Source organism: Cherax quadricarinatus, chromosome 40, assembly GCF_038502225.1.
Source record: "Cherax quadricarinatus isolate ZL_2023a chromosome 40, ASM3850222v1, whole genome shotgun sequence".
Lineage (NCBI taxonomy): Eukaryota > Metazoa > Arthropoda > Malacostraca > Decapoda > Parastacidae > Cherax > Cherax quadricarinatus.
Window position 1 is genome coordinate 21,025,492 of NC_091331.1, and position 144,179 is coordinate 21,169,670.

General features: G+C 44.8%; 1 long non-coding RNA gene across 1 annotated transcript; it reads left to right on the plus strand.

Annotated features, from left to right (window-relative positions):
* Positions 1-4,920: 4,920 nt before the first annotated feature.
* On the plus strand, positions 4,921-114,704 carry LOC138853784 (uncharacterized). Its single transcript, XR_011392944.1, has 3 exons — positions 4,921-5,098; positions 5,182-5,277; positions 113,394-114,704. It is a non-coding gene; the product is annotated as an uncharacterized lncRNA (long non-coding RNA).
* The last annotated feature ends 29,475 nt before the right edge of the window (positions 114,705-144,179 follow it).

Consider the following 144,179-nt stretch of genomic DNA (forward strand, 5'->3'; position numbering starts at 1 on the left):
ACAGGTATGACTTGTCTGAAAGCAGCTTTCATAACAGTGTCAAAATTGAGCCCAACAAGTGCCATACCTTTTAAAGAAGTTTGTGAAGCAGTCAAGATACTGACCACTACCCCGCCTTCCTTCCCCTACAGATTTATATGCTCTCCACATCATTCTACTTTGTTCCATTCCCTCTAAATAATCAAACCACGTCAGCAACCTCTCTTTATCCCTCTGACCAATTCTTTTAGTAGCTCTACACCTCTTAATTTCCACACTACGAATTCTATGCATAATATTTACACCACACATTGCCCTTAGACACGACATCTCCACTGCCTCCAGCCGCCTCCTCGCTGCAACATTTACAACCCATGCTTCACACTATACTCTCGTACATTGCCTTCTTTGCCTCCATGGATAACGTTTTTTGTCTCCACAGATTCCTCAACAAACCACTCACCTTTTTTCTTTCATCAATTCTATGGTTAACCTCACATTTCATAAACTCGTCTGCTGACAAGTCAACTCCCATACATCTGAATACATTCACTTCTTCCATACTCCCTCCCTCCAATGTGGTACCCAGTTTTTTTTATCTAAATCGTTTGATACTCATCACCTTACTCTTATCTATGTTCGCTTTCAACTTTTTACCTTTACGCACACTCCCAAACTCGTTCACTAATCTTTGCAACTTTTCTTTAGTATTCCCCAAAAGCACAGTATCATCAGCAAAACGTAACTGTGTCGACTCCCATTTTGTATTTGATTCCCCATAATTTAATCACATCCCTCTCCCCAACACCATGACATTTATTTTTACAACCCCATCTATAAATATGTTAAATAACCATGGTGACATTACACTTCCTTGTCTAAGATTTACTTTTACTGGAAAGTAATCTCCCTCTCTCCTACACACCCTAACCTGTGGCTCACTGCCATCATAAAAGCTCTTTACAGCATTTAGGAACTTACTACCTATTAAATACACTTGCAACATCTGCCACATTGCTCCCCTACCCACTCTATCATATGCCTTTTCTAAATCCATAAATGCAATGAAAATTTCCCTACCTTTATCTAAATACTGTTCACATATATGCTTCAATGTAAACACTTGATCTACACATCCCCTACCCATTCTAAAGCCTCCTTGCTCATCTGCAATCCTGCTCTCTGTCTTACCTCTAATTCTTTCAATAATAACCCTACCATACACTTTACCTGGCATTCTCAGTAAACTTATTCTCCTATAATTTTTACAGTCTCTCTTGTCCACCTTCCCTTTATATAAAGGAACTATACACACTCTCCGCTAATCCCTAGATACCTTCCCCTCTTTCATACATTTATTAACAAAAATACCAAGTACTCCAACACTATATAGCCCCCTTGCTTTTAACATTTCTGTCATAACCCCGTCAGCTCCAGCTGCTTTACCCCCTTTCATTCTACGTAATGCCTCACGCACCTCCCCCACACTCATCTTTCTCTTCTTCACTCCTAAAAGATGGTATACCTCCCTGGCCAGTGCATGAAATTACTGCCTTCCTGTCTTCATCGACATTTAAAAGTTCCTCAAAATATTCCCACCATCTACCCAATACCTCCAGCTCCCCATCTACTCTGTTTTTAACTGACAAATGCATTCGATCCCTAGGCTTTCTTAACCTTTATCTCACTCCAATTTTTTTTCTTATTCTCAGCAAAATTTCTTAACAGTGCCTCTTCCACTTTATCATTGGCTCTCCTTTTGCACTCTCTCACCATTCTGTTCACCTTTCTTTTACTTTCCATATGCTCTGCCCTTCTTACGTCATTTCTGCTTTGTGAAAAACTCTCATAAGCTGCCTTTTTATCTTTTATTGCACCCTTTACCTCATCATTCTACCCATCACTCCTCTTTCCTCCTGCCCCCACCCTTCTATAACCACAAACTTTTGTCCCACATTCTAATACTGCATTTTTAAAACTATCCCATCCCTCTTCAACCCCTCCACTACCCATACGCACTAGCCCACCTTTCTGCCAATAGTTACTTATATCTCACCTTAACTTCCTTCTCCCTTAGTTTATAAACTTTCGCCTCTCTCTTACTTACTATTGCCATTTTCTTTTTGTCCCATCTACCTCTTACTCTAACTGTAGCTACAACTAAATAATGATCCGATATATCCGTTGCCCCTCTATAAACATGTACATTCTGAAGCCTACCCATCAACCTTTTATCCACCAATACATAATCTAACAAACTACTTCATTACGTGACATATCATATCTTGTATGTTTATTTATCCTCTTTTTCATAAAATAAGTATTACTTATTACCAAACTTCTTTCTACACGTAGTACAAATAAAGGCTCCCCATTTTCATTTACTCCTGGCACCCCAAATGTACCTACTACTCCCTCCACAACATTTTTACCGATTTTAGCATTGAGTACTCTCTCAAGTACTCTCTCACTTGGTTCAAAGTTCCCCATGCACTCACTCAACATTTCCCAAAATCTTTCTCACTCCTCTATACTCCTCTCTTCTCCAGGTGCATAAACACTTACTATAACCCACTTTTCACATCCAGCCTTTATTTTATTCCACATAATCCTTGAATTTGTACATTTATGGTGGTGGCAAGAGGCAGCACTGGTGGTAGTTGTGGCAAGAGGCAGCACTGGTGGTGGTGGTGGCAAGAAGCAGCACTGGTGGTGGTGGCAAGAGGCAGTACTGGTGGTGGTGGCAAGAGCCAGCACTGATGGTGGTGGTGGCAAGAAGCAGCACTGGTGGTGGTGGCAAGAGGCAGTACTGGTGGTGGTTGTGGCAAGAGGCAGCACTGATGGTGGTGGTGGCAAGAGGCAGCACTGGTGGTGGTGGTGGCGCAAGAGGTAGCACTGGTGGTGGTGGCAAGAGGCAGCACTGGTGGTGGTGGCAAGAGGCAGCACTGGTGGTGGTGGTGGCAAGAGGCAGCACTGGTGGTGGTGGTGGCGGCAAGAGGCAGTACTGGTGGTGGTGGCAAGAGCCAGCACTGATGGTGGTGGTGGCAAGAAGCAGCACTGGTGGTGGTGGCAAGAGGCAGTACTGGTGGTGGTTGTGGCAAGAGGCAGCACTGGTGGTGGTGGTGGCAAGAGGCAGCACTGGTGGTGGTGGTGGCGGCAAGAGGCAGTACTGGTGGTGGTGGCAAGAGGCAGCACTGGTGGTGGCAAGAGGCAGCACTGGTGGTGGTGGCAAGAGCCAGCACTGATGGTGGTGGTGGCAAGAAGCAGCACTGGTGGTGGTGGCAAGAGGCAGTACTGGTGGTGGTTGTGGCAAGAGGCAGCACTGATAGTGGTGGTGGCAAGAGGCAGCACTGGTGGTGGTGGTGGCGCAAGAGGTAGCACTGGTGGTGGTGGCAAGAGGCAGCACTGGTGGTGGTGGCAAGAGGCAGCACTGGTGGTGGTGGTGGCAAGAGGCAGCACTGGTGGTGGTGGTGGCGGCAAGAGGCAGTACTGGTGGTGGTGGCAAGAGGCAGCACTGGTGGTGGTGGTGGCAGGAGGCAGCACTGGTGGTGGTGGTGGCGGCAAGAGGCAGCATTGGTGGTGGTGGTGGCGGCAAGAGGCAGCATTGGTGGTGGTGATGGCAAGAGGCAGCACCGGTGGTGGTGGTGGTGGCAAGAGGCAGCACTGGTGGTGGTGGTGGCAGGAGGCAGCACTGGTGATGGTGGTGGCAAGAGGCAGCACTGGTGGTGGAAGTGGCAAGAGGCAGCACCGGTGGTGGTGGTGGCAGGTATATAGAGGTAGGCTATGTTGCGGACATGCCTGAGTCCCGCTGAGAACCGGTTGAAGTCTGACACCAGGCATTGTGATTGTGCACCTCCCGTGTCCTTCCTCCAGTCTAAAGACTTCCCTCCCGCCCTCCCTTCCCTCCCTTTACCCCTTTAATTCCCCATCCGTACTCCGCCCCCTCGTTCCTCCCCACCCACATCAACCATTCCCCATCCTCCCTCACTCGCCCACAACTCTCACTACTTTCAAAAGACTCGGTGATCTATCCTGTGTGATGGAATAAGACAGGATAACATAGCTTATGTTCTCAATGTGTAATTTTAGTGTCATAACGCAAGTATTACGACTATCGGTCAAGCTTAATTACTTTATCACTAGTTGCTAATTACTTACGCACTTTAATGGGGTTCAAATTCCATTTTTTCTTTTATTCGCCGGTATTCTCCCGGCCCGGGTCTTTTCCAATAGTGGTGACCCGGCCTTGGCTCCCAATCGGGGGACTGTCTCGAGACCTAAGTCTCCCATGGGAGGAGGTACAAGTACCCCCTCATCTTTGGGACCAAGTGTCCCCAGGCTTATTTTCCACTATTCTTCATTTTCTGTCTCTAAACAATCCTTTTCCTTACCCTCTCCTCGAGAGACCAAATACAACGCATTTTAATAATATATGATACAGATTAGGTAAGTAAATTATAGATAAACTAAAATGCTAAACATCGTACTGTAGTGTTTATATATAAAATATATTGGGGGTGAGTTAATGGGGGCAGGTTAAAGGAGAAATTGAATACTTCTTTACAAGTAGTCTGTTTACTGTCTGCAAGAACACGATGATACATCGTCTCAGTACAAGATTGACTCACGAAATAGAAATGACAAGATTATAAACAAACCATACCATGGGCGGGGATAGAACCCGCTATCAGAGAGTTGTAAAACTCCAGACCGACGCGTTAGCCACTGGACCAGCTGACTACAATCAATCAATGTATATATATATATATATATATATATATATATATATATATATATATATATATATATATATATATATATATATATATATGGAAAAGGGTAAGGTACCTAGGGATTGGCAGAGAGCGTTCATAGTTGTTAGGTAAGACGCATATGCAACAGTTAGGTATCTTTATTTCGAAACGTTTCTCCTACAGAGCAGTCTTCTTCAGTCGAGTAGAGAAAAGTTGATAGAAGAGAAATGAAGACGATGTAATCAGTCCATCACCCTTGAAGTTTTAAGGTGGTCAGTCGCTTAGTCTGAAGAAGAATATTGTTCCATAGTCTGAAACAATATGGAGTTGAAGGGACAGGATGGAGCCTTATATACCACCAGGAGGTAGGTGTGTGTGTGTGTGTGTGTGTGTGTGTGTGTGTGTGTGTGTGTGAAATACAGTAATTAATGTATTTTCTCTCTTGCAGGAGGTGTTTCTTGTATCAGTGACAACAACTGGCATGTTCCAGTGTCAGGCATGAGGTGGTGAGAGCGTCACCAGGTGCCAGGTTTATGTGATGTAGGTGAGTACCACCTACAGTGTACCCTAGAGAGTTTCCTATGGCTCGTGTAGTGTAAGTGCATCATCTACCCACAGGGCAGAGTGCTTCATCTATCCTCAGGGTAGAGTGCTTCACCTGCCCAGGGGGCAGTGTGTTTCACCTACCCACTGGGTAGAGTGCTTCACCTGCCCAGGGGGCAGTGTGTTTCACCTACCCACTGGGTAGAGTGCTTCACCTGCCCAGGGGGCAGTGTGTTTCACCTACCTACTGGGTGGAGTGCTTCACCTGCCCATGGGGCGGAGTGTTTCACCTACCCTCAAGGTAGAGTGCTTCACCTGCCCAGGGGGCGGAGTGTTTCACCTACCCTCAAGGTAGAGTGCTTCACCTGCCCAGGGGGCAGAGTGTTTCACCTACCCACAGGGTTGATTGCTTCACCTGCCCAGGGGGCGGAGTGCTTCACCTACCCACAGGGTTGATTGCTTCACCTGCCCAGGGGGCGGAGTGCTTCACCTACCCACAGGGTAGAGTAGTGCACCTCTGAGTCCATTTTTTTCCGTTTAAATTTGCTGCGACTTACGGTCAAATATCTGAAATAAATTTGTTGTGACTCATGGCCAATGGACTAGAATAAATTTGCTTCAATGAAATGAAATAATTTTTTTGTGAGTTATGTCTAGTGACCTGGAATAAATTTACTGTGACCTGTGGTTAATGATCTGGAATATGGATTTGGAATGTGAATAATGAATTACAATAGTCTTGTGTTCTGCAGCTTGAGAGTGAATGTTGTGATGATTTCTGCAGCATGAGAGTGAATCTTGTGATGATTTCTGCAGCATGAGAGTGAATCTTGTGATGATTTCTGCAGCATGAGAGTGAATCTTGTGATGATTTCTGCAGCATGAGAGTGAATCTTGTGATGATTTCTGCAGCATGAGAGTGAATCTTGTGATGATTTCTGCAGCATGAGAGTGAATGTAATGATGACTTCTGCACAATGAGAGTGAATGTTGTGATGAAGAATTCTGTACCATGAGAGTGAATCTTGTGATGGTGAATTCTGTACCATGAGAGTGAATATTGTGATGGTGAATTCTGTACCATGAGAGAGCATGACTCATGAAAGCAATGTGACACACCTGGCAGTATTAAGTTAGTGTAAGTGTGAGAAACTGGTTATATTTAAAGTGCTGAGTAAACAAATGGTTGTCGTGTTTTGTAAATAAACAACTCAGTGTAAAGGACGGACAGGGACTCGAACCGTGGTTCTGCCATGTAGCAAGCTCATTGCTGTACCACTGAGCCATGAAGTTTACGATAAGGAGATATTTACAGACAACACTTCTTTGTTGTTTGTAAATTCTTTCTTTTGTAAGCTTCGTGGTACAGCTCTGGGCGAACTACTTGTACAAAAGGGTACCCTACCAGATAAGTGGAAAATTGCAAGTGTGATACCCATTTACAAAGGGGAAAATAAGTTCTCGTCTACAAATTATTGACTCATCACCCTAGCATCAAATGTGAGAAAATTGATGGAATCAGTAATTCTGGGTGTATCTGGAAGCCACCTTGAAAGATATAGTTTAATTAAAGACTCTCAGCACGGTTTTGCAAATGGGCGTTCTTGACTTAAGAATTTACTAACATTCTCACTAAGGTTTTTGAGATAGTAGACCTTGATAAAGAATGCGACTCGGTAAATCCTTCCACTCAGAAGTTTTCTCTTTTGGGTTGAGTCGTGGTTGACCGATATGTAACAGTTTACATAAATGGGAAGAAATCAGAATGAGGTCGGTATTAGGACCCTTTGTAGTTACAATCTACATATGCAACATTGATGACGGAATAAATAGCGAAATAAGTAAGTTCACTGCGGACAAATGTAAGTTTGCCGATGACACTAAAATAGGCCATCTGATACTGGTGAGGACACTAGAAAGCTGCAGAATACCTGAATAAGTTGACATTGCTGTCGAGAAGTGGCAGATGCTTTTCATTGTTGACCAATTTAAGGTTCTCAGCCTAGGAAAAGAAAATAACAAGATACTTAGTCAAACTTAATGCAAGAAAGGATTTAGGAATTCTGGTTAGAAATTTAAAGTGAGGACAACAGTGCTAAAGTGTTCCCAATAAGCTAATAGAATTCTAGGTTTTATTGTGAAATAGTGGAAATAACAGGAGTCTTAAGGTTATAGTTCAACTTTATATATCTTTGGTTACGTCGCTGATTACGTTGCTTAGTTCTGGTCTCCATATTAAAAAATGGATATAAATGGCCGGACACTATACAGAGAAGGATAATTATATTGAACCCCATATATCGAAAACCTTTCCTACGAAGACACTAAATGCACCGAAGGCATTGAATTTGCATTCTCTGAAAAGTCGTACAATAAGGGGAATGTGATTCAAGTCTGCAAATGGAGAACATCTGTAAATAAAGGGAATGCAAATAACATTCTGACACTATCCAAAACAGGACTCGAAGCATTGTATTAAAGCAGAACAAATTTAGATTTAGAAAGGATATAGGGAAGTATTGGTTTTCCAGTAGAGTTGTAGATGAGTGTAACAAACTTCAGAATACCGCTATTGATGCGAAAATTTTGGGTAGCTTTAAATATAGGTTTGGCGGGTATATGAGTGAGTGTGAGTGTGAACTGGACCTCCCTAGCATGTACCAGTTGGTCTACTGCAGTACTCCGGTGATCTTATGATCTTATTGCAATTCTTAGAGTTTGAAATAACAATGTATTGTATAATTAGTGTAGAAAAAATGGTATACATAACAGAGTCAATGTGGGTTCTTGGAAAAGTTTAGTGTTTTAAACAAGCTCTGTAAGATGTACATCACCTTGCTGCTGCAATATCAACATTTTGGTGCTCAACTGCAATATACTGGTCCGTATTTTCAACACTGATCAAACAACACTTGTCATCTGACAGGAAGCAAAACTTGCTCTTACCTCTGAACGTCGGCCAACGCATAATTTAAATACTGATGCATTTATAAGCAAACTTTTCACGTAGACTTCAGCTGTATTAGTTGACTCATCTCAGACGTCACTGATGTCCGATGTAAGGATGTCAGCAGTAAACCTGAAGGAAATATAATTTTCTCTGTTTTATATCATATTTTTTATATAATAATTTATATGCCAGTGTTGTTTAAATAATATTTTACAATATTAATAAACACTAGGTAATTATAAACATTGAAATAATCTTATTTTTTAAGCGGATGCTCTGCAATTGCCAAATATTTTCACCTAGAAATAAGTATGACGGTTGGTTTAGAAAGACACGTAAGTAAACACTATAACATATTTATTAGAAAACGTTTCGGTCCTGAGACCTTGATCACTTCTAACATACAGAGGTAGAAAGACATTATATATATAGGCGGAGAGTGAGATGTGACGCACGTGACCTGAGGAATGTCATGTTGTGATGAGGACGGGTAGACGATGAAATCATGTGACTCCTGTGTTGTTGGGTTGGTGGTGCTTAAGTATCATGTATGCCAATGTTTTTGAAATTTTGTAGTTTCCAGTGTTGCGTTCTATAGTGTCGGTGACGGCGATTAGTGAGGCTTCTAGGCACCGTCGGCGTCTGAGGTCTGGTTCTGTGAGAACGAGTTGTGCCTCATTCCAGTTCATCAAATGCCCCGTGGAGTCTCTGTGGAGGACACAGGCGTACCTTACATCGTCTCTGTTAGAGGCATTTCGATGCTCATTCAGGCGGACTGCAAGATCTCTACCTGTCTCGCCTACATATTTCTTGGGACAGAACCCACAGGGGATAGTGTAGACGCCTGCTGTAGAAGTTAGAGGTGTGGGGCTGCGTTTCGTAGTGAGGTCTTTGATAGATGATGTGTTTATGGTGGAAACGTTGATGTTACTCATAGCAATTGCCCGGCGAGTATTCGTGGCAACCTCACCACATGGGAGTACTATGAACTGCTTAGGGGGCTGTTCCATGGGCGGTTTGTTGAGGACAGCTAGTGCCTTGAGTCTGCAATCTCGGATGAAGAAAAATGGGAACTGAAGACGTGTAAAGCCTTGTGTTATGAAAGTACATTCTTCTTCTAGAAAACAAGGACTGGAGATGCGAAGAGCTCTCAAGAAGAAGCCAATGAGGACTCCTCTCTTAGTGCAAATGTCTTGGTGTGAATAAAAGTGTATAAGATCGTTCTTGTTGTTAGGTTTTCTATACACTTTGAAGAGAAGTTTGTCACTGTCGGGAGATCTGCACAGGAGAACGTCGAGGAAAGGGAGTCTGCCATCGTTTTCGAGTTCAATTGTAAACTTTATTGATGGTTCAACTGCATTGATCTTGTTGAGAAGGGACTGGATATTGAGACGTCTCGGATAGAAAACCAATACATCATCAACGTATCTTAGCCAGGTAACGGTGTTGGGAATGAGGGTGCTGAATTTCTCTGTCTCTAGGTTTTCCATGAAGAGGTTGGCAAGCACAACACTGAGCGGGCTGCCCATTGCCATCCCAAAGCACTGTTTGTAACAGTTGTCCTGATACTTGAAGAAGTTGAAATTAACACAAAGATCCACTAGATTGATGAAATCTAGAAGAGGTAAAGGGAGGTCGTGGTTTTCAGTGAGCCTCTGTCTCAGAATGTTGATTGCAGCGTCAGTAGGAACGTTGGTAAAGAGGGCTGTGACATCGAAGGAAGCCATGCTTTTGTTTTTAACATTCAGGTTGGAAATTCGGGAGAGAAGGTCACCTGAGTGTTTGAGGTGGGCATGACTGATGGTGCCCAGAAGCGCTGAAAGGTATTTGGCAAGGTGGCCGGCTAGTCTGTGTGGTGCACTCCCTATGCCCGAAGTGATAGGCCGTAGTGGGATGCCAGGTTTGTGTGTCATAGGAAGGCCATACAGGCGTGCTGGTTTCGGTTGACCTGGTAAAAGTTTAAGTAGTTTTTTGCCTTGTTCTGATTTTCGTAAGATGCTACGAGCTCAGATCCGTGCTTCACTTCCTACTCCTGACAGAAGAACTGCAGAATATATACTCAGCCAAATTACCACTGCCAACATCCAACAGAAATTGAAGCTATCACGAAAACAAGACCTGTGCTCCCACAGCAAATGGAGCGAAATAGGACGACCAGAAATCATAACTAACTTATCTTCCTATACACTAACCGTCACCGAGACAGAAGCCCTCAGCCCAGGGCTCAAGTTTACTACCGGCATCAACAAGAAACATAATCTGGTGGATATGGTAACCAAGAACCAACTTTTGGAGACTCCGAGTTTCAAAAGGGCTTTGTTCAAGGAATTATCACTGCTGCAGCTACTGAGCCTTCAAGACCGGTCATTTCCAGAAGATACATCCAAGCACTCAGGAACTTGGCCAACAACGATGATATCGTCATTACAACCGCTGACAAAGGAGGTGGTGTGGTATTACTCAACACTGTCGACTACAATAAAGTTTTAAATCTTCTCAATGATGCCAGCACATACCAGCCTGTATCAGAATCAGTGCTACTTCAAAGTACCCAGACTTTTCTTCAAAAAGCTCGTAGCATCTTACGAAAACCAGAACAAGGCAAAAAACTACTTAAACTTTTACCAGGTCAACCGAAACCAGCACGCCTGTATGGCCTTCCTATGACACACAAACCTGGCATCCCACTACGGCCTATCACTTCGGGCATAGGGAGTGCACCACACAGACTAGCCGGCCACCTTGTCAAATACCTTTCAGCGCTTCTGGGCACCATCAGTCATGCCCACCTCAAACACTCAGGTGACCTTCTCTCCCGAATTTCCAACCTGAATGTTAAAAACAAAAGCATGGCTTCCTTCGATGTCACAGCCCTCTTTACCAACGTTCCTACTGACGCTGCAATCAACATTCTGAGACAGAGGCTCACTGAAAACCACGACCTCCCTTTACCTCTTCTAGATTTCATCAATCTAGTGGATCTTTGTGTTAATTTCAACTTCTTCAAGTATCAGGACAACTGTTACAAACAGTGCTTTGGGATGGCAATGGGCAGCCCGCTCAGTGCTGTGCATGCCAACCTCTTCATGGAAAACCTAGAGACAGAGAAATTCAGCACCCTCATTCCCAACACCGTTACCTGGCTAAGATACGTTGATGATGTATTGGTTTTCTATCCGAGACGTCTCAATATCCAGGCCCTTCTCAACAAGATCAATGCAGTTGAACCATCAATAAAGTTTACACTTGAACTCGAAAACGATGGCAAACTTCCTTTCCTCGACGTTCTCCTGTGCAGATCTCCCGACAGTGACAAACTTCTCTTCAAAGTGTATAGAAAACCTAACAACAAGAACGATCTTATACACTTTTATTCACACCAAGACACTTGCACTAAGAGAGGAGTCCTCATTGGCTTCTTCTTGAGAGCTCTTCGCATCTCCAGTCCTTGTTTTCTAGAAGAAGAATGTACTTTCATAACACAAGGCTTTACACGTCTTCAGTTCCCATCTTTCTTCATCCGAGATTGCAGACTCAAGGCACAAGCTGTCCTCAACAAACCGCCCATGGAACAGCCCCCTAAGCAGTTCATAGTACTCCCATGTGGTGAGGTTGCCACGAATACTCGCCGGGCAATTGCTATGAGTAACATCAGCGTTTCCACCATAAACACATCATCTATCAAAGACCTCACTACGAAACGCAGCCCCACACCTCTAACTTCTACAGCAGGCGTCTACACTATCCCCTGTGGGTTCTGTCCCAAGAAATATGTAGGCGAGACAGGTAGAGATCTTGTAGTCCGCCTGAATGAGCATCGAAATGCCTCTAACAGAGACGATGTAAGGTACGCCTGTGTCCTCCACAGAGACTCCACGGGGCATTTGATGAACTGGAATGAGGCACAACTCGTTCTCACAGAACCAGACCTCAGACGCCGACGGTGCCTAGAAGCCTCACTAATCGCCGTCACCGACACTATAGAATGCAACACTGGAAACTACAAAATTTCAAAAACATTGGCATACATGATACTTAAGCACCACCAACCCAACAACACAGGAGTCACATGATTTCATCGTCTACCCGTCCTCATCACAACATGACATTACTCAGGTCATGTGCGTCACTCGCATCTCACTCTCCGCCTATATATATATATATATATATATATATATATATATATATATATATATATATATATATATATATATATATATATATATATATATAATGTCTTTCTACCTCTGTTAGAAGTGATCAAGGTCCCAGGACCGAAACGTTTTCTAATAAATATGTCATAGTGTTTGCTTACGTGTCTTTCTAAACCAACTTGTCGGTATTTATTACCAAGGTTTATACCAAGTATGATGGTTACCTTCAGTGAACCCCTACATGAATAACAATAAAAATATGGTCTATGTCAATGTCTGAATCAATTGCATGTGCAAGAGTGATGACCTTCCCCTGGCCTCATCTTTGCCCTCTCTGTCCTCTGATCCCACTTGCCGGCCTGGGCTCGATCCTCCGTCCGGTAATAGCGAGACAAATTCTGCTCCTGCCGCGAGGCTTCCTACTATCTGATTACGAGTCTGCTTCCACTGTGTTCTTGACGTGCGAGAACACTTAAGAAATCCGCTGTTATTGCTTAACATTCTCCTCCACCATTGTTATAGATGTCCAGCAGAGTTTTCCCTGTGGGTTTCTCCTGGGGTCGAGGACCTGGGGGACGGGTTACCCCCGAATAGATGAGAGGTTGACAGTGTTTCTCTTGGGGTCGAGGACCTGGGGGGACAGGTTACCCCCGTGTAGATGAGAGGTTGACAGCGTGGTTACCTGATCCTTGTACCCAGTCTGGCGTTCTCTCCTAACCCGCCGTGACTCTCCCCTCCCCTCTTTCACCTAATGTAACCATCCCCTTCCCTGTCTTTCACCTAATGTACCCCTCTCCTCCCGTCTCCTCCCCTTCACCTAATGTACCCCTCTCCTCCCGTATCCTCCCCTTCGCCTAATGTACCCCTCTCCTCCCGTCTCCTCTTCGCCTAATGTACCCCTCTCCTCCCGTCTCCTCCCCTTCACCTAATGTACCCCTCCCGTAACCCTGCTACTCACATGCCCCTTCTACCCTTCATAACCCAAAAAGTGCTCACGTACTCACAAATGTGTGAGAGGCGAGGCCAGGAGCTAAGACTCGACCCCCGCAACCACAAATAAGTGAGTACACATACACACAGACGCGCGCGCGCACACTGTTAGGTAAGATTCGCCAGGAAACAGTACGAATGTTCCCTGACGCGAGTCTTAGTCATATGATGACCCGCCACTTGGAGTGTTTGATCATCTGACCGAGACCTTCCACTGGCTGACCTGTCCATCCACTTTAAAGATTAAAGGTTACAGAATAATAATGGTAAGTGATCCAATAAAACAGCAAGTGATGCAACTGAATAATAAGTAATAGAAGAATAAATGGTGGGAGAAGTGATCAAACAACTGAGAGAACGAAAGAGCAAGACTCCGGACACTCGTTACTATGACAAAAACACTCCATCAAAAACCACTCAAAATGGTTAGGCCACTTGATCTTCCTTAGACTGTCTTCCTGTCTACCCACAACCCTCCTTACCTAATTCTTCCTGTCTACCCACAACCTTCCTTAATTCTTCCTGTCTACCCACAACCTTCCTTACCTAATTCTTCCTGTCTACCCACAACCTTCCTTACCTAATTCTTCCTGCCTACCCACAATCCTCCGTAGAACATTTTCCTGCACGTGTCCAGTTCTTCAACTTGTCTTTATTATATACCATTGATGCTATTATTTCCGTTGTTGCTCATCCACATAGCAGCCATAGGTAAAAGTATCAGACTCAACTTTGTATCGTCTGTTACGGATGATACCGCAATATGTGTGTGTGTGAATTGTCTGGGTATACGACACACAAACACTGTAAACAGATGTCAACACAGTTTTAAAGTAAACCTAGGAAAAAAAATGATGTTCATTGATGACAAACTTCAGTCACTTAGATGTGGGAAGAAAGAAAACTTTAGAGCCAGCAGGGAATATAGAACACAGGTATACCATCTAACATAAAATAGAATTTAAAACACGGGTATACCATCTAACATAAAATAGAATTTAGAACACGGGTATACCATCTAACATAACATAGAATATAGAACACAGGTATACCATCTAACATAACATAGAATTTAGAACACAGGTATACCATCTAACATAACATAGAATATAGAACACAGGTATACCATCTAACATAAAATAGAATTTAGAACACAGGTATACCATCTAACATAACATAGAATATAGAACACAGGTATACCATCTAACATAACATAGAATATAGAACACAGGTATACCATCTAACATAAAATATAATTTAGAACACAGGTATACCATCTAACATAACAGAATATAGAACACAGGTATACCATCTGACATAACATAGAATATACAACACAGGTATACCATCTGACATAACGTAAAATATAGAACACAGGTATACTATCTAACATAACATAGAATATAGAACACAGAACATAAGAACATAAGAAAGAAGGAACACAGAACATAAGAACATAAGAAAGAAGGAACACTGCAGCAGGCCTACTGACCCATGCGGAGCAGGTCCTTGTACCCTCCTCGGGTTAGCCTAATAACCCACCCAGTCTGGTCACCTCCACTCGAGGATGGAGCACGGCACCAGACCCAGCAGCACAAGCTAGTCAGGTCCAACTCACACTCACCCACACCCACTCATGTATTTATCTAACCTATTTTTAAAACTACACAACGTTTTAGCCTCAATAACTGTACTCGGGAGTTTGTTCCACTCATCCACAACTCATCCTTCCTGAATCTGAATTTTTCCAACTTGAAACCATTGCTGCGAGTCCTGTCTTGGCTGGAAATTTTCAGCACGCTATTTACATCCCCTTTATTTATTCCTGTTTTCCATTTATACACCTCGATCATATCCCCCCTAATTCTACACCTTTCTAGAGAGTGCAGATTCAGGGCTCTCAGTCTATCCTCATAGGGAAGATTTCTGATACATGGGATCATCTTTGTCATCCTCCTCTGTACGTTTTCCAGAGCATTTATATTCATTCTGTAATACGGTGACCAGAACTGAGCAGCATAGTCTAAATGAGGCCTAACCAAGGATATATAGAGTTGAAGAACAACCTGAGGACTTCTATTATTTATACTTCTAGATATGAAGCCAAGAATTCTGTGAGCTTTATTGTGAACACTAATGCACTGTTGTCTTGGTTTTAGATTACTGCTAACCAGAACTCCTAAATCCTTTTCGCAATCAGTAGTATTAAGAATATAGAACACAGGTATACCATCTAACATAACACATAATATAGAACACAGACATACCACCTTATGGAACATAGAACACCAGTATACTATATTACAGAAAATAGAATACAGAACACAGGTATACTTTCTCACAGAACATAGTATCCTCGACGTAAACATACTGTCTCTCACACCGCAAGAAACAGGTGAAATTCTTAGAAGTAATGTTAGAGAATCTGTCATTTAGAGAAAGTGAGGCAAATGCAGTAAAAAACAGAAAAAAAATGACACTGTGGGTTATGCAGACCGTTAAAACAAGGCAAGCAGCCCCAGCGATGATGCCTTGAATATTACGATGTGTTCACAGAGAATTTCGACAATGGTGAGACAGCAGAGACAGAGAATATTCACAAGTTATATACTGCCCACACAGTGTTAATACTGCCCACATAGTGTTAATACTGCCCACATAGTGTTAATACTGCCCACATAGTGTTAATACTGCCCATACAGTGTTAATACTGCCCACATAGTGTTAATACTACCCATACAGTGTTAATACTGCCCACATAGTGCTAATACTGCCCACATAGTGCTAATACTGCCCACAAAGTGGTAATACTGCCCACAGTGTTAATACTGCCCACAGAGCGTTAATACTGCCCACACAGTGTTAATACTACCCACACAGTGTTAATACTGCCCACATAGTGTTAATACTGCCCACACAGTGTTAATACTGCCCACACAGTGTTAATACTGCCCACACAGTGTTAATACTGCCCACATAGTGCTAATACTGCCCACAATGTTAATACTGCCCACAGAGCGTTAATACTGCCCACACAGTGTTAATACTACCCACACAGTGTTAATACTGCCCACACAGTGTTAATACTGCCCACACAGTGTTAATACTACCCACAGTGTTAATACTGCCCACACAGTGTTAATACTGCCCACACATTGTTAATACTGCCCACACAGTGTTAATACTGCCCACATAGTGTTAATACTGCCCACACAGAGTTAATACTGCCCACACAGAGTTAATACTACCCGCATAGTGTTAATACTACCCACACAGTGTTAATACTACCCGCATAGTGTTAATACTGCCTGCATAGTGTCAATACTGCCCACATAGTGTCAATACTGCCCACAAAGTGTCAATGCCCACAGTGTCAATACTACCCACATACCTGAAGTTTACCTGGAGAGGGTTTCGGGGGTCAACGCCCCCGTGGCCCGGTCTGAGACCAGGCCTCATGGTGGATCAGGGTCTGATCAACCAGGCTGTTACTGCTGACGTACGAACCACAGCCCGGTTGGCCAGGTACTGACTTTAGGTGCCTGTCCAGTGCCTTCTTGAAGAGAGCCAGGGATCTATTGGTAATCCCCCTTATGTATGCTGGGAGGCAATTGAACAGTCTTGGGCCCCGGACACTTATTGTGTTGTCTCAGGGTACCCGTGGCGCCCCTGCTTTTCATCGGGGGAATGTTGCATCTCCTGCCGAGTCTTTTGCTTTCATATGAAGTGATTTTCGTGTGCAGGTTTGGTACCAATCCTTCCAGGACCTTCCAAGTGTATATTATCATGTATCTCTCTCGCCTGCGTTCCAGGGAATACAGATCAAGGACCTTCAACTGTTCCCAGTAGTTTAGGTGCCTTATCGCACCTGTGTGTGCCGTGAAAGTGCTTTGTACACTCTCCAGGTCTGCAATGTCGCCAGCCTAGAAGGGAACCGTTAGTGTATAGCTGTATTCCAGCCTAGAGAGCACAAGCGATTTGAAGAGAATCATCATGGGCTTGGCGTCCCTAGTTTTGAAGGTTCTCATTATCCATCCTATCATTTTCCTAACGGATGAGGTAGATACATTGTTGTGGTCTTTGAAGGTGAGATCCTCTGACATTATCACTCCCAGGTCCTTCACATTACTTTTCCGCTCTATTCTGTGGTTAGAATTTGTGGTATACCCTGACACATTTTTAATTTCTTCAAGTTTTCCATATACGAGTAGTTGAAATTTCTCCTCGTTGAATTTCATATTGTTTTGAGTGGCCCATTCGTAGATCTGGTTGATGTCCTCTTGGAATCTCGCGGTGTTTTCGACGGAGGTCACTGCCATGGTAATCCGGGCGCCATCCGCAAAGGATGACGCCCGGATGTAAGCCAGAGATAGCTTACATCTCTGTCTGTCAGAAATGAGAATGAGGAATAGAATGGGAGCGAGTCCTGTGCCTTTTGGAACAGAGCTTTTTACAGACGTAGTGTCAATACTGCCCACACTGTGCCAATACTGCCAATACTGCCCATATAGCGCCAATACTGCCCACATAATGTCAGTAATGCCCACAGTGTCAAAACTGCCCACATAATGACAATAAAACATCTGAATTACTGCTATTGGTGGTCTTTACTGTTGGTCTTCAATACTGTTGTTGGTAGTCTTCAATACTGTTGTTGGTAGTCTTCAATACTGTTGTTGGTAGTCTTCAATACTGTTGTCAGTGGAACGCCTTCCATCTGAACAAAAGAAACTAATGGAAAAATAAATAAAGAAACGACTAGGAAAAATAAGAATAATGATTTGAGGATTTTACTTCAAATTTTTTATATTTAAATTTTGCCTTCGGTTCTTGTAGTTGGGCAGGAGTGGGTAAGGCCCTGGATAGATCTTCTGATATTATTGATGTAGGTTATCCTGGGCGGATGGTGATAGTCCGATGTTTTGGAATCTCCTACCACTTGGATGGAGCACCACAAGTAGATCAGGTAAGGGCCAGTAGTAGTCCAACAATGTTAATAAGTCTCATTAACACATGTCTTGCTCCTTTATCTGACGTCTATCCTGGATGACCACGCCAGGAACAGAGCTGGTAATAAGAAAAAATAAACTGGTTACCAATGGTCATGATAATATAACATTTAAGAATGGAAAAGAATGATAAATGCCAAAATCATTACTGGTAACCAGCAAACAAAAGAAAGGAACAGTAATACTCCTGGTAGATCACCCTACCTGATTAGGAGAAGAGTGAAGGTGAAGTGACTCTGCAAACTTCAACCCACACCAGGTAAGGTCAATATTACCAGGAGTAGAAATTTGAACAAATCAGACACCAAGAACTAGTTTCGCCCCAGCCCGCCAGAGCGCCTGGGGGGGGGGATGGGGGGGGGGGAACTGCTCGCGACGTAACTCGCTAATGGTTCCTGGTTGCACTGAACAACCTTAACCCCACTTACGCCTACTTTTCTCCTCACGTGGAAAGTTGACATACGTGACACGATCTGCAGTACTTATAGATGTTAGAGGACATACTAGGCCAGAAATATAGGTCCTTGATTTTATTATAGGTCTTCCTATGTGAAAAATGGCCAGAGACTGGTAAGTCATGAGAAATCTTTAAAATGGTTTCCCGGCAATCCTGCGGAATGACTAACAGGCTTCGACCAACGTCATTGGGTTTGTCCGCAGACACTATAGTTTTGTACAAAAGATCGTGTTTGAACTCAAACTTGTATGAAAATTTCTTTCTCTGTATCACCTTGCCATTTAAAGCTAACTTCCGAGATTCCTCTAAGGAAGGACAAGTCTTTTGAAGACCCTCTAAATCTATGTGAGACAGCTCAATTGGCTTTCCTTTGGAAAGAACTAATGGGTGGATAGGTTTTACCTTAGACTGAGCTCTGGTAAGGACGTTAATTGTGTCTAGTTGTTGAAAAGATTGTGCTACACGTAGTTTTCCACTGGTGTCTGCGTTGTCCAGTTCAAGTGACTCTTACTAAAGGTGTTACCGGAGTTTTGTAACCATCAGCTCTCTGATTTAAGTTATCGAACTGAATCTCATCTGGAACTATCTGTGAAGAAACAGAGATATTAGGTTCCAACCCTTCCTTGGAAACTCCAAATTCCAAACAGTCCTTCTCAGATGGGAAAGTAGCCCCTTTTTTGTTCCCAACCAAAACAGAACACGAGGTTATCGGGGCAACTACGGCATCTACCCATCCTGAGAACCATTTGCACCTAACGAAACATCTGACTGTTGGAAAAGAATCGCTTCTTCCTAAATAGTCAGTTAATTTAGTGGACTTATAACGTGAAGAATCTAGGTTAGGGAAAAGCTTACTTGAGATAACAATACAGGAACATCCAGTGTCTCTAAGAATGGTTGACACATTCATGCCATTGACTGTACCTTCACTAAAAGGTGCGTTTATGTTTGATTCAGTGAAACATTTACCGACATTTTCACCTTTTTTTCTAGGACAGTCGGGACGTCTATGACCCCACTCATTACAGTTGAAACACTTTACTGTGAAGGCCGTGGAATTCCTTGGTATGGAGGGTTTGGATCCCTCAGATTGCTTAGGCCCAACAGGCTTATATCTGCTACGCTCTTTAGGGTAGTTATTATGAGCGCACGCATATATATCAGCAAGAACTAGTTTCGCCCCAGCCAGCCAGAGGGGGGGGGGGTGCGCGACGTAACTCGCTAATGGTTCCTGGTTGCCTGAACAACCTTAACCCCACTTACGCCTACTTTTCCCTCACACTGTTGTTGGTAGTCTTTAATACTGTTGTTGGTAGTCTTCAATACTGTTGTTGGTAGTCTTTAATACTGTTGTTGGTAGTCTTCAATACTGTTGTTGGTAGTCTTCAATACTGTTGTTGGTAGTCTTCAATACTGTTGTTGGTAGTCTTCAATACTGTTGTTGGTAGTCTGTTGTTGGTAGTCTTCAATACTGTTGTTGGTAGTCTTCAATACTGTTGTTGGTAGTCTTCAATACTGTTGTTGGTAGTCTTCAATACTGTTGTTGGTAGTCTTCAGTACTGTTGTTGGTAGTCTTCAATACTGTTGTTGGTAGTCTTTATTAAAGACTACCAACAACAGTATTACTGTTGTTGGTAGTCTTTAATACTGTTGTTTCCCTTTATTATTGTTATTGTTAGTCTTCAATACTTCAGTACCAGACCCCGGTGGCCTGGTGGCTAAAGCTCTCCCTTGACACACAGAGGGCCCGGGTTCGATTCCCGGCTGGGTGGAAACATTTCGACGTGTTTCCTTACACCTGTTGTCATGTTCACCTACCAGCAAATAGGTACCTGGGTGTTAGTCGACTGGTGTGGGTCGCATCCTGGGGGACAAGATTGACGACCACAATGGAAATAAGTTAGACAGTCCTCGATGACGCACTGACTTTCTTGGGTTATCCTGGGTGGCTAACCCTCCGCGGTTAAAAATCCGAAGGAAATCTTATCTTATTCTTTTTATTGGTTTTCTCTCTTGTTATTGGTGGTTTATGTTATTGGTGGCCCTCTGTTGTTGATCTGTTGTTCGTGGTCTTCTGTTATTCGTGGTCTTTGGTTGTTCCTGGTTCCTTTAGTTGTTTCTGTTGTTCATGGTTTTGATTAATGTTGTTCATAGTCTTCTGTTGTCATTGGTCTTCCGTTACTCATAGTCATTGGTTATTCGTGATCTTCGGTTATTCGTGATCTTCGGTTATTCGTGATCTTCGGTTATTCGTGATCTTTCATTATTCGTGGTCATCCATTATTCGTGGTCTTCCATTATTCGTGGTCATTAATTATTCTTGGTCTTCCAGTATTCGTGATCTTCCAGTATTCCAGATCTTCCAGTATTCGAGGTCTTCCAGTATTAGTGGTCTTCCAGTATTCGAGGTCTTCCCGTATTAGTGGTCTTCCAGTATTAGTGGTCTTCCAGTATTAGTAATCTTCCAGTATTCGAGGTCTTCCCGTATTAGTGGTTTTCCATTATTCGAGGTCTTCCAGTATTCGAGGTCTTCCAGTATTAGTGGTCTTCCAGTATTAGTGGTCTTCCAGTATTAGTAATCTTCCAGTATTCGAGGTCTTCCAATATTAGTGGTCTTCCAGTATTCGAGGTCTTCCAGTATTCGAGGTCTTCCAGTATTCGAGGTCTTCCAGTATTCGTGATCTTCCAGTATTCGTGATCTTCCAGTATTCGTGATCTTCCAGTATTCGTGATCTTCCAGTATTCGTGGTCTTCCAGTATTAACGGTCCTCAGTAATGTTTTTGTTGTTGTGACTTACAGTGGCTTAAGGTTCAGTATTTTTCACTGACAAACATTAATTAATGTTTATCCAGCACCTCAACAAATGTTATGGTAAACACAGTCTTCCATCGTAGCCAGTAATTCATCTCGGTTGTTTTCCTATGATTTTAGAGACGAACAAATGTGAAAAAAATAATTTCAAGGAATTTCTAGTGTCTACTCACATTATCAAGTGATAATGTGAGTAGTCACGAAAGCGCTTGGAATTTCTCTATTCTTTCAGAGTGGTTGTTTTGCATATTCTGAAATCACCTGTTTACTGTGATCTTATTGCATATATATATATATATATATATATATATATATATATATATATATATATATATATATATATATATATATATATATATATATATATATATAATCGCTATGGCCAGGGTGAAGGAACACTGTGGCCAGGTTGAAGGAACACTGTGGCCAGGGTAAAGGAACACTGTGGCCAGGTTGTAGGAACACTGTGGCCAGGGTGAAGGAACACTATGGGCAGGTTGTAGGAACACTGTGGCCAGGTTGAAGGAACACTGTGGCCAGGGTGAAGGAACACTGTGGCCAGGTTGAAGGAACACTGTGGCCAGGGTGAAGTAACACTGTGGCCAGGGTGAAGGAACACTGTGGCCAGGGTGAAGGAACACTGTGGCCAGGTTGAAGGAACACTGTGGCCAGGGTGAAGTAACACTGTGGCCAGGGTGAAGGAACACTGTGGCCAGGGTGAAGGAACACTGTGGCCAGGTTGAAGGAACACTGTGGCCAGGGTGAAGTAACACTGTGGCCAGGGTGAAGTAACACTGTGGCCAGGGTGAAGGAACACTGTGGCCAGGGTGAAGTAACACTGTGGCCAGGGTGAAGGAACACTGTGGCCAGGGTGAAGTAACACTGTGGCCAGGGTGAAGTAACACTGTGGCCAGGGTGAAGGAACACTGTGGCCAGGGTGAAGTAACACTGTGGCCAGGGTGAAGTAACACTGTGGCCAGGTTGAAGGAACACTGTGGCCAGGGTGAAGTAACACTGTGGCCAGGGTGAAGGAACACTGTGGCCAGGGTGAAGTAACACTGTGGCCAGGGTGAAGTAACACTGTGGCCAGGGTGAAGGAACACTGTGGCCAGGGTGAAGTAACACTGTGGCCAGGGTGAAGTAACACTGTGGCCAGGGTGAAGGAACACTGTGGCCAGGGTGAAGTAACACTGTGGCCAGGGTGAAGTAACACTGTGGCCAGGGTGAAGGAACACTGTGGCCAGGGTGAAGGAACACTGTGGCCAGGTTGAAGGAACACTGTGGCCAGGGTGAAGTAACACTGTGGCCAGGGTGAAGTAACACTGTGGCCAGGGTGAAGGAACACTGTGGCCAGGGTGAAGTAACACTGTGGCCAGGGTGAAGGAACACTGTGGCCAGGGTGAAGTAACACTGTGGCCAGGGTGAAGTAACACTGTGGCCAGGGTGAAGGAACACTGTGGCCAGGGTGAAGTAACACTGTGGCCAGGGTGAAGTAACACTGTGGCCAGGGTGAAGGAACACTGTGGCCAGGGTGAAGTAACACTGTGGCCAGGGTGAAGTAACACTGTGGCCAGGGTGAAGGAACACTGTGGCCAGGGTGAAGGAACACTGTGGCCAGGTTGAAGGAACACTGTGGCCAGGGTGAAGTAACACTGTGGCCAGGGTGAAGTAACACTGTGGCCAGGGTGAAGTAACACTGTGGCCAGGGTGAAGTAACACTGTGGCCAGGGTGAAGGAACACTGTGGCCAGGGTGAAGTAACACTGTGGCCAGGGTGAAGTAACACTGTGGCCAGGGTGAAGTAACACTGTGGCCAGGGTGAAGGAACACTGTGGCCAGGGTGAAGGAACACTGTGGCCAGGGTGAAGGAACACTGTGGCCAGGGTGAAGGAACACTGTGGCCAGGGTGAAGTAACACTGTGGCCAGGGTGAAGGAACACTGTGGCCAGGGTGAAGTAACACTGTGGCCAGGGTGAAGGAACACTATGGGCAGGGTGTAATGATTCCTTTTTTTTTTTTTTTGTCCTTCGTATTGGGGCCCCAGTTTGGCCACGGAGCCTTCAGTGTGGCCCGGTCCACGGAGCCTTCAGTGTGGCCCGGTCCACGGAGCCTTCAGTGTGGCCAGGGCCACGGAACCTTCAGTGTTGCCAGGGCCACGGAACCTTCAGTGTTGCCAGGGCCACGGAACCTTCAGTGTGGCCCGGTCCACGGAACCTTCAGTGTTGCCAGGGCCACGGAACCTTCAGTGTTGCCAGGGCCACGGAACCTTCAGTGTTGCCAGGGCCACGGAACCTTCAGTGTGGCCCGGTCCACGGAACCTTCAGTGTTGCCAGGGCCACGGAACCTTCAGTGTTGCCAGGGCCACGGAACCTTCAGTGTTGCCAGGGCCACGGAACCTTCAGTGTTGCCAGGGCCACGGAACCTTCAGTGTTGCCAGGGCCACGGAACCTTCAGTGTTGCCAGGGCCACGGAACCTTCAGTGTTGCCAGGGCCACGGAACCTTCAGTGTTGCCAGGGCCACGGAACCTTCAGTGTTGCCAGGGCCACGGAACCTTCAGTGTTGCCAGGGCCACGGAACCTTCAGTGTTGCCAGGGCCACGGAACCTTCAGTGTTGCCAGGGCCACGGAACCTTCAGTGTTGCCAGGGCCACGGAACCTTCAGTGTGGCCCGGTCCACGGAGCCTTCAGTGTTGCCAGGGCCACGGAACCTTCAGTGTTGCCAGGGCCACGGAACCTTCAGTGTTGCCAGGGCCACGGAACCTTCAGTGTTGCCAGGGCCACGGAACCTTCAGTGTTGCCAGGGCCACGGAACCTTCAGTGTTGCCAGGGCCACGGAACCTTCAGTGTTGCCAGGGCCACGGAACCTTCAGTGTGATATTTATAAAGAACAACATCGGAGAGAGAACGTGTGGAAGAAGCATAGTTGCGTTATCTTGACATGGTGGCCAGGGCCAAACTGAAGGCTCCGTGGCCAGGACCAAACTAAATGCTCCGTGGCCCGGGCCAAACTAAAAGCTCCATGGCCAGGGTCAAACCGAAGGTTCCGTGGCCAGGGCCATCATGTCAAGACAGCCCAACTACGCTCATTTCTCATTGTGTCTCTGATGTTCTTTATAACTCTCCGTCACATTAATATTTCTCACATACGTACTTTTGTGTCTCCATGGACGTACTGTCGTGTCTCCATGGACGTACTGTCGTGTCTCCATGGACGTACTGTCGTGTCTCCATGGACGTACTGTCGTGTCTCCATGGACGTACTGTCGTGTCTCCATGGACGTACCTTTGATATACTTTTGATGAGTTTCGAGAGCTTTTCTACTCCCGGAGCCCGGCCCTAGGCCAGACTTGTGTGGTGCTTGCCCGGCCAACCAGGCTGTTGCTGCAGATGGCCTGCTGGTTCACATAGCCATCACACCTGGTTGATCTGGCACTTAGTGGCACAATACCGTGACTGGAACAATGCACAAATAACCGATAATTCGCAAATGACACAAATAATTCGCCGATGACACAATAATTCGCCGATGACACAAAGATAGGTAGGATAATTGATTCAAACGTAGATGTTAGGGAACTTCAAGAGGATTTAAACAAACTGTATTCTTGGTCAGAAAAGTGGCAGATGCAGTTCAATGTAGATAAATGCAAGGTTCTGAAGCTCGGGAGTGTCCATAACCATAGCACTTATAAGTTAAATAATGTAGAACTTAGCCATACAGATTGCGAAAAGGACTTGGGGTTATGGTAAGCAGCAACCTTAAACCAAGACAGCAATGCCTAAGCGTACGTAATAAGGCAAATAGATTACTGGGATTTATATCAAGAAGTGTAAGCAACAGAAGTCCAGAGGTCATACTGCAGCTTTATTCATCCTTAGTAAGGCCTCACCTAGATTATGCAGCTCAATTCTGGTCTCCATATTACAGAATGGACATAAATTCGTTAGAAAACATTCAGCGTAGGATGACTAAATTAATACATAGCATTAGAAATCTTCCTTATGAAGAAAGATTGAAGACTCTTAAGTTACATTCACTTGTTAGACGAAGAATGAGGGGAGACCTGATCGAAGTGTATAAGTGGAAGATAGGTATTAATAAAGGGGATATTAACAAGGTCTTGAGGATATCTCTCCAAGAGAGAACCCGCAGTAATGGATTTAAATTAGATAAGTTTAGATTTAGAAAGGACATAGGAAAGTATTGGTTTGGAAATAGGGTAGTTGATGAGTGGAACAGTCTACCTAGTTGGGTTATTGAGGCTAGGACTTTGGGTAGTTTTAAATTTAGGTTGGATAAGTACATGAGTGGGAGGGGTTGGATTTGAGTGGGACTTGCACATCGGAGCTTGTTTCTTGGGTGGCATTGAAAATTGGGTTGGTCAAATGTTTGTTAGTGGGATGAATTGTAAAGAACCTGCCTAGTATGGGCCAACAGGCCTGCTGCAGTGTTCCTCCTTTCTTATGTTCTTATGGCAATATAAACACAAATGCAGTATAATGTGATCCTTTATGGACTACGTTTCGCCCACACAGTGGGCGAGAGAAGCTTACGGCGACGTTTCGGTCCTACTTGGACCATTGACGAAATCAGTGGTGGAAATACTTGTCCAGGTTCCCCCTGAAGGCCACCTAAACATGATTCATTCCACAGACGCCTCCACACAACACCTACTCTTTTCTTGTCGATTCTGTATTTCACCTCATCTCTCATAGACCCATCTATCAAAATAGCCACTCCCAAATATAGGAGTAAAAGTAAAAGTAAAATATAGGAGTAAAAGTTTGTAAAATTTACCTGCAACGAGACAGAAAAGAACAGCAATCATGACAGATTGAAAAGAAGTAGGTATGAATATTACGGTCTGAGAGTTCCTTAGTTTTGTCGCTCTTAAATTAGACGTATGTGAAACACTTGAGTATCTTTGTTGTGAAAATGTTTCGCCACATAGTGGCTTTATCAGTCCAATACAAAGAAGAATAGTGAAGATCAGAAGGAGTGTGAGGTAATCAGTCCCTGAAATTCTTTTTGATCTTCACCATTCTTCTTTGTCCTGGACTGATGAAGCCACTTTATGGCGAAATGTTTCCTCAATAAAGATATTCGAGTGTTGCACATGTGTCTAATTTATCAACTTGTCGGTTCTCTGAACCATTTATCTACGTTCTCGCTGTACAAACATATAGTGGGTGGTATAGGCAGGGTGTGAGGCATGCCCTGTAACCTGAGTGTAGGCAGGGGCACAGAGGCGTGTCACTCCTGCAGGGGCTGAAAATTCCTCATCCGTCTCAGGCGCGGCCTCCGTGACCAGTCCTCTGCATATAACCCTTCACCCAGGAGACTACCTGCCATTCCTCCTCGCGCCCAGGAGACCTGTCAGTCCTCAAACACGTGGTATCAACTTTTGGCCCAGGAGACCCCTCCCGTCGTTTCCCAACACTGTGAACTATTGGCTAGGGAACTTCACGTCATTTCTTTTCACCCAGGAGATCTCTATACAATATTCTTGGTTCAGGAGACCTATCAGTCTTCTTGATCCAGGAGATCTATCAATCTTCTTGACCCAGGAGACCTGTCAATCATTTTGACCCAAGAGACCTCCCGTCAGTCCTTACCACAAGTGTTGTGAACATTGGACCTGGAAGACCTCCCGTCAATCCTCCCTGCACGTGACATGAATTTGTACACCTACTGGAGCTCCTTCAGTGCAAGGTAAGTTTCGTCATGTCCAGAGTATCGTTGTCATCCTTGCCTTAACTCCAACATGACTGCCATATTTGACTACCTTTATATCCTTAATTCAACGCCTAATTTGGAAACCGTAATGGAAGTAAAATATCTCCATTATTAGTGAAGAACTTTTTAAAGTTATTTCTGCTGATGAGAGAAGCAATAATGCTGTCAGAAACAACTACATTCAAAGTCTGTTTTAAAAAGATACAGTAATATATTCAGTGGACCATACACTGATTGTATGAGTAATCCATACAAACAACTCACATTCAACGGTCTGTAAATAGAACAAATATTTTCGTCTTACTAGAAACTCTCTTAAGGCGATACGCTGAAAATTTTTGCGTTATTCCAATTATACTAGAAATAAATTCAGAGGTAGATGTTGTGTAAAATATACTTGTAGAGCGTTTATTGACGTGGTCTCATTCATATTAGTGTGACAGGGTGGTCGCGCCTCGAGCTGCATCGATCGTCAAGTGAGGGGAATATTGGTTGCGATCTCTTAGAGCCCCAGTCAACAGCAGGCGCTACACTTATGACCTTCTGCCTGTGTGTTTGTCCAGACCTGCCGGATGGTCCAATATTGTACAGCTGTGTAGACAAGTTCAATCGTGTTTTACCAAATGTTTTCTTAGTGTGAACTGGTGAGGAGTTTCCTCGTAATAGTGGATTTATTTTAAATTGTGCCAAATGGTGTACTCATGTTGTAGTATACTTGATAATGAACTAGCATTTGAATGATCCAAAAAGGGCGTGTTGACAAAGGATCGGATGTTGAACCTGACCTACACACCGCCGAACGATGGTGACTTGTGTACTGTCTTGTGCTTGCAGCAGCCCGCAGTGCTGCACACACTGCCTCTGTTGACGGCACTACTAAATGGAACTTGTTTATGGAGTGTCACAAGAAGGCAGTCTCTATGAAGAGTAGTGAAGGATGAATAGAGCCACACACACATGTTCCGTGTAGTGCGTCACCTAGTGGGCTCCTACCTGGGGTCCAGTGACTGAGTTTCACACCAGGAATACTACAAATGGCCAGTAAGTGGATTTAACATATAGACTGACACAAGTGAACTTCCGTGAGTGCAAACTTTTGAACTCTACTTCCTGGGAGTGTTATGAGTGGAATGCTCTACTAGAGTGCTTAAGGCTAGTACCTCTTGGTATTTGTGTCAAGCTTACGTACTCCCTCTTAACGGTGACTTGGTCAGCTTTATACTTTCCAAGAGGCAAAGAAACAACAAAACAGGCTTTCATTTGTAATTTGTCTATGATTGTAATCATGTCATAACGTGTTTATCATTCATTACCTTTGAAACTTGTCATGATTGTGACCAGCTCTACCTGGAGCTCATTACCTTTGTAAATTCTCATGATTAATGTGTTTATGATTCATTACCTTTGCAATTATTCATGAGTGTGACCAGCTCAACCTGGAGCTCATTACCTTTGTAACTTGGTCATGATTATGACCAGATCTAGTTCATTACCTTTGTAACTTGCTCAGCTATCAAAACTTTGGAGTCCAGTCCCTGGACCAATTATGTACCTCTGTAATCTTTTGACTACCGCCCACAGGATGGGTATGGGGTGCATAATAAACATATTAAACTAACATTTGTAGGTGTCTTGGGAAATACTGTACTTAGTCACATTCTGTCTACGCCCAGCTTTGCAGGAGCTGTCTAGAAATGTATCTAGTGTGCCCCTCCTGGGGAGGCTTTACGTACCCCCTGAAAGTCCATGTGCCCCCCTGATTAAGCTTCATGTACCCGCTCCATTGACCGCCACTGACTGCTGACCTCACTCTGGCCTGAAGTAACATCCCTACTCCAGTGCCACACTTGACCTTCCATATTGGGGTGCCAGACGTAGAGACGTCTTGCTTGAAGGGTGAAAATTAAGCTTTTTTCTTGGGGTTCCACTAGCCAATCCTGGGGTGCCACCAGGCAATTCTGGGGTGCCACCAGACAATCCTGGGGTGCTACTAAGCAATTCTGAGGTGCCACCAGGCCTCAAAGCCACATTTTAGTACATTAATATTCTAACGCCATTTCGAACACCAGTTTCTGGGCACTCCCTGAAAACTTATAAATACAATTTTCTTCAGTTTTAGGTATTTTAGGTTACATAGGGCTAAATAAAGCACAAATTAGGAAATAAAAGAAAGCGGTCGCAACAAGGCTGGCAACGCCGTGGAGTGTCACTTGTGAAATAAGAACGTGGTGTGTCACAGAGCTCCCTGCTTAGAAAGCTGGAGTCACTGAAGAGAAAAGCTCTTGATTCTTAATTTCAAGCTCCGCTTTTTTCTTTTTACAGATGAATCTCTCGCCACTGTCGCTGTGACGAACCCTAGCTCAAGACCCCTCAAAGCCGCCATCATAACTCACGAAACCACGGAACGGGTGGGGTTTTGAACCCATGGCGAGTGAGTCGTAAAACTCCAGGCCAGTGCGTAAGCCACTCGGCCACGCTGGAGGGAGATTTATCTGTAAAAACTTGCATTTGTGGTCACAGTGGTGCTCACGCGAAGTTCCACCTCAGCAGCGCTCAAGACAAAACTTTCTCAGCTGGACCAAAAGTGGATTCCCACTGTCTGAAGTATTTGAGGTGAATGTCATGCCACGAGTACACAAGTGGATGATTCAGTGGACTTTCTAGTTTAGAGCGACAGACACACATGCATGATTCAAAGGAAATATTGATATGTGAACTGTTATAGTTTTGAAATATTACAGAAGACCAACTCTAGGCCTTTCGGGTTGCAATCAGCACATCATCAGAAGTTTGCAAAATTGCAGAAAAGAGGAGAATGTCCAAGCAAGTACGCTCCTGATGATGTGTTGATTGCAACACGAAACGCCTAGAGCTATCATTTTACTCCCCCTCCTGGTTGTTTTGCATTCTGTATCGCTTGATTTGCGATATTTGCAGAATACACACACACACACACACACACACACACACACACACACACACACACACACACACACACACACACACACACAAATATATATATATATATATATATATATATATATATATATATATATATATATATATATATATATATATATTATTATTATTATTATTATTAACACACTGGCCGATTCCCACCAAGGCAGGGTGGCCCGAAAAAGAAAAACTTTCACCATCATTCACTCCATCACTGTCTTGCCAGAAGGGTGCTTTACACTACAGTTTTTAAACTGCAACATTAACACCCCTCCTTCAGAGTGCAGGCACTGTACTTCCCATCTCCAGGACTCAAGTCCGGCCTGCCGGTTTCCCTGAATCCCTTCATAAATGTTACGTTGCTCACACTCCAACAGCACGTCAAGTATTAAAGACCATTTGTCTCCATTCACTCATATCAAACACGCTCACGCATGCCCGCTGGAAGTCCAAGCCCCTTGCACACAAAACCTCCTTTACCCCCTCCCTCCAACCTTTCCTAGGCCGACCCCTACCCCGCCTTCCTTCCACTACAGACTGATACACTCTTGAAGTCATTCTGTTTCGCTCCATTCTCTCTACATGTCCGAACCACCTCAACAACCCTTCCTCAGTCCTCTGGACAGCAGTTTTGGCAATCCCGCACCTCCTCCTAACTTCAAAACTACGAATTCTCTGCATTATATTCACACCACACATTGCCCTCAGACATGACTTCTCCACTGCCCCCAGCCTTCCCCTCGCTGCAACATTCATCACCCATGCTTCACACCCATATAAGAGCGTTGGTAAAACTATACTCTCATACATTCCCCTCTTTGCTTCCAAGGACAAAGTTCTTTGTCTCCACAGACTCCTAAGTGCACCGCTCACCCTTTTCCCCTCATCAATTCTATGATTCACCTCATCTTTCATAGACCCATCCGCTGACACGTCCACTCCCAAATATCTGAATACATTCACCTCCTCCATACTCTCTCCCTCCAATCTGGTGTCCAATCTTTCATCACCTAATCTTTTTGTTATCCTCATAACCTTACTCTTTCCTGTATTCACTTTCAATTTTCTTCTTTTACATGCCCTACCAAATTCATCCACCAATCTCTGCAACTTCTCTTCAGAATCTCCCAAGAGCACAGTGTCATCAGCAAAGAGCAACTGTGACAACTCCCACTTTGTGTGATTCTTTATCTTTTAACTCCACACCTCTTGCCAAGAGGTGTGGAGTTAAATATATTAAACAACCATGGTGACATCACACATCCTTGTCTAAAGCCTACTTTTACTGGGAAATAATCTCCCTCTCTCCTACATACTCTAACTTGAGCCTCACTATCCTCGTAAAAACTCTTCACTGCTTTCAGTAACCTACCTCCTATACCATACATCTGCAACATCTGCCACATTGCCCCCCTATCCACCCTGTCATACGCCTTTTCCAAATCCATAAATGCCACAAAAATCTCTTTAGCCTTATCTAAATACTGTTCACTTGCATGTTTCACTGTAAACACTTGGTCCACACACCCCCTACCTTTCCTAAAGTCTCCTTGTTCATCTGCTATCATATTCTCCGTCTTACTCTTAATTCTTTCAATAATAACTCTACCATACACTTTACCAGGTATACTCAACAGACTTATCCCCCTATAATTTTTGCACTCTCTTTTGTCCCATTTGCCTCTATACAAAGGAACTATGCATGCTCTCTGCCAATCCCTAGGTACCTTACTCTCTTCCATACATTTAAATAATAGCACCAACCACTCCAAAACTATATCCCCACCTGCTTTTAACATTTCTATCTTTATCCCATCAATCCCAGCTGCCTTACTCCTTTTCATTTTACCTACTGCCTCACGAACTTCCCCCCACACTCACAACTGGCTCTTCCTCACTCCTACAAGATGTTATTCCTCCTTGCCCTATACACGAAATCACAGCTTCCCTATCTTCATCAACATTCAACAATTCCTCAAAATATTCCCTCCATCTTCCCAATACCTCTAACTCTCCATTTAATAACTCTCCTCTCCTATTTTAACTGACAAATCCATTTGTTCTCTAGGCTTCCTTAACTTGTTAATCTCACTCCAAAACTTTTTCTTATTTTCAACAAAATTTGTTGATAACATCTCACCCACTCTCTCATTTGCTCTCTTTTTACATTGCTTCACCACTCTCCTAACCTCTCTCTTTTTCTCCATATACTCTTCCCTCCTTGCATCACTTCTACTTTGTAAAAAGTTCTCATATGCTAACTTTTTCTCCCTTACTACTCTCTTTACATCATCATTCCACCAATCGCTCCTCTTCCCTCCCGCGCCCACTTTCTTGTAACCACAAACTTCTGCTGAACACTCTAACACTACATTTTTAAACCTACCCCATACCTCTTCGACCCCATTGCCTATGCTCTCATTAGCCCATCTTTCCTCCAATGATATATATATATATATATATATATATATATATATATATATATATATATATATATATATATATATATATATATAATGTTAGGTAAGACACATATGCAACAGGTATCTTTATTTCGAAACGTTTCGCCTACGCAGTAGGCTTCTTCAGTCGAGTACAGAAAAGTTGATAGAAGCAGAAGAGACTTGAAGACGATGTAATCAGTCCATCACCCTTAAAGTTTTGAGGTGGCCAGTCCCTCAGTCTGGAGAAGAGCATTGTTCCGTAGTCTGAAACAATATGGAGTTGAAGTGACAGGATGGAGCCTTATATAGCGCCAGGAGGTGAGACGTAGGTCACTTTGGGAGGTCAGGTCCCTCTCAAATCCAGCCGGTCTCACTAGTAGAGGTTGTCGAAGTTGATTTCAGGTCTGTACCAAGATACCCTTGTGTTGCAGTGTCTGACAGATTGAACATTAAAATGGTATATAATACCGACAGGCTGTTAGGTAAGACACATATGCAACAGTTAGGTATCTTTATTTCGAAACGTTTCGAAATAAAGATACCTAACTGTTGCATATGTGTCTTACCTAACAACCTGTCGGTATTATATACCATTATAATGTTCATATATATATATATATATATATATATATATATATATATATATATATATATATATATATATATATATATATATATATATATATATATATGCAAAACAACCACTTTGAAAGAATAGAGAAATTCCAAGCGCTTTCGTGACTACTCACATTATCAAGGAACTTGATAATGTGAGTAGTCACGAAAGCGCTTGGAAATTCTCTATTCTTTCAGAGTGGTTGTTTTGCATATTCTGAAATCACCTGTTTACTGTGATCTTATTGCATATATATATATATATATATATATATATATATATATATATATATATATATATATATATATATATATATATATATATATATATATCAATGCACCACACAGAAACAAGCGGGTATATACAAAGAAAGAGTGGACTAGAGCGCTACCTGGGAATCTTGACCGTACGCAGTAGTAGTTTCGAGTCCTGCTGACTGCGATCTTTATATATATATATATATATATATATATATATATATATATATATATATATATATATATATATATATATATATATATATATATATATATGTCGTGCCGAATAGGCAGAACTTGCGATCTTGGCTTAAATAGCAACGCTCATCTTGCCATATAGGACAAGTGAAAATTTGTGTATGCAATAATTTCGCCAAAATCATTTTGAACCTAACGAAAAAAATATATTTCACTGTGTTTGTTTACGATTAAATTACTGTAAACAAATCTAAAATATATTTAGTTGGGTTAGGGTAAAATAAATTGTTCTTGTTATAATAAGGTTAGGTAAGTTTTCTAAGTTCCTTTTGGTGCAAAATTATGAATTTTTAAATCAACATTAATGAAAAATATATATCTTTAAACGTATTAGAAAGGACTTAATTTTAAAGGAGTTCTTGGTAATTGACCAGGTTTACATATTCGGCACGACATTATATATATATATATATATATATATATATATATATATATATATATATATATATATATATATATATATATATATATATATATATATATATATATATATATATATATATATATATATATATATATATATATAATGTCGTGCCGAATAAGTAAAATTTGCTATTTTGGCTTAAATAGCAACGCACTTCTTGACGAGTAGGGCAAGCGAAAATTTGTGTATGCAGTAATTTCGCAAAAAACCATTCTAAATCAAGCGAAAAAAAATTATTTCAGTGTTTGTGTGTTATTAAATTATTGTAAACTTAACTAAAATATATTTAGTTGGATTAGGCTCCTGTTATAATAAGGTTAGGTAAGTTTTCTAAGGTTCTTTTGGTACAAAATAATTATTTTTTTACTTTAACATAAATAAAAAAGTATATCTTTAAATGTATAACAGAAAATTTTACAAAGAATTTAATTTTAAATGAGTTCTTGCCAGTTGATCAATTTTACCTATTCAATATGACAACACTATATATATATATATATATATATATATATATATATATATATATATATATATATAATATAGTATAGTAGTACCAACGCTCTTACATGGATGTGAAGCTTGGGTGGTAAATGCAGCAGCGAGGAGACGGTTGGAGGCAGTGGAGATGTCCTGTCTAAGGGCAATGTGTGGTGTAAATATTATGCAGAAAATTCGGAGTGTGGAAATTAGGAGAAGGTGTGGAGTTAATAAAAGTATTAGTCAGAGGGCTGAAGAGGGGTTGTTGAGGTGGTTTGGTCATTTAGAAAGAATGGATCAAAGTGTAGACAGCCTGTACTGGCAGAGCACACAGCCTAGCCGTCTGCTCTGACTAGTTCATATTTCGCGGCATTCAGTGCTGCCCTCTGTAGGCCTACCTAGGTCGGTGGGACACACAGTCCACCCTCTCTCACTCCCGCCTGGACCGACCTGCCGTACACAAGTTCTCCCCCCTCCACGGACTGGCTTGCGGTCACTTCCTCACACTGCCCGTTGTGTACTCACTCCTACCCGATTAAAGCCAATCTAGTCCACGGCCGTATCATTGCTACCTACGCTACCTTCATCGGCACTAAACCGCTGTTCAACAGTAAGAACAGCAATAACAGTGGTGACAGCGGAGTCAGCGGCATTGTGAGCCTTTTCAGGGTGGAGGGGATCGGTCGACACCAGTCAACATCATCCGTCGTCATCCAACGCACCTGCTAGCCTAAAGAGTTATCTGCTACTCCCAGCGTCTTGACGGGACCCGAGATAGATCTTCGTCCTAGATTTTTCCCACAAAATCTGGACATAGGCATCACGGCGTCATCTCCAGCCTTAGCAGTCACGTGTTCACCTCATCACCCTCTCTACAGCCCTTCAACACTCTCCAGCACCATTCTCCTGCCTCCTACAGCGTCCCTACGCCCTTCTCAGCTACAAGAAGTAGAGTTCCTCCAAGAAGTTCTACCGGGCTTAACCACGTGGGAACCCAGTTGGCTTAGCCCCTAAGCCAGCAAAGTTCAGCGTCTACGGCAGCTCGTGACTCATCATAGTGTCTACTACTACTCAGCACCTACGTATCTCCAGCCAGTGCAGTTTTTTTTTTGTGTTGCCCAGTTTAAAAATCTTTTTTTTTTTCCCTTTCCCTTGTTGTTTTATTCCCAGTTCATCACCAGTTCTGTTTTCCCCAGTGATTTGTTACAGTAAAACTTACTCGTCCCAGTTCAAAGTTTCACTTAAGCTTGTTTTTAGCACGTTCGAGTAGTGCAGTAAATGTTTTGTTCTCCGTGTGCTGAAGCCGCAGTCAGTCAGCGCGCCCAGACACGCTTGCCAGTGTAAACAACCATACACCAGCTCTGGTTCACGCCGGGTATCCACGTCTCTTAACTTCTTATACCTCCACAGAGTTACTCCGGTCTTTCCTGTTCTTCCCAAGTCTTTTCTGATATTTTTTTTCTACGACATTGAAGCCCCATAGCAGTATACAAATGCTACGAGGTGTGTAGTGTTACTGGAGCGTCACTGAAAGTTCCAGGACCTGCCGTACCTTCGTCCATCTGCACTCAAAGTTAAGTAAACAGTGACTTACCTAGCATTTCCTAATATTTTGTGACATTATTTAACTGTCCTGCACCAATACAGTTAGTTACTGAAGCCATACTTCAGTAAATTGTTCAGTGTCATCAGTGCACATTTTGCCATTTACCTACAGCTTATTAAATTTTGTAAATTTATTTTTGCACTCCTACATTTTAAATTCCAGTTTTTTTTTTATTATTCTGCTTCTTGCACCTCAGTTATTGATTTAAATTGTTCAGTGTTGACCATTTATACAATTTACCTCTCACATACAGTTTTCATGTAATTCCTGTGTGCTGTTATTTTTTTTTTCTAGTTGCACCTGCAAGTTAGCCACAGATTGTTGACACCCTTGCACTGTTTTGTTTGTTAGTTCTTTTTTTTAATAAGTGTAATCTTCAAGTACTTAAGTATTAGTATATTCTACCTGCAGTCATACAATCTGTGCCTAGCCCATTAAATTTTTTTTTCTGTTCCCCCATTTATTTTTGCTCTACATATATTCTATGTTTTATCAGTGAATATTCACCTATGTGCATTGCTTTTTGCTATTTTATATACCCAAGTCATTGAGTGTATTTTTGGGAACCTGCTTATTTACCATTAATTACCAAAATTCCTTGTGAAGTTAATTAATTTTGACCTTGAGATTGTGCAAATTTTTTTTTTTTCCTTTTTGCCAGTGTACACCCTGCTAACACCAGTTAACTTTTGCCATATTCTTGAATTTAATAATTTGCATTTTTATTAATTTTATTTTGTGTGCAATATAGCAATTCTGGTCAGTGTATTTTTCTTTTGAGTGTGATTTTTGGCACTATTCCATACTCTGATATCTTTTTTGTGCCAACTTCCCTTGTGCAAGTGAATTACCTTTTTTTTTTGCGTTTCAATTTGCTACTGCTAGCACCCGCAATCTTTTTAAACTGTGCTTGCAGCACAGTTTAGTGTTGTGTAGTACCTGATTTATTTTAATTTTGTGCAATTTTTGCTACCAGTGTTTACAGTTCAAACTCCTTTTCATAAATTTTGTTGCCAGATTCCTGGTGAAATTATTGACTATCCTTAGCTTCATTTTGTGCACTTCCCTGTAGTACATTCACTTGCATACATCTCTTATTTTGTGTTCAGAGTGTATCACTATTTCCCTTTTTATTGTTGTTTTGCTCAAATTATTTCTATCACTAAGCAGTTTACCTAGTACTGTGGTGCTGAGTTCTCTTTGACTCTGTTTTGAATTGTAGCCAGTGCATACCATTTCTTGCTCTGACCTGTTTACCATCTTCGTGACCTACTTGCATTTCAACAATCGACGTCATGACTAGGACACGCAGTGGCCATGCCGATACCCCAGATTCTGCTGGTGCCAGCAATGGTGCCTCAGCCAGCGTGAGCACGCGGCAGGGCATCGAAGCCCCAGCGACAGTTGGTCAACTTGTGGCTCACGCCTCGACCACCAGTGGGCCGGCTCGTCGTCCACAACTGACCCTTATTTTTGACGGTCGTGCAAATAGTTTAGAGCCATGGCTGCAGTCAGTCGAGGCGACTGTTCAGGCTCTATTTGATAGCCCAACAGATACACAGTACATTCGTGCTGCTGTTGCAGCAGTGGATCTCACCCAGGGTGATATAGGTGCCTTTGTGCAGCTCAAGCGCGTTTGTAAGATTCAGTCTTGGGGTGAACTTAAGGAGGAATTTAGGCGTTATTTTCGGCGTAGTCGCCAACGCCATTACATTGACATCGTTACCAGCGTCTTGGCCGAATGTCAATACCGGCACGAAAGCCCCCTGGCTTGCGTTTGCCGTTTCGAGCAAGCCGCCACGGACTTTACTGATGCCGTCAACTCCACTAAGTGGGCGGATGGTGATGGCCGTATGGCTATTAAAGACATCATCCCCATGCTGGCTGTCGGCATCATGCGGAGGGATTCCGCCCCTAACCTCTGGGCTGCCATTGATGCGCTAGGACTCGGCCCTCAGCACGACGTCCTGGGTGCATATGACGCCATCGACTCGCTCAAGCCGCCTTCCGAGCAAGGCAAGGTTTGCCGCTTTGCGGATGATCCCCTACCCATCCTTGCAGCGCCGTCCGCAGTGACCCCGCGGTCGCAGCCGGAAGTCACTTTTGCTGCTGCTGTCAGACAGCCAACCCACAAAGGTTCTAACCCCAGTCCCACTAATACGCGCCTAAGTAAAAATAGCGACCACAGTAACAACAGTCGGTCTTATACAAAAAAGCAGTCATCGACTTCCTGGACCAGGGCGAAACGTCGCCAGCAGACACCACCCCCAACCTCACCCGCTAAGCGTGTAGTGACTTGTTTTAACTGTGGCAAACGAGGGCACTACCGATCTGAGTGTTACAAACTTAAGTCCCCGCAAAGTAACCGTCACAGTCCCCATGCTCAGTATCAAGGTAACCGTCACCGTCCCCATGCCCAGTCTCGCGAGGGAATCTGTGTTTACCACAATACTTCCAGTCATACCTCCCATGAGTGTAACAAGCTGCGAAGTATGCTGACAGCTGAGTGGAGCAAGCAGTCGTCGCGCAATGCACATGCTCGTAGAAGCCCTTCCACTAGTTCGGGGGAAGAGGCGCGTCCGCAAAACCAGCGAAAGACGTAACCCTGTCAGAGTCGCTGTATTCCGTCCCTGTCCGCAATGCATTCGCCGCCCTGGGCAGTGATACGCTTGCCGACAGTGAGGAAACCGAGTGTCTTGACGTTGTTGCGGAGACTCTTACCGTACCTTCCAGGTCGAGCCTCGTCAACAAGTGTCGAGCCTCGAGCAGCTGTGACTCCGGGGATCGCGTCGGCCTGTCATGCCTTCATGTTCGGTATGACAACCCATGTGGACCGCTCATCGAGTCCACTGTCCACAATAAGCCTGTTCAGCTTTTCCTAGACACAGGTTCGGTGGTTAACATTGTCCGCTCCACCTTTTTCCGAGACATTGGCCTTCACGCGGCCATGTTGACAGAGCCATCTGCCATTCAGACCTTGAGAGGAGTCTCAGGTAAACCGCTGACGGTTCGCGGTCGCACAACGCTAGAATTTGTGGTCCAGGGTCACAAGCTGTCCGCAAAATTCTTAGTCGTGGATGGTATTGTTTTCCATGGTGACCTGCTCATAGGGTTCAAAACCATGGCAGATCTTAGGATCCGTTTAGATCCAGCTGAGTGGAAAGCGGAATTCAACGGAGTGGATGTGCCCTTCTGGGGCGTGCGCTTAGGATCCACTACGTGCTACTCCGTCTCAGAGTACGCACAGTGCCTAGAATCGTTGGAAACTGGTGGTTTCCATAGCACATTCTCCCCGGGGTCGGTCTCTCGTCCTGATCGACCTCGTAGTAGAGCTCGTTGCCCATCACCTCCTGGCCATCAGCGCATAGTTACCAGTGAAACCCAGTCTGGGGACGCCCAGTCTAACCTTCACTCTAACTCTGACGCTGTTGTAGAGACCAGCAGTTGTCAAGCCGCAGTATCCCTGTCGGCAGGCGACTGTCTGACTCGTGTCATGGCATCAGCGAGCAGAGTTACTGCTTGTACAAAGTATGACGTCACTTTGTCAGCTAACTCGCTCACTCCTGTTACGGTGTACGTGAGCAGAGCTTTTGAAGGAGACCATGTGCTGGTTGACAACGACACATGCCGAGTCAAGGGCCTCTCCCTTGAACCATCCTTGCACACAGTGCAACGTGGTAAGTTGCAAGTCCTTGTTGTCAACATGCATAGTCGAGAATTTCCCCTGCGGAAGAATACCTCACTTGTTGACCTTGTCAGATTCCCTCTCCCGGTGAGAGTGGAGGGTGAAGCCCCAGCTGACTTCCTTGTGAGTGCAGTTCTCCCAGGCGAGTCTGCTGCTGACTCTTCCAACACCCGGCCAGTGCAGGAAGATGATCTAGCTTTGACAGACTATCCTGAAGAGGTTCCAAAACTTCTCCAGGTTCTCAATCGTGCACGTTCTGCAGTTGCACTAGATGGTGAGTCAATGGGTTTGACCCCACTGATCTCTCACCGTATTCCACTTGACAAAGGTACTAAACCCATTTATGTACCTGCGTATCGCCTGCCACATGCGCAAAGAGTCTTCGCCGAAGAACTCATTACACGGATGCTCCGTGATGGAGTTATTGAGGAGTCCACTTCCCCGTGGAATGCTCCCCTTATTCTGGTTCCCAAGAAAGACGGAACCTGGCGCCCTGTTATCGATTACAGGAAACTGAATGCATGTACCATCCCAGACCGTTTTCCATTGCCAGTTCTGAACGACCTGTTGCAGAACATCGGCGATAATAAGGTCTTTTCAACTCTTGATCTTCTTCAAGGGTTCTGGCAGATCCCCCTCGATGATGAGAGTAGAGAGTTGACAGCTTTCTCTACTCCAACTGGTCATTACCAGTTCAGGAGGATGCCCTTCGGCTTGCGCGGAAGCCCAATCACGTTTAGTCGTTTGATGACGACAATTTTCCGTACCCTCCTAGGTGGCACGCTCATGGTCTACCTGGATGATCTCATAGTCATGTCGCAAGATGTCCCGTCACATCTTGAGAAACTTGACAGGGTATTGGACAGGCTAGCTCAGGCAAATCTTAAGGTAAAGCTCTCCAAATGTCATTTCCTCCGGAAGGAAATAAAATTTCTGGGTCACGTAGTAACTCAGAATGGCATAAAGACGGACGAGTCTAAAATCTCGGCCGTGCAGAAATTCCCCAGACCCATGACGGCGGATGCAGTCCGGTCCTTCATAGGCCTGGCGGGTTTCTACCGCACCTTTATCGCAGGTTTCTCCACCATTGCGGCACCCCTGACACGCTTACTCAAGAAGGATGCCCCTTTTGAGTGGACGTGCGATCAGGAACGAGCTTTTGTCATTCTTAAGAACAAGTTAACATCAGCCCCAACCCTTAGATTCCCTGATTTCACCAAGGCATTTACCTTGACGACTGATGCCAGCAAAGTTGGCATCGGTGCAGTCTTGTCACAAGAATCTAATGGGAAGCAACAGCCTATTGCCTATGCTAGCCGTGTTCTTACTAAAGCGGAAGTCAATTATTCAGTGACAGAGCTAGAAGCTTTAGCCATTGTATGGGCCCTGAGTCATTTTCGGGATATCATCTATCATTATCCTATCAAGATTTATACAGATCATTTACCCTTATTGGCCCTTTTTGCAAATAAGAACCTCTCGGGAAAGCATGCTCGGTGGTCGCTCACGTTCAATGACTACAACCCTGAAATTTGCTATGTCCCAGGTAAGCAAAATGTTGTAGCTGACGCCCTGTCGAGACATATAGCATTCGTGAGTGTCGGCAATTCGTTCTCTGTTGAGGATCTCGAGAGAGCCCAACGACAGGACCCTGTGTGGTCTCCAGTCCTTCGTTTCCTTACCAAGGAGGACGTTGACTTACAGGTCAAGTCTCCCGTTCCACTGAAGGATTTAGTGGTCAACCAAGGAGTACTGTGCCGTGTTGCACAGCTGGTGGACCCCGGCAGAACCGTATACCAACTGGTGATACCAGAGTCCATGATACCAGCTACTCTTAGGTTGATCCACAATGTCCCAGGTGTAGCGCACCCCGGGAAGGACCGCAGTATCAAACAGGCACGAATGAAATATTTCTGGCCTAAGATGGCATCGGACATTGCCAAGCATGTACACCAGTGTGTTGTCTGCCTACAGCACAAGGGTACCATTACAGGTCCTAACCCCATTCTAAAGTATCCCATTACAAAGGAGCCCTGGGAGAGAACTTCTGTCGACCTGTTGACGAACTTCTCGACCTCGGAGAAGGGAAATAAGCACCTGCTTGTAATGGTAGATAACTTGACGCGGTACAGTGAATTAGTACCCATTCCTGATAAAACCGCTGAAACGGTCGCTAGTGCTTTCCGTGAGCATGTTGTTCTTCGTCATACTTGCCCACGTGTCCTTCTGTCAGACAATGGGTCTGAGTTTATAAATGGCATAATGCAGGATCTTTGCTCCAGATTCAACATTCACCAAGCGCCAGTAGCTCCACGCCACCCTGCGAGTAATGGTCTTGCTGAACGTACAAATCGCAAAGTCCTGGAGGTGCTCAGAGTAACCGTTAACCCAAGTTGTACTACATGGGATGAGGCTATCCCAGACGTTCAGTGTACATTAAATTCCTCCCTCAACAGCTCGATCGGTGAGACACCTCATTTTGCTTTGTATGGCTATGACAAGCGCTTACCATATGAAATTCTGTTTACTCCACCTAGACCTACTTACGATACTGATAACCCCAGTGTAGTAAAGATGAGGACAACGCAGCTTGTCTTCCAGCGGGTACGAGAGAACCTTATGAAAGCTACTGATAGGTTCACGTCAGAGCGCAATGCCCGCGCCAAGGAAAGCAAAGTGGAACCAGGTTGCAAAGTTATGTTGCTCAACCCAGTGCAGACCCCAGGTATGCACAAACTTGTCCCAAAGTTTGTGGGTCCTTACCGTGTCCTACGACAGCTCCGTGGCAATAAGTTCGAGGTGAGGGAGATTGCTACGGGAATTATCAAGGAAGCCCACCTTGATCACATGAAGTATGTGGACCATATGCAGGCCGAAGTAGAGCTGGAGGCGCGTGCGTTGCAACGCCACGATCAGACTAATGTTAGGGACAAACCGTCTACCCCTTCTCCCACTACTGCTGGTACGGAAGACGGCCCAGTAAGGCTCCATACTTATGGCCTGCGACCCAGGACAACAGTACATTTCTGTGACATTGACGTACCTACTGACTTGTCCGACTCCTACGCTAGTTATGCTAATTGTTTGCTTGCAGAAATGGGTATAAATGCACACACATTGTATAGCTAGTCGATAATAGAGTCAGGGTGGACAACATCATGTAATTATGTAAATACTTTTAGAAGGGTACCCAGAGTGTAATGAATTCCATGGATATAGTATTATTGTATGTATGTGCACCAGTGTTTTTTCTACTAAAGAAAAAAAGCCTGTATTACGGTCAGGGCAGTGCTGCCCTCTGAGTTACATGTCACACCTTAGGAAATGCTACTGTCAGTCATTGTTTGCAGATGTGAGCGTGCAACAACGTTAGTAGACGAGTGGTCAACTGATGTTCAGCCCTGCGGACAACCTGTATATAGAAGATTTTAGTTCCAGTGCTGACGTCTCCCGGCTCTCTACTCGATGAAACAGCGCGGGCAAACCAGTTTTCTCTTCCCCTGGATGGGAGAGTTTTTTTTTTTGCCTGTTGCATTTTTTTGTCCATTTTTTATTTACTAGTGAGCGAAAGCCAGTCCCTCTCTGGGGTAGCTAGTGTAATTCCTTTATACCTATGGGCCCACCAGTATTGTCGCGTCGGGACGACGCGAGGTGCGTGGCCGAGCAAATGTAGACAGCCTGTACTGGCAGAGCACACAGCCTAGCCGTCTGCTCTGACTAGTTCATATTTCGCGGCATTCAGTGCTGCCCTCTGTAGGCCTACCTAGGTCGGTGGGACACACAGTCCACCCTCTCTCACTCCCGCCTGGACCGACCTGCCGTACACAAGTTCTCCCCCCTCCACGGACTGGCTTGCGGTCACTTCCTCACACTGCCCGTTGTGTACTCACTCCTACCCGATTAAAGCCAATCTAGTCCACGGCCGTATCATTGCTACCTACGCTACCTTCATCGGCACTAAACCGCTGTTCAACAGTAAGAACAGCAATAACAAAAGTAGAATGACATGGAGAGCATTTAAATCTGTAGGAGAAGGAAGGCGGGGTAGAGGTCGTCCTCGAAAAGGTTGGAAGGAAGGGCTAAGGGAGGTTTTGTGGGCAAGGGGCTTGGACTTCCAGCAGGCGTGCATGAGCGTGTTCGATAGGAGTGAATGGAGACGAATGGTATTTGGGACTTGACGATCTGTTGGAGTGTGAGCAGGGTAATATTTAGTGAAGGGATTCAGGGAAACAGGTTATTTTTATATAGCCGGACTTGAGTCCTGGAAATGGGAAGTACAATGCCTGCACTCTAAAGGAGAGGTTCGGGATATTAGCAGTTTGGAGGGATATAGTGTGTATCTTTATACGTATATGCTTCTAAACTGTTGTGTTCTGAGCACCTCTGCAAAAACAGTGATTATGTGTGAGTGAGGTGAAAGTGTTGAATGATGAATGTATTTTCTTTTTGGGGATTTTCTTTCTTTTTGGGTCACCCTGCCTCGGTGGGAGACGGCCGACTTGTTGAAAAAAAAATGTATATATATGTGTGTGTGTGTGTGTGTATTAGGTCAGGGATTATTTATTTAAACGAACAAATATGAATGCAATAATACAACACATCAAAAATTATGAATCTTCAGTTCCTCCGATGCTGAATGCGAGCCCAGTATGCAGCAAATATTTACCCTCTGGATGGCCACGCTGAGATGCTGGAACATGAAAGTGGCTGCCCTTGGGACCCTGGTAGAGTCAATGAGTCTGGAAAACAGTTCTTTGAGGCAACGTGTGTCATTCTTTCTCCATGATCCCAAAGTGTTTGGTCCCACTGGGACTAATTGTTACAGATGGCGTATGTCTCTGTAATTGTACTCCTTCCTGTGATCCACAGCACCTCCCTGTTGCCCAACACTGTGATGGATATACTTGTCAGGCAGCGTCGACACGTGTATGTAGTCCCATGCTGAAAGTTTGCCATTCTTCCAGGGACAGATGATCCCGTTATATATATATATATATATATATATATATATATATATATATATATATATATATATATATATATATATATATATATATATATATATATATACATAATTTGTCTGTCTCATAAATATGCAAGATTACAGGCATGTCTTGCTACTTCTACTTACACTTAGGTCACACTACACATACATGTACACGTTTATTTATACACACTCATCGGAGTTTTCTTTGATTTTATCTTAATAGTTCTTGGTCTTATTACTTTTCCTTTTATATCCATGGGGAAGTGGAATAAGAATCTTTCCCCCGTAAGCCATGCGTGTTGTAAAAGTCACCTAAAATGCCGGGAACAATGGGCTAGTAACCCCTTTTCCTGTAAAGATTACTAAAAAGAATAAGAAAGTTGTCGAAGTGGGAAGTCTGAATGTGCGTGGATGTTGTGTAAATGATAAGAAAGAGATGATTGTGGATGTTATGAATGAGAAGAAGCTGGATGTCCTGGCTTTAAGTTAAACAAAGCTGAAGGGGGTGGGAGAGTTTCAGTGGAGAGGAATAAATGGGATTAGGTCAGGGGTTTCAAATAGAGTTAGAGCTAAAGAAGGAGTAGCAATAATGTTGAAGGATAAGCTATGGCAGGAAAAGAGGGACTACAAATGTATAAATTCAAGGATTATGTGGAGTAAAATAAAGATTGGATTTGAAAAGTGGGCTATAGTAAGTGTGTATGCACCTGGAGAAGAGAGAAGTATAGAGGAGAGAGAGAGATTCTGGGAAATGTTGAGTGAATGCGTGGGGAGTTTTGAATCAAGTGTGAGAGTAATGGTGGTTGGGTAAAAATGTTATGGAGGGAGTAGTAGGTAAATTTGGGGTGCCAGGGGTAAATGTAAATGGGGAGCCTTTAATTGAGCTATGTGTAGAAAGAAATTTGGTAATAAGTAATACATATTTTATGAAAAAGAGGATAAATAAATGTACAAGGTATGATGTAGCACGTAATGAAAGTAGTTTGTTAGATTATGTATTGGTGGATAAAAGGTTTATGGGTAGGCTCCAGGATGTACATGTTTATAGAGGGGCAACTGATATATCGGATCATTATTTAGTTGTAGCTACAGTTAGAGTAAGAGGTAGATGGGAAAAGAGGAAGGTGGCAACAACAAGTAAGAGGGAGGTGAAAGTGTATAAACTAAGGGAGGAGGAAGTTCGGGTGAGATATAAGCGACTATTGGCAGAAAGGTGGGCTAGTGCAAAGATGAGTAGTGGGGGGGTTGAAGAGGGTTGGAATAATTTTAAAAATGCAGTATTAGAATGTGGGGCAGAAGTTTGTGGTTATAGGAGGGTGGGGGCAGGAGGAAAGAGGAGTGACTGGTGGAATGATGAAGTAAAGGGTGTGATAAAAGAGAAAAAGGTAGCTTATGAGAGGTTTTTACAAAGCAGAAGTGTTATAAGAAGAGCAGAGTATATGGAGAGCAAAAGAAAGGTGAAGAGAGTGGTGAGAGAGTGCAAAAGGAGAGCAGATGAAAGAGTGGGAGAGGCACTTTCTTAAACAAGGCTTTCTTAAACAAGTTAAGAAAGCCTAGGGAAAGTATGGATTTGTCAGTTAAAAATAGAGTAGGGGAGTTAGTAGATGGGGAGAGGGAGGTATTAGGTAGATGGCGAGAATATTTTCAGGAACTTTTAAATGTTGAGGAAGAAAGGGAGGCGGTAATTTCATGCACTGGTCAGGGAGGTATACCATCTTTTAGGAGTGAAGAAGAGCAGAATGTAAGTGTGGTGGAAGTACGTGAGGCATTACGTAGAATGAAAGGGGGTAAAGCAGCTGGAACTGATGGGATCATGACAGAAATGTTAAAAGCAGGGGGGGATATAGTGTTGGAGTGGTTGGTACTTTTGTTTAATAAATGTATGAAAGAGGGGAAGGTACCTAGGGATTGGCGGAGAGCATGTATAGTCCCTTTATATAAAGGGAAAGGGGACAAAAGAGATTGTAAAAATTATAGAGGAATAAGTTTACTGAGTATACCAGAAAAAGTATTCGGTAGGGTTATAATTGAAAGAATTAGAGGTAAGACAGAATGTAGGATTGCGGATGAGCAGGGAAGCTTCAGAGTGGGTAGGGGATGTGTAGATCAAGTGTTTACATTGAAGCATATATGTGAACATTATTTAGATAAAGGTAGGGAAGTTTTTATTGCATTTATGGATTTAGAAAAGGCATGTGATAGAGTGGATAGAGGAGCAATGTGGCAGATGTTGCAAGTATATGGAATAGGTGGTAAGTTACTAAATGCTGTAAAGAGTTTTTATGAGGATAGCGAGGCTCAGGTTAGGGTGTGTAGAAGAGAGGGAAAATACTTCCCGTTAAAAGTAGGTCTTAGACAGGGATGTGTAATGTCACCATGGTTGTTTAATATATTTATAGATGGGGTTGTAAAAGAAGTAAATGCTAGGGTGTTCGGGAGAGGGGTGGGGTTAAATTATGGGGAATCAAATTCAAAATGGGAATTGACACAGTTACTTTTTGCTGATGATACTGTGCTTATGGGAGATTCTAAAGAAAAATTGCAAAGGTTAGTGGATGAGTTTGAGAATGTGTGTAAAGGTAGAAAGTTGAAAGTGAACATAGAAAAGAGTAAGGTGATGAGGGTATCAAATGATTTAGATAAAGAAAAATTGGATATCAAATTGGGGAGGAGGAGTATGGAAGAAGTGAATGTTTTCAGATACTTGGGAGTTGACGTGTCGGCGGATGGATTTATGAAGGATGAGGTTAATCATAGAATTGATGAGGGAAAAAAGGTGAGTGGTGCATTGAGGTATATGTGGAGTCAAAAAACGTTATCTATGGAGGCAAAGAAGGGAATGTATGAAAGTATAGTAGTACCAACACTCTTATATGGATGTGAAGCTTGGGTGGTAAATGCAGCAGCGAGGAGACGGTTGGAGGCAGTGGAGATGTCCTGTCGAAGGGCAATGTGTGGTGTAAATATTATGCAGAAAATTCGGAGTGTGGAAATTAGGAGAAGGTGTGGAGTTAATAAAAGCATTAGTCAGAGGGCAGAAGAGGGGTTGTTGAGGTGGTTTGGTCATTTAGAGAGAATGGATCAAAGTAGAATGACATGGAAAGCATATAAATCTATACGGGAAGGAAGGAGGGGTAGGGGTCGTCCTCGAAAGGGTTGGAAAGAGGGGGTAAAGGAGGTTTTGTGGGCGAGGGGCTTGGACTTCCAGCAAGCGTGCATGAGCGTGTTAGGAGTGAATGGAGACGAATGATACTTGGGACCTGACGATCTGTTGGAGTGTGAGCAGGGTAATATTTAGTGAAGGGATTCAGGTAAACCGGTTATTTTCATATAGTCGGACTTGAGTCCTGGAAATGGGAAGTACAATGCCTGCACTTTAAAGGAGAGGTTTGGGATATTGGCAGTTTGGAGGGATATGTTGTGTATCTTTATACGTATATGCTTCTAATCTGTTGTATTCTGAGCACCTCTGCAAAAACAGTTATAATGTGTGAGTGTGGTGAAAGTGTTGAATGATGATGAAAGTACTTTCTTTTTAGGGATTTTCTTTCTTTTTTGGGTCACCCTGCCTCGGTGGGAGACGGCCGACTTGTTGAAATATATATATATATATATATATATATATATATATATATATATATATATATATATATATATATATATATATATATATATATATATAACTTTATCACTGCCTTGCTAGAGGCGCGCAGATACGAGAGTTTAGATGTCCCTCTAGACGGCAAATATCCCAGACCCCTCTAGAGTGTAGGTTTTATGCCTCCCACCTCCAGGATTCAAGTCCGGCTAACTGGTTTCCCTGAATCCTCTCACAAAATATTACCCTGCTCACACTCCAACAGCTCATCAAGTCCCAAAAACCATTTATCTCCTCTACTATGTAACATGCTCACACATGCCTGCTGTATGTCCAAGCTCCTTGTACACAAATCGTCCTTTACCCCCTCCCTCCATCCTTTCCAAGGATGACCCCTACCCCGCCTTCCCTCCACTACAGATTTATATACCATTCAAGTCATCCTATTTTGCTCCATCCACTTTAAATGACCAAACCACCTCAACATCCTCTCTGGATAATACTTTAATTAACTCCGCACGTTCTCGTAATCTCTAAACTACAAATTCTCTGAATAAAATTTATGCCACACATTGCTCTCAGACAGGATATCTCCACTGCCTCTAGCCTCCTTGCTGCAACATTCACAACCCATACTTCACATCCATGTAAGAGCATTGGTACCGCTATACTCTCATACATTCTCCGTTTTTGCCTCCATGGATAACGTTCTTTGTCTCCACAGATACCTCTGTGGATAACTCTTAATCAGTTCTGCGGTTTACCTCGTCCTTCATATATCCAGCTGCTGATACATCAACTCCCAAATATCTGAACACATTTACATCTATACTCCCTCTAATCTGATATTCAGTTTTTCACTCCCATTGTGTATGTTGAGAAATGGCATTACCAGTTAAGTTTAAACAGTGAAAACTTAACTTAGAAAGACAACTCATCGCCTGCACAGCCGCCCCTGCAGACAAGGTCTTGAGAAGCTGTCGAAGTCATCTCTCAACGGGCTGTAAAGATTTATAATTTGTAAGATTATAAATTACCCCTAGGGGGTGTTATGTCAGCATATTTCATTCACTGATGGCTGACAAATTACATACTTGTTTGGACTCAAAAGTCCGCACCTCACTGCCGAATATAGGTTGATTACAAACTCCTTGCGACTCAAGAACTGCGCAGTCCCCCGTACTACAAGAAATTCGTAACCTACCTTGCTCTTGTAGCGTGAGCTATGGTGTTCTTCACACCTTCGACAGATATCGGTGACTTGATAGAAGCTGAAGTGTCCTTGGATGTCCACGTCTTCCATAGTCTAGGAATACGCACACTGGTACACTATGTTCCACAAGATTTGTCTTTATTGTTCACAATCTTATCACTAAAGAAGCTGATCACACTTCTCTTAAGTGTTTATTGTGTTTTATGAGACACTTTGTTCACACTAACGCACATATCGTTCTTTGTTGGTTATCCTGGCGTCAGTGTCACTCTCAGTAGAGTCAAAAGTAATCTGAAGACGTCACAGCGCCCCATGCCGTTACTCCCCTAGCACAAAGGAAAAGCTGACCTAGTACTTTTGCTTCCTTGCCACTTCCTCGATGAAGTAAAGCAGAATGTTTAAATCTTGCTGTCTTAAGCATAGACAACAATGTCCACTATCTTTACTATGGTAATAAAGAGGGAGCAGGATTTTCCTTAATTGTCCTGCTAAAGTAAGAGATGTACTGTCTCTTATTAAACTACACTTTGCAACACTGCACTGCAAGGAGCAGCGGTCGCTTGACCACGTCAGATACTCGTACGGCATCTGTGATCAATTACTCACTGTAGCAGTAAACAAGACGCTTGCTCCTTCTGAGAGGGCTGGGCCCCTCAGGGCTGAAAGGGGCTGAAGGGGGCTGATACCCCCCTCCTGGAGAAATTTTCTCCACAGTGTATTTCATTCCACATATTTTAATCCCACCCCTCTCCTCAACACTCTGGTATTTCTTTTGTAACACCTATAAATATGTTAAACAACCATGGTGACATAGGATGGGACCCACCTCTAGTGCAAATTGTGGGACATATAATCTCGGAGAAGTGGATAAAAAGGCTTCAAGAAAGAATATTTGGATTTCATCATGAAGCCATTTGAATATTCCACTTACCCTACCACCCCAAATACACACACAGAGTAGGTAACGTGTACCTCTTGGCTTACTCGTGGCTGGACTCATTTGTGGGAGTGTCACTCTGGTGGACCACTACAGCGGTGACCACTGACACTCGTGCTAGACTCACTATACTAAGTGATTGGGGTATTGTAGGTTAGGTACTTGGTGGATGATGGCGTTTGCTGGAGGGTAGGTTGGTGGAGAAGGAGGGAGACCTGGTGGTGGGGTGATGATAGAGGGACGAGTGGTTGTCAGTGAAGGGGCTTGATAGGGTTGGTGTGGAGAGGGAAGGGGAAGGGTAACATGGGTGGTAAAGAGGTTAGGGGGAGGGAGAGGGGGAAGGAGGCAGATGTGAATTGGAGTGAGGATTGAAGAGGGAGGGTTGAGAGGATGGGTGGTCTTCCATGATTGCTACTTCCGATCACCACTGATGTATGGTGGTCTTTCCCACCACCACTGATGTGTAGTGGTGTTTTCTACCACCAGTGATGTACGTTAAAGTTGTGTGGTTAAGTTGAAGACTCCCAGAGACCTGACTTAAGGTTTTCACACATTCATAATCTTGGATCACCTGACTACCATCCACGAAACACCTCAACTCTACTCACCTATTTTCACATTAACTTCGAAGTTGTTAACTGCAATTTCTCAGTGACGTAATAAAGCTGTGCTTTTAGAAACGTTGTTTTAATAAAAGCTTGTTTTAAAACTTGTGCCTTCGGCTTCCTTATTATATTTGTCTTTTAAACAATGCCTGTGTTCACTAGTTTTGTTCCTTTACTCCTCTATTTCAACTTTGGGTTGCATTAGTAAAGCCTTCTGTTCCTCCCAGCATTTCGTCTTCGTATTTCATTTATTTCGCCCACTGTGTGGTTTTTGCTAGCATGTTATTCAACATCAGTGTCCTACCACTTCCTCTCCCACCTATCTATGTACGTTCCACATTTCTAATATATTCCCTGCTCATTCTGTGCTAGGATCATGAACTAACGGACGTGGCCAACACGGCTCTGGAATGTGCTGATAGGAATGTGCAGATAGTGTCTGTAACATACCTGCTCACAGTCTGTATACCAATTGAGTAATCTAGTCAAACTGAATGTGACTGTTAAATAGAGCACAACTGTCCATGACATCCCTCCCTACTGGCTACCCACAGTAAGGATATCCACGCTGGTCACTTAAGGAGATAATTTACTCGCTACCTACTGCAAGAACATCATATACGCCTGTCACTAAGAATAACAATAAGAAGCAACTATTAGAGGTGGTAGTAGCAATGGTGGTGATGGTAGTACAAGACTGGTGGTGATGGTAGTACAAGACTGGTGGTGATGGTAGTACAAGACTGGTGGTGATGGTAGTACAAGACTGGTGGTAATGATAGTACACGACTGGTGGTGATGGTAGTACAAGACTGGTGGTAATGATAGTACACGACTGGTGGTGATGGTAGTACAAGACTGGTAGTGATGGTAGTACAAGACTGGTGGTGATGGTAGCACAAGACTGGTGGTGATGGTAGTACAAGACTGGTGGTGATGGTAGTACAAGACTGGTGGTAATGATAGTACATGACTGGTGGTGATGGTAGTACAAGACTGGTGGTGATGGTAGTACAAGACTGGTGGTGATGGTAGTACAAGACTGGTGGTGATGGTAGTACAAGACTGGTGGTGATGGTAGTACAAGACTGGTGGTGATGGTAGTACAAGACTGGTGGTGATGATAGTACATGACTGGTGGTGATGATAGTACAAGACTGGTGGTGATGGTAGTACAAGACTGATGGTGATGGTAGTACAAGACTGGTGGTGATGGTAGTACAAGACTAGTGGTGATGGTAGTACAAGACTGGTGGTGAAGGTAGTACAAGACTGGTGGCGATGGTAGTACAAGACTGGTGGTGATGGTAGTAGGAAGATTGGTGGTGATGGTAGTACAAGACTGGTGGTGATGGTAGTACAAGACTGGTAGTGATGGTAGTAGGAAGATTGGTGGTAATAGTAGTACAAGACTGGTGGTGATAGTAGGAAGACTGGTGGTGATGATTGTACAAGACTGGTGGTGATGGTAGTACAAGACTGGTGGTGATGATAGTAGAAGACTGGTGGTGATGGTAGTAGAAGACTGGTGGTGATGATAGTACAAGACTGGTGGTGATGATAGTAGAAGACTGGTGGTGATGGTAGTAGGAAGATACAAGACTGGTGGTGATGGTGATGGTGATGGTAGTAGAAGACTGGTGGTGATGATAGTAGAAGACTGGTGGTGATGATAGTACAAGACTGGTGGTGATGATAGTACAAGACTGGTGGTGATGGTAGTAGAAGACTGGTGGTGATGGTAGTAGAAGACTGGTGGTGATGGTAGTAGAAGACTGGTGGTGATGATAGTACAAGACTGTTGGTGATGATAGGAAGACTGGTGGTGATGGTAGCAGGAAGACTGGTGGAGATGGTAATACAAGACTGGTGGTGATGGTAGTACAAGACTGGTGGTGATGATAGTAGAAGACTGGTGGTGATGATAGTACAAGACTGGTGGTGATGGTAGTAGAAGACTGGTGGTGATGATAGTAGGAAGACTGGTGGTGATGGTAGCAGGAAGACTGGTGGAGATGGTAATACAAGACTGGTGGTGATGGTAGTACAAGACTGGTGGTGATGGTAGTAGGAAGACTGGTGATGTTAGTAGTAAGACTGGTGGTGATGGTAGTACAAGACTGGTGGTGATGGTAGTACAAGACTGGTGGTGATAGTAGTACAAGACTGGTGGTGATGGTAGTACAAGACTGGTGGTGATGTTGGTACAAGACTGGTGGTGATGGTAGAACAAGACTGGTGGTGATGATAGTACAAGACTGGTGGTGATGGTAGTACAAGACTGGTGGTGATGGTAGTACAAGACTGGTGGTGATGGTAGTAGGAAGACGGGTGGTGATGGTAGTACAAGACCGGTGGTGATGGTAGTAGGAAGACTGGTGGTGATGGTAGTAGGAAGATTGGTGGTGATGGTAGTACAAGACTGGTGGTGATGGTAGTACAAGACTGGTGGTGATAGTAGTACAAGACTGGTGGTGATGGTAGTACAAGACTGGTGGTGATGATAGTACAAGACTGGTGGTGATGTTAGTACAAGACTGGTGGTGATGGTAGAACAAGACTGGTGGTGATGATAGTACAAAACTGGTGGTGATGGTAGTACAAGACTGGTGGTGATGGTAGTACAAGACTGGTGGTGATGGTAGTAGGAAGACGGGTGGTGATGGTAGAACAAGACTGGTGGTGATGATAGTACAAGACTGGTGGTGATGGTAGTACAAGACTGGTGGTGATGTTAGTACAAGACTGGTGGTGATGTTAGAACAAGACTGGTGGTGATGATAGTAGAAGACTGGTGGTGATGGTAGTACAAGACTGGTGGTGATGGTACCAGGAAGACTTTTGGTGATGGTAGTACAAGACTGGTGGTGATGGTAGTACAAGACTGGTGGTGATGGTAGTACAAGACTAGTGGTGATGGTAGTAGGAAGACTGGTGGTGATGGTAGTAGGAAGATTGGTGGTGATGGTAGTACAAGACTGGTAGTGATGGTAGTACAAGACTGGTAGTGATGGTAGTACAAGACTGGTGGTGATGGTAGTACAAGACTGGTGGTGGTGATAGTACATGACTGGTGGTGATGGTAGTACAAGACTGGTGGTGATGGTAGTACAAGACTGGTGGTGATGGTAGTACAAGACTGGTGGTGATGGTAGTAGGAAGACGGGTGGTGATGGTAGTACGAAGACTGGTGGTGATGATAGTAGGAAGACTGGTGACGATGGTAGCAGGAAGACTGGTAGTGATGGTAGTAGGAAGAGTGGTGGTGATGGTAGCAGGAAGACTGGTGGTGATGGTAGCAGGAAGACTGGTGGTGATGGTAGCAGGAAGACTGGTGGTGATGATAGTAGGAAGACTGGTGGTGATGATAGGAAGACTGGTGGTGATGATAGTAGGAAGACTGGTGGTGATGGTAACAGGAAGACTGGTGGTGATGGTAGTAGGAAGACTGGTGGTGATGGTAGTAGGAAGACTGGTGGTGATGATAGTAGGAAGACTGGTGGTGATGGTAGTAGGAAGACTGGTGGTGATGATAGGAAGACTGGTGGTGATGGTGGAGAATCTTAGAAAGTGTCCAGTGATGTTCTCACGCTTGGTTCATCGTGATGTGAATAACGATATAGATCATTTATATTTGTGTACGAATGGTATTCAATACATACAAGATGAGAAATTGGACATACGTGCAACGTCTGGGTGTCTTTGTAAACAGCCATCTACTGACTTTGCCAGTACAATACAAGGACATAATGTGACGACTATAGATTTACATACAAAAGACGAGGTAATCAGTCTCTCGTCCTAGGAATAGGTGATGAGCACTGTAGTCTTATTCTTTATTTATATTTATTGGTTTGCATTAGCCCAAATTGTGCGTCTTATATACATACTGTCTTAGTGTGTACCATTGTTTTACGGTGGAAGTTGGTAGATGTGTAGGAGTAGAAGCGATGAGTTGGGGTGAAGGGTTCGGACCAGGAGACTTCTCGGTGCACTTTGTCAACTCAGAGATTCATTAGCGTTGTAGCGTCGTGTCGTGGGCTCGCCCCTCCACTTGTGAGGCTGCCCTACAACACGTGTGGGGGAATGCAACCTACGCCAGGATATTGCCTCCTGCACTGTACGCGCCAGCGTAGGGGCCTCTGTAGTGTCAGCGTTTAGGACTCAAGACTACGCGACTCCAAAAGGTCTAGCGAGGACCGTAACGTTCTCAAATGTTTTAAAATATTTCGAGAAGTGATGGATTATAAAGCGCTTTAATGATGGCCTCTGATAGAGGCATGGACAGAAGTTCTATGTCAGAAATGTTTCTGTTGAAAGTCTCGTAGCTCAGTGATAAAGTGATGGACTTCCGACGTATCAGGACCCTGGTTCAGGAGTGCAACGGACAAGTGAAGTAGTAGCAGCAGCAACACACACAGCAGGAGGCATTCTTGAGCTTCCACAGCGCTCGGGCTTAATGCACAAAGTTGGGATGTGGCTCCAAAAGGATCCTGTAGTGCTTGCTGCCTTTGAACCTCCTGACATCGTCTGCTGCTATGCAGCTGCCACACCCTTCGAGCCCAATGTGGGCGGGGTTTGTGGCAGCTCAATATACCTAACTTCTCCCTTCGAGCAAAGTGGGGACGGAGAATGGGGCTACTCCTGGGGACAGCTGGTCCCAGAAGAGGGAAGGAGCTTGCACCGCCTCCCAGGGTAGACGTTGGGCTGAGACACTCCCACGACAGGGAGCCAAGGCCGGGCCACCTCTTGGAAAAGGCTCGGGCCGGTCGACTATACCGGCGAATCTACAACAACAACAATAACCCCGGTTCGAATCCCCGTCCATTCTTCTGTTTATTCATTGACTGTTGTTTATTACGAGTTATCTTCAGTGTACCATATAAGCCAAACAAGTGAGTTTGGTCTATTTGGCAAGTCCTTTTTCTTTCAAATAGCCAGAATATATTTTTTATCATACTGGCCGATTCCCACCAAGGCAGGGTGACCCGAAAAAGAAAAACTTTCACCATCATTCACTCCATCACTGTCTTGCCAGAAGGGTGCTTTACACTACAGTTTTTAAACTGCAACATTAACACCCCTCCAGAATATATATATATATATATATATATATATATATATATATATATATATATATATATATATATATATATATATACACGTGTGTGTGTGTGTGTGTGTGTGTGTGTGTGTGTGTGCGCGCGTGTGCGTGTTGCAAACAATCGCAGAAAGGCAATCTTAACTATGCAAGACAAGCCACAGGGGGTGGAAATCTTTAGCTCAAGTACTTTCACACTAAGTGCGTCATCAGGAGCTATGCAATATTGCAAGGCTGCAACTGAAGGAGTGAGGGGAAATTTTTCTCAGAAAAGTGCAGATTGGGAGTGTCGCCTCCTCCTGGCTCTCTTAGAATGTGGCCGGTGGTCAGCGTCACACCCACCACTGCCACCAAGCTTCCATGTACCATGTACTCAGTGTCCTCTCACATATATGGGTCAAACAGGTAAAATTCTGGAAACCAGAATAGCCCAACATAAATGCTTAGTCTGGACAGGGCTCCTGTAATCACCCACCAGGATGGGATGCTGCCCAAATTATTGTACCAAACAGTTCTCTTGAAACATGACAGGACACCGTATATAACTCAAATTATGGGTTATACAAGCTAGGAGAATCTATTGTACACAACCTTAAACTACAATGCTATACAAAATAACAGGATTGTTCATTATGCCAGGTGCTCTCACGATGGATTGGTGACGCTCGACCAGTTGTCTACGCACCAAAACACCATGCTACGCCAGTTGATGTATGGTTATATAACGCGTTTAGCTCTGATTGCACCATCCATTGACAAGATTGCCTGATTACATAGGTAGTGGGTTAAACTATATTAGAAGTAGAAATCTGTTTCATAGAAATATTATAGGAATGGTATAGAAGAATCCCAAGTAAGGCATAATAATCGATACTGAGAAGAATAGTAGACAATATAAAGGATACGTCTCAGTACCACTGAGAACGTTCAGGAACAAGACATTTAAACAGACAAAGAGCACATTCATTTCCTTTATTAATTAAATAGGTTAAAAAGAATAATAGCAATCCATATATATAATATCCACTGAGAAACATATTTTCTCAAATCACAGGACCTGTTCTAAACGGTTAGAAAAGGCTTGAGGCCGACTATTATATCTTCTAATTTCATAATTCTTGACTTCTCAAAACCCTCTTGCCCTCATATGGGGGAGGAGGCGACAGGCCCACTCTGCGCTATTCTGAGAAAAACTTCCCCTCACCCCTTCAGTTGCAGTCTTGCAACATTGCATAGCTCCTTATAACGCACTGAGAAGTGTGAAAGTACTTGAGCTAAAGATTTCCACCCCCTGTGGCTTGTCTTGCCTATACACACACACACACACACACACACACACACACACACACACACACACACACACACACACACACACACACACACACACACACACACACACACACACACACACAAGGAATATATATATATATATATATATATATATATATATATATATATATATATATATATATATATATATATATATATATATTAAGAAATAAATACATTTAAAGTGACCCATGCTATACAGAGGAGAAGTTAACTAAAAAAATTATGCTAGTTTAAGGAAGGTTAGATGAGGTTTGCAAGTAAGTTTTTGTCAAAAAATAAAAATACATCATTGCGAATGAAAAAAAATTAGCTATCATTCGATAAAGGAATTTCCCAGAGTCAAGGTTCTCCTGTTCTACGGGAACAAATTGTTGCTACTGAAGAATGTCTCAGCTGACCAGAAATAAATCATAGGTTAAACATACATACTGTTCTTTCATGTGTCCATAACAGTGTTGTACCTTGAAGACCATTGTAAAAAGTGTTACCTTATGAACTCAAAGATTTAATAACAATTACATACATAAATGAATACTCGTATTATAAACGCTAGTCAGTCTTAGAGAAAGTTTAGGATTGATTTTTTCCTGTGTAGATCTCGATTTGCCTTTTACGTGTAAGAAACTGGAAAAAATTAAATATTGGTTTTCCTTGTGATAATTTTTGAGAGTTATGTGAGTGGCTTGACCCATAAACACTGATTACTTGATAGTGCAAATTCTAAACTGTTTCAGATTTAATGTGCTTGTGTATTTTAGGATATTGGTCTGTGAGATAACAAGAGAATGTCTCTTCAGTTTGGCTTCTAAGCTGACGATTCTTGGTGGAAAGTTGGATTTAGGTATGCTCTAGTTTAAAAGTTTTGTTTAATAAATTGGGATATTAGTGTCCACGGGATAATTTGTAAATATCTCTTTTGATCTGCTTCACATCTTCAGTGTTAATGTCAGAGGATCTCACCTTCAGTGTCACTATCACATTTGCTAGGAAAATGATTGGATGGCTAATAAGGACTTTCAAAATAAGGAATACCAAGCCAGCGATGATCCTTTTTAAATGATTTGTTCTCTCTAGGTTGGAATACTGCTGTACACTAGCATCTCCATTCAAGGCAGGCAAAATCGCAGATCTAGAGAATGTACAGAGAACCTTTACTGCACATATAAGTTCTGCCAAACGCATGAATTACTGGGAACACTTGGAATCACTTGACCTGTACTCCCTGGAGCTCCAGCAAGAGAAATGCATCATAATCTACACTTGGAAGATCCTATAGGGACTGGTCCCCAATCTGCACACATAAATCATCCCCTATGAAAGCAAAAGACTGGGCAGACAATGCAATATACCCCCAATGAAAAGCAGGGGCGCCATTAGTACACTAAGAGAAAATACAGTAAGTATCCGGTACCCAAGACTGTTCAGTAGCCTCCCACCAGGCATAAGGGGAATTACCAATAGACTCCTGGTTGTCTTCAAGAGGGAGCTGGACAGATACCTAAAGTCAGTACTCGATCAGCCGGGCTGTGGTTCTTACGTTGGTTTACGCGCGGCGAACAGTAACAGCCTGGTTGATCAGACCCAGATCCACCGGGAGGCCTGGTCAGGGTCTAGGCCGTGGGGGCCTAGTTTTGCTATATTATTTTATTTGATGTTTGGGGAATACGAAGGTTGATGTGGAGGGCAGGGTCTTAGCGTGGAGGACAGGGTCTTGGCGTGGAGGGCAGGGTCTTGGCGTGGAGGACAGGGTCTTGGTGTGGAAGGCAGGGTCTTGGTGTGGAGGACAGGGTCTTGGCGTGGAGGACAGGGTCTTGGTGTGGAAGGCAGGGTCTTGGCGTGGAGGGCAGGGTCTTGGCGTGGAGGGCAGGGTCTTGGTGTGGAAGGCAGGGTCTTGGCGTAGAGGGCAGGGTCTTGATGTGGAGGGTAGGGTCTTGGCGTAGAGGGCAGGGTCTTGGCGTAGAGGGCAGGGTCTTGGCGTGGAGGGCAGGATCTTGGCGTGGAGGGTAGGGTCTTGGCGTGGAGGGCAGGATCTTGGTGTGGAGGGCAGGGTCTTGGTGTAGAGGGCAGGTTCTTGATGTGGAGGGTGTGGAGGGCAGGATCTTGGTGTGGAGGGCAGGGTCTTGGTGTAGAGGGCAGGGTCTTGGTGTAGAGGGCAGGGTCTTGATGTGTAGGGTGTGGAGGGCAGGATCTTGGTGTGGAGGGCAGGGTCTTGGTGTAGAGGGCAGGGTCTTGGTGTGGAGGGTGTGGAGGGCAGGGTCTTGGTGTAGAGGGCAGGGTCATGATGCGGAGGGTGTGGAGGGCAGGGTCTTGGTGTGGAGGGCAGGGTCTTGGTGTAGAGGGCCGTGTCTTGGCGTGGAGGGTGTGGAGGTCAGGGTCTTGGGGTGGAAGGTGTGGAGGGCAGGGTCTTGAGGTGGAGGGTGTGGAGGGCCGGGTCTTGGGGTGGAAGGTGTGGAGGGCAGGGTCTTGAGGTGGAGGGTGTGGAGGGCAGGGTTGAGGTGGAGGGTTGAGGTGGAGGGTGTGGAGGGGAGGGTTGAGGTGGAGGGTGTGGAGGGGAGGGTTGAGGTAGAGGGTATGGAGGGGAGGGTTGAGGTGGAGGGTTGAGGTGGAGGGTGTGGAGGGGAGGGTTGAGGTGGAGGGTATGGAGGGGAGGGTTGAGGTGGAGGGTTGAGGTGGAGGGTGTGGAGGGGAGGGTTAAGGAGGGTCACAGCTACCTGGTGGAGTCTCTACACTCGACCTGTGATGAGTATGGATGACCATGAGCATCACTCAAGCATCTCTCCACACCACAAACTTGTCCTATACATATTTTTTCAACATTTTTTAAATCATTTGTAACAAGGAGAGATTCATCTCTTATGTTTCACTGCTAATAAATTTTACGCCACAGTCTACCAAAATTATTATTAATTTATATTTTGTTGACAATTTTAAACACGTGTAGGTTATATAGACGACTCAAGAGTTCTTCAGTTATTATTATTTTTTTTTGCTTGGGATTATTTTAAAAACTTGGCTTCGTAAAGGTCTAATTAATGTTTTTTTCAGTCTGGTCCATGGAATGTTTACATGTAAAACTGTATTTTTATGTCGTTGATTAGTTAAGTTTTTGTGTTGATTGATTATGCAGTGAGGGCGAGTCAGTGTGTGTGTGTGTGTGTGTGTGTGTGTGTGTGTGTGTGTACCTATTTCTAAGTGCAGGGGTCGAGTCACAGCTCCTGGCCCCGCCTCTTCGCTGATTGCTACTAGGTCCTCTCTCTCCCTGCCCCATGAGCTCTATCATACCTCGCCTTAAAACTATGTATGGTTCCTGCCTCCACCACATCACTTTCTAGGCTATTCCATGGCCTGACTACTCTATGACTGAAGAAATACTTCCTAACATCCCTTTGATTCATCTGAGTCTTCAACTTCCAATTGTGACCTCTTGTGTCTGTGTCCCATCTCTGGAACATCCCGTCTTTGTCCACCTCGTCTATTCCGCGCAGTATTTTATATGTCGTTATCATGTCTCCCCTGACCCTCCTGTCCTCCAGTGTCGTCAGGCCGATTTCCCTCAACCTTTCTTCATAGGACAATCCCCGTAGCTGTGGGACTAGTCTTGTTGCAAACCTTTGCACTTTCTCTAATTTCTTGACGTGCTTGACTAGGTGTGGATTCCAAACTGGTGCTGCATACTCCAGTATGGGCCTGACGTAGATGGTGTACAGAGTCTTAAACGAATCCTTACTGAGGTATCGGAACGCTATCCGTAGGTTTGCCAGGCGCCCGTATGCTGCAGCAGTTATCTGATTGATGTGCGCCTCAGGAGATATGCTCGGTGTTATACTCACCCCCAGATCTTTTTCCTTGAGTGAGGTTTGCAGTCTTTGGCCATCTAAACTATATTGTGTCTGCGGTCTTCTTTGCCCTTCCCCAATCTTCATGACTTTGCATTTGGCAGGGTTAAATTCAAGGAGCCAGTTGCTGGACCAGGCTTGTAGCCTGTCCAGATCTCTTTGTAGTCCTGCCTGATCCTCGTCCGATTCGATTCTTCTCATTAACTTCACATCGTCTGCAAACAAGGACACTTCTGAGTCTATCCCTTCCGTTATGTCGTTCACGTATACCAAGAACAGCACAGGTCCTAGGACTGACCCCTGTGGAACCCCGCTTGTCACAGGCGCCCACTCTGACACCTCGTCGCGTACCATGACTCGTTGTTGCCTCCCTGTCAGATATTCTCTGATCCAGTGCAGTGCCTTTCCTGTTATGTGTGCCTGGTCCTCTAGCTTTTGCAGTAACCTCTTGTGAGGAACTGTGTCGAAAGCCTTCTTGCAGTCCAAAAATACGCAGTCGATACGCAGTCGATGTGTGTGTGTGTGTGTGTGTGTGTGTGTGTGTGTGTGTGTGTGTGTGTGTGTGTGTGTGTGTGTGTGTGTTTCTCAGTAATTAATTGTAAGTTCTTGGCTGAAGTTTGGTGAGACACAGAAGTTTGAAGTGTGGTGGAGACCTGAAGTGTGGTGGGGACTTGAAGCTGTAAAGAGACGCTGCCCCTTCAGGCGATGATGAAGAATGGGAACTTCTTAAAGATGGCAGACTTTCTGAAGTGCAGAAAGAAGCACTGGCTAGTGAAATAAAGGATCCTGAAATAAAACTGAATGAATCATAAAGAGTCCTGGAAAGAAATCTAATATATTGTCATATGCAAAATCCAAGGCAATAACCGCATCCAGTATCAGGTCCTTGCCCAGACATGATGGCTTTTACACTGTCAACAATGAAATGAGTGTAGTACTGATGTCTGAGTGCGACGCTGTGTTCAGTGAGTCGTTAATCACTTAAGACTGATAATGGGTGAGACTCAAAACCTTGCCAAAATAATCCTAATACATATCGACTTCGAGAAAGCTGTTAACAACGTGTCCATGCACTCTGCCTCCAGGCCCAGACTCATGGCACTCCATACTCATCAAGAACTTAGAGAACCTCTGTCACGTAATGCTTTATGGAGGTTGAGCCTAGACACAAGGGTCATCCCACATCTGTTAAAAATAACGGATATAATAACCCTATTTCACAAACGTGGCATAGAAATAATAGCAAAGGGCTATAGACCTATAACACTGATGTCCTCCATCAATGAAATATTGGAAAGAGTTTTAAGAAGTACGATCACTAACCACATGGATTCCCAACAATTCCACAACATAGGGCATCGTGGGTTTAGAGCAGGTCGCTCCTGTTTCTCGCAAATACTGGACCATTACATGATCTTGGATTTACTGGAACACAGACAAAATGTAGATGTAGTATTCACACTTTTTACAAAAGCCTTCTACAAGTATGATCATGATATAATATTTATTATTAATCAAAAAGAAGCACCAAACCACAAGGGCTATCATGATATAATAGCCCACAAAAAGAAAATAGCTGGGAAAGTGGGTAGATGTATTTTTAGTCTAACAAGTAGAATGCAGAGTAATAGTAAACAGTTATGTCAGAGAGAGAGTGAAAAGTTGTGTTCCCCAAGGTACAGTACTGGCTCCCATCTCTTTCCTCATCCTCATATCCGACGTAAACAGTGACATAAATCATAGCACTCTCTTATCCTTTGCAAACGATGCTAGAATTTGTATGAGAGTGGCATTGTAAATCTCCAAGCGGATATAAACGAAACCTTCCAGTTGGCCACGGCAAACAATTTGATGTTCAATGAGAAAAAATTAAATTACTTTATGGAGGAAAATGGGAATTACAAATTATAACGGATTACGAAACTATATATGTAACCACTCAGTAGAGCTAACCCCTCAAGGAAGGTTCCTTGATGTTGGTGAGGGGCTCTTGATTTAGGGAATTGGATCTGTGCTCCAGTTCCCCGAATTAAGCCTGAATGCCTTCCACATCCCCCCCCCAGGCGCTGTATAATCCTCCGGGTTTAGCGCTTCCCCCTTGATTATAATAATAATAATCAGTAGAGCTAAAAACTAGCAGAGGACTAATGAGTGATATCAAAGGACTTCACTCTCAAGTCTCACAGCAGTGTTAGAATTACAACTGCTGGGAAAATGATAGAATAACAAGAACCTTCAAAAAAAAAAAAAATGCCAAGTCAATGATGATCTTCTAAGTCATTTCTTCTCTGAATAAATGGTTTAGAAAACCGACAATTGATAAATGAGACACTTGTGCAACACTTGGGTATCTTTATTCTTTATTCTCTATTCTTTATTCTTGATTTAATTTTTTCAGTTATATTCTATTTCAAATTCTCTATAATCCCTTAACATTTTTTTTAAGAAAATGGAACAGTCATACCTCCTCTGAGCTACGAGACAAAGATGGCTGGCGGGTTAAAGGGAAATTGTGGTAGTTGGCACCTGCAGCGTCGAATAACAAACCAAAGTTTCCCCTCATTAAGTTACGTCATTGTTGAACGTTTGAAGTCGATCGGATGAGACATTCACAGTTCAACAAACGCAAACTAATTTATTTGTTTTTTTAAATGAAACTGAAAGTTTTGAACCTACACAGCCCAAGATCACTTGTAAAATCTGATTAAGATATAGCAATGTTTAGGGTTTGAGGTCAGTATATAATTTATATATATATATATATATATATATATATATATATATATATATATATATATATATATTATATATATATATATATATATATATATATATATATATATATATATATATATATATATATATATATATATATATATATATATTATATATATATGTGCCGAATATGTAAAACTGGTCAATTAGCAAGAACTCATTTAAAATTAAGTCCTTTCTGAAATTTTCTCTTATACGTTTTAAGATATATTTTTTTCAATAATGTTAATGTAAAAAATTTTAATTTTGCACCAAAAGAATCTTAGAAAACTTACCTAACCTTATTATAACAAAAGCAATTTACTTTAGCCTAACCCAACTAAATATATTTTAAATACCTTTACAATAATTTAGTACTACCTGGAGTTTACCTGGAGAGAGTTCCGGGGGTCAACGCCCCCGCGGCCCGGTCTGTGACCAGGCCTCCTGGTGGATCAGAGCCTGATCAACCAGGCTGTTGCTGCTGGCTGCACGCAAACCAACGTACGAGCCACAGCCCGGCTGGTCAGGAGCCGACTTTAGGTGCTTGTCCAGTGCCAGCTTGAAGACTGCCAGGGGTCTGTTGGTAATCCCCCTTATGTATGCTGGGAGGCAGTTGAACAGTCTCGGGCCCCTGACACTTATTGTATGGTCTCTTAACGTGCTAGTGACACCCCTGCTTTTCATTGGGGGGATGTTGCATCGTCTGCCAAGTCTTTTGCTTTCGTAGTGAGTGATTTTCGTGTGCAAGTTCGGTACTAGTCCCTCTAGGATTTTCCAGGTGTATATAATCATGTATCTCTCCCGCCTGCGTTCCAGGGAATACAGGTTCAGGAACCTCAAGCGCTCCCAGTAATTGAGGTGTTTTATCTCCGTTATGCGCACCGTGAAGGTTCTCTGTACATTTTCTAGGTCAGCAATTTCACCTGCCTTGAAAGGTGCTGTTAGTGTGCAGCAATATTCCAGCCTAGATAGAACAAGTGACCTGAAGAGTGTCATCATGGGCTTGGCCTCCCTAGTTTTGAAGGTTCTCATTATCCATCCTGTCATTTTTCTAGCAGATGCGATTGATACAATGTTATGGTCCTTGAAGGTGAGATCCTCCGACATGATCACTCCCAGGTCTTTGACGTTGGTGTTTCGCTCTATTTTGTGGCCAGAATTTGTTTTGTACTCTGATGAAGGTATAATTTCCTCGTGTTTACCATATCTGAGTAATTGAAATTTCTCATCGTTGAACTTCATATTGTTTTCTGCAGCCCACTGAAAGATTTGGTTGATGTCCGCCTGGAGCCTTGCAGTGTCTGCAATGGAAGACACTGTCATGCAGATTCGGGTGTCATCTGCAAAGGAAGACACGGTGCTGTGACTGACATCTTTGTCTATGTCGGATATGAGGATGAGGAACAAGATGGGAGCGAGTACTGTGCCTTGTGGAACAGAGCTTTTCACCGTAGCTGCCTCGGACTTTACTCTGTTGACGACTACTCTCTGTGTTCTGTTAGTGAGGAAATTATAGATCCATCGACCGACTTTTCCTGTTATTCCTTTAGCACGCATTTTGTACGCTATTACGCCATGATCACACTTGTCGAAGGCTTTTGCAAAGTCTGTATATATTACATCTGCATTCTTTTTGTCTTCTAGTGCATTTAGGGCCTTGTCGTAGTGATCCAATAGTTGAGACAGACAGGAGCGACCTGTTCTAAACCCATGTTGCCCTGGGTTGTGTAACTGATGGGTTTCTAGATGGGCGGTGATCTTGCTTCTTAGGACCCTTTCAAAGATTTTTATGATATGGGATGTTAGTGCTATCGGTCTGTAGTTCTTTGCTGTTGCTTTACTGCCCCCTTTGTGGAGTGGGGCTATGTCTGTTGTTTTTAGTAACTGTGGGACGACCCCCGTGTCCATGCTCCCTCTCCATAGGATGGAAAAGGCTCGTGATAGGGGCTTGCAGTTCTTGATGAACACGGAGTTCCATGAGTCTGGCCCTCTGGCAGAGTGCATGGGCATATCATTTATCGCCTGTTCGAAGTCATTTGGCGTCAGGATAACATCGGATAGGCTTGTGTTAACCAAATTTTGTGGCTCTCTCATAAAAAATTAATTTTGATCTTCGACTCTCAGTCTGGTTAGTGGCTTGCTAAAAACTGAGTCATATTGGGACTTAAGTAGCTCACTCATTTCCTTGCTGTCATCTGTGTAGGACCCATCTTGTTTAAGTAGGGGCCCAATACTGGACGTTGTTCTCGACTTTGATTTGGCATAGGAGAAGAAATACTTTGGGTTTCTTTCGATTTCATTTATGGCTTTTAGTTCTTCCCGCGATTCCTGACTCCTATAAGATTCCTTTAGCTTAAGTTCGATGCTTGCTTTTTCTCTGACCAGTGTCTCCCTACGCATTTCAGATATATTGACCTCTTTTAGCCGCTCTGTTATTCTTTTCCGTCGCCTGTAAAGGGAGCGCCTGTCTCTTTCTATTTTACATCTACTACTCCTTTTTCTTAGAGGAATAAGTCTTGTGCATACATCGAGTGCCACCAAGTTAATCTGTTCTAGGCATAAGTTGGGGTCTGTGTTGCTTTGTATATCTTCCCAGCTTATATCGGTTAGGACTTGGTTTACTTGGTCCCACTTTATGTTTTTGTTATTGAAGTTGAATTTGGTGAATGCTCCCTCGTGACTAGTCTCATTATGTCGGTCTGGGGCTCCACGCATACATGTCTGAACCTCAATTAATAATTATGTTGTGATCTGAGTATATTGTTTTTGATATGGTGACATTTCTTATCAGATCATCATTGTTAGTGAAGATGAGGTCTAGTGTATTCTCCAGTCTAGTAGGCTCTATTATTTGCTGGTTTAAATTGAATTTTGTGCAGAGATTTAAAAGCTCGTGTGAGTGTGAGTTTTCATCAGAGCTGCCTCCTGGTGTTATTACTGCAACAATATTATTTGCTATATTCCTCCATTTTAGGTGCCTTAAGTTGAAATCCCCCAGGAGCAAGATGTTGGGTGCAGGAGCTGGAAGATTTTCCAGTGGTCAATTTTTAACAGCTGTTCCTGGAATTGCTGGGATGTTGCATCCGGAGGCTTCTAGACTACCACAATGATTAGGTTTTGGTTCTCGACCTTTACTGCTAAAACTTCCACTACATCATTTGAGGCATTAAGCAGTTCTGTGCAAACAAGTGACTCTGCAATGTACAGGCCACTCCCTCCCCCTTTTGCCTGTTCACTCTGTCACATCTGTATATGTTGTAACCTGGGATCCATATTTCGTTGTCCAAGTGATCCTTTATGTGGGTCTCAGTGAAAGCCGCGAACATTACCTTTGCCTCTGCAAGCAGTCCACGGATGAAAGGTACACAAATAACCCGCACATAAAAGACAGAAGCTTACGACGACGTTTCGGTCCGACTTGGACCATTGACAAAGTCACACTGTGACTTTGTCAATGGTCCAAGTCGGACCGAAACGTCGTCGTAAGCTTCTGTCTTTTATGTGCGGGTTATTTGTGTATCGTTCCAGTCACGGTATTGTGCCTTTTTGTTATTTATTCACGGATGAAAGGTATTTTGTTTGTTGCTGGCTTTAGACCCTGTATATTTGCAAAGAAGAATGTCATCGGACTGGTGGTATTGTTGGTACTGGGGGGGGGATTTTTTCCAGCATTAGTATCTGTATCTGTTGGTTTGGAGTGGAGGCCATCGACTGTGGTTCCACTCCAGGAATGACTGGATTTGGTGTACGATTTCTGCCATTTCCTGCCAGTTTTTTTCTTCCTGGCACTAAAAAACCTCTCCCTCTTGAGTGGCTGTGGCTACCCAGGTTTTCCCATGGCCTGGATGTTTTGTATCTTTTTGTCCCCTTTAGATGGTGTGCCTGGCAATTTAAGTTATAGTCTTTCCTGTACTGAAGAGGTGCACAGTTCAGGGTGAAAAAGCTTACAGGAAGGGAGTTTGCATTTTCCTGTTGTCATATGGGCATGGCATTTTCTAGGGTGGTCATAGTTGCATGTCCCGTCTGTTTTTCCAGATTTCCCATGTCTGCAGATACCAAGTGCATAGTATGTGCACAGGCTTGGTTTCCGTTTGCCTTGGGTTTCTGTGACTGTATTCCCTGTTGGTGCATGTTTCCCTGTCTTATTCCTATCCTCCCTAGCACCAACAATGGAGGTCCCACCAGTTGTTTTTGGTAATATATCCTCACTATTGCTAGTGGAGTCCTCTTGTTTGCTATTTCCTGTGGTATTTCTAGTTTGCAATATTGGTTTTATCTTATCTTGACTACACTTGTTTCCCTACTACGGCTCCTGTCCCCTATGAGGTCATTTATATGTATTCCTTCGTTAGGTTCAGAATAGTTTTGGCGAAATTATTGCATACACAAATTCTCACTTGTCCTATATGGCAAGATGAAGGTTGCTATTTAAGCCAAGATGGCAAGTTCTGCCTATTCGGCACGATATATATATATATATATATATATATATATATATATATATATATATATATATATATGTGTCTTTACTACCACTCCGTCCAACAGTACCCTCTTGGGAGCACCGCTGGGTCACCAGGCCATCGACAAGAACAAACTGAATGACCTGATGAGAATGGAGAAGAGAATAAGCGATCTTGATGCCCATGATGCTCTGTGTCTCCTCACAAGGTGTCTTACTATGCCAAGACTCACTTCCTGAGGTGTGCAGCCTCTTTTGGCAACCCAACACTCGACGAATATGACGCACACCTGAGATCAATCTTTAAGAAGGCACTGAACCTGTCACTAGAGGATCAACAATGGTATCAGGCAACCCTCCCAGTACGACTGGAAGGTATAGGGGTGCGCAAAGCAACGCATGTAGCTTTACCTGCTTTTCTGTCTTTGTGTTTGGCTTCCAGGGCATTAGTCAAGAAGATCGTCCCCGAACGCTTGAGAGACGTGGTAGGAGCTCAAGACCCCAGGTTTACTGAAGCAACGATGCGGTGGGACACTCTTGCAGACTCCTCCAGTAGACCAGCTTCTCCCAAAGAGCACAAACAGTCCCACTGGGACAAACTGATCATGGAAAAAATCGCCAACACATTGCTCACCAACGTTTCCGGAAAAGACAAAGTTCGTCTCCTAGCGGTGAAGGCACCACACTCAGATTTCCTTCTAGCTGTTCCCAATTAATTCCTGGTGGCTCGACTCGACCCACAGGCCATTCGGATTGGTGTTGCTCTTCGCCTAGCCTCCCCCATTCTCACCAAACATAGGTGTATTTGCGGCAGGGCGACGGCTGATCAATTCGGACTTCATGGTCTCGTGTGTCAAATATCAGAAGGGAAGTATGCCAGACATGAGGAAGTCAGTGACATCATAAAGAGAGGCCTCGCCACAGCCCGTTGCCCAGCCCAACGGGAACCCTAAGTGCAGAGGTCTGACGGAAGTCAAAAGCGTCCTGATGGAGCCACTATGGTACCCTGGAAGGATGGAAAGCAGATTGCCTGGAACTACACCTGTGCCACCACATTGATAGACACCTAGCTGAAGGTGGTGGAGCTCTCAGCCACAGGGAGACCCAGAAGATCCACAAATATGAAGGCCTTTCCCCTTGCTATAACTTCATCACAATAGGAGACCCTTGGAGCATGGGGCAAGTGTGCTCTAAAGTTCCTCAAAGAGTTGGGTGAAAAACTCATAATAGAAACCAAAGACCACAGGGCGACCAGCTTCCTCTTTCAAAGACTCAGTGTCTCAATCCAAAGAGGAGATAGCGGCAGCATTCTGGGCACGCGGTCCACGGCCAGGGAGCTGGACGAAGTATTTGAGATGTAGCTCTGAGTTGTTATCTATGTTGTTTTACTCCATATTATATTTTTGTCAGTGTATCTTGTTTTTAAATAAAGCATATGTAGACTATATAGGGGGTGGCAGGAGAAAATTTTCAAACAGCTTTAGGGAGAACCTTGAGTTTTCTCTGAAGCAAGTTTATTCTTTTCTCTGAGGATGAGGGTCCCCAGGGCAGTTCTAGAGATGGTACCTCCCTATAAGTATATATATATATATATATATATATATATATATATATATATATATATATATATATATATATATATATATATATATATATATATATATAAGTAGTCGATTTTTCCACTGGGGGTCTCTTCCGGTTTAGGGCCTTCCACTGGGGGGTCTCTTCCGGTTTAGGGCCTTCCACTGGGAGGTCTCTTCCGGTTTGGGCCTTCCACTGAGCGAGGTATCCGGTCTAGGACCAGCAGCTGGAGGGTCACCTTTTCTCACCTAGGTGTTACTTCCGGTTTTGACCATGACCTCGCCCTCGAGACTACCTCACCCTTGACCCCCCAACCAATACCCCCCCCTTCGCGACCCCCCCGGCGCGCCGCGCGCCCGCCCGCGCCCTTCGCGACCCCCCGCCGCGCGCCCGCCCGCGCGCCCCGCCCGCGCCCTTCGCGACCCCCGCCCGCGCCTTCTGCTGCGCCTTCTGCAGCGTCATCCGGATCGCCCCCGCGCCTCGAATTTTTTTTCTTATGATCTCCTTGGATCAAGGTTTTTGGATTCTCCCCTATGGGGTTTCGAATTTTTTTTGAATTTCATTTTATTGTGCTCTCCATCTCCTCGGATCAAATTTTTGAGGTTCCCCCTCTCACTTTCACCCCCATCCCAAAATTTCTCGATATTACCAAGTTTTTGGATTATCCCCTATGGGGTTTTCGAAATTCTCCAATTCCTCGGATCAAGTTTTTGGAATCCCCCCTATGGGGTTTTCGAAATTCTCCATCTCCTCGGATCAGGTTTTTGCATTCCCCCCTATGGGGTTTTCGAAATTCTCCAATTCCTCGGATCAAGTTTTTGGAATCCCCCCTATGGGGTTTTCGAAATTCTCCAATTCCTCGGATCAAGTTTTTGGAATCCCCCCTATGGGGTTTTCGAAATTCTCCATCTCCTCGGATCAAGTTTTTTGGAATCCCCCCTCTGGGGGTAAGCATGCTTACTACAGGTCTAAACAAGTTAAATGAACTAAGAAGGGTGTTTACTCGGCGGTCAGTATTCCTCTCATTAAGTTAAATGAACTAAAAAGGACCACACATACAAGCTAAATCTTGTCGACTTACCCCTATGGGGTTTTCGAAATTCTCCAATTCCTCGGATCAAGTTTTTGGAATTCCCCCTATGGGGTTTTCGAAATTCTCCATCTCCTCGGATCAAATTTTCTCGACAATACCATGACTCCATCTCCTCGGATCAAGTTTTTGGAATCCCCCCTATGGGGTTTTCGAAATTCTCCATCTCCTTGGATCAAATTTTTGGGTACCCCTCCTTTCACCCCAAAATTTCTCGATAATACCAAGACTCCATCTCCTTGGATCAAGTTTTTGGAATCCCCCCTCTGGGTATAAGCATTCAAAATAGACTCCTCCTATGGGGGCATGCTTACTACAGGTCTAAACGAGTGTGACGTCAGTATTCCTCTCATTAAGTTAAATGAACTAAGAAGGGTGTTTACTCGACGGTCAGTGACGTCAGTATTCCACTCATTAAGTTAAATGAACTAAAAAGGACCACGCGCACACAGGTTGAATCTTGTCGATCCTTTTAGTTAATAAGGGGACATAGCAGTGACGTCACGCGCACACAGGCTGAATCATGTCGACCCTATGTCAGTGACGTCACGTGTTGACCCAAAACACAGGCTGAATCTTGTCGATCCTTTCAGTTCATTCAAGTTAATAAGGGGACACAGTACATCAGAAAGGCACATTTTTTCGTTAATACCCACATCAATCCAACAATTTCTTTACAACACAAGTCTAGACATTTTTTTAACTATTTCATCTCAGGTCACTCCCCACGAAGTAACCTCCTCCCCACCCTCCCAAACCCTCACACTCCAACCAACACCTCACAATTTTCACTCATAACCCCCAATTTTTCTCGTTTTAACCCTTTTAGTTCATTAAAGTTAATAAGGGGACACAGTGCATCAGAAAGTCACCACATCGCTTACATCCACTTTCGTTAAATTCACTACTCACAATTTTACATATTACGAAGTTAAATACGCACTTTTACTTTGAACATCTTCAAAACACTCATAAATCATTTGAATACTCACCAAAAAATACCTTTATACATTTCCAAACAACACTGAAATACTCCAAAACATCATTCGAACACCCCCAAATCACCTCTGAATACTCCCAGAACACCTTCATAAGTACTCTTGCACATCATTTGAACACCTTCATAAGTACTCTCATAATCATTTGTACACCTTCAAAAAACACCTTTGAATACTCACATAAACACCCTTGAACACCTTCAAAACACCTTTGAATAACCTCAAAACACCTTTGAACACCTTCAAAACACCCTTGATCACCTTCAAAACACCCTTGAACACACTCAAAACACCTTTGAACACCTTTGAACATTTCCAAACAACACTGAAACACTTCCAAAAACACCATTTGAGTACTCCCAATTACACCACTGAATACTACTAAAACACCGCTGAATTCAATCAAAACACCCTTCAACACCTTCAAAACACCTTTGAACACCTTTGAACATTTCCAAAAACACTATTTGAGTACTCCCAATTACACCACTGATTACTACTAAAACACCGCTGAATTCAATCAAAACACCCTTCAACACCTTCAAACACCCTTGAACACCTTCAAAACACTCTTGAACACCTTCAAAAACACCTTTGAACATTTCCAAAACACTATTTGAGTACTCCCAATTACACCGCTGATTACTACTAAAACACCGCTGAATTCAATCAAAACACCCTTCAACACCTTCAAACACCCTTGAACACCTTCAAAACACTCTTGAACACCTTCAAAAACACCTTTGAACATTTCCAAAACACTATTTGAGTACTCCCAATTACACCACTGATTACTACTAAAACACCGCTGAATTCAATCAAAACACCCTTCAACACCTTCAAACACCCTTGAACACCTTCAAAACACTCTTGAACACCTTCAAAAACACCTTTGAACATTTCCAATCAACACTGAAACACTTCCAAAAACACAATTTGAGTACTCCCAATTACACCACTGAATACTACTAAAACACCGCTGAATTCAATCAAAACACCCTTCAACACCTTCAAAACACCTTTGAACACCTTCAAAACACCTTTGAACACCCTCAAAACACTCTCATAATCATTTGAACACACTCAAAACACCTTTGAATAACCTCAAAACACCTTTGAACACCTTCAAAACACTCTCATAATCATTTGAACACACTCAAAACACCTTTGAACACTTCCAAAAAACACAATTTGAGTACTCCCAATTACACCACTGAATACTACTAAAACACCGCTGAATTCAATCAAAACACCCTTCAACACCTTCAAAACACCTTTGAACACCTTTGAACATTTCCAAAACACTATTTGAGTACTCCCAATTACACCACTGATTACTACTAAAACACCGCTGAATTCAATCAAAACACCCTTCAACACCTTCAAACACCCTTGAACACACTCAAAACACCCTTCAACACCTTCAAAACACCTTTGAACACCTTCAAAACACCTTTGAACACATTCAAAACACTCTCATAATCATTTGAACACACTCAAAACACCTTTGAATAACCTCAAAACACCTTTGAACACCTTCAAAACACCCTTGAACACCTTTGATCACCTTCAAAAAAAACAACATTTGAACACACTCAAAACACCTTTGAACACCTTTGAACATTTCCAAACAACACTGAAACACTTCCAAAAACACCATTTGAGTACTCCCAAATACACCACTGAATACACTCAAAACACCACCAAAATCACCATAAACTAAGATCAACACCCACATCCCACAACACCCACAACCCACAACACCCACAATTTTTTCTCGTTTTATCTAATTTCATCAGAAAGTCACAACACCCACACCTCCCATTTTTTTCTCGTTTTAACCCTTTTAGTTCATTAAAGTTAATAAGGGGACACACTACATCAGAAAAAGTCACAAAAACAACCCACTTATAACGTCTTTTCGGTATCTCTAGTTCGACAACAACACCCACATCCCACAACACCCACATCCCACATCCCACACACACACACAGACACACACACACACACACATCCCTAACCTAGCCTAACCTAACCTAACTTATCCTAACCTAACCTAACCTAACCTAACCTAACCTAACTTATCCTAACCTAGCCTAACCTAACCTAACCTAACCTTACCTAACTTATCCTAACCTAACCTAACCTAGCCTAACCTAACCTAACTTAACCTAACCTAACCTAACCGAACCTACCCTAACCTAACCTTACCTAACATAACCTAACCTAGCCTAACCTAACCTAACCTAACTTAACCTAACCCAACCTAACCTAACCTAACCTAGCCTAACCTAACTTAACCTAACCTAACCTAACCTAACCTACCCTAACCTAACCTAACCTATCTTAACCTAACCTAACCTAACCTAGCCGAACCTATCCTAACCTAACCTAAAATATATTGGAATTAGTTCATTAAAGTTAATAAGGGGACACACTACATCAGAAAAAGTCACAAAAACAACCCACTTATAACGTCTTTTCGGTATCTCTAGTTCGACAACAACACCCACATCCCACATCCCACACACACACACAGACACACACACACACACACATCCCTAACCTAGCCTAACCTAACCTAACTTATCCTAACCTAACCTAACCTAACCTAACCTAGCCTAACCTAACCTAACTTAACCTAACCTAACCTAACCGAACCTACCCTAACCTAACCTTACCTAACATAACCTAACCTAGCCTAACCTAACCTAACCTAACTTAACCTAACCTAACCTAACCTAGCCTAACCTAACTTAACCTAACCTAACCTAACCTAACCTACCCTAACCTAACCTAACCTATCTTAACCTAACCTAACCTAACCTAGCCGAACCTATCCTAACCTAACCTAAAATATATTGGAATACTTCCAAAATACATTAGAGTACTCCAGAATTACTTTGAACGACTCCATTTTTTTTTGGATATTTCCAAATTAGTTTTGAAAACTTTATCGTAAAATCGAACATTATTTTCTTGTTGGTAAACACACTCAATGGTAGAAATATTTACTCGATTTCCGAATAGAAACACTTTGCTCGCTCTGAGAGACTCATTGTGGGTCACCCCTTCCCCCCCAACACCACTGGGTAATGCGGTTCACACCCAAGGTAGATTTAAGATAATCATGAACACCTGCGTCAACTCAGGACAGACAGACGCCATGAAATGCGGGTAACATCCAAGGTAGAAAATCATCTCTTTCCAGACCAACTGTCTATCCTAACCTAACCTAACCTAACCTAACCTAACCTAATTCCTAACCTAACCTAACCTCACCTAACCAAACCTAACCTAACTCCATCAATCACCTCTATCCTAACCTAACCTAACCTAACCTAACCCAACCTAACTCCATCAAACACCTCTATCCTAACCTAACCTAACCTATCCTAACCTAACCTAACTCCATCAAATACCTCGAATACTACCTAACTTAACCTAACCTAACCTTACCTAACCTACCGAACCTAACCTAACCTAACCTATCCTAACCTGTCCTAACCTAACCTAACCTATCCTAACCTAACCTAACCTAACCTAACCTAACCTAACTTATCCTAACCTAACCTATCCTAACCTAACCTAACCTAAAATAACGAACCTAACCTAACTTATCCTAATCTAATCTAACCTAACCTAACTTATCCTAACCTAACCTAACTTATCCTAACCTAACCTAACCTAACCTAAAATAACCTAACCTAACTTATCCTAACCTACTCACTTTACTTTGAACACCTTCAAAACACTCTCATACATCATTTGAGACCCCCTTTTCTCAATATCTCTCATCCACAACCTTTATCATCTCACTACAGAACAACCCCAAGATTACTTCGAACACTCTCATAAAGCATTTGAGTACTCACATAAACACTTTTGAACATTTCCAAACAACACTGAAGCACTTCCAAAATATCATTTTGATTACTCCCAAATAAGATTTGACAGCTCTAATTTATCTACACTTACACATTTCATTAAATTACATCTCATCCCCCCCCAAACTCCTCCCTCATTCTCCAGACTTTACAACATTAGCACAAAAAAAAAATAACTCATACACTTATGACATGAGACATTACCATATCTAACACACTGACTAACTTTGAACCAACTCTGAACACCACTGATCTTCTTCAAAAAATGCTCTGCACATCATTTGAACACCTTCAAAAAAACACCATCAAACACCTCCGAATACTCCCAAAAAACACTACTGATTACTACCAAATCACCACTGAATACTACCAATCACCGTCAAAATCACCAGAAACTAAGTTTAACATCACCATCTAACATCCTTTTTATAGAAATCCCCTCAAATCACTATAACCAAGAACTCCCTCCCCATTTGGCGCATGAAAAAAAAAAAGCATGAACACAAACCTAATACGCAAACACTTAGTACATGATCACCATCAACTGAAAACATATCTTGTACACACACATAATATAAGACAATCACCAACTACAATCACCCATGTTCACTTACCTCAAAATCACTAATATCACAGAAAACAATCATTTTTATAAACATTTCACACACACACACACAAAAAAAAAAAAAATCATATTTGACAATATCTTAGCGCACTCACCTCACTACCACCGCCGTAGGAGCCAGAGTGTAGTAGGTGGTGTTGGAGTGGTGATGGTTCCTCTGGCTCCTACGTCGTGATGGATCCGTCGGGGTTAAAACAGCTCTAGGAGATATACGGAATGAATAAGGAAGGAAGTTTTAGGGGTGATGTGTATGTCTTAGTTGGAGGTGAATGTCTTAGATTTGGTGTGTATGTCTCATGTCTTAAATTTGCAATTGAAATGTATAATATGTGGGTGTCTGTGTATTATTTTTTTTTGTGATAGTGATATGTTATAGTGCTCATGTTATGTTATAGATGTTGGTGGAAGTGTTGTGGTATTTTTGTGTATGTCTTATTTTTGTGCGAATGTTTAAAATAAGTGTTTTCAGTGATCATAGTAGTTTTGAGATGCATGATCTTAGATTTTTTGGTGATCTTGGTGATTAGTGTTGATAGATGGCGGTAAACATGATATGGAATTGGTGATCGTGATTTTTGTGTGAATAATTATAAAAATGTGTGTTTTCTGTGATCTTGGTGTTGGGGATCATAAAATCTAGTAATCGTCTTGGATATAGTGTTCTTAGATAATGTAGGGTACAACAGGTTGAAACAAGGGGGGTTAGGTGTGATGTTACCAACCACCAAGTAACACAATGGGAGTGTGACGTCACTGGAGGTGAGCTCGTCGGTCCTGTGAGGTGAGACATCGTGTGTTGGTGGTAGTGAGGTGAGTGCGCTAAGATATTGTCAAATATGATTTTTTTTTTTTTTTGTGTGTGTGTGTGTGAAATGTTTATAAAAATGATTGTTTTCTGTGATATTAGTGATTTTGAGGTAAGTGACCATGGGTGATTGTAGTTGGTGATTGTCTTATATTATGTGTGTGTACAAGATATGTTTTCAGTTGATGGTGATCATGTACTAAGTGTTTGCGTATTAGGTTTGTGTTCATGCTTTTTTTTTTTTTCATGCGCCAAATGGGGAGGGAGTTCTTGGTTATAGTGATTTGAGGGGATTTCTATAAAAAGGATGTTAGATGGTGATGTTAAACTTAGTTTCTGGTGATTTTGACGGTGATTGGTAGTATTCAGTGGTGATTTGGTAGTAATCAGTAGTGTTTTTTGGGAGTATTCGGAGGTGTTTGATGGTGTTTTTTTGAAGGTGTTCAAATGATGTGCAGAGCATTTTTTGAAGAAGATCAGTGGTGTTCAGAGTTGGTTCAAAGTTAGTCAGTGTGTTAGATATGGTAATGTCTCATGTCATAAGTGTATGAGTTAGTTTTTTTTTGTGCTAATGTTGTAAAGTCTGGAGAATGAGGGAGGAGTTTGGGGGGGGATGAGATGTAATTTAATGAAATGTGTAAGTGTAGATAAATTAGAGCTGTCAAATCTTATTTGGGAGTAATCAAAATGATATTTTGGAAGTGCTTCAGTGTTGTTTGGAAATGTTCAAAAGTGTTTATGTGAGTACTCAAATGCTTTATGAGAGTGTTCGAAGTAATCTTGGGGTTGTTCTGTAGTGAGATGATAAAGGTTGTGGATGAGAGATATTGAGAAAAGGGGGTCTCAAATGATGTATGAGAGTGTTTTGAAGGTGTTCAAAGTAAAGTGAGTAGGTTAGGATAAGTTAGGTTAGGTTATTTTAGGTTAGGTTAGGTTAGGATAAGTTAGGTTAGGTTAGGATAAGTTAGGTTAGGTTAGATTAGATTAGGATAAGTTAGATTAGGTTCGTTATTTTAGGTTAGGTTAGGTTAGGATAGGTTAGGTTAGGATAGGTTAGGTTAGGATAAGTTAGGTTAGGTTAGGTTAGGTTAGGTTAGGTTAGGTTAGGATAGGTTAGGTTAGGTTAGGACAGGTTAGGATAGGTTAGGTTAGGTTAGGTTAGGTTCGGTAGGTTAGGTAAGGTTAGGTTAGGTTAAGTTAGGTAGTATTCGAGGTATTTGATGGAGTTAGGTTAGGTTAGGATAGGTTAGGTTAGGTTAGGATAGAGGTGTTTGATGGAGTTAGGTTGGGTTAGGTTAGGTTAGGTTAGGTTAGGATAGAGGTGATTGATGGAGTTAGGTTAGGTTTGGTTAGGTGAGGTTAGGTTAGGTTAGGAATTAGGTTAGGTTAGGTTAGGTTAGGTTAGGTTAGGATAGACAGTTGGTCTGGAAAGAGATGATTTTCTACCTTGGATGTTACCCGCATTTCATGGCGTCTGTCTGTCCTGAGTTGACGCAGGTGTTCATGATTATCTTAAATCTACCTTGGGTGTGAACCGCATTACCCAGTGGTGTTGGGGGGGAAGGGGTGACCCACAATGAGTCTCTCAGAGCGAGCAAAGTGTTTCTATTCGGAAATCGAGTAAATATTTCTACCATTGAGTGTGTTTACCAACAAGAAAATAATGTTCGATTTTACGATAAAGTTTTCAAAACTAATTTGGAAATATCCAAAAAAAAATGGAGTCGTTCAAAGTAATTCTGGAGTACTCTAATGTATTTTGGAAGTATTCCAATATATTTTAGGTTAGGTTAGGATAGGTTCGGCTAGGTTAGGTTAGGTTAAGATAGGTTAGGTTAGGTTAGGGTAGGTTAGGTTAGGTTAGGTTAGGTTAAGTTAGGTTAGGCTAGGTTAGGTTAGGTTAGGTTGGGTTAGGTTAAGTTAGGTTAGGTTAGGTTAGGCTAGGTTAGGTTATGTTAGGTAAGGTTAGGTTAGGGTAGGTTCGGTTAGGTTAGGTTAGGTTAAGTTAGGTTAGGCTAGGTTATGTTAGGTTAGGTTAGGTTAGGATAAGTTAGGTTAGGTTAGGCTAGGTTAGGGATGTGTGTGTGTGTGTGTGTCTGTGTGTGTGTGTGGGATGTGGGATGTGGGTGTTGTTGTCGAACTAGAGATACCGAAAAGACGTTATAAGTGGGTTGTTTTTGTGACTTTTTCTGATGTAGTGTGTCCCCTTATTAACTTTAATGAACTAATTCCAATATATTTTAGGTTAGGTTAGGATAGGTTCGGCTAGGTTAGGTTAAGATAGGTTAGGTTAGGTTAGGGTAGGTTAGGTTAGGTTAGGTTAGGTTAAGTTAGGTTAGGCTATGTTAGGTTAGGTTAGGTTGGGTTAGGTTAAGTTAGGTTAGGTTAGGTTAGGCTAGGTTAGGTTATGTTAGGTAAGGTTAGGTTAGGGTAGGTTCGGTTAGGTTAGGTTAGGTTAAGTTAGGTTAGGTTAGGCTAGGTTAGGTTAGGTTAGGATAAGTTAGGTAAGGTTAGGTTAGGTTAGGCTAGGTTAGGATAAGTTAGGTTAGGTTAGGTTAGGTTAGGTTAGGTTAGGATAAGTTAGGTTAGGTTAGGCTAGGTTAGGGATGTGTGTGTGTGTGTCTGTGTGTGTGTGTGTGGGATGTGGGATGTGGGTGTTGTGGGATGTGGGTGTTGTTGTCGAACTAGAGATACCGAAAAGACGTTATAAGTGGGTTGTTTTTGTGACTTTTTCTGATGTAGTGTGTCCCCTTATTAACTTTAATGAACTAAAAGGGTTAAAACGAGAAAAAAATGGGAGGTGTGGGTGTTGTGACTTTCTGATGAAATTAGATAAAACGAGAAAAAATTGTGGGTGTTGTGGGTTGTGGGTGTTGTGGGATGTGGGTGTTGATCTTAGTTTATGGTGATTTTGGTGGTGTTTTGAGTGTATTCAGTGGTGTTTTAGTATTCAGTGGTGTATTTGGGAGTACTCAAATGGTGTTTTTGGAAGTGTTTCAGTGTTGTTTGGAAATGTTCAAAGGTGTTCAAAGGTGTTTTGAGTGTGTTCAAATGTTGTTTTTTTTGAAGGTGATCAAATGTGTTCAAGGGTGTTTTGAAGGTGTTCAAAGGTGTTTTGAGGTTATTCAAAGGTGTTTTGAGTTTGTTCAAATGATTATGAGAGTGTTTTGAATGTGTTCAAAGGTGTTTTGAAGGTGTTCAAAGGTGTTTTGAAGGTGTTGAAGGGTGTTTTGAGTGTGTTCAAGGGTGTTTGAAGGTGTTGAAGGGTGTTTTGATTGAATTCAGCGGTGTTTTAGTAGTAATCAGTGGTGTAATTGGGAGTACTCAAATAGTGTTTTGGAAATGTTCAAAGGTGTTTTGAAGGTGTTGAAGGGTGTTTTGATTGAATTCAGCGGTGTTTTAGTAGTATTCAGTGGTGTAATTGGGAGTACTCAAATTGTGTTTTTTGGAAGTGTTCAAAGGTGTTTTGAGTGTGTTCAAATGTTGTTTTTTTTTTGAGGGTGATCAAGGGTGTTCAAGGGTGTTTTGAAGGTGTTCAAAGGTGTTTTGAGGTTATTCAAAGGTGTTTTGAGTGTGTTCAAATGATTATGAGAGTGTTTTGAAGGTGTTCAAAGGTGTTTTGAAGGTGTTCAAAGGTGTTTTGAAGGTGTTGAAGGGTGTTTTGATTGAATTCAGCGGTGTTTTAGTAGTATTCAGTGGTGTAATTGGGAGTACTCAAATTGTGTTTTTGGAAGTGTTTCAGTGTTGATTGGAAATGTTCAAAGGTGTTTTTGAAGGTGTTCAAGAGTGTTTTGAAGGTGTTCAAGGGTGTTTGAAGGTGTTGAAGGGTGTTTTGATTGAATTCAGCGGTGTTTTAGTAGTAATCAGTGGTGTAATTGGGAGTACTCAAATAGTGTTTTGGAAATGTTCAAAGGTGTTTTTGAAGGTGTTCAAGAGTGTTTTGAAGGTGTTCAAGGGTGTTTGAAGGTGTTGAAGGGTGTTTTGATTGAATTCAGCGGTGTTTTAGTAGTAATCAGCGGTGTAATTGGGAGTCCTCAAATAGTGTTTTGGAAATGTTCAAAGGTGTTTTTGAAGGTGTTCAAGAGTGTTTTGAAGGTGTTCAAGGGTGTTTGAAGGTGTTGAAGGGTGTTTTGATTGAATTCAGCGGTGTTTTAGTAGTAATCAGTGGTGTAATTGGGAGTACTCAAATAGTGTTTTTGGAAATGTTCAAAGGTGTTCAAAGGTGTTTTGAAGGTGTTGAAGGGTGTTTTGATTGAATTCAGCGGTGTTTTAGTAGTATTCAGTGGTGTAATTGGGAGTACTCAAATGGTGTTTTTGGAAGTGTTTCAGTGTTGTTTGGAAATGTTCAAAGGTGTTCAAAGGTGTTTTGAGTGTGTTCAAGGGTGTTTTGAAGGTGTTCAAGGGTGTTTTGAAGGTGTTCAAAGGTGTTTTGAGGTTATTCAAAGGTGTTTTGAAGGTGTTCAAGGGTGTTTATGTGAGTATTCAAAGGTGTTTTTTGAAGGTGTACAAATGATTATGAGAGTACTTATGAAGGTGTTCAAATGATGTGCAAGAGTACTTATGAAGGTGTTCTGGGAGTATTCAGAGGTGATTTGGGGGTGTTCGAATGATGTTTTGGAGTATTTCAGTGTTGTTTGGAAATGTATAAAGGTATTTTTTGGTGAGTATTCAAATGATTTATGAGTGTTTTGAAGATGTTCAAAGTAAAAGTGCGTATTTAACTTCGTAATATGTAAAATTGTGAGTAGTGAATTTAACGAAAGTGGATGTAAGCGATGTGGTGACTTTCTGATGCACTGTGTCCCCTTATTAACTTTAATGAACTAAAAGGGTTAAAACGAGAAAAATTGGGGGTTATGAGTGAAAATTGTGAGGTGTTGGTTGGAGTGTGAGGGTTTGGGAGGGTGGGGAGGAGGTTACTTCGTGGGGAGTGACCTGAGATGAAATAGTTAAAAAAATGTCTAGACTTGTGTTGTAAAGAAATTGTTGGATTGATGTGGGTATTAACGAAAAAATGTGCCTTTCTGATGTACTGTGTCCCCTTATTAACTTGAATGAACTGAAAGGATCGACAAGATTCAGCCTGTGTTTTGGGTCAACACGTGACGTCACTGACATAGGGTCGACATGATTCAGCCTGTGTGCGCGTGACGTCACTGCTATGTCCCCTTATTAACTAAAAGGATCGACAAGATTCAACCTGTGTGCGCGTGGTCCTTTTTAGTTCATTTAACTTAATGAGTGGAATACTGACGTCACTGACCGTCGAGTAAACACCCTTCTTAGTTCATTTAACTTAATGAGAGGAATACTGACGTCACACTCGTTTAGACCTGTAGTAAGCATGCCCCCATAGGAGGAGTCTATTTTGAATGCTTATACCCAGAGGGGGGATTCCAAAAACTTGATCCAAGGAGATGGAGTCTTGGTATTATCGAGAAATTTTGGGGTGAAAGGAGGGGTACCCAAAAATTTGATCCAAGGAGATGGAGAATTTCGAAAACCCCATAGGGGGGATTCCAAAAACTTGATCCGAGGAGATGGAGTCATGGTATTGTCGAGAAAATTTGATCCGAGGAGATGGAGAATTTCGAAAACCCCATAGGGGGAATTCCAAAAACTTGATCCGAGGAATTGGAGAATTTCGAAAACCCCATAGGGGTAAGTCGACAAGATTTAGCTTGTATGTGTGGTCCTTTTTAGTTCATTTAACTTAATGAGAGGAATACTGACCGCCGAGTAAACACCCTTCTTAGTTCATTTAACTTGTTTAGACCTGTAGTAAGCATGCTTACCCCCAGAGGGGGGATTCCAAAAAACTTGATCCGAGGAGATGGAGAATTTCGAAAACCCCATAGGGGGGGATCCAAAAAACTTGATCCGAGGAGATGGAGAATTTCGAAAACCCCATAGGGGGGATTCCAAAAACTTGATCCGAGGAATTGGAGAATTTCGAAAACCCCATAGGGGGGAATGCAAAAACCTGATCCGAGGAGATGGAGAATTTCGAAAACCCCATAGGGGGGATTCCAAAAACTTGATCCGAGGAATTGGAGAATTTCGAAAACCCCATAGGGGATAATCCAAAAACTTGGTAATATCGAGAAATTTTGGGATGGGGGTGAAAGTGAGAGGGGGAACCTCAAAAATTTGATCCGAGGAGATGGAGAGCACAAGAAAATGAAATTCAAAAAAAATTCGAAACCCCATAGGGGAGAATCCAAAAACCTTGATCCAAGGAGATCATAAGAAAAAAAATTCGAGGCGCGGGGGCGATCCGGATGACGCTGCAGAAGGCGCAGCAGAAGGCGCGGGCGGGGGTCGCGAAGGGCGCGGGCGGGCGCGCGGCGGGGGGTCGCGAAGGGCGCGCGGGCAGGCGCGCGCGCAACGGCGGGGGTCGCGAAGGGGGGGGTATTGGTTGGGGGGTCAAGGGTGAGGTAGTCTCGAGGGCGAGGTCATGGTCAAAACCGGAAGTAACACCTAGGTGTGAAAAGGTGACCCTCCAGCTGCTGGTCCTAGACCGGATACCTCGCTCAGTGGAAGGCCCAAACCGGAAGAGACCTCCCAGTGGAAGGCCCTATACCGGAGGAGACCTCCCAGTGGAAGGCCCTAAACCGGAAGAGACCCCCCAGTGGAAAAATCGACTACTTATATATATATATATATATATATATATATATATATATATATATATATATATATATATATATATATATATATACTTATAGGGAGGTACCATCTCTAGAACTGCCCTGGGGACCCTCATCCTCAGAGAAAAGAATAAACTTGCTTCAGGGAAAACTCAAGGTTCTCCCTAAAGCTGTTTGAAAATTTTCTCCTGCCACCCCCTATATAGTCTACATATGCTTTATTTAAAAACAAGATACACTGACAAAAATATAATATGGAGTAAAACAACATAGATAACAACTCAGAGCTACATCTCAAATACTTCGTCCAGCTCCCTGGCCGTGGGCCGCGTGCCCAGAATGCTGCAGGCATTTCCTCTCTGGATCGCGACACTGAGTCTTTGAAAGAGGAAGCTGGTCGCCCTGTGGTCTTTGGTTTCTATTATGAGTTTTTCACCCAACACTTTGAGGAACTTTAGAGCACACTTGCCCCATGCTCCAAGGGTCTCCGACCCTATTGTAATGAAGTTATAGCAAGGGGAAAGGCCTTCATATTTGTGGATCTTCTGGGTCTCCCTGTGGCTGGAAGCTCCACCACCTTCAGCTAGGTGTCTATCAATGTGGTGGCACAGGTGTAGTTCCAGGCAATCTGCTTTCCATCCTTCCAGGGTACCATAGTGGCTCCATCAGGACGCTTTTGACTTCCGTCAGACCTCTGCACTTAGGGTTCCCGTTGGGCTGGGCAACGGGCTGTGGCGAGGCCTCTCTTTATGATGTCACTGACTTCCTCATGTCTGGCATACTTCCCTTCTGATATTTGACACACGAGACCATGAAGTCCGTATTGATCAGCCGTCGCCCTGCCGCAAATACACCTATGTTTGGTGAGAATGGGGGAGGCTAGGCGAAGAGCAACACCAATCCGAATGGCCTGTGGGTCGAGTCGAGCCACCAGGAATTAATTGGGAACAGCTAGAAGGAAATCTGAGTGTGGTGCCTTCACCGCTAGGAGACGAACTTTGTCTTTTCCGGAAACGGGCGGGCGCGCGGGCGGGCGCGCGGCGGGGGGTCGCGAAGGGCGCGGGCGGGCGCGCGGCGCGACGGCGGTGGTCGCGAAGGGGGGGGTATTGGTTGGGGGGTCAAGGGTGAGGTAGTCTCGAGGGCGAGGTCATGGTCAAAACCGGAAGTAACACCTAGGTGTGAAAAGGTGACCCTCCAGCTGCTGGTCCTAGACCGGATACCTCGCTCAGTGGAAGGCCCAAACCGGAAGAGACCTCCCAGTGGAAGGCCCTATACCGGAGGAGACCTCCCAGTGGAAGGCCCTAAACCGGAAGAGACCCCCCAGTGGAAAAATCGACTACTTATATATATATATATATTGTGTGTGTGTGCGCGCGCGCGCGTATATATATACAGAGGCTACAAAGTGCATGTATGAAACGTTGTACCACGAAAAGTGTTGTTTAATGGGAGACCTGGTCTGGGGACGGGCTACCTGGTCTGTTTGGCTACAGTTTCTCGAGGGTCGTGACAAATTAATTTTGTGTGTGATTTACAGGCGTCCAAACCTTGATGGAGAGTGCAGTAAGTTGTTATGGGACGAAATTCATAAGGCATCTAGATATGAAAATGTTGTGATAATGGGAGATTTTAACTTTAGACAAATTGATTGGAACAATATGACAGGAAATCTTGAGTCTAGTGACTTTCTTGATACGGTTCAGGATTGCTTTTTTAGAACAGGTTGTGACAGAACCAACTAGAGGAAACAATCTACTTGACTTGGTTCTTGCCAACAAAGAGTCACTAATTAATAATCTTGAGGTTAATGATGAGCTTGGGGAAAGTGACCACAAATCACTTAGTTTCAGTATATCATGGAATTACCCAGATAACTGCAATCAAATCTCTGTCCCAGATTTTCGCTTGGCCGACTTCATGGGACTGAAAAATTACCTGGGTGGTCTAAATTGGGATGCCCTGACTATGGGTCAGGTAGGTGATCTTGGTTGCCAATATGACGTTTTCAGAGCATAGTTCTAGCTGCCCAGACAACTTTTGTTCCGAGTAGGGAAATTAGATCTAACAAAAATGTTCCCAAATGGATGAACAATAGATTAAAACATATAATTGGACAAAAGAGAGGCATATATAGGCGTATCAAAAGAGGGGATGGGCAGTTAAGAAATCAATATATTCAGTTAAAGAGAAAAATAAAGAAAGGAATAAGAAAATAAAAAAGGGATTATGAGGCTAAGGTCACAAGGGATTCAAAGACTAACCCAAAAGGGTTCTTTCAGGTATACAGAAGTAAGATTAGGGACAAGATTGGCCAACTTAAGAGTAACTCTGGTCAGATCACTGACAGTGATAAGGATATGTGTGAAATTCTCGATACCTACTTCCTCTCAGTTTTCACACAGGAAAATACTAGCGATATTCCTGAAATAGATTATGTAGAACAGGACGATAAACTATGCACGATTGCGGTAACTAGTGACATGGTCCTCAGACAAATAGAGAAACTAAAACCTAACAAATCCCCAGGCCCTGATGAACTGTTTGCAAGGGTGTAAAGGAATGTAAAGAGGAACTTAGCATACCTTTGGCTAATCTTTTTAACATGTTACTACAAACTGGCATAGTGCCTGATAAGTGGAAAATGGCAAATGTAATACCTATTTACAAGGCAGGTGACAGGTCCTTGGCTTCGAACTATAGACCAATAAGCCTTACCTCCATAGTGGGAAAATTTATGGAATCAATAATTGCCGAAGCAATTCGTAGCCATCTTGATAGGCACAGATTGATTAATGAATCTCAACACGGTTTTACAAAGGGGCATTCCTGTCTTACGAATTTACTAACATTTTTCATTAAGGTGTTTGAAGAGGTAGATCATGGAAATGGATGTGATATTGTGTATATGGACTTCAGTAAGGCTTTCGATAGAGTTCCACATAAGAGGCTATTGAGGAAACTTAAGGCACACGGAATAGGAGGAGAAATTTTTTCCTGGTTAGAGGCATGGTTGACAAGTAGGCAGCAGAGAGTTTGCATAAATGGGGAGAAATCAGAATGGGGGCACGTCACAAGCGATGTTCCTCAGGGGTCAGTGTTGGGCCCGTTGTTGTTCACAATTTACATAAACGACATAGATGAGGGAATAAATAGCGACATAAGCAAATTTGCTGATGACACCAAAATAGGTCGTCCAATTCATTCTAATGAGGACACTAGAGCACTCCAGGATGATTTGAATAGACTGATGCAATGGTCGGAGAAGTGGTAGATGCAGTTTAATATAGACAAATGCAAAGTTCTAAACGTTGGACAGGAAAATAACCATGCGACATATAAACAAAAAAATTGTAGATCTTAATATTACTGATTGTGAAAAGGATTTAGGAGTTCTGGGTAGCTGTAATCTAAAACCAAGACAACAGTGCATTAGTGTTCGCAATAAAGCTAACAGAATTCTTGACTTCATATCTAGAAGTATAAATAATAGAAGTCCTCAGGTTGTTCTTCAACTCTATATATCCTTGGTTAGGCCTCATTTAGACTATGCTGCTCAGTTCTGGTCACCATATTACAGAATGAATATAAATGCTCTGGAAAACGTACAGAGGAGGATGACAAAGATGATCCCATGTATCAGAAATCTTCCCTATGAGGATAGACTGAGGGCCCTGAATCTGCACTCTCTCGAAAGGCGTAGAATTAGGGGGGATATGATCGAGGTGTATAAATGGAAAACAGGAATAAATAAAGGGGATGTAAATAGCGTGCTGAAAATTTTCAGCCAAGACAGGACTCGCAGCAATGGTTTCAAGTTGGAAAAATTCAGATTCAGGAAGGATATAGGAAAGCACTGATTTGGTAATAGAGTTGTGGATGAGTGGAACAAACTCCCGAGTACAGTTATTGAGGCTAAAACGTTGTGTAGTTTTAAAAATAGGTTAGATAAATACATGAGTGGGTGTGGGTGGGTGTGAGTTGGACCTGACTAGCTTGTGCTGCTGGGTCTGGTGCCGTGCTCCTTTCTTGAGTGGAGGTGACCAGACTGGGTGGGTCATTGGGCTAATCCGTGGACCTACTCCGCATGGGTCAGTAGGCCTGTTGCAGTGTTCCTTCTTTCTTATGTTCTTATGTGACCCGAGAAACCAACTGCAGGTTACCTACAGGTAACGTCTTCTTCGCTGTTGTCAGCAGTGCGGCGTATATGTGTGGGTGTGACCATCATTGTTCGCTGCTGTTGTAATTGTTCCTACACCCGCCTTCGTCTGTTTACAAAGGTTCCTATGAACTTGTGCTCACAAAGTTGTAAGTGTTGACTCCAAAACTTTTGCTTTGTGTACCACTGTGTACCATTGTGTACCACTGTGTACCATTGTGTACCACTGTGTACCATAGTATAATAATGAGAGTTCGACTCCAATTAGTGATGGTTTCTGTCACGAACACATGTACTTATGAAGGCCTTTTGTACCTGACTGCGCAAGATAACAGCACAAGCGCAGTCATACGAGCACTCAAGAGAATGAAAAAATAAATACCAGATGTTAGCTTTAACATGTATGTATGAATATATATATATATATATATATATATATATATATATATATATATATATATATATATATATATATGTCGTGCCGAATATGTAAAACTGGTCAATTAGCAAGAACTCATTTAAAATTAAGTCCTTTCTAAAATTTTCTCATATACGTTTAAAGATATATTTTTTCATTAATGTTAATGTAAAAATTTTTAATTTTGCACCAGAAGAATCTTAGAAAACTTACCTAACCTTATTATAACAAGAACAATTTATTTTAGCCTAACCCAACTATATTTTAGATTTGTTTACAATAATTTAATACTAAACAAACACAGTGAAATATATTTTTTTTTGTTAGGTTCAGAATGATTTTGGGGAAATTATTGCATACACAAAATTGTTGCTTGTCCTATATGGCAAGATGATCGTTGCTATTTAAGCCAAGATCGCAAGTTCTGCCTATTCGGCACGACATGTATATATATATATATATATATATATATATATATATATATATATATATATATATATATATATATATATATATATATATATATATATATGCAATAAGATCACAGTAAACAGGTGATTTCAGAATATGCAAAACAGAACTCGTTAATTATTATTTACCATTGCCAGTTCCTACTATCATTAAACTTATTAAACTTTGCAATGTTGATGCAAAATTTGTATTTAATGATAAGTTTTACACTCAGAAGTTTGGTATGGCAATGGGAAATCCTCTTTCACCTGTTCTTAGTAACCTATACATGGAATTTTTTGAAACAAGGTTGCTTAACACAATCCTCCCTAATAGAGCTAAATGGTTCAGATATGTTGATGATATTTTGTGTCTTATGCCCAAAAATGTAGATATACACCATTTTCTTGGAAAATTAAATAGCTTAGCCCATTCTATAAACTTTACTGTTGAGTTTGAAGAAAATAACTCATTGCCTTTTCTAGATGTTTTAATTATTAAGGGTAATAATGAATTCAAATTTAAAATTTACAGAAAACCTACAAATAACTGTTCCTATGTCCACTATTATTCTTCACATCAAGATAGAGTTAAACTGTCTGTTTTCTCATCAATGTTTTTGAGAGCTTTGCATATTTGTAGTCCAGAGTTCATAGATGAGGAAATATCCAAAATTTATGAAATAGGTAATGATTTGAAATACCCGAGAAACGTAATTGATAAATCTTTTAAAGTTGCTAGAAATACTTTTTACAACCCAAGAAGGGACAACCAACCTTATTCAACTAAAAATATGTTGGTTCTCCCTTACCATGAAAACTTGGTTGATATGCCTTCTCTTCTTAAGACTTTTAATATCAAAGTTGTATTTAAGAACATAAGAACATAAGAACATAAGAACATAAGAACGAAGGAACACTGCAGAAGGCCTACTGGCCCATGCGAGGCAGGTCCAAGTCCCTACCGGCTTAAGCCAATGCACCCAACCTAGTCAGGTCAGGTCACATTGACTTAAGGGAGGAACACGGCAACCGACCTGTTAGCACAAGCTATCAGGTCCAACTCACACCCACCCACATCTACTCATGTATTTATCCAACCTATTTTTGAAGCTACACAACGTTCTGGCCTCTATAACGGTACTTGGGAGTTTGTTCCACTCATCCACAACTCTATTACCAAACCAGTACTTTCCTATATCCCTCCTGAATCTGAATTTTTCCAACTTAAAACCATTGCTGCGAGTCCTGTCTAGGCTAGATATTTTCAGCACACTATTTACATCCCCTTTATTTATTCCTGTCTTCCACTTATAAACCTCAATCATATCCCCCCTAATTCTACGTCTTTCTAGAGAGTGCAGTTTCAGGGCCCTTAGTCTATCCTCATAGGGAAGGTTTCTGATACATGGGATCATCTTTGTCATCCTCCTTTGTACATTTTCCAGAGAATTTATATCCATTCTGTAATACGGTGACCAAAACTGTGCAGCATAATCTAAATGAGGCCTAACCAAGGATGTATAGAGTTGAAGAACAACCTGAGGACTCCTATTATTTATGCTTCTTGATATGAAGCCAAGGATTCTATTAGCTTTATTGCGAACACTTATGCACTGTTGTCTTGGTTTCAGATTACTGCTAACCAGAACTCCTAAATCTTTTTCGCAATCCGTAATATTAAGATCTACATTATTTAGTTTATATGTGGCATGGTTATTGTCCTGTCCAACATTTAGAACTTTGCATTTGTCTATATTAAACTGCATCTGCCACTTCTCCGACCACTGCATCAGTCTATTCAAATCTTCCTGGAGTGCTCGAATGTCCTCGTCAGAATGAATTCGACGGCCTATTTTGGTGTCATCGGCAAACTTGCCGATGTCGCTCTTTATGCCCTCATCTATGTCGTTTATGTAGATTGTGAACAGCAGGGGGCCCAACACTGACCCCTGTGGAACACCGCTCGTGACGCTTCCCCACTCTGATTTCTCCCCATTTATGCAAACTCTCTGCTGCCTATTTGTCAACCATGCCTCTATCCAGGAAAAAATTTCTCCTCCTATTCCATGTGCTTTAATTTTCCTCAATAGTCTCTGATGTGGGACCCTGTCAAAAGCCTTACTGAAGTCCATATACACAATATCATATTCATTACCATGATCTACCTCCTCAAATACCTTAGTGAAAAAAGTTAATAAATTCGTAAGGCAGGAACGCCCCTTTGTAAAACCATGCTGAGATTCGTTGATTAATTTATGCTTTTCAAGGTGGCTACGAACTGCCTCGGCAATTATTGATTCCATAAATTTTCCCACTATGGAGGTTAGGCTTATTGGTCTATAGTTCGAAGCTAAGGACCTGTCACCTGTTTTGAAAATAGGTATCACATTTGCCATTTTCCACTTATCTGGCACCATGCCAGTTTGTAGTGATATGTTGAAAAGATTAGCCAAAGGTGTGCTAAGCTCCTCTTTACATTCCTTTAGAACCCTTGCATACAGTTCATCAGGGCCTGGGGATTTGTTAGGTTTTAATTTATCTATTTGCCTAAGGACCATGTCACTTGTGACCCTAATAGTGCACAGTTTATTATCGTCCTGTTCTACATAATTTATCATTACTGGAATATCGCTGGTATCCTCCTGTGTAAAAACTGAGAGGAAGTATGTGTTAAAAATTCTACACATTTCCTTATCACTGTCAGTGAGCTGACCCGAGGAACTTTTGAGTGGGCCTATCTTGTCCCTGATCTTACTTCTGTATACCTGAAAGAATCCTTTTGGGTTAGTCTTCGATTCTCTTGCAACTTTAACCTCATAATCTCTATTTGCTTTTCTAATTCCCTTTTTTATTTCTCTCTTTAACTGAATATATCGATTTCTTAATTGCCCCTCTCCTCTTTTGATTTGCCTATATATGCCTCTCTTTTGACCAATCAGATATTTAAAAATCTTGATACAGTAAAAAAAACTTTTGATAAAGAATTCCCCCCAAAATGTTGACGGATGTGTCTATAAGATTCCTTGTAAAATTTGCGATAAAGTTTATTACGGTCAGACTGGTAAAAATCTCGAACTAAGATTAAAACAACATAAATATAGCATTAGAACTGGACAAGATTCCAATGCTCTATTTATTCATGTGTGAGATTTTAACCATCCAATTGATTTTCAAAAAGTTGAGAAAGTAGTATCAAGCAAGTCCATGGTCGACAGGAATATAATTGAATCTTGTTTCATAAAAAGAAGTTTTGACAATAATATGAATATTTACTTTGGTTTATATAAATTATATCCATTTATAATTAATAGAATTTGGGAAGAATTTAATAATACATTGGACAAATAATAAATTTTAAAATTCTTAATTCTTGGGTATAATAGTTTGTTGGTGGGTTGTGTGAAGGACCTGTCTAGTTGATCCAGCGGGCCTGCTGCAGTGTTGCCTTTCTTACGAGTTGCGCGTCAGGTATTGCTTTGTTGTGGGATATGATAGTGAGGTGTGGTCTAGACCCTTTATATGCCTTCCTTTGATGCATTACTTTCATTGTTCCTTGATAATGTGAGTAGTCACGAAAGCGCTTGGAATTTCTCTGTTCTTTCACAGTGGTTGTTTTGTATATATATATATATATATATATATATATATATATATATATATATATATATATATATATATATTATATATATATATATAGGTAGTAGGTTGGTAGACAGCAACCACCCAGGGAAGTACTACCGTCCTGCCAGATGACTGTGAAACAGAAACCTGTAACTGTTTTACATGATGGTAGGATTGCTGGTGTCTTTTTCTGTCTCATAAACACGCTAGATAACAGGGATATCTTGCTACTCCTACTTACACTTTGGTCACACTTCACAGACACGCACATGCATATATATATATATATATATATATATATATATATATATATATATATATATATATATATATATACATCTAGGTTTTTCTCCTTTTTCTAAATAGCTCTTGTTCTTCTTTATTTCTTCTATTGTCCATGGGGAAGTGGAAAATAATCTTTCCTCCGTAAGCCATGCGTGTCGTATGAGGCGACTAAAATGCCGGGAGCAATGGGCTAGTAACCCCTTTTCCTGTAAACATTTACTAAAAAAAGAGAAGAAGAAAAACTTTATAAAACTGGAATGCTTGAATGTGCGTGGATGTAGTGCAGATGACAAGAAACAGATGATTGCTGATGCTATGAATGAAAAGAAGTTGGGTGTCCTGGCCCTAAGCGAAACAAAGCTGAAGGGGGTAGGGGAGTTTCGGTGGGGGAAATAAATGGGATTAAATCTGGAGTATCTGAGCGAGTTAGAGCTAAGGAAGGGGTAGCAATAATGTTGAAGGATCAGTTATAGAAGGAGAAAAGAGAACATGAATGTGTAAATTCAAGGATTATGTGGATTAAAGTAAAGGTTGGATGCGAAAAGTGGGTCATAATAAGCGTGTATGCACCTGGAGAAGAGAGGAATATAGAGGAGAGAGAGAGAGATTTTGGGAGATGTTAAGTGAATGTATAGGAACCTTTGAACCAAGTGAGAGAGTAATTGTGGTAGGGGACCTGAATGCTAAAGTAGGAGAAACTTTTAGAGAGGGTGTGGTAGGTAAGTTTGGGGTGCCAGGTGTAAATGATAATGGGAGCCCTTTGATTGAACTTTGTATAGAAAGGGGTTTAGTTATAGGTAATACATATTTTAAGAAAAAGAGGATAAATAAGTATACAAGATATGATGTAGGGCGAAATGACAGTAGTTTGTTGGATTATGTATTGGCAGATAAAAGACTGTTGAGTAGACCTCAGGATGTACATGTTTATAGAGGGGCCACAGATATATCAGATCACTTTTTAGTTGTAGCTACACTGAGAGTAAAAGGTAGATGGGATACAAGGAGAATAGAAGCATCAGGGAAGAGAGAGGTGAAGGTTTATAAACTAAAAGAGGAGGCAGTTAGGGTAAGATATAAACAGCTATTGGAGGATAGATGGGCTAATGAGAGCATAGGCAATGGGGTCGAAGAGGTATGGGGTAGGTTTAAAAATGTAGTGTTGGAGTGTTCAGCAGTAGTTTGTGGTTACAGGAAAGTGGGTGCGGGAGGCAAGAGGAGCGATTGGTGGAATGATGTAAAGAGAGTAGTAAGGGAGAAAAAGTTAGCATATGAGAAGTTTTTACAAAGTAGAAGTGATGCAAGGAGGGAAGAGTATATGGAGAAAAAGAGAGAGGTTAAGAGAGTGGTGAAGCATTGTAAAAAGAGAGCAAATGAGAGAGTGGGTGAGATGTTATCAACAAATTTTGTTGAAAATAAGAAAAAGTTTTGGAGTGAGATTAACAAGTTAAAGAAGCCTAGAGAACAAATGGATTTGTCAGTTAAAAATAGGAGAGGAGAGTTATTAAATGGAGAGTTAGAGGTATTGGGAAGATGGAGGGAATATTTTGAGGAATTGTTAGATGTTGATGAAGATAGGGAAGCTGTGATTTCGTGTATAAGGCAAGGAGGAATAACATCTTGTAGGAGTGAGGAAGAGCCAGTTGTGAGTGTGGGGGAAGTTCGTGAGGCAGTAGGTAAAATGAAAGGGGGTAAGGCAGCTGGGATTGATGGGATAAATCAGAAATGTTAAAAACAGGTGGGGATATATTTTTGGAGTGGTTGGTGCTATTATTTAATAAATGTATGGAAGAGGGTAAGGTACCTAGGGATTGGCAGAGAGCATGCATAGTTCCTTTGTATAAAGGCAAAGGGGACAAAAGAGAGTGCAAAATTTATGGGATAAGTCAGTTGAGTATACCTGGTAAAGTGTATGGTAGAGTTATTATTGAAAGAATTAAGAATAAGACGGAGAATATAATAGAAGATGAACAAGGAGACTTTAGGAAAGGTAGGGGGTGTGTGGACCAGGTGTTTACAGTGAAACATATAAGTGAACAGTATTTAGATAAGGCTAAAGAGATTTTTGTGGCATTTATGGATTTGGAAAAGGCGTATGACAGGGTGGATAGGGGGGCAATGTGGCAGATGTTGCAGGTGTATGGTATAGGGGGTAGGTTACTGAAAGCAGTGAAGAGTTTTTACGAGGATAGTGAGGCTCAAGTTAGAGTATGTAGGAAAGAGGGAGATTATTTCCCAGTAAAAGTAGGCCTTAGACAAGGATGTGTGATGTCACCATGGTTGTTTAATATATTTATAGATGGAGTTGTAAGAGAAGTAAATACGAGGGTCTTGGCAAGAGGTGTGAAGTTAAAAGATAAAGAATCACACATAAAGTGGGAGTTTTCACAGTTGCTCTTTGCTGATGACACTGTGCTCTTGGGAGATTCTGAAGAGAAGTTGCAGAGGTTGGTGGATGAATTTGGTAGGGTATGTAAAAGAAGAAAATTAAAGTGAAAAGAGGAAAGAGCAAGGTTATGAGGATAAAAAGATTAGGTGATGAATGATTGGATATCAGATTATAGGGAGAGAGTATGGAGGAGGTGAATGTATTCAGATATTTGGGAGTGGACGTGTCAGTGGATGGGTCTATGAAAGATGAGGTGAATCATGGAATTGATGAGGGGAAAAGGGTGAGTCTGTGGAGACAAAGAACTTTGGCCTTGGAAGCAAAGAGGGGAATGTATGAGAGTATAGTTTTACCAACGCTCTTATATGGGTGTGAAGCATGGGTGATGAATGTTGCAGCGAGGGGAAGGCTGGAGGCAGTGGAGATGTCATGTCTGAGGGCAAAGTGTGGTGTGAATATAATGCAGAGAATTCGTAGTTTGGAAGTTAGGAGGAGGTGCGGGATTGCCAAAACTGCTGTCCAGAGGGCTGAGGAAGGGTTGTTGAGGTGGTTCGGACATGTAGAGAGAATGGAGCGAAACAGAATGACTTCAAGAGTGTATCAGTCTGTAGTGGAAGGAAGGCGGGGTAGGGGTCGGCATAGGAAAGGTTGGAGGGAGGGGGTAAAGGAGGTTTTGTGTGCAAGGGGCTTGGACTTCCAGCGGGCATGCGTGAGCGTGTTTGATATGAGTGAATGGAGACAAATGGTTTTTAATACTTGACGTGCTGTTGGAGTTTGAACAAAGTAACATTTGTGAAGGGATTCAGGGGAACCGGCAGGCCGGACTTGAGTCCTGGAGATGGGAAGTACAGTGCCTGCACTCTGAAGGAGGGGTGTTAATGTTGCAGTTTAAAAACTGTAGTGTAAAGCACCCTTCTGGCAAGACAGTGATGGAGTGAATGATGGTGAAAGTTTTTCTTTTTCGGGCCACCCTGCCTTGGTGGGAATCAGCCAGTGTATTAATAAAACAAAATAATATATAATATAATATATATATATATATATATATATATATATATATATATATATATATATATATATATATATATATGTCGTGCCGAATATGTAAAACTGGTCAATTAGCAAGAACTCATTTAAAATTAAGTCCTTTCTAAAATTTTCTATTATACGTTTAAAGATATATTTTTTTCATTAATGTTGATGTAAAAATTTATAATTTTGCACCAAAAGGAACTTAGAAAACTTACCTAACCTTATTATAACAATCGCAATTTATTTTAGCCTAACCCAACTAAATATATTTTAGATTTGTTTACAATAATTTAATACTAAACAAACACAGTGAAATATAATTTTTTCGTTAGGTTCAGAATGATTTTGGCGAAATTATTGCATACACAAATTTTCACTTGTCCTATTTGGCAAGATGAGCGTTGCTATTTAAGCCAAGATCGCAAGTTCTGCATATTCGGCACGATATATATATATATATATATATATATATATATATATATATATATATATATATATATATATATATATATTCCCGACTGGTCACAGATCAGGCCGCTGGGGGCGTTCATCCCCTTAACCCTTTCCAGGTATAACACTCTTCAGGTATACCAAGCTTATTTACAATTGTTTGCACTGTTTATGAAATACCATAATGTGAGTGGGTTTGCCAAGAGAGCGTAAGCATGAGAGCTACTACAGCGTTAGACTCGCCTTCAGATCTGAAGCTCCAAGACGACTCCTTGACGCAAGGTAGCTTACCCTGGGGCTCATCCCCTCACTCTGACTGGCAGACCTCTAGCACAAACTAGCAGTCTCCCCATATCACGACTAGCGCACTCATTCAGACTGGTGGTAAACTAACGGAATTGAATGTTAGTTGCAGAAAATATGCAAGATCATGGTTACATGTGTTGAAGAATTAGACACATGTGCAAAATCTGGGTATCTTAATTTGCGATCACGTCGAATAACGCACCTGGCATACGGCAACAGTTTGTATTCTATGAATAGCTGCCGAATCCTCCAACAAGGCCAGAATAACCCTACTCTCTGTGGAAGTGTTTTTCATTCTGCTTTTCTTGCCAGTGTGTGTGTGTGTGTGTGTGTGTGTGTGTGTGTGTGTGTGTGTGTGTGTGTGTGTGTGTGTGTGTGTATCTTTCATGGCTCCATAAAGAGGGTCACACGCCAGCCACGCTTATCACCGCACTTTTTACAGTGCCTTAGTTACCCGTATTGTTGGCTTTTGTGTACCATTCATCTCTCCCTCCTTTACCAGCTTAATGTACTACCTGCCCACCCTGCCACCTGCCCTCCATAGTACCAACCCACCATACTACCGGCCCCCCCTCCCACAGGCCCACCCAACCACCAACTCAACATACTACCTGCCCTCAATACTGCCTTCCCATAGAAAAGGAGTTAATTGTAACTAACATCTATATGAAATGGAACCATGAACTCAGCAGTCTTCCTTCATACATAAGGGAGGGTGTTGACCCCTGGCTGTCTTGAAGCGGGAACTTGATGAAGATCGAACGTTGGACTGCGTACTGCCAGAAGTAACAGCCTAGTCGATCAGATCTTGATCCACCAAGAAGTCTGATCAACTATACGTAACCTACATTAATGTATTCTAAGTTTTAAAACCTACACTAATATTTAAGAACCATTTTCAGATATATTATTTAAAATCTTAACAGAGAGAGAGAGAGAGAGAGAGAGATGTACATAAACTTAAGAATCTTAAGAAAATTGCGCATGTAGCACTATAACTTCCTCTTCCCCCAACTTACTGCTTAACGCAAATGAATCGTATTGCCAGAACTATGCAGAATGTCGCCTAGCGCAGAATTAGTGTACTATATTACTAGAGCTACGCATGATGCCTCATCTCTACGCATCCATTGCTTTGCGTAAGTTGAGCGACTATGGGTGTAGAGGAGACTTCGATGGTGGGATAGACTGCTAGCAGATTGATGGATAGATGGTATGACGATTAATAACCTGCGTTATTTGCAAGGAATCCCACTTTCTGAGTCACAGCTACAGACCTGTGTGCAGGGCTTACTATGGCTGTTAATATTTAAGTGCCAGTATAAAGCTTTACCGCTAAATAGATAAACCAGTCTATGTGAGAGAGTCATGTAGACAGTCCTCACTCCAGGAGTCTCTCTTAAGCTTCTAAAATGCTGACTTGGGTGAGTGAGACACGACAGAAACATCGCACATTCACATGCAAAAATACTCCAGGTAAACAGGTAAGGAGGTCACGCCTCCTCCAGGCTGCTAACCAATAAAAGTGAGCATAGAAGAAACTCACTGAGGAACCTACAACTACCTAGATCCCCTCAGTACTGCCTCACCGCAAAATAACTAGAATTTCATAAAATATTAATATTATACTTCCAGCAGAGAAAACAAATATACGTTTTTTTTAGTATTAAGTAAAAATTAGCATTGTGTACAACGAACATAATTACAATACAACAATAAGAATAATACACCATGATATATATATATATATATATATATATATATATATATATATATATATATATATATATATATATATATATATAGTATATATATATATATATATAATGTATATATATACATGTATATATATATATATATATATATATATATATATATATATATATATATATATATATATATATATACAGTTGCACTCTGAAGGAGGGGTGTTATGTTGCAGTTTAAAAACTGTAGTGTAAAACCCTTCTAGCAAGACAGATGGAGTGAATGATGAAAGTTTTTCTTTTTCGGGCCACCCTGCCTTGGTGGGAATGTGTGATATATATATATATATATATATATATATATATATATATATATATATATATATATATATATATATATATATATATATATGACACATATACACGTGTAAATTACATGAAAAACACAACAGAATGACAATAGTGTCCGTATGTTAATGTCGTATGTTAGTAATTAACTCTCTTTTGTTAGTATGTCTAAACATCATGGATTGATGGATGAATTAATGGATGGATAGATGGATGAATGGATGGATGCATGAATTGATGGGTGGATGAATGAATGTATGGATAAATGAATGGATGGATGGATGGATGGGCTCAAACGGTGCTCCATTGAGCTCCAGCACCTCGTGAAATGCTCCACATTGCGCGATTGATCACAATGTGCCAACGACATGGCTAGTCTCGGGGCTCACTATGAGAGCCTCGGGGCGCATTGTAAGAGCCCTGGTGCTCACTGTGAGAGCCTCGGGATTACTGTGAGAACCTCGGCACTCACTGTAAGAGCCTTGGCACTCGCTGTGAGAGCCCTGGGGCTCATTGTAAGAGCCTCGGTGGCTTACTGTGATTGGTGAACTTAAGTGATTAGTAAATAATAGGTACATGAGGATGGTGATGAAGAATATAAAGGGAGCAAATGGATTGGGAGTGAAGGGAGGGAGGAAGGAGTGAAGGGAGGGAGGATAGGAAGGAAGAGGGAGTAAGGGAGGTAACATTGCAGTTAGGACTTGAGGGAAGGAGTAAGGGAGGGATGGAACACTGCGGTGGGGAGTGGAGGGAAGGAGTAAGTGAGGAAACACTGCAGTGGGGAGTGGACATCACTGTTGTCAGTGGAAGCCATATGCTGACCTAACCCCACGATTGACGTAATAAGTAGGTAGTGATGGTAGTGCAGGTAGTAGTGGTAGTGCAGGTAGTAGTGGTAGTGCAGGTAGTGGTGGTAGTGCAGGTAGTAGTGGTAGTGCAGGTAGTGGTGGTAGTGCAGGTAGTAGTGGTAGTGCAGGTAGTAGTGGTAGTGCATGAAGTAGTGGTAGTGCAGGTAGTGGTGGTAGTGCAGGTAGTAGTGGTAGTACAGGTAGTAGTGATAGTGCAGGTAGTGGTGGTAGTGCAGGTAGTGGTGGTAGTAGTGGCAGTGCAGGTAGTGGTGGTAGTGAAGATAATATGGGTAGTGCAGATAGTAGTGGTAGTACAGGTAGTAGTGGTAGTGCAGGTAGTAGTGGTAGTAGTGGCAGTGCAGGTAGTGATGGTAGTGAAGATAATATGGGTAGTGCAGGTAGTACAGGTAGTAGTGGTTGTGCAGGTAGTGGTGGTAGTGCAGGTAGTTGTGGTAGTAGTGGCAGTGCAGGTAGTAGTGGTAGTGGTGGTAGTTCAGGTAGTAGTAGTAATTCAGGTAGTGGTGTTAGTGCACGTTGTAGTGGTAGCGGTGGTAGTTCATGTAGTAGTGGTAGTGCAGGTAATGGTGGTAGTGCAGGTAGTGGTGGTAGTGTAGGTAGTGGTGGTAGTGCAGGTAGTAGTGGTAGTTAGTCAGGTACTAGTGGTAATTCAGGTAGTGGTGTTAGTTCACGTTGTAGTGGTAGCGGTGGTAGTGCAGGTAGTGGTGGTAGTGCAGGTAGTGGTGGTAGTGTAGGTAGTGGTGGTAGTGCAGGTAGTAGTGGTAGTGGTAGTAGTTCAGGTACTAGTGGTAATTCAGGTAGTGGTGTTAGTGCACGTTGTAGTGGTAGTTCAGGTAGTAGTGGTAGTGCAGGTAGTGGTGGTAGTGCACGTTGTAGTGGTAGTGGTGGTAGTTCAGGTAGTAGTGGTAATTCAGGTAGTGATGGTAGTGCAGGTAGTGGTGGTAGTGCAGGTAGTAGTGGTAGTGGTGGTAGTGTGGGTTGTAGTGGTAGTGCAGGTACTAGTCGTAGTGCAGGTATTGGTGGTAGCGCAGGTAGTATTAGTAGTGCAGGTAGTAGTGGTAGTGCAGTCATTGGTGGCAGTGCAGGTAGTGGTGGTAGTGAAGGTAGTGGTGGTAGTGCAGGTAGTGGTTGTAGTGCAGGTATTGGTGGTAATGGTGGTAGTGCAGGTTTTGGTGGTAGTGCAGGTAGTATTGGTAGTGCAGGTAATGGTGGTAGTGCAGGTAGCGATGGCAGTGCAGGTAGTAGTGGTAGTGCAGTTAGTGTTGGTAGTGCAGTTAGTGGTGGTAGTGCAGGTAGTGGTGGTAGTGGTGGTACTGCGGGTAGTGGTGGTAGTGCAGGTAGTGGTGGTAGTGCAGATAGTGCAGGTAGTAGTGGTAGTGCAGGCAGTATTGGTAGTGCAGATAGTGGTGGTAGTGCAGGTAGTAGTGGTAGTGCAGGTAGTAGTGGTAGTGCACGTTGTAGTGGTAGTGTAGATAGTAGTGGTAGTACAAGTAGTGGTGGTATTGCAGGTAGTGGTGGTATTGCAGGTAGTGGTGGTAGTGCAGGTAGTGGTCGTAGTGCAGATAGTGGTCGTAGTGCAGGTAGTGGTCGTAATGCAGGTAGTATTGGTAGCTGTAGTAGTCTTGGTAGTGCAGGTAGTAGTGGTAGTGCGGGTGATGGTAGCACAGGTAGTAGTGGTAGTGCAGGTGGTGGTAGTGCAGGTAGCGGTGGTAGTGCAGGAAGTGGTGGTAGTCCAAGTAGTAGTGGTAATGGTTGTAGTGCAGGTAGTAGATGTTGTGGTGATAGTGCAGGTAGTAGTGGTAGCGCAGGTAGTAGTGGTTGTGGTAGTGCAGCTACACCTCCAGCTGAGACCTTCACAACCAGCTACACCATCAGCTGGAGCCCCTCACAACCAGCTACACCACCAGCTGGAGCCCCTCACAACCAGCTACACCACCAGCTGGAGCCCCTCACAACCAGCTACACCATCAGCTGGAGCCCCTCACAACCACCTACACCACCAGCTGAGACATTTACAGCCAGCTACACCACTAGCTGAGACCTCACAACCAACTACGCCACCACCTGAGACCTCACAACCAGTTATAACACCAGCTGAGACCTATACAACAACTGTACCACCAGCTGGGACCCATACAACCAAATATACAACCAGCTGCGATCTATACAACCAGCTATACCACCAGCTGGGATCCATACAACCAACTATACCACCAGCTGGGACCTATGCCACCAATTATACCACCAGCTGGGACCTATGCCACCAACTATACCACCAGCTGGGACCTATACAATCAACTATACCACCAGCTGGGACCTTTACAACGAGCTACACTTTATATCCATGCTATGGAGGGTAGTGGCTAGTTTATTGTACAACCCACATCAGTTCTCTTGACTGTACCTCAAAAATATTAGATGGAAAAATGGCCCTGGAGCTAGAGCCTAAAGAGATTAAAGCAAGTACTCCCGGATATACAGTCTGACAACTAGGATGTATTGTAACTTTTGTTAATAACTCAGTATTGATTGTCGTAACCTTATATATTTTTTTTACGTTAAGATGTGAAGGAAACATCTCATGAAGCCAGTAGTGTAGAATGTGGAAAGGAGAAGGCACAAGACAACCGATATTTTTTATGTATGCTTATAATTTTATGATGGAGAGTAGGTTGTGTCGGCGAGGGCGGGCGGCGGCTGTTACCCGCCGCCCGCCCGTCACAGCGCTGTGTTGTGGCTGCAGCGCCACCTACACAACCACCTACACAACTACCTACACAACCACCTGCACGACCATCACCTACATGTATCACAGTTATCCAGCACTGGCAAACATTCCCTCGTCCTTCCTTAGTTTTCACCCACCAGGCTTCACACAGGGGGCTTCACCTACCAGGCTTCATACAGGTGGCTTCGCCTCCCAGGCTTCATACAGGTGGCTTCGCCTACCAGGCTTCATACAGGTGGCTTCACCCACTAGGCTTCACACAGGTGGGTTCACCCATCAGGCTTTACACAGGTGGCATCACCCACCAGGCTTCATACAGGTGACTTCACCCACCAGTCTTCATACAGGTGGCTTCACCTACCAAGCTTCACACAGGGGGCGAAGGCTTCACTCACCAGGCTTCACACAGGTGGGTTCACCCATCAGGCTTCACACAGACACACAATAGCCGGAAAAAAATCTGGTGTTCATTACCTTTAGGCGCCGCGAGCAACGACTCTCCCACGACCATGAATCAGTAACAACAACAACGATGATGATAATAAAAATAATAATTATAATAATTGCAATACTTTCTACAAGTACATGATAGAGCGTATACAGACGTAGCTGACACCAGTGATATACTATATAGAAAGCTCCTGCTTATGCAAAGCATTTCGGGCAACTTTTGTTAATTTTGCCCCCATGATGCGACCCACACGAGTCGGCTAATACCTAGATATATATACACTCAAAAGTGCATCGCTATGCATCCAGAGGTGTGTATCAATGTATATACATCGAGAAGTGTGTTCCTGTCAATGTACATTCGCCAAAGGGTTGTGCATATCTCAGTTTATATGAACGCTGAGATTACTTTTTATTTTAGCGATAAAAATTGTCTACCTGCATGTGAGTCTGTCTTAATGATACGTGTACTACAGCATCACCACGGCAACATCTTCACCAGAAGTAGGACACTGTAGGTGATGGTGGGGGGGGGGGGTACCACCAGGGCAAGTCATTTCTAGCAATATCCTGGCCACAAATATAATGATGATGTTTGTGTTATGATGGAGGCTGGTGTGGTGAAGGAGTCTCTCCATCATGCTACATAGTGTGTTGTGAGGGAGTCTGGTGTGGTGAAGGAGTCTCTCCATCACGCTACATAGTGTGTTGTGAGGGAGGCTGGTGTGGTGAAGGAGTCTCTCCATCACGCTACATAGTGTGTTGTGAGGGAGGCTGGTGTGGTGAAGGAGTCTCTCCATCACGCTACATAGTGTGTTGTGAGGGAGTCTGTTGTGCTGAAGAAAGTTCTCCATCACACTACATAGTGTTGTGAGGGAGTCTGGTGTGCTGAAGGAGGTTCTCCATCACACTACATAGTGTTGTGAGGGAGTCTGGTGTGCTGAAGGAGGTTCTCCATCACACTACATAGTGTTGTGAGGGAGTCTGGTGTGCTGAAGGAGGTTCTCCATCACACTACATAGTGTTGTGAGGGAGTCTGGTGTGCTGAAGGAGGTTCTCCATCACACTACATAGTGTTGTGAGGGAGTCTGGTGTGCTGAAGGAAGTTCTCCATCACGCTACATAGTGTTGTGAGGGAGTCTGGTGTGCTGAAGGAGGTTCTCCATCACACTACATAGTGTTGTGAGGGAGTCTGGTGTGCTGAAGGAAGTTCTCCATCACACTACATAGTGTTGTGAGGGAGTCTGGTGTGCTGAAGGAAGTTCTCCATCACACTACATAGTGTTGTGAGGGAGTCTGGTGTGCTGAAGGAAGTTCTCCATCACGCTACATAGTGTTGTGAGGGAGTCTGGTGTGCTGAAGGAAGTTCTCCATCACGCTACATAGTGTTGTGAGGGAGTCTGGTGTGCTGAAGGAAGTTCTCCATCACACTACATAGTGTTGTGAGGGAGTCTGGTGTGCTGAAGGAGGCTCTCCATCACGCTACATAGTGTTGTGAGGGAGTCTGGTGTGCTGAAGGAAGTTCTCCATCACACTACATAGTGTTGTGAGGGAGTCTGGTGTGCTGAAGGAGGCTTTCCATCACGCTACATAGTGTTGTGAGGGAGTCTGGTGTGCTGAAGGAGGCTCTCCATCACACTACATAGTGTTGTGAGGGAGTCTGGTGTGCTGAAGGAGGCTCTCCATCACACTACATAGTGTTGTGAGGGAGGCTGGTGTGCTGAAGGAGGCTCTCCATCACGCTACAGAGTGTTGTGAGGGAGTCTGGTGTGCTGAAGGAGGCTCTCCATCACACTACATAGTGTTGTGAGGGAGGCTGGTGTGCTGAAGGAGGCTCTCCATCACACTACATAGTGTTGTGAGGGAGTCTGGTGTGCTGAAGGAGGCTCTCCATCACACTACATAGTGTTGTGAGGGAGTCTGGTGTGCTGAAGGAGGCTCTCCATCACACTACATAGTGTTGTGAGGGAGGCTGGTGTGCTGAAGGAGGCTCTCCATCACACTGTAATCACGTTGTGCCGTTGTATCACGTGGTGCAGTTTTTTAAGTGATACTGTTTTACGTGGGCTGTTCCACGTGGTGTCGTTGTTCCACGTGGTGTCGTTGTTCCACGTGGTGTCGTTGTTTTCTTTGTCGCTGTTATAAAAGTGGTTGGTGACTTTGTATACCTTGTCAGACAGTCGTTGTTTGTGTTAATGATGTTGATGCTGTTGTTCCCGTCGCAGCCGCCGCTACCGCTGCCTCTGCCGCTGCTGCTACCGCCGCCACTACCGCTGCTGCTACCGCCGCCACTACTGCTGCTGCTACCGCCGCCACTACCGCTGCTGCTACCGCCGCCGCTACCGCTGCCTCTGCCGCTGCCTCTGCCGTCGCCGCCGAAATCGTTGTTACCATCTTGGCCGCCTCCGCGGTAGTGCTGCCTTTCATGGTAGTCCTGTGTTGAGAGTGCAGCTAGTGGTGGCGCCCTAGTGGTGCAGCTGGTGGTGGTGCTCTGGTAGTAGTGTGTAGATGGTGATGGTACTCTGGCGGTAGTGGTGCAGCTGGTGATGATACTCGGGCGGTAGTGGTGCAGCTGGTGATGGTGTTCTGGCGGTAGTGGTGCAGCTGGTGATGGTACTTTGGCGGTGGTAGTGCAGCTGGTGATAGTGCTCTGGTGGTAGTGGCGGTGGTGCAGGTGGTGATGGTGCTCTGGTAGTAGTGGTGCAGGTGGTGATGGTGCTCTGGTAGTAGTGGTGCAGATGGTGATGGTGCTCTGGCGGTAGTGGTGCAGCTGGTGATGATGCTCGGCGGTAGTGGTGCAGCTGGTGATGGTGCTGTGGTAGTAGTGGTGCAGCTGGTGATGGTGCTCTGGTGGTACTGGCAGTGGTGAAGCTGGTGATGGTGCTCTGGTGGTAGTGGTAGTGGTGCAGCTGATGATGGTGCTTTGGTGGTAGTGGTGCAGCTGGTGATGGTGCTTTGGTGGTAGTGGCAGTGGTGAAGCTGGTGATGGTGCTCTGGTGGTAGTGGTAGTGGTGCAGCTGATGATGGTGCTTTGGTGGTAGTGGTGCAGCTGGTGATAGTGCTGTGGTAGTAGTGGTGCAGCTGCTGACGGTGCTCTGGTAGTAGTGGTGTAGCTGGTGATGGTGCTCTCGTGGTACTGGCAGTGGTGAAGCTGGTGGTGCTCTGGTGGTAGTGGTAGTGGTGCAGCTGATGATGGTGCTTTAGTGGTAGTGGTGCAGCTGGTGATGGTGCTTTGGTGGTAGTGACAGTGGTGAAGCTGGTGATGGTGCTCTAGTGGTAGTGGTGCAGCTGATGATGGTGCTTTGGTGGTAGTGGTGCAGCTGATGATGGTGCTCTGGTGGTAGTGGTGCAGCTGGTGATGGTGCTCTGGTGGTTATGGTAGTGATGCAGCGGTGGTAGTGCAGCTGGTGATAGTGCTCTGGTGGTAGTGGCGGTGGTGCAGGTGGTGATGGTGCTCTGGTAGTAGTGGTGCAGATGGTGATGGTGCTCTGGCGGTAGTGGTGCAGCTGGTGATGATGCTCGGCGGTAGTGGTGCAGCTAGTGATGGTGCTCTGGCGGTAGTGGTGCAGCTGGTGATGGTGCTCTGGCGGTAGTGGTGCAGCTGGTGATGGTGCTGTGGTAGTGGTGCAGCTGCTGAGGGTGCTCTGGTAGTAGTGGTGTAGCTGGTGATGGTGCTCTGGTGGTAGTGGTAGTGGTGCAGCTGATGATGGTGCTTTAGTGGTAGTGGTGCAGCTGGTGATGGTGCTTTGGTGGTAGTGGCAGTGGTGAAGCTGGTGATGGTGCTCTGGTGGTAGTGGTAGTGGTGCAGCTGATGATGGTGCTTTAGTGGTAGTGGTGCAGCTGGTGATGGTGCTTTGGTGGTAGTGGCAGTGGTGAAGCTGGTGATGGTGCTCTGGTGGTAGTGGTAGTGGTGCAGCTGATTATGGTGCTTTGGTGGTAGTGGTGCAGCTGGTGATGGTGCTCTGGTGGTTATGGTAGTGATGCAGCTGGTGATAGTACTCTGGTGGTAGTGGTGGTGGTGCAGCTAGTGATGGTGCTTTGCTGGTAGTGGTGCAGCTGGTGATGGTGCTCTGGTGGTAGTGGTTGTGGTGCAGCTAGTGATGGTGCTCTGGCGGTAGCGGTGCAGCTGGTGATGGTGCTCTGGTGGTAGTGGTGCAGCTGGTGATGGTGCTCTGGTGGTAGTGGTAGTGGTGCAGCTGTTGATGGTGCTCTGGTGATAGTGGTGGTGCAGCTAGTGATGGTGCTCTGGTGGTAGTGATAGTGCTGTGGTGGTGTTCTGGTAGTGGTGGTGCAGCTGCTGTTGGTGGTGGTGCAGCTGCTGCTTTTGATGGTGTTCTGGTGGTGGTGGTGCAGCTGCTGCTGGTGATGGTGTTCTGGTGGTGGTGGTGCAGCTGCTGCTGGTGATGGTGTTCTGGTGGTGGTGGTGGTGCAGCTGCTGCTGGTGATGGTGTTCTGGTGGTGGTGGTGCAGCTGCTGCTTTTGATGGTGTTCTGGTGGTGGTGGTGCTGCTGGTGATGGTGTTCTGGTGGTGGTGGTGCAGCTGCTGCTGGTGATGGTGTTCTGGTGGTGGTGGTGGTGCAGCTGCTGCTGGTGATGGTGTTCTGGTGGTGGTGGTGGTGGTGCAGCTGCTGCTGGTGATGGTGTTCTGGTGGTGGTGGTGCTGCTGCTGTTGGTGGTGGTGCAGCTGCTGTTGGTGATGGTGTTCTGGTGGTGGTGGTGCAGCTGCTGCTTTTGATGGTGTTCTGGTGGTGGTGGTGCAGCTGCTGCTGGTGATGGTGTTCTGGTGGTGGTGGTGCAGCTGCTGCTGGTGATGGTGTTCTGGTGGTGGTGGTGGTGCAGCTGCTGCTGGTGATGGTGTTCTGGTGGTGGTGGTGGTGGTGCAGCTGCTGCTGGTGATGGTGTTCTGGTGGTGGTGGTGCAGCTGCTGCTGGTGATGGTGTTCTGGTGGTGGTGGTGGTGCAGCTGCTGCTGGTGATGATGTTCTGGTGGTGGTGGTGGTGCAGCTGCTGCTGGTGATGGTGTTCTGGTGGTGGTGGTGCAGCTGCTGGTGGTGGTGGTGTTCTGGTGGTGGTGGTGGTGCAGCTGCTGTTGCTGGTGGTGCAGCTGCTGCTGGTGATGGTGTTCTGGTGGTGGTGGTGCAGCTGCTGTTGGTGGTGCAGCTGCTGGGGGTGTTCTGGGGGTGGTGGTGCAGCTGCTGGTGGTGGTGGTGTTCTGGTGGTGGTGGTGGTGCAGCTACTGTTGGTGGTGGTGCAGCTGCTGCTGGTGATGGTGTTCTGGTGGTGGTGGTGCAGCTGCTGCTGGTGATGGTGTTCTGGTGGTGGTGGTGCAGCTGCTGCTTGTGATGGTGTTGTGGTGGTGGTGGTGCAGCTGCTGCTGGTGATGGTGTTGTGGTGGTGGTGGTGCAGCTGCTGCTGGTGATGGTGTTCTGGTGGTGGTGGTGCAGCTGCTGCTGGTGATGGTGTTCTGGTGGTGGTGGTGCAGCTGCTGTTGGTGGTGGTGCAGCTGCTGTTGGTGGTGGTGCAGCTGCTGCTGGTGATGGTGTTCTGGTGGTGGTGGTGCAGCTGCTGGTGGTGATGGTGTTGTGGTGGTGGTGCAGCTGCTGTTGGTGGTGGTGCAGCTGCTGCTGGTGATGGTGTTCTGGTGGTGGTGGTGCAGCTGCTGTTGGTGGTGGTGCAGCTGCTGCTGGTGATGGTGTTCTGGTGGTGGTGGTGCAGCTGCTGCTGGTGATGGTGTTCTGGTGGTGGTGGTGCAGCTGCTGCTGGTGATGGTGTTCTGGTGGTGGTGGTGCAGCTGCTGCTGGTGATGGTGTTCTGGTGGTGGTGGTACAGCTGCTGTTGGTGGTGGTGCAGCTGCTGCTGGTGATGGTGTTCTGGTGGTGGTGGTGCAGCTGCTGCTGGTGATGGTGTTCTGGTGGTGGTGGTGCAGCTGCTGCTGGTGATGGTGTTCTGGTGGTGGTGGTGCAGCTGCTGCTGGTGATGGTGTTCTGGTGGTGGTGGTACAGCTGCTGTTGGTGGTGGTGCAGCTGCTGCTGGTGATGGTGTTCTGGTGGTGGTGGTGCAGCTGCTGCTGGTGATGGTGTTCTGGTGGTGGTGGTGCAGCTGCTGCTGGTGATGGTGTTCTGGTGGTGGTTGTGCAGCTGCTGCTGGTGATGGTGTTCTGGTGGTGGTGGTACAGCTGCTGCTGGTGATGGTGTTCTGGTGGTGGTAGTGCAGCTGCTGCTGGTGATGGTGTTCTGGTGGTGGTGGTGCAGCTGCTGCTGGTGATGGTGTTCTGGTGGTGGTTGTGCAGCTGCTGCTGGTGATGGTGTTCTGGTGGTGGTGGTGCAGCTGCTGCTGGTGATGGTGTTCTGGTGGTGGTGGTGCAGCTGCTGATGCCTAACCTCTCCTTGGCCTCCCAGGAAATTGTTTTCATTGGCGCCCCAACTTTTGCTTCCCTGGTAATGAAGGCGTCACCTCCCAGGCCTCTGCTACCAAATACCGTAAATCTTGAGTCGGTTATGTCCTCCGTTACCGTGGTGACCTCCGACGCAGGGTCACCTCACTCTGGTAGTGGTGGTGGTATTTATGACCTCCGACGCTGGGTCACCTAATAGTGCTGACGAGGTTTGAGTGTCTTGAGTACTTGAGTAAAACTCCAGACACCGATTATTCGGCCTAGGTAGTGGGGAGATTTGCCCTTTCGTCAAAATTGGCTGTAACTTACAACTTGTAAATGATGACACAAATATGGATACGATTTGTACCGCGACTCCTGAATTGTTCTATTTATATTCTAATGAAATCTACAGTACGATAATGAATTACCTGTGGTAGAGAAAGATTAGTGGTGATGACAAGACGTTCTGAAGATTGTGTGTGTGTGTGTGTGTGTGTGTGTGTGTGTGTGTGTGTATGTGTGTGTGTGTGTGTGTGTGTGTGTGTGTGTGTGTGTGTGTGTGTGTGTGTGTGTGTGTGTGTGTGTGTGTGTGTGTGTGTGTGTGTGTGTGTGTGTTTAACAAGGAAAGGTCATTGAGTACTTGTCGAGGTTGGGCTTCAGTAAAGCAGGATTTGACTAGAGTGATAGATGAGTGGAACAAACTGCCGAGCAGCGTTACTGAACCGAGAAATTAGGTTGGACAGGTGCGTGAGTGGGTTAGTTGTGAGTTGGACCTGCCTAGCACGAGGTAAGTCTGCGGTAGTGCTTCTCCATTTCATTTTATACAAGCTCCATCGTTTGAATTTTCATTAGGTATGGTGAATGCAGTTCTGAAGGGCGAATTTTGAAACCACACGTGGCTTCCATTGTTCCCGTGGAATGTGTACCCTCCCACCAGACAACCTCCAAACTGAAGAATTAGACACATGTGCAACATCTGGGTATCTTTATTTGTAGACGTTTCTCCAGCCAATAGCTTTGTCAATACAATACAAGGATATAATGTGAAGAATTATATACAAAAGATGAGGTAATTAGTCCCTCAGCTTTTGGAGTTGGTGAAGTGCACCGTAGTCTTGAAGACTACAGTTTAAAAATGGGATTGTTGGTTTCTGAGCGATAAATGGAGAATGCCTCTTATGATAGGCTTCAAATTTCCTGTGTTGGTGTTTGTGACTTAGAGGAAGGTTCGAAGTGGTTTTCTGTTGTGTTGAGGTGGGGATATTGGACTCCACATGTCTCTTCTGACCCAATTCGAACCTTCAGCGCTGGGCTGAGTTTCAGTTCCTGGTCCTCTTAATGGTGTTGATCTAAAATTCCCTGTATCTCTTTAGAGGGCTGAGCTATACCTCCTGGCTTTCTTAAGGAAGTTGTACTGCCGCTCCTCTGCTTGAGGGTAGAGGCACAATAATACCTCTTGTATGGAATAAGGTAAATTGGGCTGGGGTTGTGGTACACGGGGAATACCTTCCTCAGATCACATAGCATCATAGTATATCTAATACATCTAATTATTAAATAATTTTGATCATGATGACACTCCTGCTACTACTTCTAATAATAAAAAAAATTAGAAAATTTATAAAAGACAAGAGAGGCAGCTTAACTCTTAAGAGAGTGTGTTAAGCACCTTAAGCTGTGGACACTGTACCCGCCGTCTCTTGTACCGCATCCTTATTGTCATTAGTTTATATATAATATTAGTCCTGCGTTTTCTAACCTGTAAGTCCAACATTTTTACATAATTAGGTATCCCTTGAAAGGAAGTAGTTACCTGTAGGTTACCTGTAGATGGTTATGGGGGACACCAGCCGCCCGGCCCGGTCCCAGACCAGACCTCCTGGTTGCTGGCCTGTTCGACCAGGGTTAAGTGCCAGTAGTACACAGACCAACGTATGCACCACAGCCTGGGTAATCAGGAACTGACCTTAGGAAATTATCAGTTCCCTACTGAAAACAGGAGCGTGTTGTCAATTTCCCTTGTACATGAAGGGAGGGTGTTGAAGAGTTCTGGTTCCCTTACGTTTATCGTCTCTTTGTGTAATATTATATTTTTAATATAATGGTCGACTTTTTTTTCTTCCTCTCAGCTCCGAGATTTTTGTGCGGTAACTCGAGAATGTTTCTTTAGATCGGCTTGAATCTTGTGCACTTTTGCTTCGAGGAAGATTAGCATTATTACTGGTTTGATTATTCCATCTACTGTCTCGTTTCTTTGTATGGAGAGAAATAGTATAAAATACCGACACGATTCCAAAACAAAAAAAAAAAAAAATAGACGCAAATGCAATGTAATGCGATCCTTTATTGACAACGTTTCGCCCACACAGTGAGATTTATCGAGTCACAAACAGATCTGTTTGTGACTTGATGAAGCCCAAAAATGGAGGAAACGTAGTCAGTATGGGTTCGCATTATGCTTCATTTGTGTCTATTTTTCCATCTATGTATGGAATTGATTAAGTCACGCGTTGGCGAAACATCTACACAATACACAGGTGTTGCACGTGTCTGATTCATCTCTCTGTCAGTACTGAACATCATTATGTCATGATGTCAAGAGTTTTGTTTGATGTTTGATGTGTGTCAGGTTGTGGTAGTTTATGAGGCCAGGTGCCAGCACAGTGTGCAGTGTGTACTGAGGATTGAGCTATACCGCGTAGGACTCCCAAGCAAGTTGAGCTACAGCTCCTCTGTCTCTTGGGGATTTTGGATACACCCACCATTCATCTTGCTGCCAGTGAGGTAGAGAAGGCTGGGGTTCTGGAATATGAGGGATATCTCTCTGGTATCATCAAGGTACAGGAGGCTGGAGTACTGGAACATGAGGGATACGTCTCTGGTATTATTGAAGTACAGGAGGCTGGAGTACTGGAATATGAGGGATACGTCTCTGGTATTATTGAAGTACAGGAGGCTGGAGTACTGGAATATGAGGGATACCTCTCTCGTATTATTGAAGTACAGGAGGCTGGAGTACTGGAATATGAGGGATTTCTTTAGCGTCTATCGGATCTCATCTAGTTTGTTGTTTATAGACATAGAAAGAGAGAGAGAGAGAGAGAGAGAGAGAGAGAGAGAGAGAGAGAGAGAGAGAGAGAGAGAGAGGCGCGGAACTAACTTACAACACAACACAGTCTAAACAGAGCTGTATACAGTTTACTTTCAGGTAACTGCAAACTTATTTTGCCTTTCCAGATTGTTAATGGTTTCTGCCCACCCGGGAACGTGCCCACCCGGGAACGTGCCCACCCGGGAACGTGCCCACCCGGGAACGTGCCCACCCAGGAACGTGCCCACCTGGGAACCAGAAGCTCTGCCCACTCCAGGGGCGCGTCATGGAGTAGTCGCACACTCAACAGACCGTGCCCACAATAGGGACTCTCCCCTGTGGTGGCCTGCAGGTCATGCCCACCCACAGTGTGTCCACCTGTGGTGGCCTGCAGGTCATGCCCACCCACAGTGTGTCCACCTGTGGTGGCCTGCAGGTCATGCCCACCCACAGTGTGTCCACCTGTGGTGGCCTGCAGGTCATGCCCACCCACAGTGTGTCCACCTGTGGTTGAAGACTGAGACACTTGTGCAATATTTGGTAATCTGCATTGAGGAAACGTTTCGCCAGCCAGTGGCTTTTTCAGTTCAATACAAAGAATAACAAAAGGAAATTAGGTAAGCCGTCCCTTAGCCTGGAGTCGATGTGTTCAGTCTATCAATCTTGAGAAATGTACATTTCTCAAGATTGATGAACTGAACAAATCCACTCCGGGCTGAGGGACTATTTACCTCATACTCCTTCTCATCTTTCCTTGATATTTTCTGTATTGGACTGAAGAAGCCACTGGCTGGCGAACGTTTCCAAATGTTGCACAAGTGTTTCAGTCCTCAACTTGTCGGTTCTCAACACCATGCCACCTGTGGTTGCCAGCTGGTATCAACGAGAGGTAAGTACACTCGCAGCGTCTCTTCTCTCACACAGTACTCCAGCCTCATTTGCATGAACGATATTCTCGCTTAGATCATTGCATATGTTAAAATATTTCATAAAATTTCTTCTCATTGGATAGACACCAAGGCAGTATAGTGCGATCCTTTACTGATAACATTTCGCCCACACATGAGGCTCTATCAAACCACAAACAGATCTACCTGGAATAGAGACTTCACTACGTTCACTGTCAGCACACCGTCTCTCCCCAGGTAGATATGTTTGTAACTTGATAAAACACACTGTGTGGGCGAAACGTTGTGAATAAAGGCTTGCATTATACTGCATTTGCGTCTTTATCCACCGTGTTGATATTTTATCCCATTTCTCCCCATTTCTTATCACTTGTGTTCTGATGCTACGCTTGCGCACTCAACCCTGTCTATCCCAATTTCCCCCCCAAGGGAGGTTCCTTGACGCTGGTGAGGGGCTTTTGATCTAGAGAATTGGATTTGTGTTCCAGTTCCCTGAATTGAGCATGAATGCCTCCCATCCTCCCCCACATGCGCTGTATAATCCTACGGGTTTAGTGCTCCCCATGATTATATTAATAATAATAATAATAATAATAATATTATTATTATTATTATTATTATTATTAACACATCGGCCGATTCCCACCAAGGCAGGGTGGCCCGAAAAAGAAAAAACTTTCATCATCATTCACTCCATCACTGTCTTGCCAGAAGGGTGATTTACACTACAGTTATAAAACTGCAACATTAACACCCCTCCTTCAGAGTGCAGGCACTGTACTTCCCATCTCCAGGACTCAAGTCCGGCCTGCCGGTTTCCCTGAATCCCTTCATAAATGTTACTTTGCTCACACTCCAACAGCACATCAAGTATTAAAAACCATTTGTCTTCATTCACTCCTATCAAATACGCTCACACATGCTTGCTGAAAGTCCAAGCCCCTCGCACACAAAACCTCCTTTACCCCCTCCCTCCAACCTTTCCTAGGCCGACCCCTACCCCGCCTTCCTTCCACTACAGACTGATACACTTTTGAAGTCATTCTGTTTCGCTCCATTCTCTCTACATTTCCGAACCACCTCAACAACCCTTCCTCAGCCCTCTGGACAACAGTTTTGGTAATCCCGCACCTCCTCCTAACTTCCAAACTACGAATTCTCTGCATTATATTCACACCACACATTGCCCTCAGACATGACATCTCCACTGCCTCCAGCCTTCTCCTCGCTGCAACATTCATCACCCATAATAATAATAATATCCCACCACCACAGGAAGACTACCACTCAGCTGAGTTGATGCTCACACTAACTCTTCTCATAGGTGTGTGTAAATGAAACCCGAAGTGCCAGTTTTGGGATTTTCACAATAAAATTGCATAACAGTAACAGCCTAGTTGATCAGGGCCTGGTCCCCTCGCGAGTTCTGGTCATGGACCTGGCTGTGGGGGCGTTGACCCCCCGGAACACCCTCCAGGCATACCCTGCATTTTATACTGTCAGTCTAATCCACCGCTGCGTTACCGTTTGTAAAAGAGGCTGGAGGATCAGTCCCTCGTTGAACATAGTATCAAACGCATGTCTCTCTCGTTACCTACAGATCACCTGGACAGGTAATTTATACTTTTTTACTAGTTTAGTACATGTCTTAAATATAATATTATAGGGAGACGTTAAGGCGACACGTGGAAATTTAAAAGCTTTAAGCGCAGGAGAAAAAGAAAAATGATGTCACAGCATTTCGCCCGACGTCAGAGGGAAACGTCGTAAAACATATTTTTCTCCGCTTGTTTTAAAGTGCTTTACTTGATGTTTATGAAGTGCACTTTGATCCATATCAGTTAATTTATTTGACGTTTTGTACGCTATGAGAAGTTTTATTTTACAATAGTTATCTTACTCTCTTGTTTATTGTAATATTTTCATTTCTTCTTTATAACCACCACCAGTCCATAACCCCCCTCCTCCCCCCACCCCCCACCACCACCATCACCCCCCCCACCACCACCATCACCCCCCCACCACCACCATCACCCCCCCACCACCACCATCACCCCCCCACCACCACCATCACCCCCCCACCACCACCATCACCCCCCCCACCACCATCACCCCCCCCCACCACCACCACCACCACCACCACCACCATCACCCCCCCCCCCCCCCACCACCACCACCACCACCACCACCACCACCACCATCACCCCCCCACCACCACCATCACCCCCCCCCCCCCCCACCACCATCACCACCATGAATTCATAATTCACCTCCACCATCAGTTTATAACCCATCAACAATATGAAAATTAGACACATCTGCAACATCTGCAACATCTGGGTACCTTTATTGAAGACGTTTCCCCATAATTTGAAGACAGTAGATCTATATACAAAAGATGAAGTAATCAATAATTCAGTCTTGGAGTTGATGAAGACGGTGTTCTTCATCAATTCCAAGACTGATAAAGCCACTGGAGGGCGAAACGTCTACAATAAAGATACCCAGACATGTGTCTAATTTTCATCCTGTCTGTATTGTATACCATTCATGTACCACCGCCAGCATAACCCACCACCAACACCGCCAGCATAACCCACCACCAACACCGCCAGCATAACCCACCACCAACACCGCCAGCATAACCCACCACCAACACCGCCAGCATAACCCACCACCAACACCGCCAGCATAACCCACCACCAACACCGCCAGCATAACCCACCACCAACACCAACAGCATAACCCACCACCAACACCACCAGCATAACCCACCACCAACACCACCAGCATAACCCACCACCAATACCACCAGTATAACCCACCACCAACACCACCAGCATAACCCACCACCAATACCACCAGTATAACCCACCACCAACACCACCAGAATAACCCAACACCAACACCACCAGTATAACCCACCACCAACACCACCAGCATAACCCACGACCAATACCACCAGTATAACCCACCACCAACACCACCAGTATAACCCAACACCAACACCACCAGCATAACCCACCACCAATACCACCAGTATAACCCACCACCAACACCACCAGCATAACCCACCACCAACACCACCAGTATAACCCAACACCAACACCACCAGTATAACCCACCACCAACACCACCAGTATAACCCACCACCAACACCACCAGCATAACCCACCACCAATACCACCAGGATAACCCACCACCAACACCACCAGTATAACCCAACACCAACACCACCAGTATAACCCACCACCAACACCACCAGCATAACCCACCACCAACACCACCAGTATAACCAAACACCAACACCACCAGTATAACCCACCACCAACACCACCAGAATGACCCACCACCAACACCACCAGTATAACCCACCACCAACACCACCAGTATAACCCACCACCAACACCACCAGTATAACCCAACACCAACACCACAACTCATCACCAACACCACCAGTATAACCCACCACCAACACCACCAGTATAACCCAACACCAACACCACCAGCATAACCCACCACCAACACCATCAGCATAACCCACCACCAACACCACCACCACCAGTATAACCCAACACCAACACCACCAGCATAACCCACCACCAACACCATCAGCATAACCCACCACCAACACCACCACCACCAGCATAACCCACCACCAACACCACCAGTATAACCCACCAAAAACACCAACAGTATAACCCACCACCAACACCACCAGCATAACCCAACACAAATACCACCAGTATAACCCACCACCATCACCACCAGCATAACCCACCACCAACACCACCAGCATAACCCACCACCAACACCACCAGTATAACCCACCACCAACACCACCAGTATAACCCACCACCATCACCACCAGCATAACCCACCACCAAGACCACCAGTATAACCCACCACCAACACCACCAGTGTAACCCACCACCAACACCACCAGCATAACCCACCACCAGTATAACCCACCACCAACACCACCAGTATAACCCACCACCAACACCACCAGTATAACCCACCAACACCACCAGTATAACCCATCACCATCACCACCAGCATAACCCACCACCAACACCACCAGTATAACCCACCACCAACACCACCAGCATAACCCACCACCAGTATAACCCACCACCAACACCACCAGTATAACCCACCACCAACACCACCAGTATAACCCACCAACACCACCAGTATAACCCATCACCATCACCACAGCATAACCCACCACCAACACCACCAGTATAACCCACCACCGTCACCACCAGCATAACCCACCACCAACACCACTAGTATAACCCACCACCAACACCACCAGTATAAACCACCACAAACACTACCAGTATAACCCACCACCAACACCACCAGTATAACCCACCAACACCACCAGTATAACCCACCACCATCACCACCAGCATAACCCACCACCAACACCACCAGTATAACCCACTACCAACACCACCAGCATAACCCACCAACACCACCAGTATAACCCATCACCATCACCACAGCATAACCCACCACCAACACCACCAGTATAACCCACCACCGTCACCACCAGCATTACCCACCACCAACACCACCAGTATAACCCACCACCAACACCACCAGTATAACCCACCACCAACACCACCAGTATAAACCACCACAAACACTACCAGTATAACCCACCACCAACACCACCAGTATAACCCACCAACACCACCAGTATAACCCACCACCATCACCACCAGCATAACCCACCACCAACACCACCAGTATAACCCACTACCAACACCACCAGCATAACCCACCAACACCACCAGTATAACCTACCACCAACACCACCAGTATAACCCACCACCAACACCACCAGTATAACCCACCAACACCACCAGTATAACCCACCACCGTCCCCACCAGCATAACCCACCACCAACACCACCAGTATAACCCACCACCAACACCACCAGTGTAACCCACCACCAACACCACCAGTATAACCCACCACTATCACCACCAGCATAACCCACGACCAACACCACCAGTATAACCCACCACCAGCATAACCCACCACCAACACCACCAGCATGACCCACCACCAACACCACCAGCATAACCCACCACCAACACCACCAGTATAACCCACCACCATCACCACCAGCATAACCCACCACCAACACCACCAGTATAACCCACCACCAACACCACCAGCATAACACACCACCAGTATAACCCACCACTATCACCACCAGCATAACCCACCACCAACACCACCAGTATAACCCACCACCAACACCACCAGTATAACCCACCACCAACACCACCAGCATAACCCACCACCAACGCCACCAGCATAACCCACCACCAACACCACCAGTATAACCCACCACCATCACCACCAGCATAACCCACCACCAACACCACCAGTATAACCCACCACCAACACCACCAGTATAACCCACCACCAACACCACCAGTATAACCCACCACCATCACCACCAGCATAACCCACCACCAACACCACCAGTATAACCCACCACCAACACCACCAGTATATCCCACCACCAGCATAACCCACCACCAACACCACCAGTATAACCCACCACCAACACCACCAGTATAACCCACCACCGACACCACCAGCATAACCCACCACCAGTATATCCCACCACCAGCATAACCCACCACCAACACCAGTATAACCCACCACCAACACCACCAGCATAACCCACCACCAACACCACCAGCATAACCCACCACCAGCATAACCCACCACCAACACCACCAGTATAACCCACCAGCATAACCCACCACCAACACCACCAGCATAACCCACCACCAGCATAACTCACCACCAACACCACCAGTATAACCCACCAGCATAACCCACCACCAACACCACCAGCATAACCCACCACCAACACCACCAGCATAACACACCACCAGCATAACCCACCACCAACACCACCAGCATAACACACCACCAGCATAACCCAACACCAACAGCACCAGTATAACCCACCACCAGCATAACCCACCACCAACACCACCAGCATAACCGACCACCAGCATAACCCACCACCAACACCACCAGTATAACCCACCAGCATAACCCACCACCAACACCACCAGCATAACCCACCACCAACACCACCAGCATAACCCACCACCAACACCACCAGCATAACACACCACCAGTATAACCCACCACCAACACCACCAGCATAACCCACCACCAACACCACCAGTATAACCCACCTCCAACACCACCAGCATAACCCACCACCAACACCACCAGCATAACACACCACCAGTATAACCCACCACCAACACCACCAGCATAACCCACCACCAACACCACCAGTATAACCCACCACCAACACCACCAGCATAACCTACCACCAACACCACCACCAACACCACCAGCATAACACACCACCAGTATAACCCACCACCAACACCACCAGCATAACCCACCACCAGCATAACCCACCACCAACACCACCAGCATAACACACCACCAGCATAACCCACCACCAACACCACCAGCATAACCCACCACAAACACCACCAGCATAACACACCACCAGCATAACCCACCACCAACACCACCAGTATAACCCACCACCAGCATAACCCAACACCACCAGCATAACCCCACCACCAGAACCACCAGCATAACACCACAGCATACACCACCAGCATAACCACCACTAAACCACCAGCAACCACACAGCCAGCATAACCCACCACCAATACCACCAGCATAACCCACCACCAACACCACCAGCATAACCCACCACCAACACAACCAGCATAACCCACCACCAACACCACCAGCATAACCCACCACCAACACCACCAGTATAACCCACCACCAACACCACCAACATAACCCACCACCAACACCACCAGTATAACCCACCACCAACATCACCAGTATAACCCATCACCAACACCTCCAGCATAACCCACCACCAACACCAGCATAACCCACCACCAACACCACCAGTATAACCCACCACCAACACCACCAGCATAACCCACCACCAACACCACCAGTATAACCCACCACCAACACCACCAGTATAACCCACCACCAACACCACTAGTATAACCCACCACCAACACCACCAGCATAACCCACCACCAACACCACCAACATAACCCACCACCAACACCACCAGTATAACCCACCACCAACACCACCAGTATAACCCACCACCAACACCACCAGCATAACCCACCACCAACACCACCAGCATAACCCACCACCAACACCACCAGTATAACCCACCACCAGCATAACCCACCACCAACACCACCAGTATAACCCACCACCAACACCACCAGTATAACCCACCACCAACACCACCAGCATAACCCACCACCAACACCACCAGCATAACCCACCACCAACACCACCAGTATAACCCACCACCAACACCACCAGCATAACCCACTACCAACACCACCAGCATAACCCACCACCAACACCATCAGTATAACCCACCACCAACACCACCAGTATAACCCACCACCAACACCACCAGTATAACCCACCACCAACACCACCAGTATAACCCACCACCAACACCACCAGCATAACCCACCACCAGCACCATCAGTATAACCCACCACCAACACCACCAGTATAACCCACCACCAACACCACCAGTATAACCCACCACCAACATCATCAGTATAACCCACCACCAACACCACCAGCATAACCCACCACCAACACCACCAGTATAACCCACCACCAACACCACCAGTATAACCCACCACCAGCACCACCAGTATAACCCACCACCAACACCACCAGTATAACCCACCACCAACACCACCAATATAACCCACCACCAACACCACCAGTATAACCCACCACCAGCACCACCAGTATAACCCACCACCAACACCACCAGTATGACCCATCACCAACACCACCAACATAACCCACCACCAACACCACCAGTATAACCCACCAACAACACCGCCAGTATAACCCACCACCAACACCACCAGTATAACCCACCACCAACACCACCAGTATAACCCACCACCAACACCACCAGTATAACCCACCACCAACACCACCAACATAATCCACCACCAACATAACCCACCACCAACACCACCGGTATAACCCACCACCAACACCACCAGTATAACCCACCACCAACACCACCAGTATAACCCACCACCAACACCACCAGTATAACCCACCACCAACACCATCAGTATAACCCACCACCAACACCACCAGTATAACCCACCACCAACATAACCCACCACCAACACTACCAGTATAACCCACCACCAGCACCACCAGTATAACCCACCACCAACACCACCAGCATAACCCACCACCAACACCACCAGTATAACCCACCACCAACACCACCAGTATAACCCACCACCAACACCACCAATATAACCCACCACCAACACCACCAGTATAACCCACCACCAACACCACCAGTATAACCCACTACCAACACCACCAGTATAACCCACCACCAACACCACCAACATAACCCACCACCAACACCACCAGTATAACCCACCACCAGCACCACCAGTATAACCCACCACCAACACCACCAGTATAACCCACCACCAACACCACAAGTATAACCCACCACCAACACCACCAGTATAACCCACCACCAACACCACCAGTATAACCCACCACCAGCACCACCAGTATAACCCACCACCAACACCACCAGCATAACCCACCACCAACACCACCAGTATAACCCACCACCAGCACCACCAGTATAACACACCACCAGCATAACCCACCACCAACACCACCAGTATAACCCACCACCAACACCACCAGCATAACCCACCACCAACACCACCAGTATAACCCACCACCAACACCACCAGTATAACCCACCACCAACACCACCAGTATAACCCACCACCAACACCACCAGTATAACCCACCACCAACACCACCAGTATAACCCACCACCAACACCACCAGCATAACCCACCACCAACACCACCAGTATAACCCACCACCAACACCACCAGTATAACCCACCACCAACACCACCAGCATAACCCACCACCAACACCACCAGCATAACCCACCACCAACACCACCAGCATAACCCACCACCAACACCACCAGTATAACCCACCACCAACACCACCAGCATAACCCACCACCAACACCACCAGCATAACCCACCACCAACACCACCAGCATAACCCACCACCAACACCACCAGCATAACCCACCACCAACACCACCAGTATAACCCACCACCTGGATAACCCACCACCAACACCACCAGTATAACCCACCACCACCACCACCAACATAACCCACCACCAACACCACCAGTATAACCCACCACCAGTATAACCCACCACCAACACCACCAACATAACCCACCACCAACACCACCAGCATAACCCACCACCAACACCACCAGTATAACCCACCACCAACACCACCAGCATAACCCACCACCAGTATAACCCACCACCAACACCACCAACATAGCCCACCACCAACATAACCCACCACCAACACCACCAGTATAACCCACCACCAACACCACCAACATAACCCACCACCAACACCACCAGCATAACCCACCACCAACACCACCAGTATAACCCACCACCAACACCACCAACATAACCCACCACCAACACCACCAGTATAACCCACCACCAGCACCACCAGTATAACCCACCACCAACACCACCAGTATAACCCACCACCAACACCACCAGTATAACCCCCCACCAACACCACCAACATAACCCACCACCAACACCACCAGTATAACCCACCACCAACACCACCATTATAACCCACCACCAACACCACCAGTATAACCCACCACCAACACCACCAACATAACCCACCACCAACACCACCAGTATAACCCACCACCAACACCACCAACATAACCCACCACCAACACCACCAACATAACCCACCACCAGCACCACCAGTATAACCCTCCACCAGCACCACCAGTATAACCCACCACCAACACCACCAGTATAACCCACCACCAGCACCACCAGTATAACCCACCACCAGCACCACCAGTATAACCCACCACCAACACCACCAACATAACCCACCACCAACACCACCAGTATAACCCACCACCAGCACCACCAGTATAACCCACCACCAACACCACCAACATAACCCACCACTAACACCACCAACATAACCCACCACCAGCACCACCAGTATAACCCTCCACCAGCACCACCAGTATAACCCACCAACAACACCACCAGTATAACCCACCACCAACACCACCAGTATAACCCACCACCAACACCACCAACATAACCCACCACCAACACCACCAGTATAACCCACCACCAACACCACCAACATAACCCACCACCAACACCACCAGTATAACCCACCACCAACACCACCAACATAACCCACCACCAACACCACCAACATAACCCACCACCAGCACCACCAGTATAACCCTCCACCAGCACCACCAGTATAACCCACCACCAACACCACCAGTATAACCCACCACCAACACCACCAGTATAACCCACCACCAACACCACCAGTATAACCCACCACCAACACCACCAGTATAACCCACCACCAGCACCATCAGTAACCTTAGGATTTCTATTATTTATACTTTACTTGAAGCCAAAAATCCAATTATCTTGGCATTAAATTTCTGTGAACCAGAACTCCTTAATTTTTTTTTGCATTCATTTTGACTAAGATCTACATTATGTAGCATATAAGTATTATAGATTTTTCTTTTCCTTGGATTAGAACTATACATTTGTCGGCACCGAAGTACACTTACCGCTTCTCCGACAACATCAACCTATCCAGGTCATCCTGTTGGCTTGTAATATCCTCATCAGAAATTAATTGGCGGCCAGTTTTAATGTCATTGGCAAACTTATGCCGTTATTTATTCCCTTATTTATGTTGTTTAAGTAGATTGTGCTGTATAGCCCTTGTGGCTTAGCTCTTCTTTTTGATTATAATAATAATTAAGTAGATTGTGATTCCGTGGCACACTTACAACGAGTCCCTATTCTGATTTCTTTCCATTCATGCACATTCTCTGCTGCCTGTTGGTCAGCCATGACCCCAAATAGGGGGTAATTTCTCCTATTCCATGTGCTGCTACTTTCTTTATCAGTCTCCTTTGTGGAACTCTATGGAAGGCCGTACTGAAGCCCATTTACACTATATCATAGTCATTATTTCAGTAATAAAGTTTAGTACATTCGTGAGACAAGAACGTCTTTTTTGTAAAAAAAAAAGAAAAAAAAAAAACGTTGAGAGTCATTCCTTAAAATGTATCCTTCAAAGTGGTTTCAGTTTACATCCACAAGTATTGATTTCACAACTTTCCCAGAATTGATGTTAGGATGATTGGTAGATAATTTGAAGCTAATGACTTATTTCCCTCCTTGTAAATCGATATTACATTTGTTGTTCCCTCTTATCCAGTACGATACTTGTTTGTAGTGATCTATTGATGAGACCGGCTAATTGTTTACCAGGTTCCTCCTTACATTCCTTTAGAACCCTTAGAAATGGAACGTCGGGGCCAGGCGACTTTAGTCATTCTATCTAGTTGTCTGAAGACTAGGTCACTAGTGACTTTGATCTTGTTTAATTTATTTTCTTCCTGGCCTGTATACAGTAATTATTTATATCTGGGATTTCATTTGTATCTTCTTGTGTAAAAACACTCAAATAATATTGGGAAAACACCCAAACATATGATATTCTAAATTGTTTTTCCAAGATCTTTCTCAGTGTGATTGCTGTGGACTAAACTCTTTTTGTCTATTCTGGCGATTACCAACGGCAGGGATTAACGGACGCAGGATCGAACCTCCTACTTTTTGTGTTGTATGATCCACACTGAGGGAACCCTGGCCCATTCGGTCCTGATGACCTACACTGCCTCTTGTGGTCTCCAGCAGTAGCCTCGCCGGCGCCTCAACACACACTCACGAGGCTTGATTAATGGGGACACTCTGCATGACTGGTGTAAAATGAGCTGTCATTGCCTGGGATGGTTGTCATAATAAGAGGTATGAGAGGTAATGAGAGGTGTCCTAGTCCACAGCTACAGGGCCACTTTGTGTCATCTTACTCAGGCAAGAACAGATGGGATCACGGGATAACTTATTCGTCCACCTGTTTGTGTATATACAGTGCCTTCTGTTTAAGTTGTGCTTTATAGCATTAGCTCATATACTTGGTTTATTAGTCAACGATATGGGTAATATAAAGATACATAGAGTGTAAATATTGTTTATACTGTATTTGGTGCTATAAACTTGTGTTATGGTGACTCAGCACAAGGCATAATGGTGGCTGTGTATAAATGGTTTAGAAAACCGACGAATTGATAAATGAGACACTTTTTCAACATTTGGGAATCTTTATTCTGAAAGCGATCACCACGCAGTGGCTTCTTCAGTCCAGTGCAGAGAAAGGTGGAAGATGAGGAGGAGTTTGAGACAATCAGTCCCTCAGCCCAGAGTCGATGTGTTCAGTCCATCAGTCTTGACGAACGTCAAAATTTGTGGACTGAACCTTTAATAGATTTGCGTAAATTTTAATTTCCATAAATTCTAACTTGGGTTGCTGAGTTTTGGTTCACAACTTTTATTTCCATTCAACGCTAATTCTCGTGATTATGTCTGTGAATCCATAAGAAAAAATCGACTCTAGGAGAATTTGGCTTCTTTGATTTTGTGTTAAAAAAAAAAACACGACGTTTCCATTTCCTCTTGTAAATATAGATCCCTAACATCACAACATTAACCCTAACAGACGTTAAAAATAGCAGTGTTAACCGTAATATTAACTGTAACAGAGGGTAAAAATCACAGTATTAACAGAGGCTGAGTGCTTCATACAGCAAGGTGTGAGTGTTTCATGTCTTGTTTAATAAAGTTCATTTCCACAACCTAAGAGGTACTGGAATGCCTCTTAGGCTATAAAAATGAACTCTTTGTCTCTGGTTCTCTGTACTAGACTGAAGAAGGCCCTGCTGAGCGAAATGTAGCCTCAGTTAATGTAATTATGCCCGCATGCGGCACTTACATCCCCAGGATATAAATCACAGTAGTGAAGTACCTATTTGCTGCTAGGTGAACAGGTACAGCAGGTGGAAAAAGACTTGTTCATCCATCTCCCGTGCCCAGAGAGTTCAAAATTTACACACTTCCTAGTGTATTCCATCCGTTCTCATCTGTATGTATATTTTCTGGTGTACAAAATTTCCCGTTTCACACTGTACAGAGATATCGTCTGTAGCAAGAGACACTGTTGTTGCTTCTGGTTGTGTCCCCGTCATAGCACCGCCAGGACCGCTGAACAGGACCTTATTTGAGAAAGAAACGAATGCACTAACACCAGAAAACTTTTGATTCGCCAGTCATAGCATCTACCTGTGGTCCTCTGTTACTGTCTTGTACACCTGCATGTCTGCTAAGACAGACATGCAGGTGTGCAAAATAAAGATCTATCTAGAGTGCATCAGCCATCAGATAGACATGATTTACGTTTAAAGTACCAGTCGGGCTACACGGACCTATCCATGTCTGAGAAACAAGAATTTTGGTTATGGATTATATGGGAAGAATTAAACTCATGCGAGTTATTCGGGTTTGATCCTCCGTCAGCTATGTGCAAGACAAACACGCTTTTCTAGTTGTACTGGCCAGATAGCACCTTGAGGAAGACAGGATACTTTTATTACAGTGTGTAGTGTTGTTTATACTGTCACCCACGCTTCAGTATTACTCTCTCTGCTTGTAAAAGATGTCTCCACGCTCGTCTCTATTATTAACAATTATGCATATTTTGAACTATCCAACGTTTGAGTAGTTACGCTCTGATTACAGTTTGCGAAGTGTTGTAGTCAAGGGTGTGTGACCTTGTAATTTCCCTAGGAACGTGTGTGTGTGTGTGTGTGTGTGTGCACTTACCAAGTTGTACACAGAGTTATGTTTGGGGTGGTTGAGACTCAGCTCCTGGTTCCACCTCCTAGAGTACTGACTATCAGATGTTTTGAAGTCGTGTATTGAGTACCTTCCCCCTCCCCTGTGTTAACCAAGTCATCCCTGGAGGTTACCTGGAGGTTATTCCGGGGATCAACGTCCCCGCGGCCCGGTCCATGACCAGGCCTCCCGATGGATCAGGGCCTGATCAACCAGGCTGTTACTGCTGGCCGCACGCAGTCCAACGTACGAGCCACAGCCTGGCTGATCCGGCACTGACTTTAGGTATCTGTCCAGCTCTCCCTTGAAGGCAGCCAGGGGTTTATTGGCAATTCCCCTAATGCTTGATGGGAGGCTGTTGAACAGTCTTGGGCCCCGGACACTTATGGTGTTTTCCCTTAGTGTACCAATGGCGCCCCTACTTTTAATTGGAGGCATTTTGCATCGCCTGCCCAGTCTTTTACTTTCGTAGGGAGTGATTTCTGTGTGCAGATTTGGGACCATTCCTTCCAAGATTTTCCAAGTGTAGATTATGATATATCTCTCCCTCCTGCGTTCCAACGAGTACAAGTCAAGTGCTTCCAAGCGTTCCCAGTAGTTAAGGTGCTTGACAGAACTTATACGTGCAGTAAAGGATCTCTGTACACTCTCTAGATCTGCGATTTCACCTGCTTTGTATGGAGATGTTAATGTACAGCAGTATTCCAGCCTAGAGAGAACAAGTGATTTGAAAAGGATCATCATTGGCTTGGCATCTCTCGTTTTGAACGTTCTCATTATCCATCCTATCATTTTCTTTGCACGTGCGATCGTGGCACTGTTGTGATCCTTGAAAGTGAGATCCTCAGACATTACTACTCCCAGGTCCCTTACATTATTTTTCCACTCTATTGTATGGCCGGAGTCAGTAGTATACTCTGTTCTAGTTATTATCTCCTCCAGTTTTCCATAACGGAGTAGTTGGAATTTGTCCTCATTGAACATCATATTGTTTACCGTTGCCCACTGGAAAACTTTGTTTATATCTTCTTGGAGGTTAACCGCGTCCTCAGCAGATGACAGCCTCATGCAGATCCTAGTATCATCCGCAAAGGATGATACGGTGCTGTGGTGTATATCTCTGTCTATGTCTGATATAAGGATGAGGAATAAGATGGGGGCGAGTACTGTGCCTTGTGGAACAGAGCTCTTCACTATGGCAGCCTCCGATTTAACTCTGTTGACCACTACTATTTGTGTTCGATTTGTTAGGAAGTTGAAGATTCATCTCCCCACTTTCCCAGTTATTCCTTTAGCACGTGTTTTATGGGCTTTTACGCCATGATCGCATTTGTCAAATGCTTTTGCAAAGTCTGTGTATATTACATCTGCATTCTGATTTTCTTCCAGTGCATCCAAGGCCATATCATAGTGATCCAGTAGTTGTGAGAGGCAGGAGCGACCTGCCCTGGACCCATGTTGCCCTGGATTGTGCAGATTTTGGGAATCCAGGTGATTTGCAATCCTGCTTCTTAGCACTCTTTCAAAGATTTTTATGATGTGGGACGTCAGAGCTATTGGTCTATAGTTCTTAGCTAATGCTTTGCTGCCACCTTTATGGAGTGGGGCTATATCCGTTGTTTTAAGTGACTGTGGAATTTCACCCATGTCCAAGCTCCTCCTCCATAGTGTACTTAGGGCACGCGAGAGGGGTTTCTTGCAGTTCTTAATGAAAACAGAGTTCCACGAGTCTGGGCCCGGGGCTGAGTGCATGGACATGTTGTCAATCGCTTTTTCGAAATCTATCGGAGTTAGGGTAATGTCGGAAATCTGGCATACATTTATGGAGTTTTGAGTCTCATTCATGAAGAAATCATTTGGGTCGTCGATCCTCAGACTGATTAGTGATTCACTAAACACAGAGTCGTACTGGGATTTCAGTATTTCACTCATTTCCTTGTTGTCATCTGTGTAAGTCCCATCCTGTCTGAGTAAGGGCCCGATACTAGATGTGGTATTTGCCTTGTTTTTGGCATATGAAAAGAAATATTTTGAATTTCTTTCGATTTCACTAATAGCTTTTAGCTCCTCCTGTCTCTCCTGGTTCCTGTAAGAGTCATTTAACTTAAGTTCGATAGCTTCCACTTCCCTGGTCAGCGCCTCCTATCGTGTATCAGATATTCTAGCACTCCAGTGACTCTTCGTCGTCTTCTGTAGAGGGAGTGTCTTTCTCTCTCCAGTTTACTCCTGCTCTTCTTCTTTCTTAGGGGAATATGCCTAGAACATGCTTCCTCTTTGTATTGGACTGATGAAGCCACTGTGTGGCGAAACGTTTCCTGAATAAAGATTCCCATATGCTGCATAAGTGTCTCAATCTTCATCATGCTTCAGCTGCCAGGAAGTTGATCCTTTCAAGGCACTGGTTTGGATCTATGTCATTTAAGATATCTTCCCAACATGTTTCGTTTAGGACATGGTTTACCTGGTCCCAGTTGATGTTCTTGTTGTTGAAGTTGTATTTTGTGAAGACACCTTCACAGGTACATGCATTCTGCTGATCAGGACCCCTATGCATGTACGTCTGGACTTCGATTAGGTTGTGATCGGAATTAGTTGTTTTTGATATTCTTATGTCTCTTATCAGGTCCTCATTATTTGTGAAGATAAGGTCAAGTGTGTTTTCTAGTCTTGTTGGCTCCACTATCTGCTGGCTTAAAGTGTGTTTTTCGCAGAGGCTTAGTAGCTCATGTGTGTGTGACCTTTCATTTGCGCTACCTCCGGGGATTGTTTCAGCTATAACATTATTTGCTACATTCTTCCATTTTGTATGCCTTAGGTTGAAATCACCAAGCAGTAAGTTGTTTGGGGATGGAGCTGGAAGGTTCTCCAGACAGTAATCAATTTTCAGTAGCTGTTCCTTGAACTGTTGGGAGGTTGCATCTTATCCCTCTGTTTATTCACCCTCTGACTAAAGAAACATTTCCTTACCTCTTTGTCTTCAGCTTCCATTTGTGTCCTCTTGAACCTGTTCCTCTTAATTTAAACAGTCTATCCCTATCTGCCCTATTACCCTTTAAGATTTTGTACGTAGTAATTATATCTTTCTCTTTCCTTCTCCCCACTAAGGTAGTCAGTTTCAGTTTCTCCATCATCTGATAGTACGTTCCTTGCAGGTGTGGTACTATCCTGGATGAAAACCTTTGGACCTTTTCCAGTTTCTTTACGCGCTTGACCAGGTGTGGGCTCCATGCTGGAGCCGAGTACTCAATGACTGGCCTAACGTATGTCGTACATAAGTCTCTGAAGAATTCTTTATTCAAGTTCCTGAACGCTGTTCTGAGGTTTGCTGCTTTTGTATATGTTGCTGCCGTTATAAAGTTTAAGTGTATTTCTGGTGATATGCTTGACGTTATATTTATCTCCAGGTCCTTTTCACTCTCAGATATTTGCAACTTCTCTCATCCCCTAAAACACAGTAATGGGAACCCGGAATACAGTGAGAGGATCCTGGAATGTAGTGACTCAGAAATCTGGGATACAGCGACTCGGGAACCTGGAATACAGTGACTCATGAGCCTAGAATACAGTGACAGGAATCTGAAATACAGTGGCCGAGGATCCTGGAATGAAGTGACTCAGAAACCTGGAATACAGCGACTCGGGAACCTGGAATACAGTTACTCAGGATCCTGAAATTCAATGACTCAAGATCCTGGAATGCAGTGACTTATGAATCTAGAATACAATGACAGGAACCTGGAATATATTGACTCATGAACTTGGTATGCAGTGACCCAGGAACCTGAAATACAGTGACTCAGGAACCCGGAATATATTGACTCATGAACCTGGAATGCAGGGACTCAGAAACCTGGAATATATTGACTCAGGAACCTGGAATACAGTGACTCAGGAACCTAGAATACAGTGACTCAGGAACCTGGAATACAGTGGCTCAGGAACCTGGAATACAGTGAATCAGGAACCTGGAATACAGTGACTCAGGATCCTGGAATACAGTGGCTCAGGAACCTGGAATACAGTTACTCAGGAACCTGGAATACAGTGACTCAGGATCCTGGAATATAGTGACTCAGGATCCTGGAATACAGTCACTCAGGAACCTGGAATATAGTGACTCAGGAACCTGGAATACAGCGACTCAGGAACCTAGAATACAGTGACTCAGGATCCTGGAATACAGTGTCTTAGGCAGCCTGGTTCCTGCCAGACTACTACTGTTGCTGCCTGTGCCGGTGCCGCTGCCGCCGCCCTGCTGCTGCTGCTGCTGGAGCATGTGGCATAAGACTGCAGAAAACTAATCATTACTCTGCCCCGCCTCCTTCTCCAAGGTTGTAATATCTGGCAACACTGTTCATCCAGTCAGGGATCCTCGGCCAAGACTCGCATCCCTGGCCAATCGCCACCCTCGGAACATAGCGCTGGGCAGAGGCGGCCAATGGGAGGACGCCTTTCATCCGTCGGCCTATCAGGAGCCTGGTTTCAACTGGTGGGTAGAAGGTAGGAGAGAATCTAGCACCATTTGAAATCAGTGCCTCTGTAGTCCACTGCCTTCACTTGTCCTCCAGAGGCCGCCCTCCACTTGCCCTCCAGAGGCCGCCCTCCACTTACCCTCCAGAGGCCACCTTCCATTTGCCCTCCAGAGGCCACCCTCCACTTGCCCTCCAGAGGCCACTCTCCACGCCCCCTGTGGTGGCTTCTGCGCTGTAATCAACACTTCCTCCCCCCCGTCCCCCCCTCTTGCGTTATCTGCGGCGTTAGCGTCGGCCCGTTGCGTCACCAGAGTAGCAGTCCGCCACTGATGTATCCAGTTTTGATACAAAGAAAAAATACGTAGGAGTGAGAAGACGACACATGCGTCGGGAGCGTCACTTCGAGCACGAGAGGCGTGTCAGAGTATTGGGATCGGCATTGTTATTGGTATCGGGTATCGGCTAATTTTGACGGTATCGCTATCAGCCTAAAATTAAGTATCGGAATCCATAAAAATTGTTGATATCGTGCCATCAGTACTCGTGAGTATTGTTCTTCGATCATCAGGACCACTACAGCGCGTCATCAGTCACACCATGTTGCGTCATCTCACATTGTATCATCAACTCTGCGCTGACGTCACCGCATTTCCTCATCAACTCAAACACTTTTAAGTTATCAGCAATGCTTTGCGTCAATATTTTGCGTCATTTTCACTACTTTGCGTCAATATCATTGCCCTGTCGAGTCATTAGCTCCACGTTGCGACATTTCATTTCTTTGGCAGATTATCTACGTCATCAGTACATATTGTTTACGTCATCAGTACATATTATTTACGTCGTCAGTACATATTGTTTACGTCATCACGACATACTGTCTGTATTAGTACATATTGTTTACGTCATTACATATTGTCTACATCATCAGTCTACGTTACATTACTGATGGTAAACAAAGCATCTCAGGAGACAATTTTCCAATAAGGAAACAAAACCAAACAAGTTCCCTGGCCCCTCTTGACATTCTTAAAGAATGTAAACAAGAACATAGTGAGCCACTTGATAAATACTGTAAACGAGACACTTACGATGTGGAATATAGCCAGTGGAATACCTATTAATAAAATGGAGCATGAAGCCTTTTTTTATATATATAAAATTAGAAGATTAACCCCAATAAAAATATGAACGTCTCTTATAATAATAATAATAATAATAATAATAATAATATCTTTATTTCTACAAGTACATGTACAGGGTATACAGATTTAACTGACATCAATGACTTACTACTACGTACATAGAAAATCGCTTGTTATGCAGAGCACTTCGGGCAGATTAGGTCAGTTTTGTCCCAGGATGCGACCCACACCAGTCCACTAACACCCAAGTACCCATTTTACTAATGTGTGAACATTGACAACTGGTGTAAAGAAACACGCCCAATATTTCTACCCTCGGCGGGAATCGAACTTGGTCCCTCACTGTGTGAAGCGAGAACTTTAGCCACCAAGCCACGGGACAAGATTCACCAGTGTTGAAAATCTAGATTCCTCAAGGGAGGTTCCTTGATGCTGGTGAGGGGCTCTTGATCTAGGGAATTAGATGTGTGCTCCACTTCCCTGAATTAAGCCTGAATACCTTCTTTCTCCCTTCCCCAAAGGCGCTGTATAATATCTACGGGTTTAGCGCTCCTCCACAATAATAATAATAAAAATCTCTAGCTGATAATAAAGAGATATTCTCAGATCACAGGGAAACCGGTATCACAGTTGTTCAGTAATATTGGCAGATTTGCATATTCGCAGACAATTTGAATCATCTTTGTTACTTGTACCAGCGATGAGAGTTTGAAGCCTGTCAGAAGATGCGTTCTCAAGTTATCGCATGGAAACCGTGCGGGAGACAGAAAGATTCTTAGATAACCACTGTAGATATTCTCTAAAGGGGACATAATATAGTCACCTTAATGAGCATACCTTGATTAGCGAATCTCATTTATAGTGGACGATGTTTATAGTGGACGTTTGTAGTGGACGATGTTTATAGTGGACAATAATAAAAAGTAAGACGTTGCTTATTTGAGTTTCAGTAAGGCGTTTGATAAGGAACTACACGTTACAACAGATGGAGCTCCAGCTCCTGGCTCGAGGTATACCTAAGCAACAGTTAATATAAATCTGAATAAATGGGGGGAAAATCAGAATGAGGAGCAGTCACAAATGACGTTCCTTGGGGATCAATGTTTTACCCTTGTCAGTAATTTACATAAATGACCTAGAACTGGGTAAAAAATAGCAACATGGGCAAGTTCGCTGACGATACAAAAATAAAGTGACAAATAAGGTGTGAGGGGGAGCAACAGGGAGGGTCGTGATGAATGAAATAGGTTAATGTTAATGTCGGAGAAGTGGCAGGTGAGGCAGTGAAATGTGTACATGTCTAAATTAAATGCTGTATTTTCCGGCATATAAGGCGCATAGGCATATATTTCCAAGCAATTGTAACGTAACGTTAGTAAACAACTGCTAAAGCGTAACACAAAGCCTACCCTTGATACTGACCTTGAGCATATAAGGCGCAGGATGATTTTCCAGGACATTTTGTGGGAAAAACAGCGCGCCTTGTATGCCGGAAAATACGGTAATATAAAAGCTAATTTAACCAGACAAAAAAAAAAAAGATAACAGAAATTTTAATGTCTCTTAGCCTATAAGCAGTTGTCAGTGGTAGGCATTGTCAGTGGAAGGTTACCACTGACAATACCTTCATCCACTGCACTTCATCTAACTCCAGCATTGAAAATTAGACACATGTGCAACATCCGGGTATCTTTATTTGTAGATGTTTCGCCAACCAGCGGCTTTATTAATACAAGCATATGATGGTAAGAATGTAGAATTGTATACAAGAGATGAGGTAATCAGTCCCTCAGTATAGTAGTTGCTCCACCACACACTGCTCCACCACACACTGCTCCACCACACACTGCTCCACACACTGCTCCACTACACACTGCTCCACCACACACTGCTCCACCACACACTGCTCCACCACACACTGCTCCACCACACACTGCTCCACCACACACTGCTTCACCACACACTGCTCCACCACACACTGCTCCACCACACACTGCTCCACCACACACTGCTCCACACACTGCTCCACTACACACTGCTCCACCACACACTGCTCCACCACACACTGCTCCACCACACACTGCTCCACCACACACTGCTTCACCACACACTGCTCCACCACACACTGCTCCACCACACACTGCTCCACCACACACTGCTCCACCACACACTGCTCCACCACACACTGCTCCACCACACACTGCTCCACCACACACTGCTCCACCACACACTGCTTCACAATACACTGCTCCACCACACACTGCTCCACCACACACTGCTCCACCACACACTGCTCCACCACACACTGCTCCACACACTGCTCCACTACACACTGCTCCACCACACACTGCTCCACCACACACTGCTCCACCACACACTGCTCCACCACACACTGCTTCACCACACACTGCTCCACCACACACTGCTCCACCACACACTGCTCCACCACACACTGCTCCACCACACACTGCTCCACCACACACTGCTCCACCACACACTGCTCCACACACTGCTCCACCACACACTGCTCCACCACACACTGCTCCACCACACACTGCTCCACCACACACTGCTCCACCACACACTGCTCCACCACACACTGCTTCACAATACACTGCTCCACCACACACTGCTCCACCACACACTGCTCCACCACACACTGCTCCACCACACACTGCTCCACCACACACTGCTCCACACTGCTCCACTACACACTGCTCCACCACACACTGCTCCACCACACGCTGCTCCACCACACACTGCTCCACACACTGCTCCACTACACACTGCTCCACTACACACTGCTCCACCACACACTGCTCCACCTCACACTGCTCCACCTCACACTGCTCCACCCCACACTGCTCCACCACACACTGCTTCACCACACTGCTTCACCACACACTGCTCCAAGACACACTGTGCCACCACACACTGCTCCACCACACACTGTGCCACCACACACTGCTCCACCACACACTGCTCCACCACACACTGCTCCACCACACACTGCTCCACCACACACTGCTCCACCACACACTGCTCCACCACACACTGCTCCACCACACACTGCTCCACCACACACTGCTCCACCACACACTGCTCCACCACACAATGCTCCTCCACACACTGCTCCATCACACACTGCTCCACCACACACTGAGCATCCACACACTGCTCCACCACACACTGCCCATCCACACACTGCTCCACCACACACTGCTCCACCACACATTGCTCCACCACACACTGCTCCACCGCACACTGCTCCTCCACACAGGGCTCCACCACACACTGCTCCTTCAAACAGTGCTCCACCATACACTGCTCCACCACACACTGCTCCACTGCACACTGCTCCACCACACACTGCTGCTCCACACACTGCTCCACCACACACTGCTCCATCACACAATGCTCCTCCACACACTGCTCCACCACACACTGCTCCACCACACACTGAGCATCCACACACTGCTCCACCACACACTGCTCCACCACACATTGCTCCACCACACACTGCTCCACCGCACACTGCTCCTCCACACAGGGCTCCACCACACACTGCTCCTTCAGACAGTGCTCCACCATACACTGCTCCACCACACACTGCTCCACTGCACACTGCTCCACCACACACTGCTGCTCCACACACTGCTCCACCACACACTGCTCCATCACACATTACACCTCTACATACTGCTCCACCACACACTGCTCCTCCACACACTGCTCCTCCACACACTGATCCTCCACACACTGCTCCACCACACACTGCTGCTCTACACACTGCTCCTCCACACACTTCTCCAGCACACACACTGCTGCTCCACACACTGCTCCACTACACACTGCTCCACCACACACTGCTCCACCACACACTGCTCCTTCACACGCTGCTCCACCACACACTGCTCCTCCACACACTGCTCCACCATACACTGCTCCACCACACACTGCTCCACTACACACTGCTCCACCACACTGCTCCTCCACACACTGCTCCACCACACACTGCTCCTCCAAACACTGCTCCACCACACACTGCTCCTCCAAACACTGCTCTACCACACAATGCTGCTCCACACATTGCTCCTCCACACACTGCTTCACCACACACTGCTCCTTCACACAGTGCTCCACCATACACTGCTCCACCACACACTGCTCCACTACACACTGCTCCACCACACACTGCTCCATCACACATTACACCTCTACATACTGCTCCACCACACACTGCTCCACCATACACTGCTCCACCACACACTGCTCCACTACATACTGCTCCACCACACACTGCTGCTCCACACACTGCTCCTCCACACACTGCTCATCCACACACTGCTCCAACACACACTGCTCCTGTACCTATTGCTCCACCACAGACTGCTCCTCCACACACTGCTCCTCTACATACTGCTCCATCACGCACTCCTCCTCCACACACTGCTCCTCTACACACACTGCTCCTGCACACACTGCTCCTCTATATCTCTACACACTGCTCCTCTAAACACATAGTTCCACCTCACACTGCTCCTCCACACACTGCTCAACAAATACTGCTCCACCACACACTTCTCTTCTACACACTTCTTACCACACTGCTCCTCCACACACTTACCACACTGCTCCTCCACACATTGTTCCTCTGCACACTGCTCCACCACACACTGCTCTTCTGCACATTGCTCAACCACACACCGCTCTTCTGCACACTGCTCCACCACACACTGCTCTTCTGCACATTGCTCAACCACACACCGCTCTTCTGCACACTGCTCCACCACACACTGCACTTTACACACTGTTCCACCACACACTGCTCTTCTGCACACTGCTCAACCACACACTGCTCAACGACACACTGCTCAACGACACACTGCTCTACTACACACTGCTCTACTACACACTGCTCCTCCACAGACTGCAAATGTACACACTGCTTCACAACACACTGCTCCTCCACACACTGCTCTACACACACTGCTCCACACACTGCTCCACCACACGCTGCTCCACACACTGCTCCACCACACACTGCTCCACCACACACTGCTCCTACACACATTGCTCCACCTCACACTGCTCCTCCACACACTGCTCCACCACACACTGTGCTTCTGCACACTGCTCCACCATACACTGCTCTTCTACACACTGCTCCATACACTGCTCCTCTACACAAACTGCTCCACCACACACTGGTCCTGCACACACTGCTCCTCTATATACTACTCTTCTAAACACACTACTCCACCACACACTCCTCCACCACACACTGCTCTTCTGCACACTGCTCCTCAGTACACTGCTCCACCACACACTGCTCTTCTGTACACTGTTAGACACACTGCTCATCCACAGATTGCTCCTCCACACGTTGGTCCTCTGCACACTGCTCAACCACACACTGCTCTTCTGCACACTGCTCCATGACACACTGCTGTTCTACACACTGCTCAACCACACACTGCTCTTCTGCACACTGCTCAACCACACACTGCTCCACCACACACTGCTTCTCCACACACTGCTAATCTACACACTGCTCCACCGCACACTGCTCCTCTACACACTGCTCCACCACACACTGCTCCACACACTGCTCCTCCACACACTGCTCCTCCACACACTGCTCCTCTACACACTGCTCCTCCACACACTGCTCCGCCACTCACTGCTCCTCCACACACTGCTCCTGTACACACTGCTAATCTGCACACTGCTCCACCACACACTGCTCATCCACACTTCCCCACACACTGCTCCTCCACACTGCTACACCACACACTGCTCCACACACTGCTTCTCTACACACTGCTCCTCCACACACTACTCCTCTACACACTGCTCCTCCTCACACTGCTCCTCCACACACTGCTCCTCCACACACTGCTCCTCCTCACACTGCTCCTCCACACACTGCACCTCCACACACTGCTCCTCCACACTGCTACACCGCACACTGCTCTACCACACACTACTCCTCCACACACTGCTCTACCACACACTACTCCTCCACACACTGCTCCTCTACACACTGCTCCTCTACACACTGCTCCACCACACACTGCTCCTCCATACACTGCTCCTCCACCCACTGCTCTACACACTGCTCCACCACACACTGCTCCTCCACCCACTGCTCCTCCACACACTGCTCCTGTACACTCTGTTCCTCCACACACTGCTTCTCTACACACTGCTCCTCTACACACTGCTCCACCACACACTGCTCCTCCATACACTGCTCCTCTACCCACTGCTCTACACACTGCTCCACTACACACTGCTACTCCACCCACTGCTCCTCCACACACTGCTCCTGTACACTCTGCTCCTCCGCACACTGCTTCTCCTCACACTGCTCCTCTACACACTGCTCCACCACACACTGCTCCTCTGCACAGTGCTAAACCACACACTGCTCCTCCACCCACTGCTCCTCCACACACTGCTTCCCTACACTCTGCTCTTCCGCATACTGCTCCTCCTCACACTGCTCATCTGCACAATACTCTACACACTGCTCCACCACACTGCTCCTCCACACACTGCTTCTCCACACACTGCTCCTCACACTGCTCCTCTACACACTGCTCCACCACACACTGCTCCTCCATGCACTGCTCCTCCACCCACTGCTCTGCACACTGGTCCACACACTGCTCCTCTACACACTGCTACACCAGACACTGCTCCTCCACCCACTGCTCATCCACACACTGCTCCTCTACACTCTGCTCTTCCGCACACTGCTTCTCCTCACAATCCTCGTCTGCACACTGCTCCACCACACTCTTCTTCTCCACACACTGCTCCTCTACACACTGCTCAAGCACACGCTGCTCCTCCACACACTGCTTCTCCGCACACTGCTCCTCTGCACACTGCTTCTCCGCACACTGCTTCTCCGCACACTGCTCCTCTACACACTGCTCCTCCACACACTGCTCCTCTACACACTGCACCTCCGCACACTGCTCCTCCGCATACTGCTCCTACGCACACTGCTCCTACGCACACTGCTCCTCAACACACTGCTCCTCCGCACACTGCTCCAGCACACACTGCTCCGCACACTGCTCCTCTACACACTGCTCCTCCGCACACTGCTCCTCTACACACTGCTCCTCCACACACTGCTCCTCTACACACTGCTCCTCCGCACACTACTCCGCACACTGCTCCTCTACACACTGCTCCTCCACACACTGCTCCTCTACATACTGCTACAGCACACACTGCTCCTGCGCACACTGCTCCTCCGCACACTGCTCCTCTACACACTGCTCCTCCGCACACTCCTCCTCTACACACTGCTCCTCCGCACACTGCTCCTCCGCACACTGCTCCTCCGCACACTGCTCCTCCGCACACTGCTCCTCTACACACTGCTCCGCACACTGCTCTTCACACTGCTCCTTCGCACACTGCTGCTCCTCCGCACACTTCTCCTCCGCACACTGCTCCTCCGCACACTTCTCCTCAACACACTGCTCCTCCGCACACTGCTCCTGCGCACACTGCTCCTCTACACACTGCTCCTCTACACACTGCTCCTCTACACACTGTTCCTCCACACACTGCTCCTCTACACGCTGCTCCTCCACACACTGCTCCACTACACACTACTCTACGCACTGCTCCTCCACACACTGCTCCTCTACACACTCCTCCTCCACACACTGCTCCTCCACACACTGCTCCTCCACACACTGCTCCTCCACACACTGCTCCTCTGCACACTACTCCACACACTGCTTCTCTACACACTGCTCCTCCACACACTGCTCCTCTACGCACTGCTAATCCACACACTGCTCCTCTACACACTGCTCCTCCACCCACTGCTCCTCTACACACTACTCCACACACTGCTCCTCTACACACTGCTCCTCCACACACTGCTCCTCCACACACTGCTTCTCCGCACATTGCTCCTCCACACACTGCTCCTCTACACACTACTCCTGAACGCACTGCTCCTCCACACACTGGTCCTCTACACACTACTCCACACGCTGCTCCTCTACACACTGCTCCTCCACACACTGCTCCTCCACACACTGCTCCTCTACACACACATTCCTCTACGCACTGCTGCACACACTGCTCCTCTACACACTACTCCACACACTCCTCCTCCACACACTGCTCCTCCACACACTGCTCCTCTACAAACTACTCCACACACTGCTTCTCTATACACTGCTTCTCCACACACTGCTCCTCCACACTCTACTCCTCTACGCACTGGTCCTACACACACTGCTCCTCTACACACTACTCCACACACTGCTCCTCCACACACTGCTCCTCTACGCACTGCTCCTCCACACACTGCTCCTCCACACACTGCTCCTCCACACACTGCTCCTCTACACACTGCTCCACACACTGCTCCTCTACACACTGCTCCTCCACACACTGCTCCTCATCACGCTGCTTCTCCGCACTCTGCTCCTCCACACACTGCTCCTCTACACACTACTCCTCAACGCACTGCTCCTCCACACACTGCTCCTCTACACACTACTCCACACGCTGCTCCTCTACACACTGCTCCTCCACACACTGCTCCTCCACACACTGCTCCTCTACTCACTGCTCCTCAACACACTGCTCCTCTCCGCACTGCTCCTCCACACACTGCTCCTCTACTCACTGCTCCTCAACACACTGCTCCTCCACTCACTGCTTCTCCGCACACTGCTGCTCCACACACTGCTCCTCTACACACCGCTCCTCCACACACTGCTCCTCCACTCACTGCTTCTCCGCACACTGCTCCACCACACACTGCTCCTTTACACACTGCTCCTCTACACACTGCTCCTCTACACACTTCTCCTCTGCACACTGCTCCTCTACACACTGCTCCTCTACACACTGCTCCTCCACACACTGCTCCTCTACACACTGCTCCTCTACGCACTGCTCCTCTACACACTGCTCCCCTACACACTGCTCCTCTACACACTGCTCCTCTACACACTGCTCCACCACACACTGCTCCTCCACACACTGCTCCTCTACACACTGCTCCCCCACACACTGCTCCTCTACATTGCTCCTCTACACACTGCTCCACCACACACTGCTCCTCTACACACTGCTCCTCTACACACTACTCCTCAACGCACTGCTCCTCCACACACTGCTCCTCTACACACTACTCCACACGCTGCTCCTCTACACACTGCTCCTCCACGCACTGCTCCTCCACACACTGCTCCTCTGCACACTACTCCACACACTGCTTCTCTACTCACTGCTCCTCCACACACTGCTCCTCTCCGCACTGCTCCTCCACACACTGCTTCTCTACACACTGCTGCTCCACACACTGCTCCTCTACACACTACACACACTGCTCCTCTACACACTGCTCCTCCACACACTGCTCCTCCACTCACTGCTTCTCCGCACACTGCTCCTCCACACACTGCTCCTCTACACACTACTCCTCAACGCACTGCTCCTCCACACCCTGCTCCTCTACACACTACTCCTCCACACCCTGCTCCTCTACACACTGCTCCTCCACACACATATTCCTCCACACACTGCTCCTCCACACACTGCTCCTCTACACACACATTCCTCTACGCACTGCTCCTGCACACACTGCTCCTCTACACACTACTCCACACACTCCTCCTCCACACACTGCTCCTCCACACACTGCTCCTCTACACACTACTCCACACACTGCTTCTCTATACACTGCTTCTCCACACACTGCTCCTCCACACTCTACTCCTCTACGCACTGGTCCTACACACACTGCTCCTCTACACACTACTCCACACACTGCTCCTCCACACACTGCTCCTCTACGCACTGCTCCTCCACACACTGCTCCTCCACACACTGCTCCTCCACACACTGCTCCTCTACACACTGCTCCTCTACACACTGCTCCTCCACACACTGCTCCTCATCACGCTGCTTCTCCGCACTCTGCTCCTCCACACACTGCTCCTCTACACACTACTCCTCAACGCACTGCTCCTCCACACACTGCTCCTCTACACACTACTCCACACGCTGCTCCTCTACACACTGCTCCTCCACACACTGCTCCTCCACACACTGCTCCTCTACTCACTGCTCCTCCACACACTGCTCCTCTCCGCACTGCTCCTCCACACACTGCTTCTCTACACACTGCTGCTCCACACGCTGCTCCTCCACTCACTGCTTCTCCGCACACTGCTGCTCCACACACTGCTCCTCTACACACTACGCTCCTCCACACACTGCTCCTCTACACACTGCTTCTACACACTACACTGCTCCACCACACACTGCTCCTTGCTCCTCTACACACTGCTCCTCTACACACTGCTCCTGCACACACTTCTCCTCTGCACACTGCTCCTCTACACACTGCT